General features: G+C 37.8%; 2 protein-coding genes across 2 annotated transcripts; one reads left to right on the forward strand and one right to left on the reverse strand.

The window, feature by feature from the left end:
• The first annotated feature begins 9738 nt into the window (after positions 1-9738).
• PDK4 (pyruvate dehydrogenase kinase 4) lies at positions 9739-24159 on the forward strand. Its single transcript, XM_081079235.1, has 12 exons — positions 9739-9887; positions 10520-11481; positions 12438-12579; positions 14657-14728; positions 14891-15075; positions 15241-15327; positions 15777-15854; positions 17724-17800; positions 19566-19664; positions 20139-20249; positions 20552-20665; positions 21845-24159. Exons 2-12 carry the CDS (start codon positions 11352-11354, stop codon positions 21986-21988), a joined length of 1239 nt encoding a protein of 412 aa, XP_080935361.1. The 5' UTR covers positions 9739-9887; positions 10520-11351; the 3' UTR covers positions 21989-24159.
• A 10684-nt stretch (positions 24160-34843) lies between these two features.
• On the reverse strand, positions 34844-118371 carry ASB4 (ankyrin repeat and SOCS box containing 4). Its single transcript, XM_081079234.1, has 7 exons — positions 118087-118371; positions 107420-107719; positions 69730-70220; positions 61290-61403; positions 59710-59823; positions 39417-39515; positions 34844-36764 (listed from the first exon to the last, which is right to left on the reverse strand). Exons 1-7 carry the CDS (start codon positions 118271-118273, stop codon positions 36750-36752), a joined length of 1320 nt encoding a protein of 439 aa, XP_080935360.1. The 5' UTR covers positions 118274-118371; the 3' UTR covers positions 34844-36749.
• Between the last annotated feature and the right edge of the window lie 25808 nt (positions 118372-144179).

Consider the following 144179-nt stretch of genomic DNA (forward strand, 5'->3'; position numbering starts at 1 on the left):
AATAGGCCAGTACACATGCATCATTGAATTCACCAGGAAGAAAGGAATGTTTGTATAACTGACTACATTTTTCCATTTTAACTGGATATTCAGTGGAATGCTGACACAGTTTTGAAGTGGGTTAAGCAAAGAAATCACAAAAGGAAGTGACCTCTAAAATTTGTCTTTCAGATGACCTGGTGCTGACTGCATTTGTTTTATTATCCTGAACACCAGAAAAGGTTGTCTAAGGCAGCCAGTCAGTGCTGCACAAACCCAGACTAGATTTTAGCAAAACTTGGAGTTTTCCAAGTAAGAGATTTCTATTTGGACTCTGTGCATGTGTGTGTGTGTGTGTGTGTGTGTGTGTGTGTCTGTTAGTGGTGGAGGGGGGGTGTCATGGGGAGAAGAAACGTCTTGTTTGGTGATAATCTCAGAAAAATTAGGCAATGACAGCAATGAAGAGAAAAGTTACAAGACACAGAACTGGAAGCAAAATTTCAGCTGATGATAGCTCAATGTCAGTCCACATAAGACAAAGGGCAGAAATGATAAGGGAGAGAAAGAGACAGTTGCAGGCTTCTTAGGTCTGGAGTCTCCAAACTTCTTGGTATGCCCAAGGGGGTTAGAAATAGAAGGCACGAGAGTACTGACCCAATTCCCTGTCCTGATTCTGGCATCCAATTCGGTCAAAAGCATATTTTGAACAAATTCTTCTGCGTGTTCTTTTGCTACATCTACCCTGTTTCCCTGAAAATAAGACCTAGCCAGACAATCAGCTCTCATGCATCTTTTGGAGCAAAAATTAATATAAGGCCCGGTATTATATTATATTATATTATATTATATTATATTATATTATATATATCGTATTATATCATATTATATCATATTATATCATATTGTATCATATTGTATCATATTATATTATATTATATTAAAGACCTGGTCTTATATTGTAGTAAAATAAGACCAGGTCTTATATTAATTTTTGCTCCAAAAGACGTATTAGAGCTGATTGTCCAGCTAGGTCTTATTTTCGGGGAAACATGGTATTTTCATTTTGACTCTTGAAATAAAGTTTATTTTCTTTATAATTAACTATAACACTTCATTGTTTAACATTTGGAAAAACACACACAACAAGCAAATATAAATATTGATCATTCTACCACCCAAAAATAACCACTATGGACATTTTGGGGTGTTTTCTTTATATACATATATGTTTATGCATTATGTTTGTACATATAATATTCAAAATAGTAACCATGCATGTTTTCTACTAACCTTCTTATAAAACCATGACGTCCTCACTCATGGGCAGCTGGATCGTGACTCACAGAAGCAGCCAAAAATACTTCACTAGTTTGGGAAATCTGCTTTACTGAGGAATTGAGATAAATGTTTTCTTTTCTTCTCAGATCCCTAAATCCTATGAATGGTTTCTACATTAACCCCTCTTAGGGTTCATTTGAGCTGTTGTCAAGCTTTCTTCAACTTTTATTCTCTTTTGCACCCTCAACCAAAGAATCGCTTCTAGCTTACGAGGTGATAGTACAAAGCTTGATGTGATTTACTGCATATTTTCCTTCAAGGCCTAGGCCTTTGAAACTCATTTTCTGCACCAAGACCCTAAGAACATCGCAAGAGTAGAAATGGCTGCATGGAGGATTCGGCAGACAGGCCAGAATCAGCTTTCTAGACTTCCGTGCAGCCCAATGTAGTACAGTCACAACAGAGGGGTACTGAAGAGGTTGGACATGAGACTGGTCCACTATGTTTTAGGAACAACAGAATGGAATGCTGCCCATGTACCTAAGAGGAGAAGGAGACCACAGAGAGAGAGAGAGAAAACTAGACCCAAGTAGTTCTTTTGGATGAAATAAGGGATGATAAAGCAGCAGTGTTAACCAACAAACTAGGACCAGATTTGATGAGAAACATCTCAATAGATGCTAGCATGACTAGATGACACCAAGCACTATATATCCACCTGCCCTGTAATTTTGGGCCTATATGAACTCCTGAGAACATGGATGCAGCCCTGGGGGAAAGGGTACAATCTCACATTAACCAAGAGGTCTTAGAATAGACACGAAACTAATTTGTATGAAAACAAAAGAAAACAAAATGTTTCAACACTTACACATTTGGCATTTATGGACTGAGATTTGTACCCACTCTATATATTTAGAATGGCTTAACTAGGGTTGGTTCACCCAGTGAGAGAGAGAGAGAGAAAGAGATTCCCAGGAGTATAATTATGGTGTTGACCATGGAGTCCACACTGGATAAGAGGAGAAGACATAAGAGGGATGAAAGAAGGCAAATGGAAGGCCCAGTAAGTATGAGATGCCGCACTTGAGATGATAGGTGAGTCAAATACTCCAGAAGCATGGGAAGTGGTACACAGGGAGTGGGGTGCTTGTATTTGATATTTTGGATGTGGTGGTATTATTTTTGAAGACAAGTTCTCTGCTATGATCATTTGGGGATGGGTAGCTGAGGTAGACTGTAATATACATTGGTAAGGTGAAGATCTTGATGAATTGAGGGGTGAAAGTGTAGGTGAACCATTCACAGTAGTGTTGAAATCAGTAAGAATGATGACAACAATCATGCTGGTAAGAAAATAGCACGGTACTTGATAGAAGGCAGCGATGAAAAGGTAGTTAGTGGTATTGTATAATGCCTTGTCTTCAAAGGTCCTGTGGTTTTTAAAGGAGAATGGAAGAGTAATGTTTTGAATGCAGAGAAGTCACACAAATAAGGTGTGAAAAGCAGAGAACACCCATCTCACCTTCAGGCCATGAAATACTTTCAGTTGAGAAGAAAAGCCATCTACACTTAAGAGGTTACATGATACATGGTGTCCTCAAGTTGTGACGAGAATATAAAGGGATATTCAGAGGAGAAATTAGGGTTTCAGGATGTTTGAAGACAAAAGATGAGTTCCAGGAAGCGAAATGGAAATGTTTGTAAGAGGGCAATGCAAGTGAGATACTAGGCCAGATTGGGGGAATTCACAAAACAATCTGAAAAAGAAACTAGTCAAAGATGGAAGAACTAGGGGAATAAATATCAGGTGGTCCCTGAGTTAAATCAGGACTTGAAGCACGATAGGACTGGTCCAGGCAGACTGTGAGATGTGACGGTACCATGGAAAGTCCAAAGAGTCATTTAGCTGAACCATGTAGAACCAAATGGCCACTGCTGACTCCTGCACCTAGATGTGTTATAACAGCCCAGGGGAGAGGGAGCCCACCAAGAACACAAAGCTCAGGGCAGGCCTGTGTGCTTATTATCTCCTGCGGTGCTATGATGTGGTAGATGGGGAAAAAACACAGGGAAAAGAAAGATGCTTGTTCATTTATTACCAAGACAGAAGAACAAGAAGTGGAAAAAGGTGAGAATGAAAGAAGTAATAAAGCAGGGGATCTAGGGTGGGTAGGGAAGACATGGAACACATAAAATGAATTATCAATAGCAAAAGGGATTTTCATGAATGTCACAACAGGATTATAGAGAATCAGGGAACGAGCTAAATGAAAAAAGAAGGGACAGTGTATTGGGATCAGGGAAAAGGGAATCACTGGCCTTCATGTTTTCATAGATTGAGGTGGTTCTGACTGATAATCAGGCATGTGGAGTGGCCATGGAAATGGGTACTAACAGAAATGCAGCAGTGTCAAGGTCACTGGAATTAAAGAACTCAAGGAACTGTGAGAATAGAACGTTAAATAATTCATCCACCTGACCTTTGAAGTTGCCTAGGGTTATACTGCTTTCCAGGATCCCCATTTTACTTTTCAATTTACTCATGGGCCAAGATACCCATGAGTAGACTATCATCACTCATTGCATGGCATTTATGTCTAGAAACACTCTCTCCACCTTACCCTTCCAATTCTTTGCACTTAGGTGAAAGAATCACACAGGACCACCAGAACTGGCAGTAACATAGTTAGCAAAAGCAGTGATCTAGTTCCTAGCTGCCTCGACCCACTGTTGCTTCATCTCATAATCCCATTGGAGAAGAAAAATGTAAGGGATAATAAGTGCTGGGGAACAACCTTTCCCAGAGCAGTGTATTTCATACACTTTCACTGTTCAAGAACTATTAATGGCTCTAATTTATAAAGCACTGAGACATGCCCCATGGAGAGCATAATATGGAGATACAAAGTAAGAAGTGAGACTTCTTTCTTCCATACACCTCCAATACCATGATTCAGAGTTTGGTGTGGTTCCTTTACAGTCTCTTTACATACATACATCAACCCATATTCACATATACAGTCTCTCTCTCTCTCTCTCTCTCTCTCTCTCTCTCTCTCTCTCTTTCTCTCTCTCTCTCTCCCTCTCTCCCTCTCTCCCGCTCTCCTTCTCTCCCTCTCTCTTTTCTTCTCCTCTCTTCTCCTCTCCTTTACCCCCTTTCTTCCTTTGGTTTCATAAAAATTTTATCATCCTATATACACGATGGTCTGTGACACATTTTTCACAATTAACAAAATGTAGAGGACAATTTTATAACATAGATGAAATCAGTCTAGATATTCTGGTAAGCAGATGCTGAGACTGGAGTGTAAGAGGGTTTAGGGTCTTTGTTTGGTAGAAATAAAAGCATACATTCACTTAGTCTGTGGCTGTATAACACATACCTGGGGCCATATTAATCTTCTCTAGCAAAAAATACCATGTCTTGCATAGCAGTTACCATCTCTTGAGATACTTATGAAGAAGGAACTAATCTCCATCATTCCTACCAAGATACTATATTGTTTTGTATTTGCTGTCTTAGTCGGGAGCAGTTTCAGAGGCTTATACTTGGCTTTGCCCACTGTGACAGCTAATATGGGATTACTTAAAATTCCAATCGTCAGGTATGTAAATCCCCATTATATATATGAGGTCTGACAATGAAGTTCGCAAACTTGTTGCAATGATGTTGCTAACTTTTTTTGATATCAGGTGGATTATTCATTATGAATTTGTACCAAGAGTTAACCAAGTTTACTATTTGGAAATGCTGAAAAGACTGCATGAAAAAGTTAGACGAAAATGACCTGAAGTTTTTGCCAACAATTCATGGCTCTTACATCACAACAGTGCACCAGCTCCCATGGCACGATGAGGGAGTTTTTAGCCAGTAAACAAATCACTGTATTGGAACCCCCTCCCTACTCACCTGATCTGGCCCCCAATGACTTCTTTCTTTACTCAAAGATAAAGGAAATATTGAAAGGAAGACATTTTGATGACATTCAGGACATCAAGGGTAATACGACAACAGTTCTGATGGCCATTCCAAAAAAAAGAGTTCCAAAATTGCTTTGAAGGGTGGACTAAGTGCTGGTATTAATGTATAGCTTCCCAAGGGGAGTACTTCAAAGGTGACTGTAGTGATATTCAGCAATGAGGTATGTAGCACTTTTTCTAGGATGAGTTCACAAAAATAATTGTCACACCTCAGTATATTCAAGGACCAGGGAAATATCTTTTATCTCTACCCAATGTAGGATTTCTCTAATGGGAAACATTTGCTCTGGAGCTCCCAGCTGGGTTGGTGGAGGAATGGCCTATGTAAGGCTAAGGGGGAGGAAGCAGCATTGGGTAGGGACAGTGGTACACATATGACCCTTTGAAAGGAAATAGGGGGTGGGAAGCAGAATTAAGCAGGGACAGACTCAGACCTGACAAATCTGCTCATACATCTGTCTGCAAATCTGGCAGAGCCTCGACCAACCAAGAGAGGTCCTCAGAGCAAAGAATTCCCATTAGTTGAGTCCCACGTTGAGGAGAAATGGCCAGCCCTAGGTGCTTATCTATCACTGCAGACTGCATAGGTAGAGTGTGACCTCGGTTCAACTACTGCCTGGATCTCAAAGGCTCTGCAGCTGGATGCTGTCCGCTGACTTCACTTCTTCCTTGCAATCCACAGCAAGTATTTTAGTGTATGGGTACATCATTTATTTATTCTTCCCCCAAGAGTAGACAAGTTGTTTGTTTTCAAATTTTTGTTCTTACAGGTAATATGGCAATGGACAGTCTTCCACATATCTTTATGATCTCTGTTGGTAAAACTGTAGGATAAGTTTCTGGAAGTGGAATACGCTGAAACATGAGGTACCTATCATTGAAATTTTTATAGACTGTACCAATTACCTTCAAAAAAATTTGCCAATTTTACACTCCCACAAATAGTGTAGGAGAATCTTCATTTCCCCAGGACTTGCCAACATGAGATGTGTTTAGCCTTTTTCATTATTTGCCAATCTGATGGCAGAACAATGATATCCCATTACCTTATTACTTTTTATTTTCCTACTCACTCTTTAGTATGAGCATGCTGCCTTTATTACATATTTGTTTTGCTTCTTCAGTTAATTGTTCATTTCCTTTGCTCATCTTCCCTTATTACTTGTACAAGCCAACATGAAACACAATTGGGAAGAGTGCTAAGTCTGTATTTGGAACTAAGACAAACATTTTTTCTTGTCTTTCCACAAAAAACTCAAGATGTATCAAGATGTAGCTTCAGGATTCACTAGCTTTTTTCCTGATGACATTGGAGCTACAGATGCAAAAAAGAATAAACTATTTTCTTTTGGTGTTGCTTTAGTGAGGGAAGGATTTGGCCTTGATAACCAAGAGCAAGGAGGCCAAGAATGAAACCAAGTGCTGCTCCAGAAGGAAGTATTATGCACAGAAAGAAAAAAAAAAGGTGAGATACAGGTTAATAGGAGCCTTGTGTAGAAAAACTGGGGAGAGGCTTTCAGCCATTTATCTTCATTTCTCAGAAACAGCTTAATAGCCTTTGAGTTCTCATCTTTCCTTAACCAATAATGACAGCCATGACTGTTTCCCCAGTGGTTTCTCATTAACTCAAAGTGTTGCTAAACAAACTCATCATTTGTGTTCCCCTGTCCTCAGTCAACCTATCCTTTGACTTCCCTGCTTCTATTAATGAAATCACTCCCTCCCAGTATTACAGGCTTAGAACACCAGAGAACTTTAAAAAAATTTTTCCTTCTCAGATTTGACAAAGGCTAGAGAGTCTACCAACAAAATGGCCCTTTTCATTCTCTCTCCCCATTGCCCCAACACCTTTCCTGTTTGTCTGCCTATGAACTTCTATTCAATCTTTGTAACTCAGGTGACATGTCACCTCCTCCAAAGAAGTCTTTCCTGACTGCTTATCCTCCCCCACCCCCCAAAGAGCATACCTCATATGCATCGCACTATTTTTTCTTTAGATTATTTACATATCTTTCTCCTATACTTGAAGACAAGGACTATGCTTTTTTCATTTTTATGTCCCCAGCACCTGTAATAATGCCTGATACATAATGTTGTTGAATGAAATCTAGTTGCACTGAATTTTTAACTGCTAACAAATTTGAGCAGGGAGCACATTGCTCTCTGCTTAACAAGATTCAACTGTTTCATGCGGCCTGCTCCTGGGATCTCAATGCCCTCAGACCAGATTTAAGACTTCCATGATATAACCCTAATCTCCCATTTCCCCCTACCTAAAGGTACTGTAGACAGCAGCCAGGCTAAACTAGCTATCCTTTCTCTACTATATCCCTAGCTGCTACATTTGTGCTTTTGCTTACGCTTAGACATCCTTTCTCATTGTCTACTAATAACTTGCCAAATCTTGCTCATCCTTCTAAGGTCATCCCAGTTCTCAGAGGAGGCATTCCCTTACCCCCAACAACGCTCACCCCTGAACTCCATTGGCATCACCACCATCCAGTTCCATTACTGTCACCACCAACATGACACGTTGATTGATCTCTTTTATGAACTGTTTTTTAATGCATTATTTGTGAGTTCTTTGCCCGGAGGATTCAATGAAAGTCTCATAAGTTGAAAAACAAAACAAAGTTGGCTATTGTTTTCCATCACCCACTATTAGTCTGAGACACTTGAGAGAAGATGTTTTTGCACCCATCAAGGCATCTAGTCCAACTCCTGGCACCTAACATCCTCTAAAACACCAATTATAAAAAACATCAAAAAGTGATTTAGGCCATGCTTCCCCCAATGTCTTCACTAATATGCTTTCACCGACATTCACTTATATTCCCCAATAGAAGAGTGCACCATCTCTTACAATCATCACTTTCTCAAAGAGACCCTCCTTGCCCACCAAATCTAAGGAAGATCCAGCCCACTATAATCTTCATACGCATTTTCTTCATAGCTCTTGTCCTAATTTAATGTACATGCTTATCATTCATTTGTTTTTGCAATGTCTATTTCCCCCACAAGTCTATACTCTCCCTGAGGAAACAGATCATGACTGTTCCTGGCTGAGATAGTCACTTCTTAAATAATCATTTGCCTGTTACATATTTTGTAAGTATTTTCTCTAAGTCTGTTGATCCTTTTTTAACTTTAAATATTCTATAGTCAAACCTGTTCATCTTTCCATCATGGCTTTTGAAGTTCCTGTTATGTATATTTTCAGTTGCTTCCTTGGAATATGATCCTAGCAGTGGAAATGTTGAATAGGCATCTCTTTAAGGGTCTTGATGCATTTTGTCAAGTTAGACATGCCCAGCCCTCTGGCAAAAGTGTGACTTGCATTCTTAAAGCTCTACCAGTAGCCTTTTGTTAACAGGTTTTGCCAGGTAAGTTGGATAGAATTCATTTATTCTAGGTAAGCATGCCCCTGAAAACTTCAGGAATTGAATACCTCAAGCAGAGATGCTATGTACTTTACTGTGACAAAGGGAAACTTTGTCACACTCCCCCCTGACCATTAGCACCAAATCATTTGATAGTCCTCTCATGATTAACCTTTCCTCAAATGAATGCTCAGATTTGTCCATACCCATTGCCCCCAAATAAGTCCCTTTATTTTATTTCTGTAGCAACTGGATCGCCTCCAAGATTTGTGGTCAGCCTGAAAATGAGTCACTCTCTAATCATGGTACAGGTTTCCCCCGCTCTCCAAAAGTAAAGTGTTCCTATGAAATCTTTCTTAAGCTAAAGTGGCATTAAGGGAAAAAACAATTACCATTAATTTATATGGAAAAAACTTTGAGCATTCCCAGACCCCAAAAATAAGCTACCAAATCTTCTTAATTATATCCAGTTTTATGCTAAGTGTAACATCCTCACAGGCTCTCTTAGACTTTTATGATACCTTAGCACACATCTTGCTAACAGAAGCACAAAATAAATTGAGATAAAGCACAGATGTTCACAGATACAGTTCAAAGCTAGGGTGGCTTGATGCTGAAATACTGAGTTTAGTGCCCAGGGAAGGAGCTTGTTGGTGCCACTCTCATTGCTGCAGATAAAGCTCCCTGTGAAACAAACACTGAATGTTATTTTCACTCCCCTCCCCATTTTTTTATAAAAGCAAAAATCCTCTTTGGATTTCTTTCGGTTGTTGAAAATAGGTATAGGTCTTTCGTAAAAGCAAAGTGATGTAACAAACTTTTGAAAAGCAGGGTATACCTGCAACACATAGTGTCTTAGCCAACTGGGTAAACAGCGTGACCTGGCCATTCCAGTCCAGCTACCATAAATGTTGCCAATTATAACAACAGTTCCCATAATAGAGAAATGACATTAAAGAATGTAATGCACTGTGACAGTAACCTGATAAATATTATTGGATGGGATGACATGGAGACAAAAGTTTGGTAACCCTGGTTCACATTTAGCCCTAAGGCACTCTGTGAACATCATAAGACTTCACCTGACTTTTAATCATCGCCCAACACATAGGTCAGTAGTACTGGGTAAGCCAGGCCAAGCACTCAATGGGGTTTTTCTAAATTAGAACTGCCTATAATGCATCATTTCCATTACCGTTCCTCTGCAGATTAAAGAGTATAAGTCTTTATATTACAGATTTTTGCTTATTCCAAATCCCACACACGGTAAGAAAAAGCAAATGCATGCTTTTCTATTTTGTTCTTAGGATGTAATCCAGGAAAAAGAAGGTATTTTTAGCTTAAATATACCTGCTTCATCAGAGAATTTGATTTAGTCTTTTGGCTTCTGGAACACATTTTCTGTTTTTGTTTTTGCCTTATCAAGCTAAGCAAATATGTAACAAAGGATTCAGAATATAAAAATATAACTCATAGTGGTACCAAGGCTCATTGGCAAGTGGAAATGCAATTTGTTTCCCCAACTGTTTAAGCTTGAGTAGCAATAAAGCAGGGTGGGTGGGAATCACAAAATGCATCAGACATGGTACCAACCCTGATCCTTTTCAGAGGAGGGGGTGCAGAGAGGAACAATATAAGAACACAAATAGCTACAATATAATGTCATAAGTGACAAAAGCCATATTTGGGAAAGGGAGTAAGGTGAAGCAATTAGGAGAGATCTCTTGTAGCACATAGTTTGTGCTGGACATTTAAGGATAGAAAAGAATGTCTTAGGCAAAGATATGGATTAAGAATATTTTATACAGTTGAACTGAGCGAGCAAATATTGTGATGGGAGAAAAAGGTGAGTCAGACTGACAAATTGATCCCTTTTTTATTTTGTTTTTAATTAACAGAGTTAAACCTAATGGAGAGAATGTGTTACGGCAGAGAAATAAATCAATGGCCTTTTATCTCCGCAAGAATAAGGTAATGTATTTGGGGCCGTCTCAGCAAAAACAACTTCCAGTTCCTGACGTGTGCTGTTCTCTCGCTGCAAGAACTCTTTAGGGTGCTTAGTCCCCTCGCTATCCAATGGCAGAGAAGTCCATACTTTTCAACGCAGCTGATTGGTTACTGTAAAAGCCCCGCTCTGAGCAAGGACCAATGAGCTGCTGGAGTCCAGATTCTTGGAAATAGTTTCTGGCCGGGAATGTGTGACATTGAGACAGTCTCGCACTTGTAAACAAGGACGAGTCTGGGTGGGCCCCCAGCCCACGCGATGTCGGGCCACGTCCCAAGTGGCTGACCTCCAGCTCACCTACCTCCCGATGTCCGCTTTGGCTTCCAATTACCTTCTTCACAACAGGGCAATCTGTCAGGCCAGCCGCCGGGAGGCGGGGCCCCAAGTTCTTCATCTGAGCCGATTGGCTCGGTCCCAGGTTCAGGATGTGTCTCCAAGTCCCAGTGACTCCTCCCCTTTTGGAGTTGGGGGTGGGGCGCGTGCCGGGAAACCAATAAAACTGCAGACGACGGCCGGTGGTGGCAAGTCGAGCACTTGAGTCTCAAGCCACTCGCGTCTCTGACTCGCGGCCCGACTCCTCTGCTCCGAAGCGCCCCTGAACCTCAGGCCAGATCGGTCCTTGTCTCCCGGACGCGTCCCGCCGCCTCCTCGGTGCCAGGCTCTGTCCCACTCAGCCTTCACCCTCAAGTTAACCCTAGTCCCTGCCAGGCCCCGTGGGCATCAAGATGAAGGCGGCCCGCTTCGTGATGCGCAGCGCCCGCTCGCTGAGCAGCGCCGGCCTGGTCCCCCGCGAGGTCGAGCATTTCTCGCGCTACAGCCCGTCCCCGCTGTCCATGAAGCAGCTGCTGGACTTTGGTGAGCGGAGGACGTAGGGCAACGGCGGGTGCGCTGGGACTTGGGGACCGCCTTAATTTTCAATCCCGGTGCAGGGTAGGCTGGGTTCAGCGCTAAATACCAGCTGGGGTCCCCTTTGCTGCTGAACCTGGAGCCTCGATGCCGTGCACTTTGCCTTTTCCTGGATCTGCTTTCTTTCCGACAGGTTGTGTCTGCAGGTCACTTGCAGCCCCGCTGACACTGGATGGTTTGAGCTCATCTTTCCTCTTCTTTCAGTTCAAAGCTTTCATCAACATACTTCTTGCTTTCAGTCAGCATTTAACAGTGAACGAGAAACCTCATTCCCTCACGGCTTTAGCCCTTCTTGGAGAAGATTCCTAATATGATAAAGTAGCCTCAAATTAATTGAGATTTTTATCCCTTAGCCACCCTCCACAGGGTACATCTCTGTGTTCCTAACAAATTTGTTTCTTTACCGGTATAGTTGTCCATATATTTGCATTACTGCTGAAAATATTTACAAACTTTCTGCAGTAACCTTAGGAGGCAAATTTCAAGGATTTAAATGTGTTATTATTTATCACTGGTCTGGAAACATCACGACTTCCACCTTACCCCCTTCTCTCCCACTCCAGTTTCATATCTACAACGCTGTGAACGATATCTCATTGTCATTGTGGTGTTGACCAAACCCTGCACTCTAATGAATACTAAGAGCTATTGGCTGTTCTGACTTCTTGGAAGTGAATCCTCTTCAAAAAGAAAAAAACAATAATTCTCATATTGGTCACTTAAAAAAAAAAAAAGAAAGACTATGAGGAAGATACTCCTAAATTGTCTATAAACAGTAACCCAACTGAGGGTGAAATATAATTTTATAATATATGTGTTCATTCAATATTGGATAGTTGATGCTATTCAAACATGTCACTTAGACATACTTGTTTCCAAAAATTAAATAAATGTTATTATTACAGGTTCAGAAAATGCATGTGAAAGAACTTCTTTTGCATTTCTGCGACAAGAATTGCCTGTGAGGCTCGCCAATATCCTGAAGGAAATTGATATCCTCCCTGATCGATTAGTGAATACCTCTTCAGTGCAGTTAGTTAAAAGCTGGTAAGTAGTGAACCATTCTGAAACAATCTTGAGTTTTAAGACAGTTATCTAAGTATGAATTAGTCTAAAATATTACCATCATAATTGGAAACCAGGTAATCTGAGTAGCAAATACTTTTGAAATATGTAAACATTTTGTTTCATTAATTGAGGTAAGTTATCTTAAGAGTAGTTTTAAGCTAGAAACAGACATTTTTAACTTGAAAAAGTAAATACTTTCACAATGTAATTTTTATTTCTAGAAATATAAAAAATAATTGAGTTACTATTTCAGTTTTATATTTTAAATAATAAAAGACAGAGTTTAATATTGCAAAAGGAATCTTATCCTACAAATAGATAGATATGAATGACCACTATAAGACCTGGTATATTATATTATATTATATTATATTATATTATATTATATTATATTATATTATATTATATTATATTTTACCTGGTCTTATAGTAAAATAAGACCGGGTCTTATATTAATTTTTGCTCCAAAAGACCCATTAGAGCTGATTGTCTGGCTAGATCTTATTTTTAGGGAAACATGGTATTTAGAAAGAGCCTAATCTTTGTTATTTACAAACCAATTAACAGAGCAGGCTCTGGGTTCAAATGGTGCTTTTGCCTCTTCCCAGTTGTAGAATCCTTGTCAAGTGTCTTAAATTCTCTATGCCTCAATTCTCCCTTCTGTTATTGAAGGGAGTAAAGTATATGCCTCAGTGGCATATCTGAGTATAATTGAACGAGATAATTCATTGAAAAGCACTTACAAAAGTATCTGGCACACAGCCAGCACTCAGAAAGTGTCAGTTATTATCATCTCATTTTATAAATAAGGATACTGAAGCTTAAAGAAGGTAGATAATCCAAAGGAGCAGATTTTCAGAAAACAGAGCCAGGATATGCACTGAGGCAGGTATGCACCAGAGCCACATTCTAATCCACTGACTGCACAACTTTTCGTTCTTTGATTCAAGAAACATAGGTATTACATACCCATTAAACAATTACAATCTGAAACATATGCAATCTGTAGTATTTACTGCTGCTTTCAAGACTTCTATTCACTTATGAATGGAGTAGGAAAAAATATGAAGACGTTTTTAAAAAGTTGTTTTTAAATGCTTTTCTATAAAAAGATAAAAACATTTGCCAAACAAAACAGAAAACAATTCTGATCTGGAATAAAGAAATGTAAATGTAAGTTAGAAAGTTAAAAGTTGAGTTGTAGCTTTCTTTTTAAAAGTCTTATTGTTTTCCAAATGTCTTGGAGTTGTAGTTTTTTTATTTTTTATTAAATTTATTGGGGTGACATTGGTTAGTAAAATTACATAGGTTTTAAGTGTACAGTTTTTTAATACATCATTATATGTTACATTGTGTTTTCACAATCCAGTGTCAGTTCTTCCATCCCCATATATTTGACCCTCTTTGCCTTCTTCTCCCCCGACCGTTGCCCCCTTTGGTAACCACTAAACTGTTGTCTGTGTCTGTGAGTTACTGTTTGTTTGTCTTATTAGTTTATTGCTTTCATTTGTATGTCCCACATATGAGTGAAGTCGGTTGTATGGTTCTCGACTTTTTCTGTCTGACTTATTTTGCTTAGCATGATAATCTCAAGATCCATCCATGTTGTCGCAAATGGCAGAATTTCATCTTTTCTTATGGCTGAGTAATATTCCCTTGTGTATATGTACTACATCTTCTTTATCCAATAATTTATCGAAGGACACTGTTGTTTCCATGTCTTGGGCACTGTAAATAATGCTGCAATAAACATCGGGGTACATATAATTTTATGGATACATGTTTTCAGATCTTTTGGGTATTCACTTAGGAGAGGGATTGCTGGGTGGTATGGTCATTCTAAATTATTTGAGGAACCTCCATACTGTTTTCCATAGTGGCTGAACCAATTTACATTCCCACCAGCAGTGTATGAGTGTTCCCTTTTTTGGAGGTTTAACTTTAAGCATAACACTTACTTTGTCTTTTCAATTCATTTGAAAAAGACACTCTGTTTTCAGCCACTCGTTTCTGACTATTCAATTTTAAAACTTAAAGCATACCTGTCACTTTCCAGGTATATCCAGAGCCTGATGGAGTTGGTGGAATTCCATGAGAGAAGCCCAGAAGATCAGAAAGTGTTATCAGAGTAAGTTTTACGCATTAGAATACGTGTCCAAAACTTTCACTATTTCCAGACATACACCTATAAAAAGGGATACACACACTTATAATACATTTATAATCTAAGGAATATAAGTGAATGAAACTTATTTGAACTTTCACTAACTGTTAATATGTTTTGGCTTAGTTTTGTAGATACTCTCATCACAGTGCGAAATAGACATCATAATGTTGTTCCTACAATGGCACAAGGAATCATAGAATATAAAGATGGCTGTACAGTTGATCCAGTCACCAATCAAAATCTTCAGTATTTCTTAGATCGATTTTATATGAACCGTATTTCTACCCGGATGCTAATGAACCAGCACAGTAAGTTAGTTCATCATGGTCATGATATATAGAGATGGGTGTCGAATATAAGCCATATTCTATCTAGATTTTTCAATATTTGGTGGGTCACATTTTTTGTCAGTGGTAATTCTAATCATTATCCTGATTTTTATAACAATAATTTTTGTGTTTATTTTCCAACAGTTCTTATATTTAGTGACTCACAGACAGGAAACCCAAGCCACATTGGAAGCATTGATCCCAACTGTAACGTAGCTGCAGTGGTCCAAGGTAATTTCTACATTTTTGCATTTCCCTTATTGAGAATGTACACTATATGATTGACACATAGTTGAGGTGACTCTGAATGAATTTATGTTTAGAGTGTTCCTTTAATATTTTTTATAAATACTGCCATAAAGGTCCTTTGCTTTTGAGCGCCAGGTGTTTAAGCATACATTTGTAATATAAAAAAAATCCAAACATCAGTGGCTAATTTGCCATATTTTTATATATTGTATTTGATCTCTGAAGTATGCATATTACTACTGCTATAGCTATAACTTAAGGACTGTCATGAGTTTTCTTCAATAAAATATTTAAAAGGTATTTTTATATACATAAACTTTTACTCTAATAAATATTTTACATTAAGGATGGCGTACACACTGAAGATTACTTGAAAATTTTACGTGGCACAAATTCATTTCATCATTATGAAAAAAACACTTCTATTCCAGATGCCTTTGAGTGTTCGAGAATGCTTTGTGATCAGTATTATTTAACATCTCCAGAATTAAAGCTCACACAAGTGAATGGTAAGCTATAAATAAAATATATTTTAATGTATGGAAAATTGAGTGTTCTCCCAGTATGATTACTTCTTGTACATACAAAGCAACTTTTGTGTTCTATTTTTTCCCTTCTAAACTTGCATAGAATTTGTATACATTTTTTTTTTGAAGTCAAGGCTCTCTTGATCTCAACTGGAAAGTTCCAATTGAGCATATTGCGTTGCTAATGACAATTCATAAAGAATGGTTTGCACAAATAACTTGGGATTTAGAGTAGCAGCTAAGTTCCAATACCTTAGATCAAAAAAAAAAAAAAGTTGCTTACTACAGAATACAGGGAATGGGGGGCCAGAAGCAAGAGGAACCACTTGGGTAGTTTAGGAGATATCCTCTTAAAGCAGTTACTCATAAGATCTGGAATCAAAAATACTTTAAATTGTGCCATAAGAAATAAGCCAGTCGCAGAAGGACAAATACTGCATGATCCCACTTATATGAGGTATTTAAAATAGTCAAACTCACAGAAGCAGACAGTAAAATGGTGGTTGCCAGAGGCTGCCTGGTGGGGTGGAATGGGGAGCCACTATTCAATGAGCATAAGATTTCAGTTATGCAAGATGAATAAGTTCTAGAGATCTGCTGTACAACATTGTGCCGATAGTTAACAATACGATATTGTGTATCTACACGTCAATATATAAGAAGGTAGATGTCATGTTCAATGTTCTTACCAAGAATATTTTTTAAAATTACACTGTAGGTACGTATATACCAGTTTTGGAAGCAGAGTTGAATAGAGTTGAATAGCTTCAACTCTAGGGTACCTGAAAAGATAAAGTCTTCCCATGTTGCCTGAAGTGATTACATGTTGAATGAAGGCACAATTTTTATCCTATCCCGTAGTTGTATCTTAAAGCACGAGAGTATATAGTATACTTAAATTGGAATAACATTCTGTTTTCAATTCAAAGTAAATATCTTTTCAAGTAATAGTTATACATGAACAATGTTTATGGGTGGTGAGAATTAAAATCAAGTTGCTCAAATTAAGAGTAGCCTAACTCATGAATTGGGAATATGCAAATATAACTGATTGCGAAACTAAAAATAAGCTTACAAGTACAGATTGAAAAATATCTCTAAATATTAACAGCATTGCTGCATAACACTTGTAAATAAATTGCTTGAACTGTTTGATAAAATAAAGAGGGAACTGAGCCAGACGTTATGTTTTCGGATTCAAACTTTGCCAAGGTCTGGGACACCAAAGAATAATACTTTTACTTTTCTTTTGAAACAGTGTTACGAGGTTTTTGTTTCTTGTTTTCTTTAGCCTCTTGGTGAAACTTAAGCATATTTAGCTTGTAAGATTTAATGTTTGGGTGATAAAAATCAAAAAGAATCAAATGTGTATTTTTCCCCCATGCATTATTTTGTAAATTTCCATGGGCTACATCAATTTCAAAACATGAAAATTACAGCGAGCATTAATTTTGACATTATACTATAGATGTATTCATTTTTTCTTCTTTCTTACTGTGCATATAATTTTAACTCTGAGATTGTCCAGTACAGAAGTTTTGAAAATAGAAACAAATAATCCACGTAATCTAATTCATAGCACCCTTGTTGCACACTTCATCTGACTTTATACATTTGCAGAGAAATGCAAAAATTAATCATAGAGCACTGGGTAGCAACTGTAGTAGCATTTTGAAAATAAACACGTTGTGTTTGCTGTTTAAGAGGGAAGGTTCTAGGGTAGGATTTTGCAGTGAGAAGGATGGGGAATATGCCAAACCTGTTTAAGTCTAAAATGTTAATCAAATAGATATGGAAGTTCATTTTAATGAAATATTTGTTTACCAATTCTAATGAGCTGAATTTTTCTAGGAAAATTTCCAGGGGAACCGATTCACATTGTGTACGTTCCTTCTCACCTTCACCATATGCTCTTTGAACTATTCAAGGTATGACACTGCACAATAATTGCAGTTTGGTTGTTTTTAATTCACTGTTCACATTTTTATTTCCTTTATCATTCTGAGTAAACAGAAGCCTCACTATCTTCTCTCAAGCATGCTTCTGTGCTCCTAACAGAAGGTGGCTACTGTTAATGTTTGAAAGGGTACATTGAGTTCCTTGTAGCTTCAACATGTATTTGAGAATGCACAATATGATTCATGGTGTGTCAGTGCTCCCTATTCCCATTATGTTTGCAGGTGCCCAACAACACACTATTCATTCGTGTATTTGTTAAGGAGGGTCAGGGGTAAATGCTGTAGGGATTGAGGCCTTGTTACTTCCACCCCCGCAGGCTGATCCAATTCCAAATCCAGAGGTTCAGGTCCAGAATTAACTGTAGGTGGCAGAGCCCCAACCTGAGTCTAGAATATACGCGGAAGACAGTCTATTCTTTCAATGATCTACTTTAATGTGCATATGACTCACCTGGGGGTTTTGTTAAAAGGCAAATTCTGATTCACTGGGTCTCGGGTGGGGCCTGAGATTCTAATAAGCTAATAGGTTATGCTGCTGGTCCACAGTCCACATTGCATGGTTAGACTGTAGGGCAGTGCTTTTCAAACTTCCATGTGCATTCGAACCACCTGGAGGGCTTGTGAAAACACAGATTTTTAGGCTCTGCCCCCACAGATTTTAATTCTCTAGGTCTGAGAATTTGCATTTCCAAGAAACTTTCAGAGGATGGGGATGTTACTGGCCTGGAGTAACCAGGTGCTAAAATCAAATCCTGTCCTGGGTTCTAAGACCAAACTACATTTCTGTACTTAACACCAAAAGATGGAAAAACATGTGAAGCTTTCTTTGTGATAATCCCAATAGTCCTTCTGGACTGGAGAGGGGAAGCCTAAAGAAAGTGAAATCTGCTTCTAATTCTTCTCAGAATTTACTGTTTCCTAACTTATTCTAATGTTAGTGCAATGAGGTATTGATTATACTACAAACATCTGATCTATGTTATTTCACTTCAGCTAATGATTAAAACTTAATATTAAATGGAAACCAGAAAGCAGATAACTTACCAGCAGAAGGTTAGAGAAGAAAGTGGGTGAAACAAACCAAAACTGTGTCTGTACGAGATTCATCCAAGTTGTGTGAAAACTTATTTGAGTTACTTTTTTGTGAAAAGACAAAAGATACTTTTTTGTTGATTTGATTCATTTTTAAATTGAATAGTCCAACTCAGTTATTTTGCCTTCACTGGTAAAAGTTATGATAATCACATGCAAATTGAAATTGAATTTAGAATTATTTAGTATCCTTTTAAACAGCAACAACTTTTTCCCAGCAAATTTTATAAAAGCCAATACATTGGTTCAATGATTCACTGTTCATTTGTTATGTAATAGTCTTTGGTGTTTGGGTGCAAAATGTAATGGACAGACAGAAAAGAGAGTATTACAAAATATACTATGAAAAACAATTTCTACCTTTAAATTAAGCTTACAAATAAGAACTTGACAACTAGCAGAACGTTAGACATTACTCCCAGGTGCTATATTACATGGTAAATGAGTATTTGTCATTATACATCTGCATGACACATTCATAAATGGCTATTCAAAGAGCTGTTGTAACTACTAAATTAAAAAAAATAGGAATTACCGTCTTTGAATTACTGTCTGTGCTGCTTTTATTTTTAAACATAAAAAAAAATATTTATTGTCCCTCATTCTTCTGCCATTGAATTCCTTATGGTGTTGCTTTCTTTAGAATGCAATGAGGGCAACAGTTGAACACCAGGAAAACCAGCCTTCCCTTACACCAGTTGAGGTGACTGTTGTCTTGGGAAAAGAAGATCTTACAATTAAGGTAACAATTCTCTATTTTTCTTTTGAGTCTCTCTTGAGAGAATTAATTATTTTGCTGAGACATTCAGATGTTTTCCTGTGGCTTGCACTATCTAATTGGTGCCACTTAGTATGTTTTGAATATTTTTTGCTAAAATTCAATATAATGGTAAATTTATTACCATATCACAAAATAAAAATAATTTATGTACACAGCAGCTCAAAACGTTATTAAATGCATAAAATAGTCAACATATCAACTTTTCATTTTGGTGGATTTTTGACACCTTTTGGAAAAAAAAAAACTTGAAATCAATGAAGGCAGTGAAAGAGTTAAAAAAGAGGCCATAATAATAAAGCTTTTTGCTTTGAGCGATAGATCAAAGTTGTCTATCAGGTGACTTTTAAATGAAGGAAAGACATTTTTATATAGACAAATGCACATTGTTTTTAATGTATAGCTCTGATGACTTGTTTGTTTGTTTGTTCGTTTAAGATTTCAGACAGAGGAGGTGGTGTTCCCCTGAGGATCACTGACCGGCTCTTTAGTTACACATATTCCACGGCACCAACACCCGTGATGGATAATTCCCGAAATGCTCCTTTGGTAAGACCAATTATATGGCTAAGTTCATCCCAGCCACCTAGTTCTAAAAGTAGAGGAAGGATTAGAAAGAAGTATTTAGGCAAGTTCATCAATTTAGTTAAATTGGGCATGGGGGCTCTATGAGAAAGAATGATAAAGCAAGCTATAAATGGTGAAACAATTTAAAGGGCCTCTGATTGGAAACAGAAGATATTTATCTAGGTTCTAAGACATCAGTAACAGGTAGGATAATAACTCCCTCCCACATGGTATTCTAACGATCACATCCGTGGCTCTTTACCAATAACATCTTTCCCCTCTAGGCTGGTTTTGGTTACGGTTTGCCGATTTCTCGTCTATATGCCAAGTACTTTCAGGGAGATCTGCATCTCTACTCTTTATCGGGATATGGGACAGATGCTATCATCTACTTAAAGGTATACTTTAAATTCAATAGAAAAAATCATGCTTCTGAGACAATTGCTTCTTTCCCAGCCGAGTCCACTGTGAATACCCCAAACTGAGTCAATGCTAATAATGACCACAAGTCATTCTGTTTTCTCTTGGTATGTGTATATATACTATTTAATATTTAATAGGGCAACTTAACAAAAAGGAAGTGGAACCAAGTCTACCTGCCTCCAGTGAAGCAAAATTGTTTCCCAAGAAGCACTTTAGTTTCAGAATGAGAACATGCTCATGTGATTTTTTTTTTTTAAGGCAACTCCTTTGGCTTCTGTGAGAATAATTGTACTTTTGTTTTGCTTAAACTTGTGGGAAATATATGCTAATAATGTTCCAGCCTCAAAAACAACAGATATCAAGATACTCATGACCTTAAGCTGACCTTATTAGAAATCCAGAAAGGAAAGTTGAGTGCTCACTAGTTGTCAGTGGGATGTTTGGCATTTCCTGTTGAAGCTTTAAAGCTGGGTGCATGTTTTATCTATTTCTGGTAAAGCCTCAATTTATTTGTTAAGGTCACTGTTCTGATTCCGTTTATCATTTGCCAACTATTTTGACTGAAAATATATTTACACATATTAGCACCTAAAACATTAAGGCTCCAGGCTCCCATTCTGTGCCAGGGAATTATTTGTCAAATGAATCTTTGACCATCTGAAATAATTAACATATTTATTTATTAAATGAGCTAATACTTCAAAGTATTGGGAAGAATTAATAGATTGTATATTTATAGTATCAGATTTTAATAGATTAATAGTATCAGATTAGGACTCTTTATCCCAGATATTACAGTTTTGCCTGGAAAGGATAGTTTTGCTATTCAATTCTTTCGTATCAGTAACATCCAAAAAAGGAACGTGTGTAAATATTGAACACAAATTCTGTTCCTTAATTTATAATTTTATATATACTATTTCATCCCCTATAGGGTAGTGATAATATTTGTTTTTCAGTTTTCTTTTATATAATGCCTAGTGTTCTGTGGGCCCTGGTGTACTCTTATTACTAAATCAATTAAAATAATGTATTTGAATGTTTGATATATTTTTTTTTACCTCTGAATTTATTTTGAATACTCTCTTGGAGTATAAATTATGCCATAAATAATTTCTTTGGTTTGATTTTTTTTTTCCACCCTCTCCTTTCAGGCTTTGTCTTCTGAGTCTGTAGAAAAACTGCCAGTCTTTAATAAATCAGCCTTCAAACATTATCAGATGAGCAGTGAGGCAGATGACTGGTGTATCCCAAGCAAGGAACCAAAGAACCTGGCAAAGGAAAAAGTGGCCGTGTGATGAGAAACGCTCAGGACACTTGAAGGGATCAAAGTGGGTCTACAGCAGTGCTGCTTCCTGAATGTTTGCATGTGAACTCTCAGTCCCTGAAAAACAAACAACCGCCACAAAAACTCATTGAGCAGAACACCAAAGGGAAGAGGAGCAAAACTCTTTTCTGTGACCCAGGAAAGCACAGCGCAGGACTACAGGAGTGAACACATGGCCGGCTCTTTATTCTTTTTACTTAGAATAATGCTTGGATTTATATCAAATCCTAAAGAACATGATAAGCCTCAATTTTTCATCTGTTTATCAACAAGAACGGGAAAGGGAGCGAAGTGAAGCTACAGGCTGGCAGTTTCAGTAGACTGATATTTTAGACCTCTGGTTGGCATCATAAGATATTAATGTTTATGAGATATCAAGTGTCAATTATACCAGCATTTTCCTGCCATTCAAAGCAGTAGGGTTAAGTGTACACTATATGATTAGAAATGTATATGAATGTACATTTTGTGTTCATTATGTATCTTTGTGCTCTAGAGAGGGAAAACTGGTAACTAAAATAACATTCACTTTGAATAAGGAATGAGTCAAACATGTTATTCAAAGTTACAGCCAAGGCATTGAGCCTATGTGAAAACTCAGAAGAAAGCCTTTTCTGATAAATACAGGATCTTTCTTATGATGCTTTCCCTGTTAACACTTCACATAATAAGTGAACACTTGTACCAGGTGCCTAGTCTTCAGTGAATTTTAAAATATACACTGAATTCAGGATGTTGGAGGTTGGTGAGAGAGAAAGAATTGCCAAAGTGATAGCAAAAATAACCCTCACCTTGCTTTGTTTATAAATGAAATAGTAGATTGGAAAAACTGATGTTAGGGAACGAAATCATGCATTCAGAACCTAACAAAGTAGGAATGGCTGTTCTCTACTCTGCAGTGGTGGTAATGCAAAGGCATCCATTTTCTAGGTTTTAAAAGATGTATTTTTGATATACTTAATTATATTCTCTACACCCCACCATTAACATGTCTTTAAAAAAATATTCCCAATTATCAAATGGCTCAAGAACATTAGAATTTAAATACTTCTTGGTGTATATTTAACAAGTAGCCTGGGAGTAAGAGGACTTCATGCTAGGATATTTTCATTTGTGAATCATTGAGATTAAGAGCTAATGAATGACAGCTGTAATGCATATGGAACTTTTGGGGAGTTCAGGTATGCAGGTTGACAGGGAAGAAATGAAAAAACAAAAAAAGAAAAGAAGGAAAGAAGGTGGGAAAGAAGAAAGGATGGAAGGGAGGGAGGGAGAGAGGAAAGGATTAAAGGAAAGGAAAGGAAGATGGAAGGAAGGGAAACAGAAGGCAAGCATCTTGCTGATTTCTGCACAAGTTATTTCAAGAAATTATCCATATTTTCATGGATAAATTATTGGTAGGAAGATGAATTGGTGCCTTTCAAAACAGTGTGACATATTTAAATGGCTCTCTCATTCTTGCAAGACATTAGACTTTAATGAGATAATAAACTCTTCTGTGTCAAATTGATATTCAAACTGGAATACAGGAAAACTAGACCTTGCATTGGAAAATAATCAGTAATCTCTATGTGTTGAACTTAACATTTGTGTTTAATTTTGTCATGGCCTGTTGTGGTGGTGCTTCTGGGAGTGGTCATAGAAGCCTTAAACTATTTGTTGTGCATTTCACATTTCATCATCAGAAGTTTAAGTGACTTTTCTTGATGATGGGATTCTGGCTTCTGATTACACAAAACTATTTGCCAGTTATTTTGACTTTGAGGTTAACTTAAAGGTTATTTGACTTTTCAGTTTTTACTGAAATTAAACATTTTTGCATGTAAATACTTGTATTTACCAAAGATTTAAAGCAGTTGATTAATTAATTAACCCAAACACTGTGAACTATCTTTAAAACACTAGAGAAAAAGAAATGTTGGGATCTCAATAACATCAACTGTGTAAATGCAATTCTATAAAATAGAAGTAGTCTACATTGGTATTTGTGAAATTATGGAAGAGCTTTAGGATTCTAATGAATGGATACCGCACATTAAGACCCACTTAAATTATTAATGTATAAATTGTGTTTTTGTCTCCAGGCTCTGTACAGAGAAATGTGATAATTTTTATAATAAACATTTTTATTATAATAGTAGACATAGTCTTTTAAATTTCTTTTCTCAAATTAATGGCAAAATACTAAGAAGAATTTGAGGTACACATTTTCCTCACTTTATATTGAAGTCCAATTTATCTACATATTGGGTATAGTCTTTTAAAAGTATTGAAAACAACTTAAAACCTTAATTTTTAAACAAAATATACGTACTTTATAGCAGTCCAGAAATTTCTAATCATCCTATGCTTTCTTATTTATGCTCCATAACACATAGTACAATTTGTATTTATTTACATGAATATATTCAACAATCATTTTTGCAACACATGTATTCTTTATAGTTTTGGGTACATTTACTTAAAGTTTTATTTAAGGACTGTATTCACATAACAAATACAATGGAGTACCAAAATAATTACCTAGATAATTTAGATTCCCCAATAATTTATGGATTAAATAATCTGAAAAATAAATAATAAAATAGAAATTCAATAGAAATTACTGAGTTAAGTCATGGCATGTTTTATCTTTGCTATCTCCACACCATCTTTCTTTACTAATTTAATCCCACTTTACCTTCAGACAACATCCTTTCTACCTACCTCCATAATGCCCTTATTGGTAAAATTTTGCACATTAATGAAAGGGAAGCACAAGGGAGGTTGGAAGGAAGGAAGGAAGGACGGAAGGAAGGAAGGAAGGAAGGAAGGAAGGAAGGAAGGAAAATTAGAATAAAATAAAATTAGTGGAATAAATTTGCCATGATTAAATTCTAAACTCTTGTCAGAATAATCATATTTGAATAAAAAATGCCATCAATCTAAGACATTAGACCTTAAAGAAACATATACTAAAGCCCTTCATCACTGTCCTATACTTGATGCCCCTCATTTCTTGTTTTGCGAAAGAAGTACTGCACTGTATGTCTAAAGAAAGCATGCACACATGCATATGCACATGTAAACATGTACACACATGGGATTTAGCTGTAAATTTCCTTGGAGTAAGCTGTTTGGGAGGTAGGGAGTTTGTGTATTCCACAGTCTCAGAACTTTCATCCACATTTCCATAAAAACTACAGGACTTCATTCAAATGCCACACTTTTCCATTTACATGCACATATATCTTTTTGACAAAATCAATATGTTTACCGCAAAAGATACTAATTTTCAAGGTCAACAAAGCAGGCTGAATATTCATCAGCACAATATACTGTTTTTACTAAATTTCAAATTTGGCTAAAAGTGGTAGGAGAATTTGATCTTAGCTACAATGACATGTGCAAAGAGAGATGGAAATCATTGTGAGCTAGTAGCTTGGGCATTGACTTTGATAATTTCTTTATATAATTTTCTACTATATTTTCAGGTACTGTACTTATGCTTAGATGTGTACCAATAGTGCAAGTGTATATGGAATCTCCAGGTCACTTTGGTCTGTCCTGGTGAAAGAATTGAGGGGCTTTCATAATTTCACAGGATATTATGTAAGAAGTCCCCCACTTGGCTTCTATCTTGATTAGCATTCTAGCCGTACCTGTCTTTTTTGGATTTTTCACTCTTTTCCTTACATCACAGTTACTTAGGCACTCAATAAACATTTCCTGGATAAATACATGAATAAATACATCAATAAACTTCTGCCTATAGAACAGCATTCTTGCATTTAAGGGAAGATCCGAACTCTGTATTAAATAAATGCACAGCAAATATAAGATTTTATGCTATAAATGGTTTACAAGGAGTTTTACAACATTGTAGAAACTCTGGAACACTTTTCTAAACCAGTTGAATTGCAACTGATCTTTTTTTAGTGTCATTCTCCACTGGTGTTCTTTGGCTAATGGAAATTATTACATATTTCAAAAGAAATTAAATGATGGGTAAAAGTTATTAGAAGTAAGAAAATTTCTTGAGTAAATGGGTCAGTGTTTCAGATTTTATGACTATTCTTCCTTCTTGTTCACCTTGGACTCAGATGGAAAAATTTTGCCATCCATATTTCATGTCCACTTAATGAAAATGAGCAACTGTTTTTTAATGAGATTTTTCAGTTCTTACCCAAGTGCAAATAAACATTAAATGCCTCTCAAAACCAACAGAAATGTCAGTAATCTTGAAAACATGTTGTCTAGTAAATGATGTGAAAATTATGTGAACTGTCTTAGTGATAAATCCAGCAACAAAATAATAAAGTTTGTCAACAAATTATGAGACGTCATTTTCATGTTTACTGCTACCATTTAATGTAATGAAAATAACACAGGACTGGTTGTCAAGTAATGCAATATAGCTAGATATTATTTATTACCATACTACTTTCCATAAATGTAAAAAAGGTGCTTTAATATCTAAGACAATAGCCTACTGAATGGCAAAGTCTTGAATTTTTAAATCAACTCTATTAAAAGTATGCACTTTAATGTGTTTCTAGCTCTGAAATACACTTTGATATCTGATAGAGTTGCTCTCAACTCAGTCTTTTCAATTCATTTTTAAGGATAACAAAATTTGTATGAAATTACAAATTTGTGATCTGAAAATGAAATAACAATTTGAAAACAAAAAGAAAAACCTTATACCATGTTCTTAGGCAATTCTCCTTACCTATTTGAGTTCCAGTTTTATCTTTATCTAAATGAGATCTAGTTGTTTAAGGAAGGCACTTCTAACTTTAAAGTTTTTTAATCTATATTTTCAGATGATTCTTTCCTGAACACCCATACTCCAATCTGTCTTCAGTCCAAACTAGGCTTCTTATAATATCACTTATCCAGCTCAACATCCTTTGCTGGCTTCCCAATGCCTAAGAATCTGATATTTATAGTTTTCTACATGACCAATCTTAGAACTTGTATCCTTCATTACTGAATGGTTCAATATATATTGTCTTCTAAATACGGGACAAACACATTTCTTTTCACTCATTATACATATGCCTACCTGAAATGCCCTTCCCCTCATCTGTGTTTTTGTTTGTTTGTTTGTTTGTTTTCCTAAACACTGCTTAACCTTTTAGATCCAACTCAAATTCCACTTCCATAGACTGGACCTCCCACTTCTCACAACTTCCTCCTCTAAACTCTCTCATTGGTCAGGGCCATTTTAGTATTTGACACGTAATTCCTAAGTTTGCTAGTTAAATGTTATGGAGAGATATGAAACCCAGAAACTCAACTAGATTGTGTGTTCCCTGCAATCCAAGACTATGGATTACACATACCTTTATAAAAACCATGATGTTAAACCTGTCTCATGTATAGTAGACATTAAATGATATTTCTGGATTAATATATTTTTGATGAGCTGGAAGACAGTGAATGGCAATAGAATAATTCCTAGGTGAGAAGATTATTCTATTGATCTAAAACCAAATCAACCCATCTTAATATTTCTTAATGGCCCTCATCATTTCTTCTCAATCTGGGAAAGATTCATGTTTATTTTCAGGTTAATCATGGCTGTAACATATTCACAAAAAAACTAAATTAAACATTTTATTTCATGCTTAAAAATCAATCTTTGCCTTCATGGGCCTTATCGTCCTATTGAAGCATGAAACGTGAAAAGTTGAATCATGACCAAAGATTTTAATAACAGTTCAAATTAACAATAGAAGACATGTCATAATTTCTAATATAAGTAGTCAGGCAAATGCACTATCATTAATTGGTATAGAAATTTAAAAAAGGAAAGGTGACTTCAGGCTCATGTAAATAGGTGGAAAGAGGACAGTTTATGTGGAGGAAATGGGAAGAAGACCATGATGAAAGTATTGAGAGAGGGTAGGAAGGGTAAGTTGGAGCTAAACTGAAGACAGTTTGAATGTCTGGATGTGGTACCCGGTGTATCAAGGAGCCTTTTACTGGGATAGTAAAAGGATCAAAACAGTTTTGTTTGCTAAAATACTGAGATCATGTGTTTCACTATCAGTTTGTTTACAAAATACAGTGCAGCAATCAGAACAATTTTCTGAAATGAGAAAATAATTTAATGTTCAAATAACTAACGAGAGCATCTGTGGTGTCTGTTGATGGATGAGTGAAAACAGTGGGTTTTTGCCTGAATATTGTAGTGGTCAGGCATGTACTCTGGAGCCAGACTACCTAGATGTCCTTCCCAGCTGTGCCACGTAATAGCCATGGCAAGTTACATAACTTTTCTCTGCCTTAGTTTCCTGATCTGTAAAGTGGGGATAATATTACAGCATTTTCCTTATAGGAATCCTGCAATAATTAAAATGAGTCAATATAGGTAAAGTATGTATAACAGTCTTTGGCACATAATAAAATTTACATAGAAAGTAGCTATTTTATCAATAAGGTTATTTAAGTATCAGATACTGGATCCTTGTATTAAGTTCCTATACAAATAAGTTGGTAGAAATAGAAATAAACTACTGTCCTTCAGATATGAGTTCATACAGTGTGAGCATGCAATATCAATGCTAATGACAAATTTGCTCCAATCTACCCTATTGCCCGATTATGAAACCTGGGTAAGATTTTTGGGGTCAAAGAATGGTCTGTGACCAGAAACCACTGAGCAAGGCTGAGTGAAGCTGTTCAGGCAGGGATCAAACCCAGACCTTGACCGCTTTGGTAATGCAGTCCAGTAAAAAGCTGGGTGGATGGTGGGGTCATGTGTTACCTAATTGGATTTATTAACTCTTTTGGGTCCCTCTGAGGGCACTGCACAAAACAGCACCTCCCTGAACACTGAGGAGGAACTGGCTCACTACATATTATAAATTAACACACAGACTGCTGAACCCAGCACCTTGCTCAAAGCATGCTCTCAATAATTGTATATTGAATGAATGAAAAGAGACTTAAGCCATTAAAGTAACAATTAGGCTTCAGTTGTTCTAGGCAGCCTCTTTGCTCTTCTAAATATCATATTTCATCTTGTGAAAGCAGACCTCCAAATGATAACAAAAACAAGCACAAAACATGAATTTTTAAAAGCCTTTGAAAACAGTTCCCTGGCTTGTTGGAAAGTAGAGAATGTTTTCTTACCTTTTTTTAAAGACTGTCTGACAATAGTTCTTTGTAACTAAAAATATATCCGTATCTGCAGTGTTAGAGAGTCAGATGAGATACTTATTTTTACATAATCCAGATAGTTCCAGGCAAAATTTCACTTACCATGCTTTAATTTGGGGGAAATTATTTTAGGGATAAAATTTGTCACTGAACTTGAAGAAATGATTTCTTAAACAAAGGTAATCTATAAGTTATAATGTTGACTTGATTTTTTAAAAAAAACTATAGTTTTTTTAAAACTACAGTTTTTAAATATTGGACAAAAATATTTATTTCATATATTAGAATATAGATTGGTTTCAGTAAATTTCTTCTCTCTCTGAACCCTTTTAAAATTGAATAATACCTAAGCAAAAAAAATTCTATAGAACTTATTATATGGCGAGTATTTTTCAAAGGATTTTACATTAATTAATTCATTTTTTCTTTTACAACATGTTATATTATTAACTCTTTTGCATAAATGTACTCCTTTTATCCTCATAACATCTGTGATATTGTTATTCTACCCATTTTACAGATGGGAAACTGAGCCAGAAAGAATCTAGTAAGTTGCCTCTATCAAGGGACACAGCTGGGATTTAATTCAAAGTATTATATACTCCAGAGTTTTGTTTTGAGGAAACCCCTTTGAGGAATGTACCCAAGACAGCAACAAATCAGAGTGATGTTTGAGGTCATGCAAATAAGTAGCTCATAACTAATCTACAGGGGAGAGAGTACCCTGCCACTGGCCTCATCAGCACTGAGTCTAACCAGAGAGCTGCAGGGCCCGGATTTCCTCAGATAGTATTACCAGAAGGCTCTATCAACTAGCAGAGCCACCTGAAGCTATGCATTACTAGGCCACTTAACTATTCTTCAGTCATGGAGACTGTGGATGAAAAAAAGGGGTTCTTTGGAAAGTAACCTCACAAGGTGATCTGATCATAAAATCCTAAGTGGGCAGGTCATGGTGGGCAGTTACGTCCCAGGCCTATAACTTTTAGTAAAAAGATTATTTTTGCCTTATGCAAGCCCTGTCCATTGTTTCTGTACATCTAGTTTAATGCCTCCTTGAAATGCCTTTTTTTAGATCCCTTCTTCTAAAGGGTGACCACCCTCAAGAAAACACATAATATCTCATTAAATATCCTGTAATTCAATCCCTGCCTTGCCTTTTCCCATCTTCCTGTTATCTACCTTATGTTCCCTATTTAATTTCAAATGCATAAAAGAAGCTGCAAAACTGTTACTTGTTGGAGCATTTGAGATATTGCTCCCCAGCATATGTCATCAGTTGGGCTCAAATAAACTCTTATAGAAATTCTCTGCAGGCTTAGATGTTTCTTACATTGATAAGGCAATTCACTTACTCAGCAAGCAACCACCAAAAGATTTCTTAAGTACCACAGTCTGCCAGTCACTAGAAATGCCATCATGAATTACAAAGATTCCTACCCTCAAGGACATAGCCTACTTGTGAACACAGAAATTAAATTTGTAAATATTGATATGTTTTAATATTCATATTTATTTATATTATCCTGAGAGTTAGATACAAGATTTCTGGGGCAGGGAGAAACTCTTTGTACTTCTAAAAACTGCATCAGTTCCCTTAGCCTCAACTTTTTTCCCCTTCTAGAGTCATGCAATGAGAGGCAGATGGCACCTTATACTTACTGTGGTCTGTACTATAGGTGAAGAACCCCATGAAATCTGACAACTAATATAGAAGAGGGACAGCTGTCTCCCTTTTCATCCTTTGTGAGACTCTGAGAGAAAACTTTGCTCCCTAATGGACACAAACTCTCTCTGGGGAGAAAATAGGGAGGATCGTGTGTTCTTACCCTTTGGCATGTAAGACAAGTTTCTCTGAGTTTACAGCTGTTTGGAATGTCTCCAGGCCTCAGGGTCTTATCATCCCTTGCAGCAAATACATACCTCCAGAGAGGCAAGTCTCTTACTATTTATTCAGTTAACTTTAAATTTCAAGATCTTCCTTTGACCCAGGTCCCAGCAAAATTTGCCCTGACAGCCCTAACTATGCAGACACATAAAAATATTTGCTACCTGACAATTATGAGGATAGTTACTGCTGCCGAAGATGGGTTCTTGGTGAACATTGCAGGAAATAATTCAGGGACACACCAAATAAGCCAAGCATGCAGCAGATTTATTAAAAGGATAATATACTCTCTAGAACTTGAGAGAGGGCAGGCCTGGAGAAGAGCAACTGCGCTGAAGAACAAAGAGGCTTAGGAATTTATTATTTCTAAAATGAGGATACGAAATAGTCAAGACTTAGGGGTGGTGTTCTAGGCGTTCCTAGGCGGGTCCTTGCTGACCACTCTTTCCCATCAGGAGGAGGGATTTTTGTCCTTATTTGTTCTTTGTCAGAACTGTCATGGTGGCACAGGGGATGGAGATTTTCCCTAAGATGCTAATAATATTCTAATCCATTATAATTCGCTAAAGTTCATTTTGGGTGGCAAGATAGCATCCTGGATGTGCTCTCGGCCACTGAAATCTCGCTCTGGATGGTCTAGTGACTGTGCTTTTTCTTAACCCCTTTCCTGGAATGGTTGGATAATAGACGAATGAACATATATGAAGTTTTTATACATAAAAATAATGTCATTTATATACAAAGCAGCTCAAAATGTTATTATTAAATACATAAAATAGTCAAAATATCAACTTTTTGTTTTTTGTAGATTTCTGACACATTTTGAAAAAAAACTTGAAATCAATTAATGCAGAGGAAAAGTTAAGGATGAACTCCACTTCATTGACTGTGTAGATGCATGACCAATGTGATGTACAATTGAAGCTGAAGTAGAATAATATTGCACCTGTAAGAATATATATGGGGAGGGAGAGAGAGAGAGAGAGAGAGAGAGAGAGACTAGAGGTGGAATATAGCATAAGGAAGATAGTCAATGCTATTGTAACAGCTATATACAATGTCAGAGGGGTACTACTAGCTTGGGGGAGGGGGATATTACTTTGTGAGGAGCATAAATGTCTAACTATTATGTTGCTTTGTACACCTGAAACTAATCAAAAAAAGAATCCAGGAAAAAAAATAAAGAGTTAAGGATGATCTCATTTCCTCCTAGCTCTGTTTTCCTGCACTTCCTCCTTCCCTTTCTCCCCTCCTCCCCTCAACCCTATTCTTTCTGTCTACAGTAACAGTCCCCCCTCAAGAAATCTGTGCCTTTGTAATCTTACAAGGAATCTGGGGAGGAAAGTTTGTCCTCTGAAACTGTTTCCTCATGAACAGGGTCGTCTTCTTTGCCTGTGGGCCCCAGAGTTCCTTGCTATTCTATTATAGTGGGGAGGGGGCTATGGAGGGCCTAGGGAGTGCTGGAAGGGGCAGTCGTGAGAGAGGGGCTGCTTGGTTGTGCAGCTGCTGGCATGGTTTGTCGTCCTCAGGAGGAACGGGTTGGAATCTTTGGCGGACCACCATCTGGAGATGAAACTGCTGTATCTTATCTGTCTTGGGAGACTGACTTGTTTGTCTGTTTGAAGACGAGCTTAAGGTCTTCAACCAGCTCACAGGAATAGGATGTTGTTTTGGGGCTCTCTCAGTGACCGTCTTCCTTTCTGGGGGAGTCCTGTGGAGACTTAAATGAAACAGGTTTGATTCAAGAGAGGTGGAGCCAGCTACTGACTCCTTGTAGCTTGACAGTGGTTGGCATGCTCAGGAGAACTGTATAAAATCCCTCCCGTTTAGGAGTTAACTGGTCTGCCGGGGACTTCTCATCTTAGAGGTTTAATAATATTTAGTCATCTGGTTCTATGGGTTGTAATGGGGTTGGCCTGGAGGAGTGCTGATCCCCATGTTCCCTGAGTGTCCATTGAATCTTTCCCAAGTTAATGATATAAGAAATGACAGAATTGAGATGAGAGTCTACAAGCAGATCAGACATAAAAGAGGCCTCCCATAGAGCATTTTGTAAGGGCTAAATTGTAAGGGCTCTTCTGGAGCAGTTTGACAGAGAAGTAAAGCAGTGGGCAATCATCGCAACTGGGGCTCGGAGGTCTCCTGACAAAGCCTGCCCAGAGGAGTTTTTCAAGTTTGGTTTGTTCATTCTATTTTTCCTGAGGATTGAGGTCTGTAGGAAGAATGGAGTTTATAAGTTATCCTTAGGGCAGACACCAGACTTTCGGTGACCTTACTGACAAAGGAAGGTTCGTTGTCACTCTGGAGTGAACTGGGAGCCCAACTCTTGGGATTATCTCCTTTAATAAGACCTTAGAAACCTCAATAGCCTTTTCCGTCCTAGTAGGAAATGCCTCTATCCACCCGGTGAAGGTCTCTATGAAAATAAGTAGGTTTTGATATCTCTGGCACTGAGCATCTGGATGAAATAAAGCTGCCAATTTTCCCCAGTGCAGGTCCCTCTATGCTGGACTGGTTTTAGTAGTGGAGGTGGCCTTAACTCTTCAGCTGAGTTATTTACAGTGCAGAAGGTACAAGCCACGGTCACCTTTTATAATGACTGTAAGCAACTTGGCCCCAATGAAGAGACGATGGGCCAGAGAGAGCATGGTATCCCTCCCTAGGTGACTAGAGTCAGGTAGGAATTTAAATATGGCCTATTGACTATGGGCAGGTAACAAAATCTTTTTATCAGAAGTTAACCACCATCCCTCTGCCATTTTTTTCTTCTGTTTTTACATTTGTGTGTGTTTAAGATTTTCATTTAAAATCTAGTTAGCATACACTATTATATTAATTTCAGGTACACACAACATTTAATTCAACATTTATATACCTAAAGAAGTGATCACCATGGTAAGTCCAGCAACCATCTGCCATCGTACCATGCTAATCATAATATGAGTACTATTGGCTATATTCCCTATGCTGTACATTACATCCCCACAATTTATTTGTTTTATACCTGGGAATTTAGACCACTTATTGCCCTTAACGTTTCCCCTCTCTTTTGAATTTTTCCATTACAGATGATAGTCAATATTATTTTATATTAATTTCAGGTTTACAGCATAGTTTTTAGACATTTACATAATTTAGGAAGTGATCCCCCTGCCTAGTACTCACCTAACACTATACATAGTTATTACCATATTATTGGCTATATTCCCTATGCTTTACTTTACATCCCCATGATTATTTTTTAACTACCAATTTGTACTTCTTAATCCCTTCTCCTTTTTACCCTGTCTCCCAATCCCCTCCCATCTATCATCCCTAAAAAATCTAGTACCCATCTGACACCATATGTAGTTATTACAATATTATTGACTATATTCCTTATGTTATAACCTACAACCCCATGCCTACTTTGTAACAACCAATTTGTACTTCTTAATCCTTTCCCCTTTGTCACTCACACCCCCAACCCCCCTCTAATCTGGAACCATCAAAATGTTCTCTGTATCTATGAGTCTGTTTCTGTTTTGTTTATTTTGTTCTTTAGATTCCTCACATAAGAGAAATCACATTGCATCTGCCTTTCACTGTGTGACATACTCCACTCAGCACAATACCCTCCAGGTCCACCCATGCCACTGTAGATGGTGACAATCCATTTCCTTCTATGGCCGAACCTTTTGCTATTCAGCAAAAGTCTCAGAGCATACTGAGGCCAGTCGCCACCCACCTGGGGCCCTTAGACTCTGATAGATTTTTTTTTTTTTTTTTTTTTTTTTTTTTTTTTTTTTTAGGACTAATTCGAGCAGGGCTGGCTGTTCACGGAGAAATTGCCTCAGGTGTTGGGAAAGACTTGGTTGGGGTTGGGTTCCAGTGAGTCAGCAGAGTGGATCGACTGGAGCTCACCAGGCCAATTAGATTCAGATTTGGCCTGTGAGGGTGGGGTCATCACAGGAAAGACAGTGTCCACCTGCTGGCTGCACAGGAGAAGGGCCCCATACAGGGAAAATGGGGACTGTCACTCCAGTCCTCACCTCGAAGTTAAATGACTCAGTCTCTTCCTGTATTTCTCTGACAACGCCAGAGTCACCATCCCTCTTCTGGAGCCCAAGGTGAGTGCCTGCATGGGCCCTTTAAGAAGGTGTCTGGTTTCCCGAAACCTTTTGTCCCTCCCAGGTGGTTGGAATCCCCAGTTTTTCACAGCCAAATGTTGTGAGGGCTCCTTTTTCCTGGCACCAGTACACCAGGCTGGGGGCCTTGGTGTGGGGTTGAGGTCCCTTTGGGTCTGGGGTCCCTTGCTCCTCTGTGGAGAACCTCTATGGCAGAGATATCCCTCCTAATTTTATCCACCACATGGAGGTATGGGGCTAGCCCCTTTCACATCTGTGCCCCTCCTACCAGTCTCAATCTGGCTTCTTCTTTATGTACTTAGTTATAAAATGTCTCTTCAACTGGACGTCAGGTGGTTCTCCAGGTTGACTGTTCTATAATTTAATTGTAATTTTGATGTGCTCATGGGATGAGGCAAGCACAGTGTTTATCTACTCTGCATTCTTGGATCCTCCCCCCTACTATCTGATTTCAAGACTCTAAAGCTATAGTAAACAAGACAGTGTGGTACTGGTGAAAAGAAAGCATAGACAGAAAGAATACAGAGCTCCCAAAATAGACCCAAACAAATATAGTTAACTGATTTTTGGCAAATGTGCAAAAGCAATTCCATGGAGAAAGTATTGTAGTTTCAACATTAATGCTAGAACAATTTGACATTCATATGCAAAAAAAATTGTAAGATAAAAATCTTACCCCTTACACAAAATTTAATTCAAAGTGGATTTTAGACATAAATGTAAAACACAAAACTGTAAAACTTCTAAAGGAAAACATAGAAGAAAACTAGGTGGCCTTGGTTTTGATGATGAGTTTTTAAAAATATAATATCAAAAGTCTGACCCATGAAGGAAAATTTTGATAGGTGGGATTTTATTAAAATTAAAACTCCTGCTCTGTGCAAGACACTGTTAAGAGGACTCCAATGAACATGTGCTAGTATGACAGCAGCAGAGAGGTATTTCCCAGCAATTGATGGAAAAAAGCAAAAAGAAAGGAGATTGCCATATGAGCTGCAAAGTTATATGGATTTTTCATGAAAAGGTGGAGGAGCTATGGCATGAGGAAATCAGAGAGATGTGGATATTGGACCCTCACATTGTAACCATGAGATATGTTATGAAACCTCTAGGAGAAGTGATTTGGAAGTAGCCAAGTTTATGTGAATGTAACGAAGTAAAGGAATGTTTATTTAGGTGGTGTGCTGGGCTGAGTTCCAGAAGACACGAGAGAGAGCTTGGAAAGGAAGGAAAACAAGTTTTATTATCAAAGGAGATGATTATTAGGAAGGTCAGAACACAGAAGGTGATAAATTGACGGTATTGCATCAAAGGATGGCCAAGGAAAATAGGGTGTATGAAGAATTGTTACCTGAGTCTTGATCATTGCCTGGAGAACAGGTCTCACAGAATTCAGAGAGGCAGAGTGGATGTGCTGGTGGGGAGGGCCGTTTCTTCCTTTCTTGGTCCATGGGGATGGTAATGATTATGGAGGCTTCCAGGGAGCCTGATCACCTTTGTCCACCCAGGAGAAAGGATTGGTGGGCAGTTCTGGCAGCTTCCTAACATAAGTGTGCTTTGCATTGAGTCTATGCTGCAGCTCCCTATGGAGAAGGGAAAAGGGAATTGTTGAAATTAAATGTTTATTTGTTATGCTTCATTATGTGCCCAGGACTACGATAAATGTAAAGGAAGCTTAAAAATTATAGCTATATGTTCACAGCCTATATGTTCATAAAAATTTAGAAAGCACAACAAAAGTGGTTTTGAACCAAGCACTGGATAGTGTCATGATAAATAAGTAGCAGGGATAAGAAAGTGATGAATAATGGAGATAAATGTCACCAGGGCAACTTCCAAAAGGGAAATGAAACTCCCTACAAGAAAACTGATAATAAGTTTAGAATCTGGCTAGGAGAAAAACATATAAGCAGACTGCAGAAAAGAGGAAAAATGTAAGTAATAGTCGCAGGACCAGAATATACACTATGGAATGTATGTGTGGGTGTGGGTGCGTGTGTGTGTTTGAGTATTTTGTGTGTAAACCCCTACGTGTTGGAGTAGACCAAGGGAAAGGCAACAAAATAAAGGTAATAAAGATTATGATGGAGAAAAGTTACATACAAATTGGCAATAGGATTGGTAGAGTTTATCAAGGATCTTGAAAAGTGTAGACATGGTCTCACCATAAGAAACCATAATCAATTTCGGCCAAGGAGCTGAATGATCAAAGCAGCATTTTATAAAAATTAGAAATGCATTTGTAATAAAAAGTAGAAATGCAGGATAGTCTGGAGCGGAGACGGCCACTTTTACAGCGCAGTAAAAATGTCTTTGCAAGTCAAAACATTTTTCAGTCTTTATAGAGCTACATTGAAATACTCCCAACAACATATCGTTTTCTTTCTTTCCTCTCAAAGGAATGGCAACTTGGTGAGCAAACAATTTCACCATGTCATTGTACCTTAAGGGAATATTAAAGAACAGCTTATGTTCTTTTTATCTGAGGAGTTCAGTGGGCAGGGACTTTAACTTCTATCTAGAAATTTTATTGTGGGAAAATTTCCTCTCTACATGCATACTAGTTATTTTTACTTGATACATTAAAAATTCATTACCAGTTTGTTGGCTTATATCTTAACTGGAGAGATTGATGAGGTATCCCTCCCTAAGAATTCAAATGACTAAACTTTTTCCCCAATGGACATACCATACCATAGATTTATCTTGTCGCATAATTTTTATCTCTACTAAAGTTAATGCAAGAACAAGCGCATTCATGTTGAACTATGGTTTCAAAGGGAACCCAAAACGAATTTTCTCACAGTAAGTGATTGACAAGGAGAAAATTCTGAAGCGTCCTAAATTAAATTACCGAAGGACAGAGGGTAGGAGGAAGAGACAAGAGAGGTTAGGTTACTAAGTTAACAATTGAAGGGAAAACCCAACAGAAGACTGGTTACATTCCTGAATGTATGTTGGGACTTTAAATTAACTTCCAAGTGGCTATTTTTACGATAATCCAAAGAGAATTGTCAGACAACACTGACCATCAGGTGCCGCTGCTTCTTGCTTATGGATGAACTTCCCAGTCTGTGGCTCACAATCAACCCCAAGGAGCAAACACTTCTCCCTTACAGGTTGTGCACCTATCCCAGAACTAGCCTTGCTTCACCTTCGCCCACCCCCTTCATCTATAGCCAATATAAATTCTTTCAAAACAACTTTTATCTTCCTTTACCCTACATGATGTGTAAAAAAGCCTGTGAACTCCAGAACATGTCAACTCTGAGCACTGCTGCTGGGGGTTTAGACTTCCTGCCCCAAAACCTGGTCCTTTTCTGGCTAGCATTTGGCTCAATAAACCCTTTCTTTTAGAAAAGCTTTGATGGTAAAAGTTTTTATTTCACGTGATACACTGAAGCAGATTAGTAAGAATGTTATAGATCTTTCCAGAAGAGTTTTACTAAGGTCGTTGTCGTGCGGGGTGTCTGGCGGGGCGGCCTGCAGGGTCTCAGCTCCTGCTCCCCACATAAGAACGCAGGACATGGTGAGGCCAAAAAGGAACACCCACGGAGCCATAGGTAGGGGAGTCATACCACTATGGTCTCACTGGAGGCTGGGTTTACACGACGTGCGACCTGCTGTCCGCTTTGCTGCCAACCGACCAACTCTCCTCGACTCTCCTTACTCTCCTTCAGTCTCCTCCTTCACTCTCCTTGGCTCCCTTCCGTAGCCGCGGCAGTTATATCAGTGACCAATGGCTTAATGGCTACAGCTGATGGCCAACCAGCCACAGCTGACGGCCATCCACTATCTGAGCCAGCACCTCTCCACATGAGGCCGAGAGCCTGGAAACCTCTCTCTGGGGCTCTGCCCCCACAGTCGTAAAAGTTTAGGTGAGACTCAAACATGTTATTTGTAGAGTGGCAGAGGTCCAGGGAAATTAGGGTTAAATTAGGGACCTCTTTTAATATTTAAAAGAAAATCCCTTTGACCTTTACATTTAAGAGAGACTTAAATTTACCAGAGCATGACTGACAGTCTGATAAGATGGACATCAGAAAGACACATGCTGTAGGATGAAGCCAGAGATAATGAAGTCGGTTTAGGAGAAAGGACCCCCAGGAAGGCTAAGATGAAATTTGAAATTTTGAGTATAGGATGTTTTCTGTCACTCTGGTTTGTTGTCTAGCTCCGTTCCCACTGAATGTTTTTTAAAGATGAATATTAAAAAATATTACAAGTGCTCTTACTTCCACTTTTAAGCATTGGGCTCCATGTGCACTGCTCTGGAACTCCTCTGTCAGAAGATAACTGTGAAGCTCCTCCCCCACTGTGTGAGTTTCCAGGATCTGCAATAAGAAAGTACCACAAACTAGGTGGCATAAGCAACAGAAATTGATTGTCTCACAGTTATGGAGGCTAGAAGTCTGAAATTAAGGTGTTGAAAAACTTGATTCTTTCTGAGGGATGTGAGGGAGAATCTATTCCATGTCTCTCTCCTAGCTTCTGGTAGCTGTGGGAGTTCCTTGGCTGGTCTACCATATTCTCCCTGTGTCTTCATGTTATCTCCCTTTCTCTGTGTGTCACAGTTCCCCTTTTTATATGGACACAGTCATATTGGATTAGGGCTCACCCTAATGACCTCATCTTAACTTGATCATCTGCAAAGACCATATTTCTAAGCGAGGTGACATTGACAGGTACTGGGGGTTAGAACTTCAACAGCTTCGGGGAGGACACATTTCAACCCGTAACACCCACCCTCGTTGACCTCAGCCTCACCATAATGCAACTTTGGCACCAAGAGAGTTTCAGTGCTTCTGAGGTGGAGCAAATCCAAGTGTGGGAAAGGGCAAGGTGAAACACGAAAAGAAAGTTGCTGGCAACAAATTCAATTTTCAAAAAAAACATTGGGTAGATTGAAACTGTTTGGCGGGTATCTATGGACTGTTGAAGCTTGCCAGTTTGAAAAGTCTGCACCAAGTTTACCTACTAAAGTCTATCAGACCTAAAATACTATGACTGCTAATTCAATACTTCACTTGTACTGTTCCTATTTTCTTCATCAGACCTAGATGTGACTTTTTTTATCCTTTATTTAAAATATGATATGAGGAAATTGGACTTAATTCCACATAAGATTTTGTCTACCTTGAAAAAGAAGATTATTGCTTTAAAAGAAAACCTTGTTAAAGCTATTGCTTTCTTTTTCATCCCCCAAAGAGAATCACTATATTTATCAAAACTATGCTTCTAGGAAGATACCGTAATTAAACTTAATTTATAGGAAACAACCAACAGCAAGGAAAATATTGGACTCTCTAGTAAGTTTTATGAAACCTCATATACTGACATAAAGAAAAATCTCCGGAACTTAGCCCATTTTCTTCTTTTTGGCAGTAAAGTAGGCATTGAGAGTTGACATTGACCTTGTAAAAAGAGGTGCCAAAGACATTTCCTTTTTACCAACCCATATCCAACTCCTCAAAATCTGGTTCAAAATACCTGCCTCCATAGAAACCCACACTTCACTAATCATTTCATTACTTCTTACCCAAATTCATTAACTTTTTATTTATTTATTTCTGAATGTTTTCTGTGACTATACTAATTTGTACTTTTTTTCACTTATTTTACACATACTATGCATGACTTTCCCCTTTCCTCATGCTGTCTCTTTTGTAAGATATCTTTTATCAGTTGTACATAATACAAGGGCTCTGCAATAAGAGTGTCCAATGTGGATGTGGTGGTGATGAGATGTCCATCCACCTTCTGGCCCTTTCCCGCATTACAGAGAAAACCACAGGCCCAAAATGGCATCACTCATACTAAAGCCCATGATACCAAACCTAGATTTAATATTTAATGCAATTGCAGTTTCAACTTCTCCCAGAAGTGTAATTTTAATCAAGCAGTATAGAATTTTCTGGTCAGCACCAATGAGGTAATATGTCCTGGGCCCTCTACATCCCCCAGAGGAAGAAGAGGCAAGCTGCATGATAAAGACTCCCATCATTCCCTTCTCCCAAAATAAGATGACCTGGACTAAAATAATCCTTTCTTTTCCTTTGTTAATAGCTCCACACTCTTCTTCCTATAAAAACCTTTCATTTTGTGCAACCCGTTGGAGTATCTCTCTACTTGCTACATGGGATCCTGCTCTATTCATGAATTACTTAATAAAGTCAATTAGATCTCTAAATTTACTTGGTTAAAGTTTTGTTTTGTTTTGTTTTGTTTTGTTTGTTTGTTTGTTTTAACAGTTGCCTCCATCAGCATTTCCTCCAAGCCCACTTTGACTTCATGAGACAGCCTCAGGCTTTCCAGGGCCAATCTGCTACACCTCCCTCCCTGGGTCTTACCCTATAATCATACTTCTCCTTGCATGTAATTCTCTTTGCACTGTTCAGCTTCACAAAATAAAGGGCTTGGTCTGGGTCCCATTCTTGACTACTTGGGTGATAAGCAGCTTATGCCAAGTCATTAACAACGCAAGAGAGAACATTGCGTATATTCATATATTTAAGGATATCCTATAAACAGTTGCCTTAAATCAATGTGGACTTACTCTAAAAATGGAATTTTAGACCCTGTAGTAGCTTAATGGAGGAAATCTCTCTGAGCGAGATGACTTTAATTAGTGACTCAGTGTCAATTTTCGACATTGAAGAACTCCAGTACAGCCTGCCATTGATTGTTAAGTGCCAAAGCAAAAATATTTTTGTTGGTGTTGAGGAATAGCAGTTTGCCACCCCAAAATATGCTTGTTTCTAATATCGATTATTTGAAGCTGGTAATTTTTTAAGAAAGAAAAGACTCGGAAGAACCTTTGACCCTCCGCCTAGCGGTCTAAAAGAATTTAGATAGAGAACCAGCTTCAGGAAGTGAGTTATTGCCATAATGTCGATGTAAGAAATGTCTAAACCTGTAGAGACTTTTCTATGAATTTATTTGAGCCAAACTGATAGCATATGCCAGGGAACAAGATCTCAAATGCTCCAGAGAATAATAGTTTTGCAGTTTCTTTTATGCATTTGAAATTAAGGAGGAAATGTAAGGAAGATTACAGGAAGGTGGGAGAAAACAAGGTGGGTGTTGGATTACAGGATAGTTAAGATTATGTGTTCTCATGCTTTATAAGGAGGAGTATGAAAGAAAGCATTTCGAAAGTGTGTTAATCTAGATGCATAGAAACAGTGAACAAGTCTTGCTTAAGGCAAAAATAAGCCTTTTACTAAAATAGTTATGTGACTAGGGACACCCTGTGAGGTTACCTTGCTTAGAACCCCTTTTTCGTCCACATAACTATAGTTAAATATGAAATAAGTGTGGCAGACAGGGAGGGACCTACCAACTCTGTTAGACTCCCCTCTATGTCCTGTTGTTTCTGGTTGGCATAGCAATAATTTGTTTACCAAGAAATTGTTCACCAAATGTTTACTCCTTCTCATCTACCTGTAAATTGTCTACTTTCCCTTTGAAGTCCAAGCCACTACCTCCTTTCTCCTTAGCTCTGTATGGCATATAAACTGCAACTGCCCAACTAGTCCTAAACCCCATATTCTCGTGAAACCCGCATATATGTAATAAATTTGGTTATTTTCTTCAGTTAACCTGTCTTATGTCAATTTGATGATTAGATCAGCCCAAAGAACTACACGGAAAAAGAGAATAATTTCCCCTCCCACACAGTGGGATACATTATTTCAGTATTTTAAAAATCCGAAATATTTATGCTTTAAGAAGTACCTAGAGAGTTAAACCCTGCATTAAAAGGGAGGTTTTATAATCTTTCAAGTTATCTGGGCTAGTAAGTAAGAAAGGCTGGAACACTAACCCAGATTTTCTCAAATCAGATTCACTCTAGTTCTACTTGTTAAAAGAAGTTTTTTTTTTTTTCTCCTTTTTCTTTTCAGCATTCCCTTAATATGTAAAGAAGAAAAGCATCCCTAAAAGAGAATTATAGAGAACAAAGACTCAGTCTTACCCTTCAGATATCTGCACTTCTGATGGGGTCAGGTTGATAGGGAAACAATCAGTGTCTAGTGGTGGAAACTTCTTATCTGTAGGATTGCTTTTTTTGTGTGTGTTTGAACAAAGGCTGTTTCATAGCAGAAGCTGAGAACCAGGCATCTTGCAAATTGACTGCTGGGCCTTAGTAACAAAAACTACAGCTCACTACCAATAAAAATATTGAAGTCTTTAATAAAAATGAAAACTTCTAAAAGATTTCCTTTATATTATGACTAAGACATGAGATTATTTGTAGATAAAATATTCAGAGAAAGATATTTGGGTTTAGTTTATATTTATTTCTTCACTATTTCTCCAATAGTATAAAATATGCAGAAACCTTTCTAGTGGCTGGAAAAATTTGCCCAAACACTAGGCTCATTATCAAAGGTAACACCATTGATACACATTCCTCTTAAGATCATACTTGCAAAAAAAATGAAATAATTTAATTCATTTTTAATTTTCAAGACTGATTTTCTTCATTTTATGTAATGTTTAGCTTATTGGGTATACTTATTTTTATTGCTTTTCTCCTGCTGTTAATTCAAATTAGTATGATAATATATGTTTAATATTTATGTTTTTGAAACAAGTTTCATTCAATGTTATGTAATATGTTTATGTCATGTAATACATTTTATATGCAAAACATACCAAATATTTAGTTTCAATAATTTTTTAATTTTTTCTGAATTCTGAACTGTCTTTAAATAAATTATGGCTTATTAATACCAGGATAGCAATACATTATGAAATAAATAGAAAAAAAACCAGTATGTCACTCTGCTCCAATAATGTTACGATTTTCTGGGGCTCTTCTTAGTAATGCTGCATAAATGACACCAGCTCTAGTTGGCTGAATGCACAAATAAATGTTCAGTGTATTTTTTCTGATACTCCCCTCTTCAATGCCTCTCTTCTTCTTGGGGCTGTCTTCTGACCCTGCATCCTTGGAAAGGGGAAAACAGCTATTTCTTGAGCATCAAGTGGGTGCCTAGTACTGTGCTATCTGCTTTACATAATCATCTCATTTATTCTTCACGATTATTCAATGTGGTCCTTAACAAAACCCCCATTTTATAGCTGAGGTAATGGACACTAAGCAGGTTGAATAATACACGAAACACAGCATTGCTGGGGTCACCTGACTCCTCTGAGTCAAGCCCAGTCTTCGCGACATTGGGACTCTTGGTCTCCTCTGAGTACTAAGCCTGCAGAAGTTGCTTTATTTACACACCTGCACAAGATTCTTTGTTCTTAAGAACTTAAAGTATTAAAGTATTCTTCCACTAATTAAATAGTATTTAATCTTCAACTAAATTGGAGGTGAGAATAGATGACCTTCACGATCTCCTCAGTCACTGGTGGTGGTGGTGGTGCAGTGTCTACAAAATGACAAAAAAGCCAAATGCTTAGAACAGCAAAAGGAATGTAGTGAAATGGCCCAGAAAAAATTCTGAGAAGGCTTTCATGAGGAAAACAGAAACTTGAAGACATAATGAACATATTATGCTTTCTCTTAAACCAAAAATACAAATTGAACATCTTATTTGTTCTTCAATATTGAAATATATGTAGATATTTTGTGACTATTTCCTTTAGGTGACTAGGAATAGTATCTTCCATTTGTGTTACACTTAGTGTTTGCTAAGCATTTTCCATATGTCAATATTTTATTGAACACTATGAACCTAGCATATTGGAAAAACAAACAAACAAAAAAACCTGTAGTTTTTTGTTTGTTTGTTTTTCCAGTCACTGCTTTAAAACATGGCCCATCAAATCTCTCCTTCCCAAGACTATGGCATCTCCAACAGATGCCAGTTTTCTGAACTTTTCAAGTTGTAAAAGATATACTCCAGCGCCTTTCACTTCTGTTGATCATCAATATTAAATGTCCCTCTACTCCTCTAGACCCAGAGACAGGTCTGAGGTATGGATGTGGGCAAAGAGATGGAGCTTCTATTGAGGCTTCTCCCTAGCCCCTGCATCCTCTGGGTCCCTTTCTATGTTGAGGACAGAGAGACAGAATTCACAGAAGAAGCAGAAAGGCTTTTACTTACCAGTTGCCGTTGTGATCTCTGACCTTCCCAATAACAGACACCCAAATACCTCCCCTCTTGGGACACACCTGATGATTCTCTGAAAGGTCCTTTTGGAGGCCTCTTTACTGCATGACCATCTCTCATAGGAAATTAGCCTCAGTGGACCTTTTCCAGTCTCCCTCAGCTCCCATCTGGATATAATCCACCCTACAGACTTGCTGCTGGGGTCTCTTCTCTTAGTGAGTCAGTTTAAGGTGGGGATTCTATTCCAATAATTCAAGCCTTCTGTGGTATCCACTTGACGTACAGAAGACTGGTATATATTTTTTCTACTAGATAATAGAGTATGCCTTATTCCCCTACTGCTTATTTTCTCTGCTTGTTTGTGCTGATTTAAGCTGATTTACTTAAATCAGCACAAAGGGCAGTTCAGCAAGTCCATTTCATAAGTAGGTAGCCAACTGAAAAGTGAAATTCCAGGCTCAACTTCTTGCTGGTACCCCCCAACCCCATCTCTACAAATTTTTTTGGGGGGGTGAGAACTTCCCACTGGCTTAATTTAGAAGGAACACCAACCAAGAGTAGAAGGAAAAGACACAAACTCTTTCTGAGGCTGAAGATTTACAATCCAATCATTCCCTCAAGGTTAAACTAGTGAATAGAGAGTAATAACTGGGGAAGTAGAATGAACTTGCCTGTTAATAAATCCCAACCATCTATTTATCCCCAACTTTAGGACCATGTTGCCAATTCTGAGATGATAAGAACTGACTCTGGGAGGTGAACACACAATGTGTTATATAGATGATATATTACAGAATTGTACACTTGAAACCTATGTAATTTTACTAACCACTGTCACCCCAATAAATTTAATTAAAATAATAGTCCCACTTAAAATCCTATCACACATACAGTATATATGAACTACACACCCTCTAGATGATAGGTATTGTTATACCTTAAGAAAGTGAAGCACAAAGAATAATTACTGTTATTCCATGAGGGCAGAGGAATTTCCATTACCTCATTTCATGTTCGGCCCGTAACAGGACTCAACAAATATTTACTGAATACATAATTAATATGAATGACTAGCCCAAGGTTATGCTTTGGTAATGTGAAATGGCATTCAAACTCAGTTCTTTTCAACCAACAATATCTCCTTAAATGAAGTGTCACCCTCACACTAACGCTGATGATAGCCACAGATCAGTGTCATAACAGCTCCTTCAGTCTGACTCAGACATATCTTTCAGTGAAATATCTCATTTCTCTTCCTATATTAGAATCCAGCCCCATGAGGGTTACAATCATATACGTGTGAAACCAATTAGCAGGTCCCAAGCCCAAAATGAGCTTATCCTGCCCGGGCTTGGCTTTCTATATTTTGCAATTGCATATGGTTAGTGAAATCTCTCCATGGCAGAATCCTTAACATTTACACAGATCATTTTCCCCTGAGCTTTTCTATTTTCAGTTGCTTAGTAAGCAAGAAGGATCTATGTGACATTTATCATCTCTTAATTACTGTAGGTTCTCAACTTCTGTCAGTGCTATAAAGGGTGATTAGTGACTTGTAGGGACTTTAAACTCAAAAAGTATTGGATGGATGGATGGATGGATGGATGGAGTGAACGGCTACATTTCAAGTAGTTGACACCATGTGAATCTTGGTTAATGTCAATTTCATAAACAATAAAGCAGTTGAATCTTAGAAACTAAAAGAACTATGCAAACAGTTTTCAAATAAGAAGCTATACTTTAGACAAATATAAGGAATATATGGAAAACTCACTTAAAATATTTATTTAAAAATTGACACTTGATTCTTACAGGTATTACTATAGAGGAAGAAACCGTTTAGATCTGGGTCAACATGGAAACACCGAGAATTTAGTGTCTAGAGAAGAGAGTGGACAGAAAACTAGTACCTCTGAGAGAAGATTCAGTTTTTCTCTCCGCTTTGCCTGCACTGGCTGAATGAATATCAATCAACCTTTCCATTCCTTGCTGACCAGTGCTGAGGGCTACTGGAAGAGTAGCAACTCAAGACTTTGCCTGTGCCTTTTTGAAATGGGAAAGATTGGTGGTTGTTTTCCTTTAGTGCTGCCTCCAAGGTCCATGGACTAAGGCTCTGAGATGCAAAACAAATAAACATAGAAGGAATGCTGTTGTGCGGAGACCCTGCTCACAGCACCATTTGTCGTGTGGGGCGGCCTGCGGGGTCTCTGCTCCTGCTCCCCACATAAGAACGCAGGACACGGTGAGGCCAAAAAGGAACACCCACTGAGCCATAGGTAGGGGAGTCACACCACTATGGTCTCACTGGAGGCTGGATCCACATGACCAGTAACCTGCCGTCCACTTCTCTGCCTGCCAACCAACCGACTCCCCAACCAGTGCAGCCCTGACAGTTATATCAGTGGCTAATTGGCTCACTGGTTACAGCTGATGGTCAATTAGCCACAGCTGACGGCCACCTACTACCCGAGTCAGCACCTTTTCCCGTGAGGCCGAGAACCTGGAAACTGCTCTCTGGGGCTCTGTCCTCACAAATGCATTTGCATTGGCCTTTATTTTTTTTAATTATTTTAATTTACTTTTTATTGACCTATATAAATACAGTGTGTGTATTTATATACATTTATATAAATAAAGTGCACTGATCTTAAGTGTACAGTTTCATGACATCTATCATCAATTAGGTTTGCTCATTTTTGAACTTCATTAAGTAGAAGGGTGTAGACTGTGTGATTACAGTTGTTCAAAAATGTACAGCGGTCTCTAGTAACCATTTAAAAACTAACCAAGGGGTTGAAAAGTTCAGGGAAACGGTCTGTAGGTTTGGTTTGGAAGGCTGGAGGAGAAAGGAGGGGCCGTGGTAACCTAGCACCACACAGTGTCCCCTTCTAAGGGGTGAGAGAGGTCTTGGTGTCTATTCTTGGCATTAATCTGACTCTCTCATAAGTTTCTGGCAACTTCCCAGAGAGAACAGCATGTTCCCTGCTGAGTTTATAAAGGGCTTCAAAAACATGTTTGTGTGTGCTGCCCAGTAGGCAGGGCCTGGCTGAGTCACTCCCTGTCACCTCCTGCCTCTCTGGAGTGTCAGGAGGAAGTCTTAGGCTCAGCCCTGTTGCGCAAGTCCTCATAAGCTAGGCTGGCCCCAGGGTCCAGGCTGGGCCATTGCTGGTGTTTCTGTGATGCCCCTATAATCAGTGCAGAAACCAATTTTTAGGGAACTTGAATGTTTCTGCGGACCGTAGTCCAAAAGAATATTCTGTTGCAAAGAGTCAATACAGATTGAGTTTCAGCCGACCTCTTGTTCTGGTCACAAAGGCCTCCTTTGGAAATTTGCACCTGTTTTCCAGGGTTAGCTCTTCTGGCTCGGTTTGATTACTCACCATGTGGGAGCTAAGATAACGCAGATTAACACCAGCTCTGGGTCCTGCCAACTTGAAGGGACTGACTCACTCCTTTCTCTTCACACTACCTTTTCAGGAGAGTGAAATCAGAGCAGAAGGAAGGACTAGTCAGCGTGGATTGAGGGGCCCTTGAAGGGGCTGCTGAGGTTTCCAGTAAACAGAAAAGGGGTTATCAGAACGACCATGAGTTCCTGGGCCCTGTGGGCAGGCAACATGGTCCACTTGTCTGGGACTCTAATAGCAGTCAACATATTGTGGAGTATCTTAGGAACAGACTTAGAGATTCTAGGATTTCATCATTACAGATCTATTCTTGTGGACAAGGTAGATTCATAAAAAAAAAAAAAAAGAAAAAAGAAAAAGTGGGGTCTACCATAGAACTTTCTGAAATCAAACTAGTCCAATTTCTCCATCTTCAAATATACCCAGGACTCTCTCTAACCACTCCTAACACACCTTTCTTAGTATGAACTTGCATTGTAGTTTATTGAAGACACACTCTTATACACTCCCCTAAACCCCAATAACTCTCTCCTAAGTGTTATAGCTTTCCTGGACTTCTCCATCCAGCTGGCCCATAAGCCCCTCAGATTCAACATGTCAATATTAACCTTGTCATAAAAGACAGTATGCTATAGTGGTTTCAAAACCTAACAAAATAAAACACATGGGCTTCGGTATAGGAGTGACTGAGCTTGAATTCTGTCTATACCTTTTAATTAACTGTGTGATCTTTGACAGTTGTATAACCCTCTGTATTGCAGTTTAATTATCAATAAAATAAAAATAACACTACATTCCTTATATGGTTGTAGTGAGAATTAAATGAGGTTAAACAAGTAACATAATTAACACCATTATAGTTGCCATATTACATTTGCCATAAATAATAATTTAAAGAATGAATGAAGTAACACATTTAATGGTGAGTCCCATATTTAATTGGTCAGCCTACTATTATTAAAGTCAAAACATGAAATACAGAATTTGAGAAGCCCTGAATTGAGTGGCAATTTTGACAGTAACTAGGTGACCTTGGAAAAGTCACATAACTTTTTTGATCCTCATTTCTTCACATATAGAATAAGGATGTTACTAGTAGCTACTAATCGTTGGCTGCTATGTGTCAGGCATTATGCTCAGTACTTTATAAGCATTATAAATAACTAGAAAAATATTTGCTAATCAGATTAATCACTAATGATAGATGATACAACATTTATCCATTCAGTGGTTATGTATTAAGTGCTAAATGCTACTAAATGCTAAGAGTGGAGATTTAAAATGGAACAAATTGTCAAATATTTGAACAGACATTCTACCAAAGAAGATACACAAATATTGAATACGCTATTTAACAGCCGAAAAGCTGTTTAACATCCTTAGTCCTCAGGGAAACGCAAATTAAAACTAAAAAGACCTATCACTACATACCAATCAAAACAGTTAAAATTAAAAAGACTGACATCACTAAATGTTGACAAGAATGTGCAGCAACTAGAATTCTCATATATTGCTGATGGAAGCAAAAAAATACTTTTTTTTCTTTGAAAAACTGTTTGGCACTTCCTTATAAAGTTAAATGTATGCCTACTGACCTCTAGATTCCGTTCCTAGATATTCATCCAAGTGAAATGGAAACATGTCCACAAGAAGACGTAAGCAAGAATGTTTATAGCAAGTTTGTCTATTGTATTAGTCAGGGTTCAGAGTTCTCCAAAGATACAGAATCAGTGGGCTGTGTGTGTGTGTGTGTGCAGGTGTGTGTGTGTGTGTTTGTGTGTGTGCGTATGTGTGTCTCTGTGTGTATACACTGTTATATATATGGAGAGAGACAGAGAGAGACAGAGACAGAGACAGAGAGAGAGACAGAGACAGAGACAGAGAGAGACAGACGAAGAGAGAGAGAGATTTATTTTCAGGAAATGGCTCATGAGATTGTAGGGGATAGCAATTCTGAAATCTTGCAGACAGACGTGCTGGAGACCCAGGGAAGAGTTTCAGTCATAAGTCTGAAGACAGTCTGGAGGCATGACTCCTTCTTCCTTTGGGAATCTGTTTTTTTCTCGTAAGGCCTTCAACTGACTGGATGAGGTCCACCCATATTATGGAGGGTAATCTGCCTCTATAATCTAGAATATAATGAGTTTGAGTCAACTCAAAATCTACTGATTTAAATGTTAATTGCTTCTAAAAAATACCTTCACAGTACCATCTATATTGGTATTTGACTAAACATCTGGGTACCAGAGTCTAGCCAAGTTGATACATAAAATTAACCATCACATTCATCATTACCCCAAATTAGAAATAGCACAAATGTCTATCAACAGGAGAATGAATAAACATATTGTGGTACATTCATACAATGGAACACTACTAAGCAATAAAGAGGTACAAACTACTGATACATGCAAAAGCATGGATGAATCTGCAAAATATTATGTTAAGGAAAGGAAGCCAGACACAAGGGTATAGACCGTATAATTTCATTTCTATGAAGTTCAAGACAAGTAAATCTAACCTCTGGTGATAGAAGTAATACAGTGTTGCATATGGGAGGATTTTCTGGAAAGCAGCAGAAAGAAACATTCTGGGGTAATAAATATGTTCTTTATCTTTATTAGAGTGTTGATTATGCAGGCATATACATTTGTAAAAAATTGTCCAATTATGTATGTAAAGGGTGTGTATTTTGCTGTATGTAAATTTTATCTTAATTTTAAAAAAAGCTGAAGAGATTACAGTTCCTTCCTTTAAGGAGGGTACAGGCCAGTTGGGGAGAGAGATAGGCAAAAAGACATTTACAACTTGATATGATCAGTGAGGCACTTAACCTAATTAGCTTACTAATACTTAGAAAAGCATTAAAAGGGGAGTGGGTACTAGTATTTCTTAAAGTACACCAGATGTCCTAATGTGTAGCCCAGAGTGAGAATCAGTGCCTTATCAGTACCCCATAAGGGCTGGGACTTTGTGTGCTACTATTCACCTTTGAAACCCTAGCTCCTGGTACATGGTCCAGTTCAACAAATATGTGTTTAATAAATTCTTTGCTTTCTCCCACCAAAAAAAAAAGGAAGAAAAGAAGGGAGGGAGGGAGAGAGGAAAGGAGGGAGGGAAGAAGAGAGAGAGGGAGAGGGAGAGGGAGAGGGAGAGGGAGAGGGAGAGGGAGAGGGAGAGGGAGAGGGAGAGGGAGAGGGAGAGGGAGAGGGAGAGGGAGAGGGAGAAAAGACAGGAAGAAAAGAAGGAAGAAAAGAAAGAAAGGAAAGAAGCCTGTGTCATCACCTGCCTTCTAATTGCTCCAGCTTTTTATTTACATCAGGCCTGACCATGAGTCTGCGAGAACCTTGGGAGTAGAACTCGATTGACAAGTGCATTTAATCTTGCCTATCAACTCCAAGCACTTGGCAGTGCCAATCTAAACACTGTGTTGAGGATTCTGAGGCTTAGTCTGGGTTTACCAGGAGACAACACCTTGATTGGTTAGTATTGCCTGCCATAGGTGTGAAAAATGAGATGCCGCTCTGGTCTCGCCAGTTGTTGGCAGGTCCCAGGAATACACCAACACGGCCTCTGCATTATTCACACTGAGGTCCTAGCCAAGCAAAGAGACAAAAAAGAAACACCCAAGATGAGGACAAGAGACAAGAAAGGAAGGGGGAAGAGGGGAAAGGAGCGGGGGAGAAAGGAAAGTAGGATGGAAAGAAGGGAAATGAAATAAAATTTCCAATGAAGTTGTTTATATCAAAATGCTACACAGAAAGAAACTAACTGCATATTTTTCTAACAGATTATGTAACCACGGGATAGAAACCTGTGGTTCTAAGATCTCTTCCTGATTCCCAGATCTCTTTCCAACGAAGGGCAGACCAGATTTGTTTGTAACTGAAACCAGGAGATTACTGAAAGTAGCCCACAGTTTACCTTTTTGCCTTCCTTGATCTTTCCGGTGTAATCTTCTTCAAGGCTGAGTTTTAGAATTGACAGCTGCCAGTGCCACAGCTCCAATTCAGGGCAGGCAGAAAGTTCTCCTACACTGCCTCCTGTAGGCCAAACTGCCAACAGCAGAGATCCATTAATGAAGTCAGCTTGGAACAGTTTGCCGCAAGAGAGTTTGGGCCACAGGAAAATCGTTGTAGTTAAAATGCAATAAAAAACAAGTCACTTCTCTGTCTCGTGCACATGAATGTCTTAGAAACTCTGTGTGTTTACAGAATCACCCCACGTAGCAGACACATGTACCTCGTGTGTATTGAGGTTCAACGACATACAAGACACTGCTTTAGATGCACTACATGTGTCATCCATTAGCGCTGCAAAGACCCTGTAAACCAGGTAGGGAATCACTACTATCCACATAAAGATATTGACACTTGCATTAAGAAACTGGCCCAAGTTCACATAGATGTTAAGTGGCACAGTCAGGATTAAAATTTGAACTATTGAATTACAAAATCTGTATTTTCCCGCCTGTGCCACATTCCATGGCTTTTCAGTTTCTTTGTACATATCTTTATTGGAAGACTAGCCAAAAGTTCCTTAGAAACAAGTTACTGCTGCCTGTGCTTTCCCTAATGGAACATCCCAAGAACAGGCCTGTCATTGTGCCTCTGACTTCCCCAGCATTGGGAGTCCCTGGGCCCCTGCAGGATGGCAATTATGTCAGTGCTTGTGCAAACAGTTTGTCAGTTAAACACTGTGCTGGCAAGACTTATAAGCAGTACTAGAACTCCAGATTTTGTCTTTGTTCTTTCATCCTCTAATACCTGGAGGAAAGACTTCTTTTTCTTTTGCCATTAGAAACATGCTTTAGTTTTTTTATATTAAAAAATGCAAGATTATAATTCTTCTTTTGCTTGAGTAAATCATTCCAGATGAGTGTTTTACATGAGAAGAAAAGGGTTCCTTAATGCCACGTTTAGTTATCTTTTTCATATCTAAATCTTCAGAATTGTATTTTTGGGGGCAAGGAAGAAGAATTGGGGAAAGTGATAAAGGCCTTTATCTGTATTAAGCATTATGAAGATGCTCTGAACATTATAAAATATCATATGAATGTTATGTAGTTGTATCATAATTATTATTACCATAAAAGTGATAAGGTTAGGAAAAGATAATAATAATAATAATAATAATAATAATAATAATACCTCATTGGTTCCCCATGGTGCTTCTCATTTCATAATTTGATCCCACGCAGCCCTGCCAACCTCATCTTCTACTCTGTACAACAAATATTCATCTTCTACTTCAATCAAGCCCTTCTAATTGGTGATGGTGAATACTTGCATATTCCAGGCATAACCCTTCACCAAGGCTCCACACTTACCTTCCACTGCCCTACTCTTACTCAAATTATTATGCAAGCCCTATGCTTCCTCAGGTCACAGCTCAATCCCACCTGCCCGATCACTAGTCCCCAGTGACTTCTATCTTCCCTCAACGCCAACAGCATTTACCATCACCCAGGCTCTCACTGACTTGTGTGTGTTCTATAGGTTAAAGAAAGAGTTCTACAGGTTAAAGAAAATACAGGAGAAGAAAAAAATTCTCAAGGAAAAATCTCTTCTGTGTGTTTGTGCATCTGTCAAGATCTCTAGAGAAAATGCATTGCACACTCAATAGTGGTGATTAAAGAGAAATTCATCAAGGTGTATTTACAGAAAGGTAGACAGCAAGGAATGGTGAAGCACCTGAGACAAAGGCAACAGGGGGAAACCTTGACTACCCCTAGGTCTGAAGGAAGAGGTGGAGGAAGCAGTTACTATAACCCAGGGAGAATACTAGCTTAGAAGAAGGGCTCCTAACAGGAGCTCTGGCTTTGGGAGAGGAATTCGGCCACTGTCAAGAGGTGGCCCAGCAGGGAAGTAGCCAGGAAGCGTTCCAGTCTCCATCTCCTCTTGTCTTTCAGTTCCAGCTGATATTCCCAAAGACTGAACGAGGAAGCCAGTGGGCAGGAGTTCAGTTGATGCAGCCTATGGAAGTCATATCGCCAGGACCCAAAGCTGGGGAGAGTTTATGTTTAGAAGGGCAGCTCAATGTGTATGGTTTGCTTCCCAAATCAAATTGATGGTAATCTCCATTGGTTCCCACCTCTTGTCAAGAGTAACGGATTTCCCTTGTGACTCTGGGCAGTGTTGAGGCTCCTGGACTTTGAAAAGTCTCCCTGTACTGATCTTCTACTTACTTCTAAAATTGCCTTGAAAGTCCAATGATGACAATTCTGTTTTGTCAATTCTTCTGTGCTTCATAAGCACTAAGAACTAGTCCACTGGTGTCTTTAATTTAGGAAGTACAAGGGTGGCATCATTATTTTATTTCCTTGGCTGGATTAGCATATATTTGCATAGTCGTTATCCATTATCACTGAGGCATACCTGTAGCTGAGAAAATCAATTACTAAAAAGAAATTTAAGCACACCTGATTCACTTAGTGTTGCTAAGAGAAAGAAGGAAGGAAGAAAGGAAGGAAGGAAGGAAGGAAGGAAGGAAGGAAGGAAGGAAGGAAGGAAGGAAGGAAGGGAGAGGAATTCAACTGCTTCTTAGAAGAAGTTTTTGCATATTTCATACATTGCTTCTCATTGGTGACGTGTGACCAAAAATATGAAAGGGAATTATCATTGAAACATAGGTTTTGAAATTCATTTCTAATCAAGCATTTATAACAGGCTGACAGAAAAATAGCTCGGTTAGATAGTATCTCATTTAAAAAACAAACACTGTACTTCTTACTTCTTAGTAAAACAAACACAACTTTTCATCTACTGAAAATGAATCTTGCAGTGACCTGATATCAACACTTCCCTCTTCCTTCCACACATGTATTAGTACTGAATAAATTGTTGAAAGTGAAAGAATAATTGAATGAAATGCACCAACCCTCCCTGTTCATTCATTCTAATGTGCAATAACCCTCACTACTAGGAATCTCATGCTAAATCTATACTCTCCCTGTTACAGAGTTAATCTTTTCCTACTGTTTCCCTCACTGAGGATGGAAACAGCTGATCAACCCTCTCTAAAACATGACAAATTTTCTAGTAATTCTCACAGCCTTGAAGAAATAGTAAAAAGAGTCATTATATCCTTGATAAACCCACTTACAAAAAGGCAAAGTTGCAAAAATTAATCAATTTGCCTGTTTGCCATTTCCTCAAGATCTGTGTTATTTCCAGCTGTATCTCCCAGTTCAAAAAGCCCAAGAAGATCAGGGACCTGGTTTGTCTTGTTCCCCTATTGATTTCCAGCTGCCAGCTGTATCTCCCAGTTCAAAAAGCCCAAGAAGATCAGGGACCTGGTTTGTCTTGTTCCCCTATTGATTTCCAGCTGCCAGTGAAGTGCCTGACACATGATAGGAATTCAACAAGTACTTCGCAAAGTGAACAGAAATTGACCATGTATTACCTTCAGCTACGGCTTCATGCTACAATATAACCCCACTGGTGGAAACCTCTCCCTAAATAATGATTATGACAATAACAAGGACAGTGTTACTGAATGCCATGTTCTGCTCTATGTGCTTTAACGATTAACAGTTTAACTCTCTGGTGGGGTTCAGGACACACTCTGCCATAATATGGCACCTTGACATACTATTTTAAGCTGAAGGAGTGTGAGAAAGCAGCAGAAGCAAGAAGGTCACTCTGACGCCACCTCCTCTGATACAAGCCATAAAGCCCTCCTGTGGGAGGTGCCCTCCCTATACCTGGAGAAAAGGAGTGTCTTTATCATCTAAGGCAAAGGGAAACCAAGAAGAATTCTAATAAACAGTCTCAGTTTCCCCCAGTTTACTATAATGGCCTTGTACTTATTAACCTATCATATTTCTACATGACTGCTCACTCATCATCAAACCTAGCATTAAAATATTCAAGTCTGTTTCTTTGGGGTCTTTGTTTCTTTATGAAGGTGCCCATGTCACATAAAATTTATATTAAATAAATTTCAAAGTTTTTTTCATGTTAATCTGTTTTTGTCAGTTTAATTTTCAGACCCAGTCAGCGACCCTAAGAGGGTCGAGGACAACTTTTTCGTTCACATACCTTAAAACAACCATATAAAAGTCCTGAGGTAGGTATCATTATTATCCCCATTTTACAAATAAAGAAACTAAGGCTTGGAGTAAAGGTGTCATTTTCCCTGGGTAATAGGTCAAATAAGGTTGGGAGTCAGGATATATGAATCCAGATAGATAGCACCAGAGCCGAAACTCTTTAACACCTAACTGTAAGGCATCTGTTTAGACTCCTAAAAAACATTGACAATGAATTTCTTACAGTTACTACAGTGTTTGTGTTTCAAAGAATAATTGGATTCTTTTTAAAAAAATTTTGAACATGTGCCAGTTTAAAACTTCATGAAGTCTCCTCAATCAGATGAGTAACAAAAATATAAGGCTCACCTGTTCTTTTTTCCACATTGATAGCCCACTGCAAATGGTTTGTTCCTTTTCTTATCCCTACGGTCAGCTTTTGACTGCTGTATTTTTAATTAGAAGCTACTGGGTTTAGGAAGGCAGGACAAAGTGGCAGTGTAACACTAGGTGATTAAAAAATGGGACACAAGTGTGTCTAGAACCTGAGAAGGGGAGAAAACCAGATAGGTAGTTTCATATCAAAGATACTTCCTCACATGTAACTTCCAGAAAAGAGATTTTTTTTTCCAGGCCTCTAAATGACTATGTACAAAAAGGAACAAAGGCATCGTGAGGATATCATTTCCTCTGTTGCTACTGCCCAGGATTGTGTGAATGGTGAGAATGATGGGAAATGAAAAACCCAGGAGGAATGAGATAGTGATAGGCAGAAGTGAATGACTCAGTACAATCTCTTTACTGTTATTAAAACACCTTTGTTCCTATCGCAGCGGCCTGCATTTTGTGTTGACCCTTTACTTTCTTTTGGAAATATTATTTATTTCCAGGCACATCTCCTCATTCTTTTTTTCTTTCTAAATATTGAAGAAAGCCATGACACATCCAGTGTTCTTAGATCTAACTGCTGAAAAGTCAGTTAAGAAAAAGTCTTCTCAATAAATAAACAACGCATGAAGGTGAAAGGAAACAGAAGAGCTTTATTTGAGTCCTCTAAATAAAGTTCAAAGATGAGGAAAAATAACTTTAAATCCATGAATAAACCATTCAAAACAAGTAGTCATGTATTATACCCTAGTTTAACACAAAATGGTAAAGCACAAGCAAGCAGACTGAGAAACAATACTTCCCTATGCAAGGAACATCTTCTCTCTTTGTTCTCAGCATCAATTTTACTGCCTAAATAAGTGCATCATAAAATTTTCTGCCAGAATATTCCCAAAGGTTGAGGGCAGTATGCACTTCCACTTAGCGTTCCACGACCTTCTAACAACTTGATGCAAGCAGACTATTTTTTGAAGGATTGTATTTTACATACACAGTTCGTACAAATTCAGCACTCTATTCTATAATGTAGATCTCATTTTAATACAAAATGTTTGAGTAAAATTGATCCTTTGGAAAGATTATTGTATCCACCTATGAGTTTTCCTACGTGGCACCAGGAAGATGAGAATCCCAGTGTAGAAACACATTCGAAGTGGAATATTTGACATCCTCTCTACTCAAAATTCAAGCATCTAAAGTCAAATAAGGTAAAGAACTACACGCATAAAAGAAACCTGCTTCCCACTGGCAAATAGATCTGTTTGTGCTTAATTACTTCTGCTCTGACATCTAAAAAGCAATACTATGTGATCTGCAAGAACAAAAAAGTGAAGCAAGTTGGCCTCATAAATCAGGAGGTCCAGAGGTTAATCATTCTATTCCTCTCTCTTCCTGCAAACCACTAACAAGCCTGACTAACAGATGTATTTCCAACTTTTCCAGACTTTTACCATTTTCAAAAAGGCCTTTTTCTCTGCTTCCTGGAGCCAGCTATTGCTAGCAACATGCTCCTTACTTTCTTGCTAAAATGTTCTGAAATGCAAGTCAGTCTGTTACATAAAAAGACCAATGGAATTAACTTACGTCTTTCCCCTCACACTAAACAGGAAATCATACTAAAAGAAAACAATACCTAGATACACAGAGAAACTTAAAGCTACTACATTTCCACCCACAGAAGCAGGAGACCCCTCTACTTCACACAATGCCTTCTCTCTTTCTCTTCACGCTTCAAGGAAAACCACACTTCCTGTCAGAAACCTGACTTTGAAAGGCAAGCACTAAGAATGAGTCTGCACCTGTACTCTTGCCCCTGACATTTGACAAGGCAGTTCCCTGCTTGTATGTCCAGATCCTCTGCTAACTGGTGAGACCCAGAAAGGCAGGAGTCCTTGCTTTGGACTTACTATTGCATCTCCAGTCTCTGGCTCAATGAGAGTGTGTTGAAATGTCCATTTTTGACTATTAAGTCGACAGGCCTTTGTTTTTCATTTCTAAACTGAATGAACGATCTCCTTGTTTTGACTATGCTCATGAGCTTTCTTCACTAAAAATAAGTCGAAGAGCTCAGTGTGGGAATAGGAGTTTGCAAAACTAGCAAAAGTAATTTTTACTAAGTGGGAATGGGGTGAAGACACCAGGATTAAGAGGCTGATCACAAAGCCTGCTATTTTGCCAACTGAAAGGTAATGTAAACTTATCACTGATAAGGGAGGTTGGTTGTAAAAAAAAAACTCTGGGTCCCATTTCAAATGAGATAATACATGAAAATTTTTACAAAAATATATCGGGCACCTAGGAAGAGCACTATACATATTTGTTATTATTGTTATATCAGTACCTTCTTGATACATTCTTGTCTTTAAGAATACCTTAACTTTACTTGTTTATTTCCCCTCACCACGAAACCCTAGGATTAATGGCACAGTGTTTGTAAAGTGTTTTGAAATCCCTGAAGTGTTATAATCAACCCAAGTACCATTTTATTTATGCCAACTGGGTCTACCAATGAGTCCACTGAAATGTCGGGGATTGGGAACTTCTGTTTTATAAGGGCTTAATAAATGATTCCCTCTGGCTCTAAAAGCAAGTACTTTTTCAATGACAATGGAAGGGAAAGCAAAGGAATTACTCTGTGACATCTGTTGTGTAACGTTCTTCGAATGGCGCATCTTGATAAATGCATGAGAGTCCTTGGAGAGTTACTGCATACAGTGAAGAGAGAGTGGTAAAAATCCCAGTATCTCTGCAAAGGAAGGGAAGACGGGTTAAATAAGGTCAGAACAGCCCCACAGTCTACATCCATAGAAATCAATCATGATGAATTTAGGCCTGACTTATACTTAATGATGGCTTTCTAGGATCTCTGATAGTAAGACGAAATTGAACTTGAAGTTGAAATGGGGAACTGAGGGGGTGGTGTGTCAGGAGAGAAGAGACAGGAAGGGATATAATACTTTATACTATAGTCAGAACCCAGGAAATGAGATGATACACTTATGTGAACTGCCTGGACCCATGTAAACCAAAACAGCAATTTTAAATTAATCTAAATATTATTTTAAGCCCTTTATGTGCCTGGTGTGACACACACAAGTACATTTAGATCCGTTAATTATCATTAACTGATAACGATAATTGCATTATCAGTTAATGAAACTAAGGCAGCTTAAGTAACCTTTAAAAGGTAAGGTAGCTAATAAGTAGCAGAATAAGATTGCATCTAAGACATTGGCCTCCAAACCCAATGAGCTTTGCACTCTGTACCTGACACCTCCCCACGTATTGGAGACGCCTGTGACTGCTAAAATCAAGAACAGGAGGCTTGGTGGAAGAACTGGTGTACAAAGGAAGCAAAGTCCATGTGTAGAGTGAGGACTCAGCTTTGCCAATAGCTTTCTGTCTGACCCATCACAGGGTTTTTAATGCCATTGACCCTTGAACAACATGGGGGTCAGAAGTGTTCACCTCCTGTGGAGTCAGAAATCCATGTATACCTTTTGACTCCCCCCAAACTTAACTATGAATACTTACAGGCTACTGTTGACCAGAAGCCTTACTGATAACATAAACAGCTGATTAACACATATTTTGTATGTCATATGTATTATATACTGTACTCTTAGAATAAACTAAGAATAGAGAAAAGAAAATGTTATTAAGAAAATCATAAGGAAGACAAAATGCATTTACAGTACGGTACTATGTTTATTGATCCAAAAGTTTATGTCATCTGTTTGCAAGATGAAAAATATTTGCGTATAAGTAGACCCATGCAGTTCAAACCTATGTTGTTCAAGGGTCAACTATACCCAGTTTCCTGCTTACTAACGGCTTCAAGATATTTTAAAGTGAATGAAATAATCTACACGAAACACTTTAATCTTCTGATAAAATTGCAATATGTGCTATCCCAAATATTACTGTTGCTTAATTCATCTAAGTTGATGGGAAGAAAACATAGCTGCCACCTTTATAAATTGTTCAACTTACCTTTAAATGGAGAAATCCCCTAAGACACACTCCCAAGTGCTATGTACTTGATGGGTCTATACACTCTCACACGTGCATTTTATAACTTTGTCTCATTGCATTTGAGGAGGTCTTAAAAGCATTCTCAAAATCACTTTGTTAAATTAGAATTTTCTGTACTTCCATTGCAGTCTGGAAATACGATCTAGTGAAAACCAGAGGAAGAGACCTGATTCTTACCTCTAAGTCATCATCTGGGATAGCCCTTTTCCACTTTACGTTCCACCTGATGTGTTCATAGGCATTAACTACAACTTCAATTGCTTTGGGACAAGAATGGCAAGCCTGTATTACCTGCAGAGGAAGCACAGGGTTTCATTTGTTCAATGCACATGTATTATTCATTCATTCCACTCACAGAGACATCAAGGATTTATGGACCTATTCTGCTCCTTGGAGCCCTGAAATGCTTTTGAGAAGTCTCACCTCTTTTGAGTATTCAAACACACTGCCAGCCCCCATGGGGAATGGGAGGATTAATAAAATCAGACTAATTTCCGTCACCATTCAGGAGCAGTGAAAAAGAGGTGCTAATGAAGAAGGTGGGAATCTGATGAAATGCATGTCCTGCCCTTACAGCCCTCACACCTCTCCAGTAGCTTCTGTGTCCACCAGGACACCTCCAGCTTCTTTCTGCCAATGTGGCCTTATCTCCAGAAGTCCTTTGGGTGTGGCCTGTTTTCATTTCAAAGAGACCTAAGTGGCTCTCCAATGTGATCCACAAATGGTCCACGGGGAACCTGCAGCTTTCATCTCTGTCCCATCATCAGCAAGAGCATTCTTGACTCCCAATTTAGTTACCTTTCTTTCCTTTGCCATCAGACAAGCAGCTCCAGCCATACACTTTCTTCTTTAAATTTTCTTGTCAGGAGTTACATATTGGTTCCATTTTCTCTTGAAACTTCCGAGAATATTTCAAGCTCTCTGCAGCGTTCTCTAAAACCCTCTCTCACTTGACGTGAGATGGAGAGAAAGCCCTTCTCTCCCACCCCCAACCCTACCATTAAAAGGAAGGCATGCCTCTGCATTTAACTTTCTCCAAGGAAATTTTCTTCCTAACTTCCAGCTCCTTCTCAACCTCAACCATTGTCATTGGGCAGAAGGTCACAAAATTATTTTTTCCCCCACCTCCTTTACCAATCCTTCCTAGGTGGTCTAGCATCGCATTTTTCAATGTCCTAATAAGTACCTAATGTCTCATGGCAAAACTGAGACCCACATTTTAGTGTGTGCTCACGTGGGCCCTGAAGTCACCTGTTTGGAGATCAACCTGAATAGAGGACCCATGTCAGGGAGATAAAGACAAGAGCCAGTAAGATGGAGCCAATTGACAGTACACCTGAAGTGCCAGTCGGAAGGGCTTGGGATTGACTTAACAGGCAATAGGAGGCTGTTACCTATTCTGAACAAAAAAGCATTATAATCAATCAATTAGTTCCATTTAGGATGCCTTTCTTGAGCACTGTGTATAGCTCTATGACAGTAATTCTGAAAAGCTTATGCCCTACTTTTTGTGTTTACAACCTAGGTAGTTGAAGAGAACAGATATAAATATTTCAGAGAGCAATGCAAGCCAGTAAAGAATCAGGGACTAATTTAAAGATCATCAGGTGTCCCTTGATCACCATGAGCAAAAGTACAAAGGAGAAAACGAGGATATCAGGGTAGAGAGCAGTGAGGAGGTTGAATGGGTGCAACCCAATGGCTTCTCAAGCCGGCTTCCCTGTTGGTCATGAGAATGAAGAGCAACTGAAGTTGCGAGAAAGAATAAGTGGGGCTTACTGACTAATCAGATATGAGGAGTAAAGAATGCAACTTTAAAGCCTGAGGTCAAGTACAAATAGGGGAGCCACTAATGTAAATGAGGAAATTGAAAGGGCATACTAATTTAGGGGTGGGCAGCTAGTGAACAGGAGGATATTTCACATGCAATGTCCCAATGTCAGCTAAAAATGTGCATGATATATGTTCCAACAGAAGGCCAAGATAGAGATAGAGATTTGTGCACTATCAAAGAATGTGCTGGCTAAAGCTATGAGGTTCAATGGTTCTCTAAGTGGGTATAAATAGAAAAGGTAGAGGATTACAGTCCAAGGAATTTGAAGCTACCAGTTTGTAGTCGCTGAATGCATGGTTGGGAAGAAATGGACAGTAACATCATCATCTAGTGTCTCCACCATACAGACGTAACAGATGCAAACAACATCACGAGCATAGACATGTCGAGTAAAATCATTAGGAGGCAATGTGTTTGGAATATTTATTGCCTTTGTTTTTAGTATACTTTATTGTACATTTATACGATTTAATATTTCATAATGGTTGTGTTTATTAGTAAGCTCAAAAAAGTTAACAATAGGCTCTTCTGAGCTATTGTGAGCCAATGCCAGCCTACAGCTACTTTCAGTTGTCCCCATATTTAAGAAGCACAGTCATAAGCCACTGCAGACTAAATGTATATATTGAAGTTGCAAATCAGTGAAGGCATCAGAATTATCCTGCCCAGTGACTGGGTCCAAATGAGCACAGCATAAATACTTGTTTAATGAGAGGATCCATTCACATACATATTCTGGGCACAGTGCACAAAATTGAACTGCTAACCATGGCTTTGTCAGTAGCTAAACAAACAAAGAGTAATCCTATATCATCAACCCATAAGTGGATAAGAAGGTGGGCTGGAGCCAGGGATCCATGACTATAGGACCTCTGAAGAGTCAGCATCTCTGAGCCTGAAGAAAGTGTAACTCAAACGATTTCTATCTGGGTACGTGGCTCTCAGGATGGGCAGATAATTTTCCAGAGCTTTGGTCTTGGAAAATTGAGGCAAATGGGGCTGTTCTTTTCTTTGTAGCTGGGATGAGGATAGCAGATGTATAGTTCTATGCAAAAGAGACAGACAAAACCTCAGGCTGACTAATTGCTTTGAATACTAGTTCTAAACTGCCATCATAGTATCTCAGTTGGAGATGAGGAAATTGAAACCCAGAGAGGCACACAGTAAGAGGAAGCATGATCTTGGGTTTTCTTCATCTGAACTTAGTGCTCTTTCAAATATATTCTCATGGTCTTCTTTTAAAGCTTAGATAATCACTGGTGAAATAAAAGGTTTAAGGACACAAATCCCATTGCACACGTATTTTAAAACAAACAACACTCTTAACCATAATTATTTTAGGTTGGGTCTTACTGAAAACTCGAAAGAACTCCCTTTAGAATGCAAAGATGTTGTTAATAATATGAAAATAGCTTCCATCCAGACCTCCACACACATCCTTCTCTAAAGACCTCCACATACATCCTTTCTTGATGGATGAGCCATGGTAAGAAGTATGTTGGTGCTTAATTGAACAGGCCAAAATAAAGATTTAAATTTAAGAGTTACCAGTGTGGAAATGTGGTTGAAATTAGTCCAAGGCCTGAATCAAGAATATGCTTATACTGGAATTATAAAAACAAAGCAGCATAAAGACGTCAGAAAGTTTGCAATGAGGTTCTGCACGTGGTTTAAGTGTCTACTAGGAAACTGACAACATAGGTCATTTGTCCGTAGGAATTCCTTACCTCCCCCTTCTTTCCAACACTGGAGATGCAGAAGAGATGTGGCTAAAAGTTACTCTCCTCTTACAACATATCACCTCCTTCCCAACTAGGATTTCCAGATTTAGCAAATAATAATGAAAGGGGTTGGCAAGTTAAATATGAATTTCAGATAGAGAACAAACAATTTTTAGTATAAGTATGTCGCTAATATTGTGTGGAACATACTTACACTAAAAATCACTTGTAATTTACTTGAAATTCAGGTGTAACAACGTCCTGTATTTTATCTGGCAGCCCTATCCCCAGTCCCTATTCAGAAACAGTTCAAAGTAAGTTATGGATACAGGAACATAATTCATTCCCAGTTTAGGAGCATAACTTCACACAGGTGCTTTGATTTGCACCTGGCAGATTTCCATATAGCACAGGAAGATAACTTCTTACCTTTCCTTAGGGTAAAAGCAAACAAACAAACAAAAATCAAGTAGTTCTTAACCGGCAGTCTTTAGTTGCACCAAGTCCAAAGCACCCACTGCTGTCATTAGGTTTTGCTGACACTGATCACTAAGTTTTCTGCTGACAGCAAACAGGTCTCACAGCATGAAAGGCTCCTTATCCTGACAACCACACAGCTATTTTCACTGGCATGTCAGGCTTCTTCTAGAACTAAGGCAGCTGGACACACCTCTTTAAGCCTTGGGAATTATTTCACAAGGCAGTAACAACAACAAAGACCCTTAAGAGATAGCGAACTCTAAATCATCACTACGTGCTGAGTACCAGGAACCTTGATCATCACGTGAGAAAGGATTGGTATGGACCCAGAAGACAGAGACTCCTCCTTTCTTTTTGCTGGCCTGAGAAAGAAAAGATGCCCAGTGAACTTCACTTTCTGTGTGTCTTTCGGGTGTCTATACTCCCTTCAAGGAAGAGAAATTGGACAAAAAAAGCTCTTTCTATAGGGGTGGCAACATGAGAGACCATTAGATACTTTCCCTCATCTTCTGACCCCTAAAAGCATAGATTAAAAAACAGATTCCAGATAAATCTCCTTGCCACCCTTCCGATACAAGTGGCACCTGTAAGCCACTTCAGCAGAGAAAGTCTAAAGCTACCTCTGCCTTTTTATATTGATATATATTTTGTGTGGAAAGGTACTTAATAATCAAAAAGACTTCTTGTACCCTGGGCTTCATTTGTTCAATGGCAAAAATCATCCTCACCTCCCCCAAACCCTCACATACCCTTCCCTCTCCTAGAAAAATGTCTCTCTTGCCCTACAAGAAAACCCAATCTTGGCTCCCTGGGGTGTCACTTCCTTCTGAATTATGCTGAGAGGAAAACAAAAATCAAATCTCCTTTTGTACCATGGAAAGCAACTGCAGACCCCATAATCCTTTTTTCCCCCCTTATGTAGTTTATACATTGGCCTTCAGTGAAATACACCCTCTACAAATATGCTTTGTATTTGGAAGACAACATCTTCAGCTCTGACCTTGTTTCTCATAAATAAGGAAACCAAATTCCCCATCCACAAAAGAACAAATCACTTTATCTTCTGGATAAATTAGTCAGTCGTAAAAATGACTTTCTCTTCGGAAAGCCGGGCTGTAGAGTAATTGTTCTAAATCACTGTGAAGCATCTGCATAGTAAATTGAATAGTTTTTCTTTCGTTTTCCTTTGGAAGAGAGCCAGTTCTCTTATGCTGTTTGTTGGGTAGGAACAAAATGTTTATAATACCAGCCATCCACCAGTGGTCAACTCTAGCCTAAATCTCTTTAGCATATGGCCAAATTAGGGGAACTCAGAAAGGCAAAACAGAACTGAACAAGGACATTCTCACAGTAGATAAAAGTGTTCCTTGGAACACATAATTGTAGGCCTATGTTACAGGCTAGGAGAGCCACCAAATAAAACTAGTAGGAAACACTCTTATAATGGACAAAGAGTACATTTGCATAGGAGGAAGAAAAGAACCACTTTTGTTGAGCAGCACAATTGGTCTCAGGGTTTGACGTGCTTTACTCACATACTCCTTAGACAATCCGGAAAAGCTGATATGTTTACCTTCATTTCTCAGTTGAGGAAATTGGGATCTGAGAGACTGAGGAACTTGTTCAAATATCAAACAGCAAGCCAATGGCTGAGCCTGAACTCACACCCCTTGTTACTAAGCCGCAGCTCCTAACCCTCCTCACTGTTACCTCTCAGACAACTGCTTTTGTGTGAAGGACCTGGGGACTTTCCTCTATTTGCAAGACTTCTTACTGGAGAACAGAAACTCTGTTTAAAGCCTCATTCTCTCTAATCTGGCTCTGAAAGGGGAACGAGGAGAGAGTCTTTTGGTTACTTTGTAGAGATCTGTTCCATCCACAGTCAACCAACAGTGAGTTTCAGAGTCAAACTCAACACTTAGTCTCTAGACAGTCTCACAAATTATCTCTCCTGGTCGGAAAGGTCCCTGTGGGTCAATCAAACCCAGGTGCACTGATTTAACAAATATGTAATAATAACAATAGTATAGTCATCATTTGTTTAATGCATCTGGCTTTATATACCACGACGAAGACTCCCAAATTTGTATCCCTAGACAGGACCTTTCCCTGAACACCAGATTCACATATCAAACTGCCTACTTGACATCTCCACCTGGATGACTAGCAGGCATCTTAAGCATGGCAAAATCCCTGATCTTCTCTTCAAAATCAGTTCCACCTGCCTTGTTTTTATCTCAAGAAACAGCCTCTTGATTCTTTCTATTTCTTGGGTAAAAATCCTTGAAGTTATCCTTGCCTCTTCTCTTCTTACAGCCCCACAATCAGTCAGCGAAACACATGGACTCCCTCTTAGGAACATGGCCCAGATCTGACCACTTCTTACCAACTCACAATTTCCACTGTGATTCTAAGCCACCCTCATTTCGTGTCTAGATTATTGCAATACCTTTGCCACCCCTAGCGTTATTCTCCAAAAGGCTGTCAAAAGGATCCCTTTAGAATATAACTCAGACTTATATTTCCAAACTCAAAATCCTTCAGTGATGTCTTTTCTCATTGAGAGTGAAAAAAAACCAAGGACATAACCGTGGCCTACAAGGTTAGATATGGTCCGCAAACCATCTTGATATACACCTCTCTGACTTCTCTTCCTCCTTCCTCCACTCCAGCTACTCTGGCTTCCTGCTGTTCTTCAAACATGCTTAGCTCCCTCCTAACTCAGGAGGGAGTTGCACTCGTTTTTTTCTTAAGACTAGAATACTCTCCCTCCCATTCAAGTATTCACATGACTTGTTCCTTAACATTCTTATTTTCTTTAATCAACCTTTGTAAAATAGTACACACACACACACACCTAGAACAGTGCCTGGCACATAGTAGGTGCTTAGTAAATCTTTGTTAAATAAACAAATGAATGAACTTGACCACTTACTCTGTGACTTTAGGAAAATATCTTAATGCTATTATCCTTTAAATGAAGATAATGTCAATGCCTATCTTTATATTTCATTATAAAAATAAAATGAAAGACTCTGCATAAAGCCTATTTAGAGCTCAACAAAGGACATTATTGTAACATTATAATTTATTATTCTAGTCCTCATCATAATCATGTAGGATTCTCTATTAAAATTTTATAAATTTCTAGGACATGATGACTACTACATATAATTCTAAAGGGGAAAATGACTTAATCTTCCATTAAAATACTGACAACCAAGAGAAGATCCCTTACTGGGTTCACAGGATTCACTGACCTCGTCATATCTCTATTTAAACGTTCTCTGGTTGTCCATCTGGAATTTGCCCTGATTGGGTTCACTCCCCTTAAATTCTTTAGTGGCACTTTTTTTCCAACTACACCTCACACTGCAGGACTTTAGACTAGTTCCTGATCTTTTACCAAAGTAGGAGGCAGAATTTAGCTGTAAATTTAGTGAAACTTCTGTCAATTTGCTTTCTGTGGCTCTATAATAGTTAGCTAGTTAATACCTGAAACTCCTCTGCTTCATATTAATTAATTCTTTTTGGAGTGAGTGGGACCCTAGGTGTGGTGTCATTTGATATATTTTAAGGTGAAATGCATTTTGATTTTCAAATTAATTACCATCATCAACCTAATGCAAAACTTTCTCTCTTCCATGTGCTTACAGCACCCTTTATCCTTCTATCAGTTATCACGGCATATTAAAATCATCCCTTTATGTGTTTATCTCTCTCACTAGATTCAAACATACTTGAGGGTAGGTACTGTGTCTTAGTCATATGAGTATTGTTAGCATGTGGTCTCTGCTAGCCCCTTAAAAATTATCAATAAATATTGTTAATAATAAAGGCTGTGCAATGTGATAGTATATGAATAGGAACTAGTACCAAATGATCTAAGGTTGAATACTGGCGCTGCCACTGTGTGAGATCAGGCAAGTTACTTAACTACTCTGCCTCAGTTTCCTCCTCTGTAAAATAGGTATAATAATATTTATCTCATGGGATTGTTACAATGATTAAGAGAATTAAATTGAGAAATGTAAAATGCTCATAACAGTGTGCTTAATTAGTAGAACCATTATATATAATAAATATAATTTTTAGTACTTAAAAAATGTGAACTGTCACTAAACTGGAAAATTGGGTGGCCCTTTCATGTCGTCTAATTCCAAAGCAAGCTCAGTCATCTTTATTATCAGACATTCTGCTCAACAGATGGCGAGTGTGTGCCTGCCTGACACCATTCACGTCTCCTGCAGACTAAAAGTGGCCTTCTGACCTTTCTGAGTCCCTCAGGAAGCCACTACCAGCTCATTGGTGTTCAAACAAGACATGGACAATTATCTGCCACTCTTGTTTTCATTCCCTCTCTCTGCCCCGGATTCCAAACAAACATGTACTAGAAGGAGATAGCAAGGGTTCTACGTGTAAATGGAAGGTCACGTAGACGATCAGAGGCTCTTAGCCCAAAGGTTCATGCCTCAAAGAAGCTTAAGTTACTTGGAGATTTCAGACCAAGCCACCCTTTACGTCCCCGTTACCCCTGCTGACTACCCAGTTCTCCACTTGGCACCCTGAGACACAGCCTCACCTTATGGAATTGTGGAGGGTATATTCGAGCAGCCCCATGGTTCAACAGTAGCTGGTAGCAGATCTCAGGCTGCGCCGCAGGTCGCACAGAAGTGACCTTCAGCACGTACTGGATGGCAGCACAGCCATTGATATCCATGAGATTGGCTTCCGCGCCAGCTTCCAGCATCATGTGCATGAGCACGTGGTCACAGTTCCAGGCTGCCTTGTGCAGCGGAGACTTAAAGTCGTCATCCCTGGCGTTGACCTCGGCGTGGTAGTCGAGCAGCATGCGGCAGATGAGGTGGTGCTCCCTGCTGTATTCTTGCTCTTTAAAGCGGAGGGCCCAGTAGGTTGCAATAGCCAGGGGGGTCTCCATATGGGCGTTCACGCTGTCCACGACGGCCCCGTGCTCCACGTAGAAGGCCACCAGCTCAGACAGGCCGAAGTGGGCAGCTGTGTGCAAGGGCGTCTCCTCATCCTGGTTGTTGGTCTTCATATTCACATTCGCCCCTAGAAAAGGAGATTGAGGAAGTTAATTATTTAAACTTATTTTGCCATTATACCCAAGTTTAATTAAACGGGACTTTTCTTGCTGCGTCTCTTTTAACCTCTGACTGCCATACATTACCCCTTTTTTCCAAGTTCCGTTTCTGGGCCTCACTAAAGCCAGTCCTTTGAAACAACAGTGCCATCTCCTGGACAATTAGGAAATGTACCCGGACAGGGGGTCGGGGCCTGGTGGGTACCGGAAGGCTGGAGAATTGTTTCTTGACTTTTAATTCTTACTCCCAAGTGAACTGGGAAATACAAAGTGGGTCCTATAACTAATAACTTTTATCAATAAAATAGTAAATATCATTGAAAAGAAAGATTATATCACAACCTTGGAAGCTCATATAAGTGACTTCAAAAATTATCAATTTCTTTGAATATTTCACAAAATCATGTTTTTCTTCTCTTTCAAAGCAGGAAAACCTGAAAGTTTGGTCCAAGCAAACTTTAGTGGTATGAAAGTTGCCCAGCCCTCTGACTGAAAACTGACAATATTAGAGCCACCCAAGTCTGTAAGGCAACCCTGGAACACAACTGGGGGAAAAACAAAAACCACGAACACTTTGACCGCAAAACTAGCCTAAAGGTCATATTTTTCATTGAAAGGGGTGGAAGTTAGTTTACTAGAAATACCCATTGAAAGACAATGATTTAGAGATTGTAACATACTTGATTTACAGTTGACAATGAGTATTAGAAATAGAAAATTTTATGTTGTAGCAAATGGCACTATTTCATCTTTTCTTATGGCAGAGTAGTACTCCACTGTGTATATATACCACATCTTCTTTATCCAATCATCTATCAAAGGACACTTTGGTTGTTTCCATGTCTTGAAATTATTATGCTAAGCGAAATAAATCAAACAGAAAGTCGAGAACCATATGACTTCACTGATATGTGGAATATAAAACTGAAAGAAACACAGTAAGAAGACAAACAAAGAAACAAAAATTCATAGACGCAGACAATAGTTTAGTGATTACCAGAGGGGTGGTAGGGGGAAAGGGGTGGTAGAAGAGGGTGAAAGGGATCAAATATATGGTGATAGAAGGAGAATTGACTCTGGGTGGTGAACACACAATGTAATATACAGATGATGTATTATAGAATTGTACACTTGAAACCTATGTAATTTTACTATGCATTGTCACCCCAATACATTTTAATAAAAAAAATTAAAAAAATATACAACACTTTCCCGAAATAATTTTCTGGCTGTGTGCTGATGCTTTCTGAAATTGTAGGAAATAAAATGGAACCAACTGAAAAAAAAAGAAAAGAAAAGAAATAGAAAATTTTAGTGCTTGGAAAGCTCCAATTTATCTAATGGACCAGGAAACTGAAGTGAATTTTATTTTTCTGATAGAGAATGTTAAGTACTAGAATGGTCAGCTAGAGAAGCTGAAATTTTCTTTCTCTGCATAATTTAACAGGGTGAACCAAATGACCCCTGGGGAATCTACTCTATTATTAATTCTACTAGAATTTTTTTCTTTTACCCTCATTTGCTACCCTCCTCCCCCCCTTACCCTTTCGTAATTCTCCTAGAAATGTATATAGCTACTTCAAGTATAAATCTGGAGAGTTTATTATTATTATTATGCCAGCAACAAATATTTATTAAGTACTTACCATGTGCAAAATTCTGAGCTAAATACTTTTTATATATTGCCTCATTGAATCTTGCCATCCTTTGCAGGAAGTACAATTTTTACCCTAATTTTACAGATGAAGAAATTTATACTTAGAGAGGTTAATAACTACACCAAGCTAAGAAACAATAGATTGAAGGTTGGAAAACAGTTTGCCTTCAAAATCTCTTACCACTACGTTATTCTACCTCATTAGTTTTCTAGAAGAAAACTTTTCTGTACTTTGCTTTCGTTTGGTATTTGAAAACTTGAAAGTAATTAACATAGAAATCATGCTGCATTTTGTTAATTTAAAAAATCGTTCACCATGTATTGCTCCTCTATGCCCCTTTTTTATGGCATCCTCTGGTCATATGGAACATATTTGAGAAAGGCAATACTGCCACAAACATGCTTAATATCCTGTACAAAATCATCCCGCAGTAAGGTTTTCAAGAGCATACTGCTCTGTAAACTGAAACTGTCAGTACCCTCCCTAACTTGCAGAAAGCAGAATTATAACCAAAGATCATCATTCACAGAGCCATCTGTGTTCATCAGTATTCTGCCCTGGAGAAGTTCTGGGTCAGGTCTCCTTTCAGGTCAGCCTTTCTTTTCTCTGGAGTGAAATGCAATGAATAAGAATGTCTTCCCAGAAGCCGTCTGCAGGGTCACTTCAAACACTGGAGAATTTCCAGTAAAGAGGGGAATCAAAGGGTCAGGATGAAAATTTTACAGGCCAACGTGGAACAAATCACATTCTTTATTTTTTAATGTACTTGGACATTGACAATTGACCCTTGACCTCTTGGTACAATAGATATGCTGCACAGTTTCCCTTTCTGAATAGGAGAGCCCTATTTTTATAGCACTTGAAATGTGTCTTTTGGTGCCTTTCTATTTCCAGGGAATATATAAAGTAGTACGATTTGACTACCTTTTATTTTAGATTTTGTGCTGTATTCAAGAAATTAAAGCCTATAACATAAATACTTGGCAAATTTAAAAAAAATATTTTTAATGCAGAAGTACAATGTATTAGTTTCCTAGAGCAGTTGTAACGAAATACCACAAACTGGGTGGCTTAAAACAACAAAAATTTAGTTGCAGTCTTGCAGACTGGAAGTGTCAGCTGGGTTGGCTCCTTCTGAGGACATTAAAGGAGACTCTGTCTCATGCCTCTCACTTATCTTATGATGATGGCAGGCAATCCTTGGTGTTCCTTAGCTTGTGGATGTGTCACTCCGAGATCTGCCTCCATCTTCACATGAAGTTTTTTCTCTCTGTGTCTCTATGTCTTCACATGGTTGTCTTAATTATTATATGTCTTTATATAAGACATGAGTCATATTGCAATAGGGGCCTGTCCTGTTCCCAGTAATCTTAACTAATTACATCTGCAACAACCCTGTTTCCAAACAAGGTCATATACTGAGGTATTGGGGATTAGAACTTCAACATATTTTCTTTTTCAGGGGAGGGGAGAGGATACAATTCAACCCTTAACATACAGCATGCATTACATGATATATAAAAATACATATGTGCAGTTTGAAAAATATCGCAAAGCCCTCACCCAAGTAATCATATTCTAAGTCAAGAAATCAAACACTCCCAGACCCAGAGAAGACATTCATTTTCCTGTGTATCCTTCTCCCTCCCACCTCCTCTGTTCTGCCTATTATCCTGATTATTATGATAATCATGTCCTTGCATTTCTTCACAGATTTACCACTTTTGTATATATCTTTAAACAAGATAGTTTAGTTTCATCTATTTTTGAACTTTATATAAATGGAATAATAAACACATTCTTTCATGACTTGCTTCTTTCACTTAACGTTATGTTTGTGAAAATAACTTATGTGGGACTATTTCGGTCTCGTTTGTTGATTTTGTTGTGTTATACCTCACCGCACAAGTGATCCACCATTCTCCATCCTACTGGTGATGGGCATTTCCGGGTTCCGACCATTCCATACACTGCTGCCATGAACATTCTTGTACATGCTTGTATGCTGGTGTTCATGTGAAGGAGTTTCTCTGGGTTTTATACCTACGGGTGGAATGACTAAGGAATTGGGTTTACATATCTTCAACTTCCTTAGATGGTATCAAACAAGTGTACCAGTTTCCCCTCCCATAAGCCATACGTGAGGGTTCATTCTCATCAAGATTTGGTATTTTCAGTCTATTTAAGTTTAACCAGCCTGCTGGGTGTGTAGTGACATCTCGTTATGTTTGAATGTTTGCTTTCCCAATTAACAATTGGGTGAGCCATATTTTAATATTTTTATTAACCAACATTTGCCTTTTGTTTACTATTATAGGCATTTCCATGTTGTTATAGAATCATTATTTTTTAAATTAAATTTACTGGGGGTGACAATGGTTAGTAGAATTATATAGGTTTCAAGTGTACGTTTCTATAATACCTCATCTATATGTCACATTGTGTGCTCACCACCCAGAGTCAGTTCTCCTTTCGTCGCCATATATTTGATCTCCTTTTCCCTCTTCTACCATCTCCTTCCCCCCTTACCCTCTGATAACCACTAAACTATTGTCTGTGTCTGTGTTTTTGTTTCTTTGTTCATCTTGTTCCTGTGTTGCTTCCAGTTTTATATCCCACATAGGAGTGAAGTCATATGGTTCTTGACTTTTTCTGTCTGACTTATTTTGTTTAGCATGGTAGTCTCAAGATCCATCCACGTTGTCGCAAATTATATAATCATTTTAAATATCATTTAAAAATAACTACTACATATTATTCCATAGAGTGAGTTTACCTTACTGTTGGTCGTGAAGATTTTGTTATAAAGTTTGATCTTATAACTAATGCTACAATTAGTAAATTTGTATGTAAATTTTAGGATTATTTCCTTGGCATAAATTCCCCCAAAATAGAGTAACTACACTGAAACATCTAAGCTATTATAAGGATCTTTATGAATAATTACCAAAAAGTATATTTACATATCTCTCATTAATATGGAAGACTGCTATTTCACTTACTAAATGTGTTGTTATACATTAAAAAAATTTTTCTTTGCTAGTTTGGAAGTAAAAACTGGTCTTTGAAAAAAAATATGAATTCATTTGATTATTAGAGTTTGAACACTTTCTCTGTAACTATTAACTAGTGGTATTTCTTCTTTGGTTAGTTGTCCAAATTTTTGTCCTTTTATACATTGAAGACTTTCTGCTTTGTTTACATTTATATGAGCCTTTCATTAAATTAAGATGTAAGCCTGTGCTATCATAATTGCTGTAATTTTTTAAACCAGTTTATTTTGACTTTTCTTAAATACAATGATATTAATTTTAGATAATCAAATTCAAAACGAATGAGTTTTTTAAAAATATTAGAATGGCCTACTCCTCTCAGAGGTTGCATAACTATCCAGATAAATTACAATTTAATTTTATTATAGATTTGAAAAATGTTTAACATTTGATTCATCTGAAACTTATCGTGGTGCAGACATCAATTTAGGAAGAATTGATGTTCTTACAGTATAGAGTCTTTCCAGGCAGAAACATGGTCTCTTTCTCTAAAAGGTTTTCTTCATATTCTATAAACTATACTTCCAAAAATATTGCAACAATTTTAATTCTACAGGAATAGGGTAAATTAATTCTGAGGTAAAGTACTTTTTAATGAGAGAAAGCCTTTTATGAACCTTTTAATTTATGCAAGATGGTCTCCAACAGTAGCCTGGAATGCTGGCAAATGAGACAGAAAAAAATTTTTAATTTGCACTGCTTGATAAAGATCAAGGACTTTTCCGATTTCATCTATGGGCAAAGGAGACAGAGATTTGCGTGCACTGAGAATGTGACAAAGATGAGAGAGAGGATACGATTTTGAACAGAAAAAACTGGGAGCTTGCCATAAGAAATGTTGCCTGGCCAGCCAGGCCTGGCCCAATGGCAAAGATAATCCTGAAGCCAGTATTACCGAGGGACACAATGCCAGTCAATATTAATTTTTTCTGTTCTCCCATACTGTGTGATAATATCCTTTCATTTTCCCCAAAACAGATTGAATCAATTTCATGACTCCTAATTATGAAACCTCACATTTCCTTATTTTTTTCCAAATAAAATGAAAGTGCCTCCAAATGCCCATTGTTAAGTTGGCTACTTGTGGGTACTCAGTCATCATTGTGGCTCCATCTCCTGAGCTTTTCTACTCCCTACAGGCTATGAGTTTTTCCTCAGAGGCATCCACATTTCCCTCAAGTTCTGTCACCTCAAAAGCTACATGACAGTGAGAGCAGGCAGAGGTCTCTGTCACTACAAAAACTGTCACCTTCCCATCTTCCAAGATTCATGGAGTCCACACTGCATATCCCTGAATCAGCCCCGGCCATCCTCCCTGTCCAAAAGCACTTGATTTCTTGAAGATCCTGAGTGTTAGCAGTGAGATCAGTGGGGAGATGGAGGATGAGGCCAGACCCTCGCTACTCAACACTTTCCGACATGCCTTTCCTATTCTGCAGTAAAATTCATAGATAATATCATCTACATTCACACATAATCTTTTAAAACTAAATATGATGCCTACCTAACATGTATAGGCAAAATGAAAGTAATTTCTAATAATTATCACTGCATAGTTATGATTGCTAATATAACATAAATAAATTACATCGAGGTACTGTAAAATTCAACATGTTAATGACTGTCCTAGATAACATAATGAAATCATGATTTGCTTTGTAGAATCCCGTATGTATTATAGAATCCTAACAGCTACATGTTTGAACTGACAGAGGTGTTTTGCATTATAAAGGTGTTTGTGGTATTTGAATACCACAAACATCATTGCCATAATGAATGTTACTCCGCATGAGAAAAAATCTTAGTAAAGTTCTGAGTAAATCCAAATCCAATCTTGCCTTGATTTATGTGGTAGTTGCATTCCTGGAAATGCCTATATTTATTTACAATTCAAAAGTATTTTGTGTTTATATGTAAAATGGAGATAGGTTAGAAATCTGTTGCTACTACCTCTAAATATCTATTATTACATTAGCACCAAATCTAAGATTTTTTGCAAATTATGAAATAATTTAAAAACACAGAAAACTCCAGGAAATATTGTAACAGACATGTATACACTCATATTTGACAGATGTTGGTTTTTGCAATATTTACTTTAGTTTTTTTCCAACATAAAATTTTACAGTAAAAGCCCAGCCCATTTTTCTTTTCTTCCCTCCATTTCTTTCTCCACAGAGATAATTACTGTTCTAAAGTTGATTTTTATCATTCCCTTGTAAAATTTTGTTCTTTCATTACTCATATGTTTATCCAAAAACAACATATATGTTATTATTTTGTGTTCTTAAAAACACGGGAAGTGGTATCTCACTTTTGCAACCTGTTCTGATCAGTGACCATTATGATATTGAATGGAGAGCTGATTTTCTTTTTCATTTTAACTGTTGAATAGAATTATATTGTGTAATTAAGCTACAGTTTAGACATTCCTCTACTATAGATAGTTAAGTTGTTTTAGCTTTTTTATAATAACAAATAGCTTTCAAATTGTGCAGGAGTTTCTTGCAAGAGAGATAGAATAGCATGAACATTTTCTTTTATCAAAAAATGAAGTAACTAGGTGATTTATTATATATTTATATCATGATTTTCTTCCTAAAAATTCAAAGCAGCTGAAATCAACTATAGGATATTACTATGGCTTGCTGAACCCAAAGCCACAGTAGAAATAAACTTACCCAGGCAATAAACAAGTAGAATTGAATAGAAGTAAAAAACGGTGTGAATTTTGTGGTGTCGGATAACTGGCTGAGCACAATGCTGTTCGCCATCTCCTGTCATGTGCTGCAATACACAAATGGCTTTCTTTCTTTTTTTAATTAAATTTTTTTGGGTGACAGTTTTCAATTATATAAATTATATTCATCAGTGGTCATATCAACTGATACAGAGGGTGCCAAAAAAATGTATACACATTTTAAGAAAGGAAAAAACCAATATAGTTTTTTAATACAAAATTGTATTAAAATGCAATTTTAATACAAAATTGTAATACTCACTATACACTGATAACAAAAGATGAATACAAGTCACGTTTGACTTCTGAGATTACAAGAATTGCTCAAAGTGGTTACTATCAACATAATTTTAATACAGTTTTTTTCCTTTCTTAAAATGTGTGTATATTTTTTTGGCACCCTCTGTATTTCCATCAGTACAGTTTGAAGATTCAACATCATTTCCAGTGTGTGATACTGTCAAACAGTTAATGTTCACCAATTAGATGGTATGAAAGAATATTTTGATTTAGTTTACATTCCCCTGGTTACCAGTAGAGTATCTTCTGTTTACAGGCAATAGGATTTCCACTTGTATGAATTGTCTATTCATAGCCTCTGCCCATGTTTCATTGGGCTGTTTGCGTTTTTCTTATTTATTTTTCAGGATATAAATAAGATCATTGTGGAAAAAATGATTTAAAAAAACCTTACTGAAGGCAAAGAACTTAAATTTAAATAAATGACAAGTTCTATGAAAGGAGAAAGATCAGATGTGTAGGTACATTTCAAACTTCACCTGCTGCCTAAAGAGTTCTACCTCAGGTAGAGCAAACTGGATCCTGCAGTGTGAGCTGACCCACACACTCAAGGCAGGCAGCATGGCAGAAAAGGTGGGCAGTGTGTATCCCTGTAGGACAGCTCTTAACAGAAAATCGGAAACTCATCCCACTGTTTCTCTTACTTACCATTTGCCCCCCACTTCCCTAAATTTGGTAAGTTAATCTAGGGTTGTTAATTTTGTTGTGTTTAGTTCCAAATATAACAAAAGGGATCCTTCTAAAACAATGTTGTCTACTGCATTTGATTTTGTATTCAGTAAACTACAGTTTTTTCCTTTGTTTCTATGTGCTGATGGGGTTTCAATGCTTTAAACCTCTGCCAACTCCAGAAGGTGGCTAAGCTAGATCCCAGAAAAAGGAACTTTCCTGCTCTTCTTGTCTCTCCTCTCTTTTCCATGCACCAGCTCTACAGGATTGGACACCATCATTAATCTGGTAGGCAAGAAAGAGCAGGAGTGCTGAGTGCAGGAAGAAATTATGCACCATTCCACAGCTGTACACTTCCGGTCTGCAGTGGACTTGAGCCAGGAGAGAAGACAGGGTCCTCAATTTTAAATCAAGCTTGAATTGTTCACCCTGGATATCCACCTTTTGGATTGAGACTGATTTGTGAGACTCGAAGTGACTATATATCTTTTCTTACCTAAGAGTTACCAGAGAAAACATGGACCCACCTGAGTTTTCCTCCAACAGTAGGGGAGAAACTAGATCCTCTGAATAATTTAAAGAGACACTGGACAACAAGAATAAAATTGTTTTGTATATTTTGCATTGTCTAGTTAATAGTCACATGTCCAATAAATTTTTTCAGTCAGGGCAACTTTTGGAAAATTTTCTAAGACCACAAATACTTGAGACTATTTTTCTATTGCCATCCTGCATTAAAAATAATATTTAAAAAGTGTAGAATTCTTGGATAATTTTCTCCACAATATTTCATAAGTTTGTTCTACTCTTTTCTAATACTAAACGTTATGAAGAAAAGAAACCTACCACGTTTTTTGTTCCATTACATGTAATCTACTTTTTATTTATTCACTTGTTTGTATACTTTTACTATTTTTATTGTTGAAATTTGATATTTTATTAAAGCTATATCTAGGCTTATATATTTTTTCATTTATTTTGCCAGAAGCCAAACCGACCCATTTCATATCCACATGAATGTGTTTTTTAGACAAAAATTTGTTTTTCTTTTACTCTGTTTTAAAATATTGGTCATATTCAAAAAGGAAACATTTCTTTGTGTATTGAAAACTATAAAAGCTCTTTTTGCTTAAAATGTGCATCGTCCATAAATTGTCCAGTTATGGTCATTGATAAGAAATCTCTCACAGTTGTTAAACCTCATTTCTCAAATGCATGTGTGAAAATACGGTCAATTATTCATGGTTTTCTTACACTACCTTTAAAAATTCCACTTTTCTTAGAAAAAGCACTAAGACAGGGTAAAGAGTATTTACTCCTTGGTTATAGTGGCCCCTAGTATGTGTGAGGAAGAAAACATGGCTTATTATCCTAGGTTATAATAGTAGAATTTGAGAAAGAAATTGGTTCAATTTATTAACTTCAGGTAGAAATTTAGAGTCCTCATTAGCTACTTGTTTTGTCAGAAATGTCTTCATCCTCATCAGCTTGAACTTCACCTGCCTTAGTTCAAAACCATGCTTCTATAGCCTTTTGTGCAGGTAAAAGACAGCACATTTGTTCAGTGTTCTTTGTGAAAATACTAATAATGTCTGCTATTTTTGAAGCACTCACTAGGAGTTTTACATATATTGTCTCGGTTGTTATTAACAGTACGCATTCTTCAGAAACATCTATTATTCAAAGATTAAATTTTCTTTCGTATTCAGAGCTTTTCATTTTCTGCATGTTCTGGGATTGTTTCTCAAGTCTGCTTCTTTGTCAAGGATGCAATTTTGTGCAGTGTCAAGTTTGTTATTAACTGTCACCAAGGCATATTTTCAGTTGGCTGCTTTGTTCTAGTTTCAATTTTACCCTTTCAATCTACAATCTATGGCAAATATATTTCCTTGTATCTTTCGTAGCCTTGTCTTAAATGAAATCTTAAACAAAATACCATTTTCTCTAAGGCCCCATGTCTCTAAGTCTCACATTCTCCTGGGTCTGGAGTTTACAACTACTTTCATCTAGATCAGCAATGGTGTTTCTGAGCCATTACTTTTTCACCCTTGTGTACAACCCCTCATCCACATCCAGTTTGTGTCGCCCATTGAGGTTATTCTGTACCCTTTCTTATTTACTATCTCACCAACTCCCACTCACTCTCCCATTTTCACTGAAGACATACGAAGTATCAGTCTTTCTTTTACCTCCGTCCCGATGTCTTCAATACCTCTGCAGATGACCCACCCAACACATTCACACTCACAATGCCAAATCTTCTGGGGCAGATTGTATTACCACTACCACATATCTTGCTCCTTCTTACAGTGGCTTTCCTGTTGCAGGTTGACACATCTCCACCCTGTTGAATTCAGTTTGAATTACGGGTTCTAGTTGCCCAGTTGCACCTCTATCCTTCCCTAGCTAGGTTACTCAACTCTTCCTTGATTGCAAATATATTCGAAATTTTCCTTAGGTTAGGATCTAATCAGTAGAGACTAAATCATGTTGTTGTCACAACACTCAAATCCCAGCTGAATGGAATAAAAGTTTATTTTTCACCCTCACACCATCCACTATAGTTTCAGAACCAATGTTCTCTATTTGATCGCTCAGAAATCCAAGCTACCTCCATCTTGTGGCATCACCATCGCTACGAGAGGTTTCCTCCACTATCACAACACCATAGGAAAAAACTAGACAGTAAAAGTCCTACGTGGACTTTTCACTGCTTAAGCTTCAAAGTGACTCCTCTTTCTTTCGTTCCAATGTCGTCAGGTGGAAGAATCATATGATTCTGCTAAAATTCAAGGGTTAGATTAGAAAGTGTCGTCAATCTTTCATGAGACTGGAGAGCAAAACTACTAGATATTGATGAGCACTAGTTATTTCTACCACAGCGGAATTGAGCTTCTGTGGGTTGCAGTAAAACAAACAGAAATGTTGACTAATTCAATACCTACTTTACCTTCTCCCTTCATTTTAGAGAAGAGGGGTCTCTCCCTCAATTCAAGACCAATACCTCCATCTTTACAATTGATCGTGTGCCCAGCAGTCGAATGTTGCTCAACATATATCTCTTGCCTATAATCCAACATCTCTCTTTCCATCAACTTTTGCCCTCATTTTATGAGCATATTTAGGTTTCTCCCAACCATTTTCTCCTTTTTATCTACTCTCCAATTTCTTTTGATCCCCTTTTAGCCAAACTTCTTAAAAGTGTGGTCTCTGATTTCTGCACCCACCTCCTTACCACTCACAATCACCTCAGTCCATCACAACCTGCCTTCTGTCCCCACTATTTCACTGAAACTGCTCTGACAAGGGTCACCAGTGGCCTCCGATTGATCATTCTTATTTACAGTTTTCAAATAAGGGACTTGTATCTAAAATATATAACTGTTACAACTCAATAATTAAAAACAAATAACTCAATTTTTAAATGAGCAAAGTATATTATAGACATCTCTACAAAAACAGATATATAAATGGTCACATGCAAAGATGCTCAGTGTCATTAGCCATCAGGGAAATGCAAATCAAAACCACAGTTTGATATCACCTTTTAGCCACCAGGACGGCTATGATAAAAAGACAGATAGTAACAATTGTTAGTGAAGACGTGGAGAAATAAGAATGCTCATACACTGATGGTGGGAATATAAAATGGTGCAGCCTCTTTGGAAAATAGTATGGCAGTTCCTTAACAAGTTAAACACAGAGTTACCATGTAACCCAGGAATTACACTCAACAGAAATGAAAACATGTCCACACAAATATTTGTACATGAGTGTTCGCAGCAGCATTATTCGTAATAGCTCAAACATAGAAACAATCCAAACGTACATCAACTGATAAATGGGTGAACAATGTGGTACATCAATACAACAGAATATTATTCAACAATGAAAATGAACAAAGTACTAATATATTGTTTCATTTTATCATTTCAAAAAACATTGAAAACATTATGGGAAGTGAAAGAAGTCAGATACAGAAGACTGCATATTATATAAATTCTATTTATGGAAAAGTCCAGAATAGGCAAGTATATAAAGACAGAAGGTAGATTAGTGGCCTAGGGCAAAGAGGATGGGGAGCAGCGGTTGAAGGAAAATGGAGGGTGATTGCTAAAGTATACAAATTTCTTGTTGGGTGATCATATGTTTTAAAATCGTTTGTAGTGGTGATTGTATAACTCTGTGAAAATACTAAAAGCCATTGAATTACACATTTAAATTAGTGAATTGTATGTAAGTGAATTATATTACACTATAGCAGATACATATGACCAGTCTTGAGCTGATCCCTGAGCTTCAGACCTACCTGTACAACTACCATTCTGAACAAATCCATCTGGAGGCCCACTGGGAGCTAAAACATAACATGTCCCAAACTAAACTCCTTTCCTTCTTAATCTTCTCACTCAAATAAGCTGTATTTCAATAAATAGTACCACTGTGGCCTCAAGCAAATCAAACTGAAAGTCAAAAATTCAGCTGCCATTCCCTCTTCTTTCTCATTTTCTGGCACCTTCCCATCAATCACCAAGTCTTGACACCATCACTTCCTATCCTATGACCACTACCTAGTTTGTACATTTACATTTCCCCCATAGGCACTTATATTCTCAAATTCATCCTACATATTTCGAGGAGTAATATATTTAAAATGCATATCTGACCATATTGCTATCTCTCTTAAAATCCTGTAGAATCCTTCCATTTTCTATATGCTACAGTCTAAGCTTTTTATCATAAGAAACAAAGACACTCACAATCCAGCTCCTACTTCTCCAGACTTCTATCCTGTCGTTCTTTGTCTCACACTTTGCTTTAATTACTGAGCAGCCTGTCATTCTGTGCAAACACCTACATGCCTTTGCTTATGTTGTTTCTTTGACCTGCAATGACCTTAATTTATTATTTCTGATTAACATGACTCATCCTTCAAGGCCCGGTGCCAGATCTTCCAGAAAACCTTCCTTTACTCCTAGGCTCTGCTACTTGTCTCTCCACTATAAAAGTTTTATTATCTCACTCTAATGAGTAACATGTTTGGGTGTCTACTTTCTCATTTTAAGATTTTTGAGAACAGATGCTATTTCTAGTGCTTGGTACATTTGTGTCCCTAATACTTGGCATGTTTATTCATTCAACAAATATTTGTTGAGACTCTACTATTTACCGCTACTGTTCTAGGCTCTGGGAATACCAGAGTACTCCCAGACCATGTCCCTAACTTCATGGAATTTATATGCTAAGGAAGAAAATTGACAAAAGGTTAATATATACGTGTATATACACACACATACACATATATGAAAGTTACGGGTTGTGATGTGTGATGAAGAAAAACAAAGCTGGGTACAGGGATGGAGAATAATGAGGGAAGATGACACTTTGCAAAGGTTTTCTGAGGATGTGACATTTGTGCAGCAAGGAAGTAAACCATCTGAAGAGGATGGGGAAAGTCTTTCTTGGCAAAGGAAACAGCAAGGGAAGAGACTCTGAGGCAGGTAGGAACAAGCTGGCTGTGTTCCGAAAACACAAAGAAGGCAAGCCCAGAAGAGGTGAGGAACATAGGGAACAGTAGGAAACAGCACTGGTGAAGCAAGCAGGGGTCAGATAATGTCAAGCTCAGAAGGTCATGGGAAAAACTTTAGACCGTATTCTAAATGTGAGGGGAAGCATAGGGGTGGGGAGGATGATCTGGTTTACCTTTTGCAAAGATCACTCGGGCTGGCTGTAGGAAGGGTAGACTGTAAAAAAAAAAAAAAAAAAAATGGCAAGCGTGAAAGCAGAAAAGTTATTGGAAGTTTACTATTATAGTCCAGGAAGAAATAACGTGGCTTGGGTTTGGTGGTCTCAGTGTAGGTGGATTGAAGTGGTCTGACTGGAGATATAGTTTGATGGCGCCAACAGGGCTTGTGGGGTGTCAGGTGTGAGGGAAAGTGAGGAAACACAGATGTCTTCTAGGCTTTTGGCTTGAACAACTGGAAAAACAAAATTGTCATTTATTAAGATGGAGAACACAGAGGCAGGTACAGGAAACACAGTTTCAGTCTGAATATAGTAAGTTTGAGTGGAGATGGGTTATATGTAGTTGGATAGATGAGCCAGAATTCAGAGGAGAGGGTCAGGCTGGGAGGTACAAATCTAGGAGTGAGTACCATTTGGTAATATTTGGGATCAGATAAAATCACGAAGGTGAGTTTAGATGGGAAAAATTGTGTCTTCAACTGAGCCCTGGGGCCCACCAATGTTTAAACATGGGAAAGAAAAACAATCCAGGAAATAATACTGAAGGCCAATAAAGGAATAGAAAAACAGCTTGGTTCTATAAATGCTTATTAAACCAAGCCCTTTTTCACAGTCTGTTCTCATAAAAAGTTTCTTCTTTAACAGCTACCTGTATTTTTTAAAACATATTGAAAACATGAAGCAAATATCACAAACTATTTCCTTCTGTCTCCTGAAGCAAATCTTTTTCATATCAAAGCTTATCTGTCAACTTCACAGAATATTGCTTTTCATCCCTTGGGATACAGCCTTTTTCTCATAGAGCCCATGTTTATTTATTCTTATGTTTATTTTTAATTTACTCAATCTTAAGGAAAAGCTATCTTTCTAGACGTGAACAATCCAGATGAAAGCACTGAGCTCAGTCACCTTTTACTTACTTTAATTTTTATCTTTTTAATTAAAAAAAAAAACCTAAAAACATTGATTAAAATTTAGTAAAGTCACCATAGATAAGACTGAATAACTCAGACTTTGGTAAATGTACTATTATTCTACTTTGTGCGAATCTTGTTGGGCTCATCAAGTCAAACCATATCTTATGATTGGGAAGGTGTTTGCACTGAAGGAAATGAAAGCTGCTATTGTCATTCAACTGAAAAAAAAGTTTAATCCTGGGAAGTTTCTTTATTTTGTTTTTGTTTTTAAGACCACAAATATGGAGAAAACGAATGATTTCTTCTACCTCTGGGGCAAAATTCTACCTGTTCTGGACTCAGAACAAGGGTTGACCTAGATGGCCTAGAGGTGGAAGTGAATGGCCCTGGACGCATGGAGACAGGACTGGAATAAAACGGAGATGATGAGGTATGATGAGAGTGATACCCCCATTCCCGAGGCAAAATGAGAGGGGGGGGCGGGAGGAGTGCAGCAAGCTGGGGACACTAGGTTAGCAGAAACCAATTACATGAGAAGGAATTAGTCAAGCAAGAGTAGTCCTGCCCTTTTCAGGGGCAGCAGCATAGCAAAGCGATGGTAATGAAGCCCATCTCTGGAGCAGTTAGAGTTCTGGGACATGAGGGAGGACGCCTTTAGTTCAGAGGGAACACCTGGGTTCTTTCTATACCCAGTAGCTTACAGAAAGAACTATTGCCTGAACTGAAGTAAGTCCCTTCTGGGGATTCATATCATGAAAGGAGATTTGCGGGAAAGACTTCCCGCTAATAAAGTCTGGAGAAGATTTGCTTTGTTTAACTCAAGGCTACACGTGTGATATTGCCTATGTCCAAACTGGTGAAACTAGAAGTATGACTACATAAAGGTTGAGGACAGCTCCTGAGGTGGATGGAGGAAGGAAATTCTTTCTCCCTTTGCATTTCTGCCTTTATTTCAGCCCATGATCTGCTTAGGATGGAATTAAGCATGAGGCTTCAAAATTTGCATCTGCTTCTCGCAGAAAGGCAGTTTCAGACTTATCCTCTCCTGAGCTGTCAGGGTAGCATTCCTTCCCTGTGGGCCAGTGCAGTTTTCATCTATTCCCAGTTGGATTTCCTTTTGTCATCTTCATACTTGAGAGCTCTGTAAAACAGGTAATGACTAATCATCTGAGAATACAGAATCTTCTCTACTTCTTGACATGTTGCATGCTGGGAGTTGTACTTTCAGTGGACATAGATAAAGAAGTTAAGAGGAGGAAGAATTTGTGTACCTCGAAGCCAGACATTGAACGTTGGAGTCAACCTCCTGGACTAACTCTTGGGGGGCCATGTGTCCTGTTTTGCTTAAGAGGATATAGCATGTGGCATCTCATCAAAAACATACATCTCAATTCTCTCCTTTTGATGATATCATAAGTAGAAATTTCACTCATTTTTTGGTGTATAGTTTGTTCATATGTTTAGTTTACATAGCTGTTGCAAAAGGGCTTTTTTTGTGGGGGTCAATTTTGTTTTGGTTTTGTTTCTTTTTAAACATATTCTTGTTTCTCTTTTTTTCTTTCTTTTATTTGTTTTGTTTTGTTTTCTTTTCTTTTTTGTGGTTTTAATGTGTTTTTATAGATATTGTACAGTAAGTAGGAGATGTGTATTAGCCCAGGTCTGTGTTAGTCCAGAAGAACCTTGTTGTGGCAAAGAAGTGATAATGTTGGGGAGACAGAAGTTTGAGTCATCAGCCAGGAAGCCCAGAGAGAGGAGGGAAAGAAATAAAACTAGGAGGGGCTGGGAGACCTGGATAAAAGGAGGTACCAGGAATTGGAGTCACTATGACATTGAAGAACTGGTAAGGTATAACTGATGGAATGATGGTCGAAAAGATAGGAAGTGAAAATACTGGAGCAATATAAAGGGCCGAGACATGATCACGTGAGTGGATGGCTGACCTGGATGAGTGAGATGAAGGTTGTTAGAGTTAAGGTCCAGGAGCTGTGAAGGAGAGTTTGGATTACTAATCTATGTCAACACTGAACTCCATCTTGGATGATGGAATCAAGGCAATAGACCAAAACTGAGAGACAGATGGCCAAGTCTTCAGTAGGAAATGACTAGCATTACAGTAGACGGCGGTGCTTATGATGGGAAGAAGTGAGTACATTAGTTTGTTATTGCTGCTGTAACAAATTACCACAAATTTATTATGTTACAGTTCTGTAGGTGACAAGTCTAACACAGATCTCAGTGGGTATCATGGTTAATTTTATGCAACAACTTGATTGGGCCACGGTGCTCAAATATTTGGTCAAACATTATTCTGGATGTTTCTTTGAAGGTGTTTTTTTAGGTGAGATTTACATTTAAATCAGTGGACTTGAGGAAAGCAAGTTACTTTCCATAACGTGTGTGGGTCTCATTCAATCAGTTGAAGGCCTCAATGAAACTAATACTGACCTCTGAGCAGGAAAGAATTCTGCCAACACACTGCTTTTGACTTGAACTGCAGCTCTTCCCTGGGTAGACTGCAGGCCTACCTTGCAGATTTTGGGCTTGTACCTTCACAATTTCCTGAGTTAATTCCTTAAAACAGTGCTCTCTCTCCATGTTGGTTCAGTGATTTTGGAAAACACTGACTAATACAGTGGGCTAAGATCAAGAGTCAGGAAGACTGTGTGTTTCTTCTGAGTCTCTTTAGAAATCTGTTTCTTTTCATTTTCCAGCCTCCCGAGGCCACCCACATTCCTTGGTTAAAGGCTTCCGTCCTCCATCTTCAAGGTCAAAAATTTTTTGACCTTCTTTCCGTAGACTTGTTTCCTCTGACCACAGCCAAAAAGATCCACCAATTGTAAGGAGATGGGCTGACTCACATAATCCAAGATCATTGCCCCATCTCAAGGTCCTTGATTTAATTACATCTGCAAAATTCCTTTTGCCATATAAGGTAACAAAGTCACAGATTTCAATTAGGATATGGACATCTTCAGAGGGTCATCATCATGCCTACTACAGTGAGATAGAATTTGCCCTCAGATATGGAGCAGGAGGAATGATTGATGTACACAGAGCTGAATGCCGTTCTTCATGTGTTTATTTTCCTTGTTTAAAGATTTTTATTTAAAGTATAGCTAACAAACAATATTATATTAGTTTCAAGTGTACCCCATAGGTGTTGAACATTTAAATACCTAAAGAAGTGATTACCATGGTAAGTCCAGCAACCATCTGACACTGTCCCACGCTATCACAATATTATTGATTATATTTCCTATGCTGTACATTACATCCCCATGACTTATTTATTTTGTACATGGAAATTTGAATCTCATATTCCCCTTCCCTTTTCCCCCACTTTTTAAATTTATCAATTACAGTTGACGTTCAATATTATTATATATTAATTTCAGGTGTACAGAGTAATGGTTAGACATTTATATAATTTAAGAAGTTATCTACCTGACTAGTCTAGTACCCACCTGGCACTATACATAGTTATTACCATATTATTGACTATATTCCTTATGCTTTACTTTACATCCCCATGACTATTTTGTAACTACCAGTTTGTGCTTCTTAATGCCTTCATCTTTTCACCCTGTCTCCAACACCCTCCCATCTGTCACCCCAACAAATCTAGCACCCATCTGACCCATACATAGTGATTACAACATTATTGACTATATTCTTTATGCTATAACATACATCCCCATAACTACTTTGTAACAACCAATTTGTACTTCTTAAGCCCTTCCGCTTCTTTCACGCACACCCCCAACCCCTCCCATCTGGCAACCATCAAAATGTTTTCTGGATCTGTAAGTTTGTTTCCATCGGTTTGTTAATCTTGTTCTCAGGTTCTACATATAAGCAAAATCACATTGCCTCTGTCTTTCTCTTTCTGATACACTCCACTCAGCACAATGCCCTACAGGTCCATCCAAGGCACCGCAGATGGTGAGAACCCATTCCTTCCATGGCCAAATAGTATTCCATTCCATTTATATATATATGATATATATATGATATTATATATGATATATAATATATACTCATATATATATATAGAGAGAGAGCCAAAAATGTATACATATTTTTAAAAAGGAAAAAAATTGTACTAAAATTGTAATGCAATGAGTGAAGCTAGCATTCATTTGATTAACGCCATATTTTGAGCAAATGTCATACTATGCATTGCTATCATAATTCAATTCAACTTTGAAAAGTAATGCATAGATAGCATCTCTTAAAATATGTACATTTTTGGCACCCCTGGCATCTATCTATCTATCTATCTATCTATCTATCTATCTATCTATCTATCTACATATACCATATATATAAATATCTATAATATATATATATATATATACATATATACATATATATATATATGTATATATGTATGTATATATATCTCACCTCCTCTTTATCCATTGTTCCAGATACCAGACTGCCTCCGCATCTTGGCTATTGTAAACAAAGCTGCAATGAACATATGAATACACATGATGTCCCCTCCAAGTAGCGTTTTGGGTTTTTTGACATAAATACTCTGAAGTGAGATTATTGGGTCCTCCATTGTCTCTTGTTATAACCTTTGTTTTACAGTCTATTTTGTCTGATATAAGTATTGCTACCCCAACTTTATTAAGTTTTTCATCTCCTTTTTTATAAAATATCTTTTTCCATCCCTTTACTTTCTGTCTGTGTGTGTCTTTCAATCTACAGTGAGTCTCTGATAGGCAGCATGTGTAAGGGTTTTGTTTTCTTATCCATTCAGCCCACCTATGTCTTTTGAGTGGGGCATTTAATCCATTTACATCAAAAGTAATTGTTAATAGATATGTAGCTATTGCCTCTTTATTATTCATAATTTTGATTTTTTTTCTGTCTTAAAGAAGTCTTTGTAACATTTCTCATAATACTGGTTTAGTGGTGATGAACTCCTTTAGTTTTTTCTTTTCTGGGAAGCTCTGTATAAGTCCTTCAATTTTAAATGATAGCCTTGCTGGGTAGAATAAGTAATCTTGGTTGTAGGTCCTTGCTTTTCATCACTTTGAATATTTGGTGCCAATCTCTCTGGCCTGCAAAATTTCTGTTGAGAAATCAGTTGACAGTCTTATCAGAACTTCCTTAAAAGTTACTAGTTGCCTTTCTCTTGGTGCTCTTAGGATTCTTTCTTTGTCTTCAATCTTTGCCATTTTAATTACAATGTGTCGAGGTATGGGCCTGTTTGGGTTCCTCCTGTCTGGGACTCTCTGCACTTCCTGGACCTGTATTTCTATTTCCTTTGCCAGGTTAGGAAAGTTTTAGTCATTATTTCTTCAAATAGGTTCTCGATCTTTTGCTTTCTCTCTTCTCCTTCTGGTATCCCTATGATGTGAATGTTGTTACGCTTGATGTCCCAGAGGTCTCTTAAACTATCCTCATTTTTTGTGGGGGAGGATTCTTTATACCTTTCTGCTGTTCCATTGGGTGATTTCTGCTACTTTGTCTTCCAAATCGCTGATTCAACCCTCTGCTTCATGTAGTTTGCTAGTGATTCCTCCTAGTGCATTCTTCATTTCGGTTATTGTATTCTTCACCTCTGACTTCACTTCTGACTCGTTCTTTTTTATGGTTTCTATGTCCTTTTTAATGCTTGCTGTCTCATTGTTGAAGTTCTCACTAAGTTCCTTGAATATCCTTATAACCACTGTTTTGAACTCTGTCTCTAGTAGATTGCTTGCCTCCTTTTCATTTAGTTTTTTCTGGTGCTTTCTCCTGTTCTTTCATTTGGGATGCATTTCTTTGTTTCATTTTGACTGCCTCTCTATGTTTGCTTCTATGTATTCAGTATTCAGTATGTCTCCCAGTCTTGGCCAGGTGGCTTTATGCAGTAGGTGTACTGTGGGGCCCAGTGGCATAAGCTCCCTGGTCACCTGAACTGGGTGCTCCAGGAGTGTCCCTTGCATGGGTTTTGTGTGCTCTCCTTTTACAGTTGAGCCTTGATTGCTATTGGCACATCTGTGGGTGAGACTGGCCCTAGGCTAACAGACTGTGGGGTTTGGATACATCTATAGCTGATGGGCTGCAGTGAGGGGGCTTATCCCACTGAAGGGGGTTTGCTCCAATGGGCTCTGGTGCCTCTTGAGACCACCCTTTGTGTGTGCCACTTGTGAGGCGAATTGTGTGGTGCTCTGCTATGGTCTGAAGCCAACCTCCAAGTATGTTGGCTATGGGGCCACTGGGGAGGGTCTCTGGTGCAGGCTCAAGTCAACCACTGCCTATGACTTGCCAGAGACTACCTAATAGGAGCTACAAAGCGATCCATAGTTGTTTGCTGCCTGTGCTAAACCTGGAGGCACGTGGGAGAGGCCACGCTGCTAACAATGATGGCTGCAAACAGTCCCAGGCCTGTCCTAACTCTGCAAAAAGCCAGGACACTCAGAAGCCTGCTTCCACCTGCCAGATCCCTTAAGGCTCAGCCACTGATAAAGCCTCATGTGGCACATGAATTGGGTGAGGCAGGGTCTCAGTGAGTCACTGGAGTGGAAAGAGTTGTGGTCGCCAGGTTAATGTTTGGTTTGGTGCCAGTGCTGAGCCTGGAGCGACTCAGGAAAAGCCTCAGAGCACACTGAGGCCAGTCACTGCCCACTTGGGACCCTTGGACTCTGATAGTTTTTCAATGTGGGAGGGCCTGGCTGCTCTAGGAGAAAGTGCCTCCAGCATTGAGTGGGGTGGGGTGGGGTCCCATCTGAGTCAGCAGGGTGGAACAGCAGAGCTCACCAGGCCATTTAGATTCAGATTTGGCCTGTGGAGGCTGGCTCAATAAAGGGCGGGCTGCACAGAAAGAGACTCCTTGCTGGGAAAATGCTGACTGTCCACCAGTCCTCTCCCTGCAGCCACACACCTCACTCTGCCTCCCGTATGTCTTCAAGGCCCGCCCCCCCCAAGTCACCCTCCCTCCACTGGAGCCCACGGTGAGGGCCTGCGAATGAATGAGCCTGTGTGCACAGGCCATTTAAGAGGATGTCTGTGTTTCCCACAGACTTCTGTCCCACCCCAATGGTCAGAATCCCCACTGTTTTTCACAGCTAGATATTGTGAAGGCTCCTCTTTCTGACACCAGAGGAGTCTGATGGTGGGAGGGAGCTGGGGGAAACCGCGCTCATCAGGGGGCACCTCCACAGCCGAGATATGCCTCCTGATTCTCAACCGCCACAGTGAGTTTCAGGGCCCATTCCACATCTCTGCCCCTCCTACCAGTTTCGACGTGGCTTCTTTGAATTTTGTTATGACTTCTGTTCAGCTAGACTTCAGATGGTACTCCAAGTTGATTGTTATATAGTTTAGTTTTAATTTTAATGTGTTAATGGAAGGATGCAGGCACAGTGTTTATCGACTCTGCCATCTTGGATCTGTCCTAAATGCAATTCTTGCTGCAACAAATGTGAATGTTATTTCTAGCTATAAGCCCCAATTTCATTCTTTTATACCAATATTTCCCAAAGTCTGTTCTGTGGCATATTAGTACTGTAAGATGTATCAAAACTAAAGGCTCGTGGTTAAATAAATTTGTGGATTCTGTATATCTTTATATATTTACAATTCACATTAACATATGAAAAATTTGGATAAATCCTATGGTGAGGAAATGTCTAATTTAACATAGATTTCCCCAAACTTATTGACCATTAACACCTGTTACAGGACCAGAATCAGTGTTTAATATAATGGACTTTGGGAAATGCATACAATTGGGGACATAGTCCCAGAGAGCAGTTTCCAGGCTCTCAACCTCATGTGAAAACGTGCTGGCTCGGTTATTAGATGGCCATCAGCTATAATCAGATGGCCATCCACTGTGGCTGGGTGGCCATCAGCTGTTACCAGTTAGCCATTAGCCACTAATATAACTGCTGTGGCTACGCTAGGGGGTTGGTTGGTTGGTTGGTTGGTGGGCAGGCAGAAAAGCGGATGGCGGATTGCAGCTAGCAAGTGGGGTTAGCAAACATGGATGGCAGATTGCGGATCATGTGGATCCTACTTACTGTGTCTTGCCCGGCCGCCAGTGAGACTGGGGTGCAGGAAGACCCCCTGTTGGAGTACTGGTGGATGTTTACTTTTGTGTCTGAACCAGCCCCCATCGAGAATATAGTAGTATGACTCCCCTATTTCTGGCTCGTTGGTGTTCCTTTTTGGTCTCACCATATCCTGTGTTGTTGTGCAGGGAGTGGGAGCAGAGTCCCCGCATGACAACAATACAAAGGTAAGGGATGGGGAAAGAGCCACACATGAATATCCATGAACTCTTGTTTGAGTTCCCCCCAAATTGGCTTAGATTATTATCAATATCCCCATTTAGTAAATGAGGGCTGAGATTCAAAGAGGTTAAATCTTGCCCTCACGCAAGTAGGGAGTGAATGAGGAGGAGACGGTCAGGATTTGAACCCAGGTAGTCTTACTCCAGCACCTATGCTCTTAAGCACTATACTTGAATTTATCTTTCATATCAAGCCATATTTGAGCCCCTTGGGTCGCATACCACCCCTGACCTAATCAGCTGTTGGAGGGAAGGATCCAGTGTTACAGAACATAACAACCTAAGCTTTCCCTTCATCAACTTGTGAACAAGGCAGTTGTAGAAGGAACTGAGCAAGTGGCAGGTTGATTGACTGATACATCCAGGCTACAATGGAGATGAGACTCGCAGAACAAGGCCAACAGGGCTGTCCCAAGACCAAGTTACATTTACTGTCAGAATTCTAAGTAGCAAAGGAGAGACAGCACACCACCTAGTGGGAAAAGCCGGGCTCTGCATGGACTTCAATCTGCATTCAAAACTCGGTTTTACCATTAAGCAATTTGTCTACACTCAGGGTTTTAATCTGCAAATGGGGGTATTAGTAGTAACCTCATAAGATAGTTGAAAGGATTAAAAGAGAATATGGATAAAGTGTCAGGCATGCAATAGAAATGCCATATCCGGTTGTTCCTATTGTTAATTATTAAGTCCAAGCCGACCTTTCAGGGGCTCTTATTCAATTTTTGCTTCTGCCCCTACCAAGGTTAATTCAATTTTTCTTTAAGAAGTGAATTTCCTTCCTGCCTTTACCACTCCGTTCTTTGGTTGGCGCTGCCTTCTTAATTAGAGAGTGTTTGAGGGATGCAGAGACTTCTAAGACTGCTGGAAACAAAAGCAAAGGATGCTCTGAGCCCTGCCCAGAAGTACGTAGCCCTCTGTGGCTCACAGTGGGGTGGGCTAATACCTCTTCTGACTGCTTGGGAGATGTTTTATCTCAGAAAAGACACGGGGACAGTCTGCTTCTGTTCCCATTAGTTTTCTAATTAGTAGAAACTTCAGGAAGCTGGGTTGTGCTTGATTCTTAGCCTCCAGTTCTGGTGCTTTTAGCATTTCACAGATTTGTGTGCTTTCTTGGTTAGCTTAATGGAAAAATGAGATGGAGACCTCAGGCTCTTGTTTGATTTACCCATTTTACCTCCAAATCTGGGCCCTAAAATTGTTTAGATTATTGTCCATAGTTATGACTTATGGAGATTACAAAGAAAACACTTGCGTTTCTGTTTATAAATCTGATACCTTTTGCTAAATGGTGCTTAAAATGTTCAGAGGATAATAAGACCCAGGCTCCTCTAAGTAAGAAACAAATTAAAGAGGTGCTGATAGAAATTAAAAATGAAGTAGTGCAGGCCCAAGGAAATTTCATTCTTCAGTTTCTAGTTTCAGAGGCTTCTAGTTATAAAACAAAGATAACACACCCAGACTGAAGACTCGCAGTGCCAGTCACATGTGGCCTTTGATCAGAGAATTTAAAGTAGAGGGAGCAAGTTGAACAAGGAATACTAACAGAGGGAGAGGAGGTTGTAATTAACACTTTCCCTCTGAAAGAGCACTTGGGAATCGCCTGGCCAGCATTAAGCAACACAAATTAAAGAAAATAGACCTGGGATATTCATATAGGTAATACCAAAAGAACTAGTATTTGGATTTAAAAAAACAACAAAAACTGCTAACAGCTAAGTTTAGTGACAAGGATATTTAACTTGCACCTAGTGGATTCTATTTATTTTAAACCTTGCTGTATCACATTGTTAGCGGTAGAAATTAGAAATTGATCAAAGTGTTGCTTTAAATTAAAGAATTTAATTTTAAGGAAAACGAATGAGTGGATTTTTAATATGTTTTTATTAATTACTTAGCTACGCCTTTTTTTTTTTTTTTTTTTTTTTTGCTTTGTTGGAGCAAATCCAGAAAATCCAAATAAAATCGATATACTAAGAAGGAAAAAATCAGCTTCTATGTTGAGGGTCTGCTTATGCAACTCCAAACCTTGTATATACTAGGAAATGGCAAAGAAGGGATAAATGATTGCTGGGGGGAGACCTATTTTGGGAGAAGCATTGACAGTTCTTCACATCTTTTAATTAAACACACTTCTAATATACCCAGAAGTCTTCTCATAATTTTTTTCAAGAAAAACCTTTAAAAACATCTTATGATAGTGATTTTTTTAAACTAATGGAATTCTAATACAACATTTAAACTGCTCTTTTCTATAGCCACTGTCACCTTAGCACAAATTTTTCTCCTAAATTTTTAATTAGCCAAAGTCCCAGAAGAATAAGCAGTACCCTGTTTCCCCGAAAATAAGATCTAGTCAGACAATCAGCTCTAATGCGTCTTTTGGAGCAAAAATTGATATAAGACTCGGTCTTACTTTACTATAAGACCGGGTATAATATAATATAATATAATATAATATAATATAATATAATATAATAATGTAATATAATAATATAATATAATAATATAATATAATATAATAATATAATATAATATAATATAATATAATATAATATAATACTGGGTCTTATATTTAATTTTTGCTCCAAAAGACACATTAGAGCTGATTGTCCAGCTAGGTCTCATTTTTGGGGAAACACAGTATATAGTATTCAGCAAAGCACTGTAGGACCATTATAAACCAAACCAGACAGAATTGGGTCTGTTTGAATCCCACCAATCATGTGAACTAGGGCCTTATTTAACTTCTCTGAGCTTCTGATTCCTCATCTACAAAATGAAGAGAATAATATGCACGTCACATGATTGTTGCAAGGATTAAATGAGACATTTTATTTTAAAGTACCTGACATGTCACATCATAGATGCTCAATATACATTATTTTCCTTTCCATTTTCCCCTTCATATGCATATATTCCAGCAACATCGATTTCCTTTATATGGAAAGCCAATGCTGTTAACTTTATTAGGCTAGATTTTCCATTAAGCATTTATCCTTATTCATTAGATAGGAGGATTGACGCACAAAGATATTAAATTATTTACTCAAGTTTAATGAATGAAATTGAAAACCTTTTTTCCCTGCTTAACATGAATGTGCCCTTTTCAGTATGCAGAGCTTTGTTGCATTTATTCAGAAGCTATCTCTAAGTGCTTAGTTTGGAACACAGGATTAATGAGCCCGGAGACAGGGTGTTCATCACCATGGCAACCAAACTAGCTTTGCCCTGTTCCAAGCTCAAAAAACGGATGCGGGATGCTTAACTCTGGCCTGCAGTATATAGCTGGGTGTTTTTTTTCATACATCTGACTCCCCCTTGCTGTTTCCAATTACTCCCTAATTCTCTTGAAAAAAATAAAAATTAAAAGAACATCCTTGCTTCTTTGGGGCTCTCCTTCTTCATCTGTACCACTTACCCTCCTTCCTGAATCCATTTATTTCCCCCATCAGTTTCTAAAGATTTTGGCACCTGACTCACATTATCCCTCTCTGCACAAATTCTGGGTGACTTTAACAAACACACACACCCAATGCCCTGGTCTCTCAATGTCCGGATCTCATTTTCTCCAGTGACTTTCTCCTCCTCTCTGACCTGGTGACTCCCACCCACAGTCATATCTGGACTGAGTCATTGCCATTAATTGATCTGTCTCCAGAAATTATGAATTCCCACATTCAATCCTCTGACTCTACAGCCCATCTTTGCATCTTGGTTTCATTAGAACCCCATCCTGTGTTCTCTTTGTCCGTTAGATGTGCTTTCCTTTCCTTCCCTTCCTGTCCAGCTCAGTTCCATATTCCATCACTTCAATAACTCTTTTGCCAAAACCTTAAATTACCTCCAACTTTTCATAGCACTTACCTGGTGCTATAAATGAACCCAATTATCCTACTGTCTCAGTGCCTGCATCCAAGCAGCTGAGAGCTGTATTGCAACAATCACACTACAGGTGAGGTGCCATCTGTACAAGCCAACAAACACAACAACTCAACCGGTCCTTAACACTACTCAGTGATCCACTGCCTCTCTGCTTAATTTATTCCCCCGCGCTCCAAAACAATTACCTCAGACCTGTTTCATTCCTCAGTCCTTTAACCCCTTTCCCTCTCTCTTCAAGTTCAGATCGCCTCAACTCTTATTTTACATAGTTGATATCTTTCAGATGGAAAATTCCTTAAAGCATTAGTGCTGCACGTGTCAACTCCGATCTGCTCCTTTTCTGCCTTCAGTTCCATTAGAACAGGTATTCTCTCTAGAGTCAATCCTTCTACCTGGTTCTAGATCTCATTTCCCAAACTTCTCACAATCCTTACACCGTAAGTTTCCTTCCTCTCTCTTCTGTCATCAGTGTCTGCTCCACTAGTAGATTTTGCCACCAGTTTTTTAAATGCTCAGGTTTTTGTCATCTATAACAAAAAAATTTTTCATTCCTTCCTCATCAATCCTCTTTCCTCCTCTTCACAAATACTCTTTAAAAGGCTTGTTCATGGGGCAGTCAGATGGCTCAGTTGGTTAGAGCACAAGCTCTGAACAACAGAGGTGCCTGTTCGATTCCCACGTGGGCCAGTGAGTTGAGCCCTCCACAACTAGATTGAAGGACAACAACTTGGAGCTGATGGGCCCTGGAGAAGCACATTGTTCCCCAACATTCCCCAATTAAAAAACACACCCATACGAATGAAGAAAAGGATTGTTCATATTCATAAACAAACTTCTTTTTAGTTATTCATCCCATCCACTCTGATTTCTGTATCCATCACTCAACTGATTGCTACAATCTCCAAGTTCTTCCATGTCACTAAATCCAATAGCAACTTATTGGATTTCTCAGTAGTATTTGACATTTCTGACATCTCCCTCCTTTTTGACATAATCTCTCTTTATATGAGAAAAGAAGCAATGAGTGCAATAGACCATAAACTGAAAGTGATTTTGCCAGTAATGGTGATGGAATTGCTCTGATTCAATCACATCTCCTCCCTAGCTCTAGCACTTGTTCTTAATTAAACATTCAACAAATATTCAACAATAGTGACAAACGCTGGTGGGGGAAGGGCCATGTTAATTTCTTACAGAATCTGTTCAATGATTAATGTTACTTTCTTTAAAAAACACATTCAACATAAATAAATAAATATTCAACAATCAACAACCAGTATGTGCTATGTAGTGGGTTATGCTTAGCAAACTCTGCTCTCATGATATTTATAGTTTAATGAAAGAGGCCACAGTAATCAAAAATTAAATAAAATATTAAGTGCCACAAAGAAAAAGTACAACTTGCTATGAGAATACGGACTCAGGGACTTATCTCAGATTAAGGGAATTCAGGAAGAATGATCTTTGGAATTGATGTCTGAACTAAGGCTTTAAGGAGGAGTAGAAGTTAGCTCAGCCGAGAGGAGAGGGCACAGCATTCTAGAGAGCACTTACACTACCTTTGTGTTCCCAGCCCTTTCCCCCAACTCAACACCTGGAATACTGGTAATCATGCCTTAACTCTCCAGGAAAAAGCCCAGTAGAGTTTTCTTTGGAGAATCTCACCAATGTAAGAAAAAAGATCTAAAGCTACTATGTCAGGGATACCTCAAATAAAAGGTCCACTAGATCCCCCACAGTGAAGCTAATAGTCAGGTAACCCCACCTGCCCATCTAGCTTCCAAATTAGCTTTTAGTCGCTCAATCTTAAATATCAGCAAACATCCAAGGATGACTGGCTGGAGCAAGTCTGGAGGCTCCTGAAGGATTTTTGCAAGAAAAAAAACCCTGATGAAATACACATTGAATTGAAATATTTTCAGAAAAGATGAAAACTATTGGCAAAAAGTTGGGAGTTAATGGTGATGATACATAGAAAACTAAAGCTAAAAAATAAGACAATTAACTCTAGAGAAAACAAAATGTGTACAAAAAAGGAAAAGTTCTCCTACTTTCTTACAAGCCACATGGTTATAATGTAACCACATTGTGAGAATGGAGGACAGGAAAGGTACCTGTACGAGGGTGGGGAAGGAAGGGAGATGAGCCAGATCCTTACCTTCCATTATGATGAATCAATAGATGATCAGAAAATTGCTTATGTTGCTACTTATTCTTTTCAATTTTATGCATAAAGAAATGGTATTTATTTAGCAATATGGAGATAAATATCAATAGATGATCAGAAAATTGCTTATGTTGCTACTTATTCTTTTCAATTTTATGCATAAAGAAATGGTATTTATTTAGCAATATGGAGATAAATATCAAACTCATCAACTAAAATAAATGAAAGTGATTACCGCCGAGGAGGGAGTAATCAAGAACTGCATTTTTCATAATAAACCTTGAATAAGGTATCTTTTTAATGTCTTTTAATCAATTTTTATATTTCTTCCACCCTTTTGTTGAATATGTTTTCTAGACCCCTTAAATTTCTTAAGATATTATAAATCTATCTTTTCTCACATTATAATTTCTCTGCTTGTTTCTGGTATGTAGAAATGCAATTGATTTTTGTATATTGATCTCAAATGCAGTACTTCTGCTGAACTCAATTACAAATTCTAACCATATGACCTTAGATTTTCAGTTGTTTTTTTTTTTATGTAGATAAACATATTATAAGGGGGAAAAATGTCAGTGTTACTTCCTGCTTTCCAATCTTCACACTTCTTTTTTTTTTCTCTCTCTCTCTCTTTGTGCTGGCTAGTACCTTCAGGACAGAGCTGAAAAGATGTGGTGAGGACTGCAAACTTGTTTCACTTCTGATTCTAAAGGGGTTGTTTCTAAAATTTCAGCACTACGGAGAGCATTGTCTTTACAAAGCACTGCTTAGGGGAGTGCCTCCCAACGTGTGCTATGATTTTGTGTGGGACATTTTTTTACCATCCTGGAGTACCTGGTGCCTGATTGGGTGTAAGAGATGGCCTGTAAACAAACTTTAAGTTCACTCATTCACAGTAGAATGATTGGAGGCAACACTTCTACTAGAAGAAGCAGAAACCAGAAGACAAGGCTTTTTAGAGTCATTTTTGCCTTCTCAGAGAAGCGGGTCTCTAGGAAGATGGAAGTCAAGAATTTGCCCATTACTGGGGTGGCCGGATGGCTCAGTTGGTTAGAGCGCGAGCTCTCAACAAGGTTGCCGGTTCAATCCCCGCATGGGATGGTGGGCTGTGCCCCCTGCAACTAAAGGTTGAAAATGGCAACTGGACTTGGAGCTGAGCTGCGCCCTCCACAACTAGATTGAAAGACAACTACTTGGAGCTGATGGGTCTTGGAGAAACACACTGTTCCCCAATATTCCCCAATAAATTTTTTTTAAAATTTGCCTATTAGTATTTACCGTTACTATTACCTTCTGTGTATGGCAAGGGATTTTGCCATATCGTCTACAGTGATGAATCAATTTTTATAGTGATATAAAGTTTCCTTTAGAATTAAATTTAGTAAGTAATATCAATTGGAAGAAAACATTAAATTCATATTGTACAGGTGATCCTAACAGTACATTAGATGGGGCAAATATCCCCAAGTAGTTTGCAAATGACTAGGATAGTCAGATTTGTTCTATTAAAATGTATAAAGTAAGAGCTAGAAGATGGAAGGTGATGGCTGGTGAAACAAGAATCTGTGAAGCAAACATATCTTTTTCTTGACTAACACGAAGTCCAGTGATGTCTTGCCTTACCACGTCTGTATCTTTGAATAGAGACTTTCCTAACATGTGGGTCACTTGTGTTACTGTCACACCAAGAACCAGAGGGCCGTTTGTTAAAAGGGATGGTCTCCTTTACATTACCTCATGCTACATTCGCTAGGAAATATTTGAATTTTTATGGTTTTCCTGCAGTAACAGATTTTCCTCCAACTGTCAGGATTTGCTTCATGCAGAGTAAAGCAGGCAGCTTTTCTTTTCCTCTGTTCAGAGGAAATAGGTAGAAATAATATGCTGCTTTTCAGCCAGCTAAACCTGACCTGACTCTTTTTATTCGTAGGGAAATGCAGGATTCACAGAGAGGACATTTTCATTGAGGTAAATAAGCCTTCTCAACTGATGAACACTATTATACTAATACCAAAGGAAACAAAGGCCAGAAGATGGGGGGCATTAAGTAGAAAGGCCAACAGAAAATTAGCAGACAAAATCCAGCATGAGGACAAAGCAGGCTCTGCAACATTGAAAAAAAAAAATAGAGGAAAATCCTTTAAGAGAAAATTGCATGCAATTTTTTGGCCTCAATTAGCCTTTTCCACAAAGAGCACTTTTCCACAAAGAGCCCATTAAATAGCAAATGAAATTACATTGGTTTTCAGTTGCCATGGCATTGGTTTTTCTGCTAATGGACTTCTCTGGTCCTGAGTTTAATGTTAGCCTGACTTATTTTCCTTGTCTGTAGGCTGTCTCAGTTCCCTCTGTCCGGCCACAAAGTTGATGTATGTGACTTCGCCTCAAAGTGCCAAATACATAATCCAAGAGAGAGAAATGTCATCCTTGAGCTATCTCCCCAGAGACTGAGAGGGTAAAACTGACCAACAGCAGCATTTCATTAACCATGAACAAGGCAGTTTCCATTTGTTAGATGGCATTAGTTCCCATCCATGTACTCAGGGCTCCTGGAGCCATTCCCAGATCAGTCAGAGACCATTTATTGAGTACCTCCAACGTGCCAAGCACTGTCCAAGAAGCTGAAGACATAAAAATGCAAAAGAAAGGACCCAAGATGCTCACAGTCTTCTAGAGTTTCCAGATTAGGCGACACACCTCCAAAAGCTTACCTTCTCCTTTTCTCTATTTATCTATCCATAAAGTGAGTAAAATTTATCCCCAATTATCTAATTCACAATTTTGTTTTGTTTTGAAATATTTTCCAGGTGCCACCTTAAGAAAAACTATTATCTTTGGAGTAAGGATCTAAAATGACACATTTCCTTTTTCAAGTTGCTTTGCTCTAGCGAAATATTAGCTATGATACCAAGTTTGACTCTGATAATTTGGGTATTCTTTTCTAATATAATTATTTTCCAATCACATATAATTTTTAGAAAAATAAACTTTTGCCGTTCATACTCTCTTATAAGCTTCTTTTTAAAAATCTTTGCATGTCAGTGAACGTTCTTGCACAACATCATTTTTAATGTCTGTATAGTATTGAGGTAATACAGGTTAAAATTTTTCTATTAGATGTGCAAATATTTTCCAGTTTTCCAGTAATGTGAATGACTCTCTGAGGGCAAAAAGAAATTAGGCAATCTTTTTGAGACTCTAAATATATTACAAAATAATAAAATAATAAATGCCATTTAAAATTGTGGTATATTTTAAATGTATATTTTAAATGTATAACCAATCCTTCTAGTGCAAAACATATAAAATAAAACACACTATAATTAGCCTATTTAGAAGACTTACAGAATTAGGAAAAAGTTTCTTAATTTCTAGTGTAGTATAAATCACGTGACCAAGTACAATTCTGTTACATGATAATGTCTTTTTTCTTTCTCATCAGTTACCTCTTTGACTCATGTATAACCTTATTTGGAGGTAACATCCAAAGTCTGCATTTGAGGCCCTATATACATGAGACCCCTGAGCCAAAAGGTCCAGGATTAGTCTCTAATCCTAGAGATGGACTTTGTGAGTTAAAGGTTTTAAGCTTTTGATATTGCCCTCCCAGTTGTACCATTTACATTGCATTAAGAGTGTGTAAAATCATTTCCCTTTGTGTTTGTGAACATATGTGTTATCATCTTTTGTATCTTTGTTAATGTAATAATTAACAACAAAATCATCTAATTGTTATTTTAATTGATGTTTTGCTGATTACCAATGCAGGTGATCATTGTTATCTTTATTTGCCATTTATATGCTTCTTTTCTTTCTGAAATGCCTGTTCCTGCTCTTGGTCCTTCCATTCTTTTATTTATTTCTCTTACTTGTTCACTTCCTTACTTAAGTTTTAAGATTTTTTTATATATTAGGGATGTGAGCCCTTTGTCATAAAGTCTGAACTATTTTTTCCCATTTTATGATGGCCTTTTAATTGTATAATCTGTTTGCCACACAGACATTGAATAGTTTTGCTTAATCTAATTTATCTTTCTTTTCTTTACAGCTTTGACCTTTGATGCTATGACTCTAAAGAATAAGTGTATCGTTAATGGACTTCCACTCTTTCTCCTTGACTGTAATTAGCCTAATTCTTTGTTGTCAGCCCACAAGGAACGTTGCTCAGTGTTCCCCTACCTCTTCCTTCCTTCCAATCTCTAGGTAGTCTCGCTCTCTGTGGACAGGGATAGAGGAGATGGGAAATAACTGTCCTCTGGGAAAGATTACACCTCTGAGGAGTGAAAGGGTTGGCAGCTCTCAATCTGCGGTTGACAGAGTCACATAGGAAGGCATCAATATAGAAAGTCAATAATGAAACAAAGCTATAATTTCTTCACTATCAAAAAATAAAAATCTTGAAGTTTAAATTCGTTACTTAAAATGTAAATAAATATAAAAACTAAGTCTAAAAGTAAATATATAAGGAAATGTGAAAGATGGTGATGGCCACATGTATAAGCTCCAGCTGATAATGCCACCACTCTACAGATGTCCCTGTACCCGGCTCTTCCTCCCACAGTGGACAAGAAGGAGAATAAGGTGGGCTGATTTTTTATTTTCCTCTTAATTCTCATAGGTTGAGAAGACCACAGCACCTGTAAGCTTGTTCTCTCATTCTTTCCCCATGATCTTTCCATACTTTCCTCTCTCTTATCAAAATTTCCACCATTTCTGCTCACATTTTTGGCTGATGACTTTCTTCATACATCATTGAGGGGCAAAGCCATTGGATATAAACTCCCTCATTTTATCACAACCAAATCTATAAATGTGCTAACATTTAAAGCCATCTTTTACTTTGGCTCATCTGTTAAAAATGACATGTGTCACATGGTCTCTGAAGTTTATTCTGTCTCAACTTCTCTAAGATTTGGACCTTTCAGTTATGTTGTTTCATGCATCTTCAACTGTTTTCTTTCTACAAATCATTTCCTTCAGCATACAAACATTTCCTTCTATCTCCAATTGTAGATAATAGTCTCCTGTGACCCACCACCCCTTCAGCTATCATGCTATTCTTATACTCACTTTTGAAGCCAAGCTTCTTTTAACAATTATCAGCACATGCCATCTCTAGTTTCTAACCTCCCATTTACACCTTATACCATTCTAATCTGGCTTCAACACCCACCATTTCACCAAAGCTGTTTTTGTCAGTGATAATTCTGTCACTTAATCTAAAGGACATTTTTTTAAACCTCTCAGTAGCAATCAATACAGCTGACCATTCTCTCCTTTAACCACTTTTCTTAGTCTTTGTGATGAAAAAAAAAGAAGAAAAAAAAAGAAAAAAATGCTCTTGAGTTTTCTCTAACTTCACTTATCAATCCATTGTACTCTCATTTCTTGGCTCCTCTCCATTTTGTTAACATTTAAATGTAAGGATTTATCAGAGCTTGGTCCTAGGTTATCTTTTCTCTCTCTACACTGTTTATCCAAGTGATTTCATTGATTTCCTTGGCTTCAAATACAATCTATAGCCCAACAATTCCTAAACTTATAGCTTTAGTCCAGAGCTCTTTTCTGAAATCCATATTTTTTATGTCAAGTGCATCCTGGACTTACTTTGGTATCTCAGAGAGATCTAAAACTTCTCACGTTTGAAACTAATCTAGGAGTATTCACTGCTCGATTAGAAGTGATTTGGAGGCTAATATAAAGCTACAGCAACCAAGTCAGTGGAGCATTAGCAGATAGATAGGTAGGTAGATAGATAGATAGATAGATAGATAGATAGATAGATAGATAGATAGATAGATAGATATAAATGGACCCATACATATTTGGCCAATTGATTTTTGACCAAGATAAAAGATAATTCAATAGTGAAAGAATAATCTTTTCAACAAAATGATGTCAAAACAGTTGGACGTCTATATGCAAAAAAAGATGAACCTCAACCCATGTCTGACATCATATGAAAAACATAACTCAAAATAAATGACTCAAAGACCTAAGGGTAAAACCGTTTACTCCTTGAAGTAAAAACTTAAGAAGGAAACAGGAGAAAATCTTTTTTACCTGGATTAGTCAAAGATTTCTTAGCTAGAACACAAAAAGCACATCCCACTCTAGGTATTTACCCAAGAGAAATGAAAACATGTCCACACAAGAAACTGTATGCACATGTTTATATAAGCTTTTTTCAAAATTGCCAAAAACTAGGGAGTGGATAAACTGTCTTACATCTATATAAGGAATTCTACTCAGCAAAACAAAGTCTAATTTACTGGTCAGTGCAACCACATGAATGAATCTCAAATGCTTTATACTAAGTGGGAGAAACAAGACTCAAAAGGCTATTATATGATTTAATTTATATGACGTTCTGAAAAAGGCAAAACTATAGGGAGTGAAGAAAAATAAGTGGTTGCCAGGGGTGAGGATAAAAGTGAGGGCATTAACTAGGAAGGACATCAGGAAATTTTTTGAAATGCTTGTGTTGATGGTCTCATGACTATATGTTTCTCAAAAATAGTGAATTTTACTGTGTGTAAATTATACCTCTGTAAACTTGACTTAAAAAAAGACTGATATAAGGATCTCCCATAAAGCTTGTTCCTCAAGTTTCCCCATCTTTAAAAACTGGCATCACTCTCCACCCATTTTCTAAAGCTAGAAACCTATTATTATTCTTGAAACTTCCTTTTCCTTTACCCCACCCCAATCTATATCTAATCCATCTCCAAATCATATACATTCTGCTTCTAAAACATATTGCAAACCCATCTTCTAATCTTCCTATCCAAATATGTCCCTTAGTGCTAATCACCATCCCTTGTCAACTACACCATTGCAATCACTTCCCTGATGGTCTGCCAGCTTCCATTCTTGGCCTCCTCCAACCCAATTTTGACATAACTCCAGAATGATGATTTTAAGTGAAAATTAAAGCATGTCATTTTCTTGTTTAAAGGTTTTCAGTGACTCCATTTCTAAATCCCATCCCTTGGCCTCCAACACACCATTTGTGGTCTAACACAACCTGTGTCATTTGGTGACACCCTCCTCTACCTTCTGGTTTCTCCCACCGAACCCCATAACCATGATACTGTGGCCTCACTAGCCTTCTTCCATTTGTTGAATATTCCAAGTTTTTTTGTTCTCCTAGGAATTTTGCAAATGCTATTCTCTAGACCTAGACTCCTCTTCTTTTTTTAATGGCTAGCTACTTCTCATAAAGATTCAGCTTACATATCGTATCGTTAGTGAAGCCTTGTGCATTTTATAATAGTTCACTCATGACATTCTCTTTCATTACATCTTGTTTTACTCCTTTCCCAATTTATGATTTCATATTTATGAATTTATTTTATTAATATTTATCTCACCTAGGAGAATACTCGAATATGCTCTTTGAATGCAGAAACTCTTTTTCGCACTTATTTAGCACATTAGCTGACACATTATAGGAGCTAAATAAATATTTGTCAAATGTGTAAATTAACAAGCCTCCTACAATTAAAGAAATAATAATATGATTCCAGTGAGATAATCATTGAATGACCTGGGCCAACATAACATATCTATCTACCTATTTACCAATCTATCTATTGGCATATGTATATTTAGGGTCTCCTGAAATAGGCTTAATGCATGGGAATATCTACAACACTGTTTGAGACAAGTAAGAATCACCAAGTTTCAAAACCATGAGTGTGCGAGTGTATGACAATGTCAGCCACCCAGAAAGGCTTACCTCTCCAAACCAATTGCTTGGCACAGAGAATGGAGCTTGGAGTTGTACAAAAATGTAAAGCTGTATGTCCACTTAAGGAGTAACTATTGAGCTTTGCTCCATGGTCACAAAGGATCTTCACACAATCCAAGTTGGCCATTTCACAAGCCACATGAAGAGGGGTTTTCCCATTGGGTCTACAGTTGATTGTAGCATTGTGGTCTAGTAGCACCAGAAGACATTCCACATGACCAAACAAGACAGAGAGATGCAGGCCTGTTGCCCAAGAAGACTTTAATTTATAACTAGGCAACCAATAACCTGAAAAAGAAAAACGAAGAAAGTTTAACTACTTGGCCTAGGATTTCTCCATGATTTGTGAGGATTTTACAAAGTATTTTACTTTGATCACATTTATAAAATTGGGAGGGGGGGTAGTGATGATTCAGTAGTTGTAAACTAGTAGCTGATGGGTCTACAAATTTATAGTTAAGTATCACATTTGGATGTACGTACATAAATGAGACAGGTGCTCTCAAGTTCTCACTGTCTCTGCTAGTCTCTGTGATCTTGTGCCTTTACTTACATTACCTTTTTGGCTTTCCCAGGCATATGAGTTTGAGACCTTCATTTATGTGGCTGCATTTTATTTCATGCAGTGAGCTACATGAATCTTACATTAAAGAATTTTTTTAACTCCCTGTCATTGTCTTCAATGATGCCAAAGCTGTTAATTACAAGCTTATAACTTTTATTCCATCACAGTTATTTTTCCCTATATTTGTTGCTATTGTTGTCAGTCTAGGTGTGAATGTATTTGATGTCTTTAAAAAAAATTGTCACGCCAAGATTTTATTTGCCTGTCAGTTTATACAATACATTTTTTCAAAGAAGAATTTAAAGCAACTCATAAATTTTACACTAGACTTTTTAATATTCCAGAAAAAAAGAACAAGTTAAAACTAAGATAGGAAAATAAAAAGAGGACAAGGGTAAGATAGGTACCCAAAATACGAAGGTCTGACAATTAAGTTTACGAACTTGCCACCATGCACTTACATTGGCAGCACTGTACAAACAGCTCGGTAAGGTTTCATAACCTTGGTATATCAGTGTCTCACAGCTGTGTTTGTGTCAATGTGCGGCGGTGTCTTGCTGAATGGTGTTCATTATTGTTGCGTGTTTTTGTGTACCCTCATGAGGATGTCTGAGCTTGAATAAGAGCAACAAACAAACATTAAATTTCTTGTTAAACTTGGCAAGAGTGGAAGTGAAATCAGGAACATCTTAGTCCAAGTTTATGGGAATAATGCCATGAAGAAAATGGCAGTGTACAAATGGATTAAACGTTTTTCTGAGGGCGGAGAATGCATCACTGATGAAGAAAGGTCAGGGCGGCCAGTAATGAGCAGAACTGATGAAAGCATTCATCAAATTCATCAAACACATTCATAGCATTGAGCATCAAAATCGTCAGCTGACTGTGAGAAGCATAGCAGGCCAAGTAAATATCAATAGAGAAACAGTTGGGAAAATCTTAACTGATAATCTTGGCATGAGAAAGGTGTGTGCAAAAATGGTCCCAAAGAAGCTCTTGCAACATGATAAGGTACCAGCTCACACGGCACTGTCTGTGAGGGAGTTTTTAGACAGTAAACAAATAAGTGTATTGGAACACCCTCCCTACTCACCTGATCTGGCCCCCAATGACTTCTTTCTGTACTCAAAGGAATACTGAAAGGAAGACATTTTGATGACATTCAGGACATCTAGTATAATAGATCGACAGCTCTGATGGCCATTCCAGAAAAAGAGTTCCAAAATTGCTTTGAAGGGTGGCTTAGGCACTGGCGTCAGTGCATAGCTTCCTAAGGGGAGTACTTCGAAGGTGACAGAAGTGATATTCAGCAATGAGGTATGTAGCACTTTTTCTAGGATGAAAACTCAATTGTCAGACCTTGGACACACCATGTCTAGTACACTAGAACTTCATTGCAAATTTGCCTTTGAATTTTATAGCAGGAAATAAACAAGAAAATGTGATATATTACACAATTAACTATGCCTACCCCCTATCAGCTATACACAAATTAATTGGTCAGAAGCATAGTTGTTCCTAGAACTCAGATCTTAGATAAAAATTTCCCATTCGTTGTTGGAAATCTCTCTCTCTCTCTCTCTTTCTCTTTTGCATTTCCTTTTTCCCTCTGACCTATGACTTCTAAACACTGAGCTAATTCTTTTCATCCAAGTCTCCAACAATTGCTATATTTGACAAGTTATAGCAAAAATAACTTTATAAACCTTCTTTCAATGTCAATACCTAGAGCCATAGCATTAAGCTAACTATGAGTGGGTAATGGAAAATAGATACAGAAAGAAGAAATATTGATGAAAGATGAAGGTGCAGAGATAGCTCAACAGCTTAGAAAAGACTCTAGGGCTGAAACAACAAAATAAATTTTAACATGGATAAATCAGAGGTTTGCTTTGAGGTTATAAAAATTCCACTATACAAGTACAAGGTAAGCAGGGTATGGTTTAATGGCAATTTGTTTGAGAAAAGACCTGGGGATTTGAGTTGGCAGTAATCTCAAAATGAGCTAACAGTGGGATGGAACTGCCAAAAAGTTAATACAATCTTAAGCTACATTTATAAAAGTGCACTGCCCAGAGCAAGAGAAGTAAAAGTTGTATTCTTCACTGATTAGATGAGGTCAGAATAAAGCTAGAATATTGTGAATACTTCTGGGTACCAATGATCATCAGGAGGGCACTCGGGGTGATGACAACATTAAAAGTGGGCCTAGTGATCAGGTAATATCTGATCATTATATAAATTATTTCATTTAAGTGACAAACACTACATATGTGCCACCTGGGTATTTATCCTACAACTGTAATCACTCATGTGTGCAATGCCCTATAAGGGCCACTGTATTGCATGATTCCCAGGAACACCACTTGTACTGAACTATTTGGGAAGAGTATGAAGTTCCCAGGAGTTACGAATCCTGGCAACCTGACCTATGGACAAGAACATGCACTACACAAGACCGAACGTTATTCTTAATGGCTAACCATTAGAAACAACCTCAATCTTTATCACCAGGAGACTATATAAATACATTATGGTACATCCATACAATCGAATACTATAAGCCCTTATAAAGAAGGGGGCAGTTCTAGGTATACTGATACGGAAAAAAATCTCAATGTATATTATTGAAGAAAAGAAGCAGGGAGCTGAACAGTGTGCATAATATGCAATCATATGCAAATACCGGGGGTGCCCCAAAATGCATACGTGTGGAAACTTTGGTCAACGTTGCTCAAGCAGTAGTTCACTGTAATCAGAAGTGTCTGGATGCTGATGGTAACCACTTTTAGCACCTCTTGTAATTGCAGAAGTCAAACATGACTTGCATTCATCTTTTGTTATTGGTATATATTGAGAATTACAATTTTGATAGTTTTTTCCTTTCTTAAAATGTGCATACACTTTTTTTGGCACCCTCTGTATACTTATAAACACCTAAAACAGAAACTGGTTAAAGTGATCTCCTCCAAGAACTGGAGGACAAGGACAAGGACATAGATTTATTTGTCCTTGAATGCCCTTTTGAGCTTTGAAATTTAGTACCTTGTGCATGTCTTATTATTTAAAAAAATAAGTAAAATTAAAATAAACTATTGTCCCCCTGTCCAGAGAGGGAAAAATGGTTTAATTTAAAGAGGCTATTTATAGGGTCATGCACTATGTTTGTTAATCACTAGGAAATTAATGAAACCAACCGAAGTTTATTTTTCTGTAGCCCACCCTCTAACCTACACACAGACACACAGACACACAGACACACACACACACACACACACACACACACACACACACACTTTAATCCCTTTTTCATCCCATCAGAATTCTAGAGCCATTTTGCTTTCTTTTCCTCCCAACTTTCCCATTATCCAAATCTGTTCTTTAAAAAGAAATCCAAAGTTAATCCACACTAAGGTCTAACAGACAGCAGAGGGTTTAAAGTGTCACTCTTTTAGGATCATCTGAATTTATGTAGACATCTGTATTCAATGAAAAGAATTAAATTCTAAGGTACTAATTTAAGATTCTAGACACTGAGAATGGAAGGTATTTGGCAATATAGACTTTTCCTGGCTGAGACAAATAGTATCATAGACAACCTGGGCTAAAGGGTATCAACCCTGTGTGTGTGTGTGTGTGTGTGTGTGTGTGTGTGTGTGTGTAAATAGATATGCACATACAATATATGTATATATATACATTTATATCTCTCTATTTATCTATATACATTGAATCTGTGTTCTAAGCAGAGTTGTTAAGCTCTATGATATGCAACCTACTTTTGATAATGAGTGAATCACATTTAACATTAACAGTTAATCACTCATTTTAATACTCAGACTTCCTCAACAAACAATTTGCAAAGACAGGCTCTTCTGTCTCGGAAAGAAGCAGGTTCCAGATCTGAAAACCAAAGTGTGTTTTGCCTGCCGATTTAGCAGCAAAGATTAGGCATCTCTATGCAGCCACTGATTGGAAACTCATGCCTGCTTCTGCAACGGGAAGAAAAATGATTTCAGAAAGGAAGCAGCAGAGAGCTGATTAAAAGAACACCATTTTGATGTAAAATCAAAGGCATACAGAGTGTTAGCGCTAGAGGGAAGATTATCCAGTCCAAGTCTTTCATTTTCCAGATGAGAAAACTGCCACTTTTTCAGCCTGCTAGAGCCATAAGTTAATGGATATCTGCAATGCAGTGTTCCCGTCTGTCTTTGTCTTTGTGAAAACAGAATAGGTTTAGCGCCAAGCCTGCTTCACAAATCAGGAGGACGGAAAGAAGATCCCACATCTCCGATATGCAAATGCATTTGCTTGTTGATTTTTTAAATTCCTCCTAAATTCCAAATAGCACCTAGAGAATTTATCCTGCCTGTTTATTACATGAATCAGCCATCCTTGGCATCTCAGTCAATTTCATCTGTGTCTCCTATAATCATAATAATTAACTGGTAGATTGGGCTGGGAGAGCATGAGGTCCTGGAATTCAGCCAATCCCTGAATGGAATTGTGCCTCCATGTCACCTCACCTAGACGGGAATGTGTGGAGGTGGGTGGCAGCAAGACACGTTAGCTGGTGCCCCTGGGGATCAGAATGGAAAACTAGGAAGAGGGCAGATTGACAGATACAGATAGGGTCTGCTGAAATGTATCTTGAAGCTGGGTTGCAGAACTTGGATGGTGGTATGGGGGGAGGGACACAGCCCCCTGCAGACAGGAGCAGCTCATAGCCAGGAGGCCACCCACATACAACAAACACCTTAAAATGAGGCTACAGCCACAGGTCGCTGTGTACCAAGTTTGAAAATGAACAAGAATGTCCTTTTCACCATACCTGCCCTCACTGAGGACCAAACCTGAGGCAAAGCCATCTTCAAAAACCACAGTTATGCAGCTCCTGTTAACAAACTTGTATCCAGGCTGTTATGTCAAGAGATCTAAATCTGTTCTCCAAAATGCATCCACCAATGGTCACAGCATGACAGAAATGTAATGAACTAATCAGGAAGATTCATTTTTCACACTCTCCATTCTTTCCACAGCAGAATTGTCCCAGAGCTTCAGAATCTAGAATGTGATTTATTTTTAGCATTTGTCTTTCAAAGGAACCCCCTCTGCTCACTTCTGCAGAGGGCAGGCTGCTCTCTGACTATGTGCTCAGACTGCACAAAAGACTCCTGTCTTGTGTGGAGTGGAAGCTGGGCACGAAGGCTGTGAGGGGGGAGTGAAGAAGCCACTGCCTCCCCCTAATGCAAACCACTCACGCTCTCCTCCAGGTTTGCTTTTTGTGTGCAGTGATGGCTTCTTGCAGAAGATCTCTGCTTGAGCAAGGAGGTTAACTGAGGAGAGGAGAAGAAAACACAGATTCTTTCTTCTATGCAGAAATCCCACAGAGAACTCTCAAACCCAGGCCATGCCCATGTGGATTTATCATATCTACAGTTACTTTTTACCTTCTCCAGATCATAACACATAATCTGTGTATAATCACCTCTTCATAACACCAGAGATTGTCAGCATGCACAGGATTTAGAGAGGATGTTGACAAAGCCTTCACTTTACAAATGAGGATAAATATCTTGCAGGGATTAAGAAGCATAAAAGCATAAAGTGCCCATGTTTCTGTAACTAGTACACAGAGGTCAACTCAAACTCTGGTCTCCCCAAAATCTTTAAGTAGCCGTTGATGATCTGAAGGGTACATGCAGTTCACTTACAAACCAATATCACTTGTAGGCAAAAGTTCTAAAGGGATTTTAGGAGTTTTACCCCAATGAAAATACGCAGATGAATGCTGTATGTGTGTTTAATTTAAACTGAAAATCAAAGAGATGTGATGCCTGAGTAGCTGAGTGGAAAGCACCCTGGCTCATGAATCTGGTAATGAGCGAAGTGTTTGGGCCATCTTTTGGATTGATCCTGCTCCAGTGTTTGGGGGATGTACACGTCTCTGGTAAACCCCCAGCTAAGCCTGGGCTCTACAACAGTTATCAGCTGTAACGTTATCTGAGTCCAAAGAACCCATACCCGAGAAGCCTCTGTTATTACAGCCAAAGGTTACACACGTTGCTCATGCCTGGATTAGCAGACATTTGCTCTGCCTGTGTCCATGTATTTACACAGTCCTGAAGGATTATAGACTGCAGCACAATTTTTGGCTATTTATTAATAACTAATATTTTCAGGATAAATCTCAGAGTTTTCCCAGGAGAGGAAAAACAAGTAAGCCTGCCATGTAAAATACAAAAGAAAAAAATTGAACATCAAGGAAGGGAAGCGAACCCTAGGATGGTAATAGGAAAGCAGGAGAGCGAATTTCTGGCAAAGAGGAAAATTAGGTGAAAAAGAGATTATGTGTTAAGAGGGTAGAAATAAGAGCTTTCAAACTATTTGGATGGCAGTTGCTACTTAGTAAAGTAGATAGAGTACCTGCCAGAAAGTTTTCCAGTGAAATCATTCACTGGTTATTTTAATTAAAAATATGACTACCAACCAAAGAAGCTGTGGCTCTGAGCCATAAATGAAGTACTTAAAGTACATTACACTGATTAATAAAAGGACTCTGACTAACCTGGCTGACTAGGGAATTTCATCCCAAAAGGTAAATATGATATCCTGCCTTTATCACTAATAAGCCAGGACTCATACATCTGAAGGAGAATCGAGATGTGTTGTTGGAAAAACCTTTGGAAACAGTTATTATGGATGGATGTTCAATTTCCAGTATTCTGAGAACCAATCGGAATAGCTTTGAGTTTTCTTAGAGACCCTACTTTCATGTAGAGACCTACTTTCATTCTTAGAGACCCTACTACTGCATTTTTGGCTCCTAGTAAACATAATTAACTATTTATTGTGTCCAGCAGTTAAAAAGTTGTTAATGTATTTAACTTTTCTTCACATCATTCCCATTTTAAAGTGATCATCTCGCAGAAGCAATTTTGCTTACTTATTTTTGCTTTTAAGACCCATCTCTCTGCCATTCTCTAGGAAATATCTCAAAAGCCAACTGGAACGTTTTCAATGTTTGCATTACAAAGTGTGAGGGTTTTTTAAAGTAAAAAAATATAATTTTATCTGCAGGTTCGATTATGAAGTTTAAAATAACTTGAAAAAATAAAGTGGGATCTCTTGAACTATAAGAATCATTATTAGGTGCTGGGACTAGGCAGGACCAACAGTTTGAACTTGAGCTCTGGAAGCTGGCTTCTAAATCTGTTCTTGATCACATGGGTGAGAGAAGCTGCTCAATGAGATGGGAAAGCAGGAGTGAATTTCCAGACGCTTTGTTCTAACTTCCTCACAAAAATCCACATTTTATGTTTGCTTAGGAAGTCAACTTTTGATTATTGGGGTACCAGCTGGATTGTGGATTTCAGAGAGGAATGTTGATTTCTTCATCAATAGAGTCTCCAAAAATTATAAACTTTCATTCTGGTTTAGGCATACTATCCTTAGGGGGAAAAATGTGGTCACTCTTAAAAATCCTGTGAAACGTGCTATGGTATGTCCTAAAAGAAATAAAAATGGTTTGGAATTAATTGTACCACTGTTGATTTTCCACCTTTATCCAAATGTTGAATATAGCAAATTTAAAGGTAGGATGGCATCTGTTATATTGTTATATTAATAACACATTGCTCTGCTTATTAAGTCAAAAATAACTGAAACCTGAGGATTCCCCACCTTAAAAGTAAATAGATAATGTTCTGTTTCCTCATCGGGATGATGGTTACAGAGGTTTGTTTATTTTGTGAAAATTAATCAAGCTGTACACTTAAATGATTTGTATACTTTTTGTATACTGTATAGAGAGCTGTTCAAAAGTGCTTGAAAAAATAAAAAAACTAGTGTGTAAGAATTCAAAGTCCAGCAGTCTCCTGTGATTTAATAAAGTCCCACAAAGTTTAATCCAGCTACATACCCTTCAAGGCTACACAAGAAGGGTCTCATTTCTTAGAATTATTCAGAAAGGAACTAACTCACTCACTCACTCACTCACTCTTTGGAGCCTGCTCAGCTCTTCCCTGGGGATTCCTTTGTGACTTAAGACATTGATACAACCACTTAGATCTATTTTGCTTGGCCAACAATTAAGATTCTATTTATCACTTCCATTTCTGACTGAAATATGCAAGGAGTTGATGATTAGGCCGGATGACATGAAAAAGTTTGAGGAAACTTTGAAGAAAGATGAGGATTTAATCCAGGTTTAAGATTAAAGAGACAGGTTCTTGTAGCCATATTCACATTAAACAGAGAGTAAGTGTATTATTCTCTATACACACATCTGTGCTCGTGCACTTACACACAGACACATACTATTTTCTACATAAAACCTGAAGATATGACCACAAGTCCTATTATTTCTGTGCATACATCCACCTACATGCATAAGAATGGAACTGTTCCTTTCCTTTCCCAGGGGGTGTAATTTGCTCTCTCTTTAATTGGAAGCCACGTCCCACAGTCCTAACACTATGAAAACAGCCATTAGCATGAATGAAAATTTAGCTCTAGAAGGACCAGAGGAGTCAGCTCATACTGACAGAAAGAATTTAACATGCATTTTCTTTCCATTCAGAAGTGATGACACCATTGGAAGCAAGAGAAACAACACCCTTCTTCCCTGGAGCCTGCCCCTAAAACTTTCTCAGAACCTTCACATGCTCAGGAGATGAGAAAAGGCAGTCTTCACAACTCAGGGTCAAATAAATTACCCACTGACTTGGACTTAAGTTATTTTACATTTAGCACAAATAGAAATTTAAAAACCAAAAACCTTGAAAGTACATTTAGCATTCAGAGTCTTTCACTGAACAAATTCATACAATGAAAGTAACCTAATTGTATGGTATATACACTCTTTCTAACAGTCTCCCATCAACTACTTTTTAAAAAACAGACTTCTTTATTTTCTAGTCAAAATAACAATGTTAATTTATTGTAAAGCCCTCAAGTAAAAATTATAAATACAGTAACTGGTCTCAACTAGTCTATCTAGCCTTCCTTCAGAACTCAAAATCAGAGTATAGTAAATTAATGTGGAAACATATACCCTTAACGTTAGTTTCTGAAAATTGATGTTACCGATGATTTACATATGAATGGAAAGTATTTTAAACATGAAAGAAAAATAGCTATTTCTCTCTAACTGCTATACACAAGACCTTATCATCTATTTTGTTTAAACAGAAGTGATGTTGAACATGGTGTTTGTTTGCAGTCTGCTCACCAGATGGCCTCGCTACTCAAGTTCCCCCGTTAACTAGCTGATTTGGGAAATCAGAATCTGCACTCTTCTAATGTATTTCTGATTTATTAAGCATGTGTTCCAGAAAATCCCTTGATTAAAAAAAAAAAAAGTTCGGTTCTCATTTTTGTTATCCTTAGTATTTTTTAATAAGGCAGATAATGTGTGTTATGTATATTTATTACTTTGATCTATTATTGAAGGGGAAAAAGTTAACTTTTTGGTTTTTCTAGTTTCAGCTTTTCTGCCTTAACTGGAAACTCATTAAAATGACGAGGACCATCAAGGTGCATCAAGACACAGCCTTACCCATTCATTAACCCTCCAAATGGGGGCAAAACTTCTCTTGTTCATACAGATGGACATCAAGATGATATATCTTTAAGTTGCTGTGCTAACAGTTAGCAGGCTGTCCCCAAACCAGTCACACCATCTGGATTAGATCTGAGCCGTCTGATTAGCCAAAATCTAGAGATGTTTTCTCTATTCTATGTCATTATAGACAGAAGAAAAGTTAGAAATAGAAGGAAAGTACATTGCTAAATACATTGCCAGGATTTCAAATTCCAGGCACAAGGATAGAAAAAGGAAAAAAGACAGAGAGAGAGAGAGAGAAGAAAAGAAAAGAAAAAATATATATACACACATATATATATATATATATCAACCCATGATGTGGTCTAGTTTAAAAAGAAAGAAAAGATGAACTTATAAATATTTTTAAAATACATACTTAAGAAAGCAATAAGCGTTACTGGTTTCAAGTGGGTGACTGATGCTGTGCATTAAAAAAAAATCCATTTTCCATCGATTTTTACCAGTTATACCTATAATTTTTACCTTGTTTATAAGACGCCAAAACCATATTCTCATCTTCAACTTCAAAAACTGTGTCCACATCTATTTGCCTTTGGATTAAAATGGCCTTCAATTTTCCGAAGTCATTTGATTTTAGAGCCTCAAGGAAATTTCTCTTAACTAACTTGGCAGCTGCAGATTTAGTGATAGGGGTGGCGGTGCCGTCCATCCTTCCTCTTCTTCTGGAGGCTTTGTTGTGATTTATCAGGAGAGCGGCACCAAGCAAACAGGCACATACTGGAGAGCCCACAAACTGTCGGCTAATTTTATCCCAAAGTTATGCTGATCCGTTCTATTTATATAAGGATCATTTCAAACTTCAAAATATCCTTCTTGGCTGTCACTGCATTTTCAAGTCTTTTAAACTGGTTCTATACTAACTGATTCATTGAATAATATACCATGCCAATATGAAGGAAAACCCTCACAACACATACATTTCAGACTGAACTATCACTATTATTTTTCATATGATCAAAGTAATAATGTAAAATTTAAAAGCTCTTAATGCATTTTTTCCCCCTTAGTAAAAACATCTGGTGCCCAACTGGAGCTCCAGTGTCTTGCTCTTATTAACCAATAGCCAAAAATAAAAATTTGTTACAGTTGCTGATACACGTGCTTCTGAAAATCCATAGTAATTTTGCAATATTAGCCTGCAAAATCAAGCATGGTCACACACAATTTGAAAACAAACAGAAGGTTTACAACTGACCTAGACTTGAAAAATGTCCATATTGTGAAAGAAAGCTGGGTGAGATGATGGTGGCAGGGGACTAGTTTAGGTAAAAAGAGACTAAAAAAACAGAACAGCTAAATTCAATGAGTGAATGAATTTTATTTAATCATGAAGTTTTTTAATCAGTTAGAAAAGTCTATATTGGGACAATTGTGAAAATATGAATATGGACTAGATATTAATTAATACTATGGAATTATTGTTAATTTGTAAAAGTATGGTAAATCTGTAATGGTTATATAGAAGAATATTCTTGTTCGTAAGTGACGCATTAAGGGTAAATTTTCAAGATGTCTAAAACTTCTTTTCAAGTAATTCATAAATATAAAAATAAATATGTATATATGTACACATTTATAAGTGTATGTGCATGTGCTAAAAATTGACAAAGTTAATGAAAGATCTATGGGTGTCCATTATATTGTTCTTTCAGCTTTTCTATAAGTTTGAAAATTTTCCAAATAAAAAGTTAGAGAGAAAAATACTCAATTTTTGAAATTTATAAATCACTAAAAATTAGAAAAATGATGACAGTTAGTATTAGTTTGAATGTAAAAACATCACCTTTTTGTATGGTTGGTGGGAGTCAAAACTGGTACAAACTTTCTGTTGAATAATTAGCAATATGAATTTTAAAAAACTTAAAACGAAAATAGTTGTGATTCCTAGAATTTACCTAAGGATCTAAAGATGGGTGCAGATTATAACATAATTTTTAAACTGACTTCACTGAGGTGTAACATAAACACAAGAAAGTAGAAAGTGAGAAGTCATAAGTACACAGCTTGTCAAAATTTGTTTCAAAGAGCACACCTGTATAACCAACCCCCAGGTCAAACATAAAATACAGTATTCCTCCTATATCTGTGGGTGATACATCCCAAGACCCTCAGTGCTTGTGTGAAACTGTGGATAGGGTGAACCCTATACAAACTATATTGTTTCCTATACGTGCATACCCATGATAAACTTTAATTTATAAAGTAGGTGTAGTAAGAGGTTAATAGCTAATACTAAAATAGAAAAATTATAACAATGTACTGTAATGAAAGTTATGTGAATGTGGTCTCTCTCTCAAAATATCTGATAACTGAGAGGGCTACTAAGTGATTAATGGGCAGGGATCATATACAGTGCACATACTCAGGAGAAAGGGATGAGTCTTGTACTGAGCAGGATGGAGTGGGACGGCAGGAGATTTCATCACGCTACTTAGAATGGCATGCAATTTAACACTTATGTATTGTTTATTTCTGGAATTTTCCATTTAATATTTTTAGACTGCAGTTGACCATGGGTAACTGAAACCCCAAAAAGAGAAACTGTGAATAAGTGGGTCTATTGTAGTTCAAATATACTTGAAACCCCCTTTGTGTCCCCTTCCAATAAAAATACACACCTGACCCCCTCAATGACAACCATTATCTTGACTTCTAACATGTAGATTAGGTTTACTTGTTTTTTTCAATGTTTAACATAGTTGTTAATATGCTTCATTTTTAAATCTTTGAGAAGATAAAATTTCAACCTTAGCATAGCATAAAAAATTTGTCCTGAAAAAAAAAAGAATGGATAAATGAATGACAGTGTGTGGATGATTACATTATCAATAATAATAAAAAAAATTAGGAGCAATCTAAATGATCAACAGTAGTAAATTTGATAAATAAATTATGACATATGCACATAATGGAACACCCTTCAGTCATTAAAACTAGGTAGATCTATATTTACTTGAAAACATCTGTGAGACAAGCAATTTCTAAAAGAGTATGTATAGTATAAATATCTTTTTTACATGTCTATGCTTATATAATGTACAAGTATATGTTTGCATATACTTATATAATTTGTAGAATTGTATATGCTTGTATCATTTGTATATATTTATATAATGTACAAATGTATGAATCTATGTATTATACATACACATAGGAAGAAAAGCCTATAAGCATCTATTCCCAAATATCAGCTTTTATCTCCTAGTGGTAAGATTAAATCTGATTTCTTTAACACTTTCTTATTTTCTGAATTCATCTACAATGAGCAAATATTACATGTGAGCAAATATTATGGAGAACATTCTTTCATTACATATTTAACAACATTTAGGTTGGTAGCACTGTATAATTCAGAGAACCACAAAATAAAATGTTTACTATTTTCTGAGGAAGATAATTTTTCTGATCCAATTTCATAATATCATAAAGCAAGAGCCTTCCCTTTTGAATGACTTATGTCAAACTAATATAAAAAGGATCATATTTATAAAAGTATTCAAGAGCTTCATCAGTTTTACCAAGGGCCTCTCTTCATCCTTTGATATTCAATGATATTCAAACTCAGTGGCTGGAGTTTCTACTGAAGCACTTATGAAATTCTCATGTTTTCAAACTTCCCTTATTCAATTATTAACAGAAATAACCCTGCCAAATCCTCACTGGTAAATGGTTTTGTTTGTGACTTGGGCAGTTCTCCAACATTTTATCAACTTCATAACATCGTACCTCATTTGCAAGTTTTGCAATTTCACTTTGTGATAGACATCAGATAATTAGAGTGAGATATGGACTCAACATTCAAAGATATGTTCTCATATTTGAGTTTGCCATCTTGGGACCTCACGGACTGAGATCACAGATAATCAGTTAACAGGCCCCATCATTTTCCACAGCAATAAAGCTTTAAATCTAACCTTACCCTTCCAAATTAAACATTGTCTGCTTTCAAGAATGTACAAATGAATCAAGGGGAAGGAAAGCAAATACTGATGAATATAGAAAAGAAAATACAAGACAATATATAATTAAATCTCACATGATGGTTCACAAAGGAATCCATTTCATTATTGAAAAATTAGATTCAGGAGTTTCTTTGTTACATTAAGCTAAAATTTGCCTATCCGTAACTTTTTTCTGTTGGGTCTAATTATGAACATGCAATCATACATTTATTTCAGATCCATCCTTGATGAAGGTCTTTCTAACATGTGAAAATAGTGTCATATCTCTCAATTATTTTTTTTTCTCAAGTAGTGTCAACTATTCACTATTTGGGGGTAGTTTTCAGAATTCTTTTGTTCTGCCTGCTCCCTTCTGGATCCTCTCTAGTTTATTGATGAATTCCCCTTTTAAATTTTGGTGCCTAAAATGGAATATAATATTTCTAGAATGAGCTGACAGCTATAGATTGGATGACACCAGGGACACTCTGTTGTTGTTGAAGTTGTATTTGGATTCTTAGGGGGCACTCTGCAAGTCTGCTTCATGTTATAGTTGTAATTCCTTCAATAAATACCTATCAAGCACTTACCACGTGCCAGACACTTATTCTGAGCACTGGAGATACAGCAGCAAACCAAACAGAAAAAAAACCCTTGTCCATTAGCATGCTGATGGATTTAAGTGGTAATGAAAGTCCCCAGATCCTTCCAGTCTCCTGTACACTAGAATTTGTCACAAAGTTGCAATTCACTGAATTTCATACAGAAGTAATAGTTTGTTTATATCCAATTAATTGGTCTGGCCCTCCCCCCCACACCCTTATGAGTTCTCCACCTTACTTAGTGGCAAAGGAAAGGACAAATTAATTTTAGTCCATCCTAATATGTTTAGTCTGATTCAAATATTTAGCAGTCTCTTTGGATAAAATTCTCTGTCTTTGAGACTTCTGACTTTTCTTCGAAGACGGTCTCTGGAAATATGGGACATGTATAGAAGCAATATCCAAAATACTAATATTTGACAACCAGTATCAATTAGGAGAGACTTTGGCCATAGATAACCAGTATGGTCAGACTAGTGTATACTAGGTAAATATCAGTCAATGGTAGGAATGCAGCTTAAATGACCTCATGAGGGGAGCAGGGGTCCTCAGATGGACCCCTTGTCCTCTGGGCCCTCCCTGATTTCCATGGTAGAGTAGCTTCTCTAAATTGGTCCTATGTGGCTGCATTGAGATTTCTGGCTCCTACCAGTGGAGCACTTGATCCTGGTCATTTGCCTCCAATTTTGATATTGCTCTTGGCTATGTTATTCCAACCTATACTCAGAAACTCTGTGTCCTCCCTCCCTCATACTTCACACAAAGGCCGTGAAGAACAAGCAGCTTGCTATACCTGCCTTCTTGAAATCCTTTTAAGGCTAGAATGGACATGGACCTAAGCTGAGGGCTGGAGTTCTCTAGCGGGTCCACATTTTACCTGATGCTGGACCACTCATCTCAGGGGCCTCAGACCTTCTCAGGCATATTTGATTGTTTCTAAGTCCTCTCTCCCCTTCACTGCCACCGAAGTTCAACCCTGGAAGAAGTGTGTGAACAAGGATGAGAACATGGAATATAACGCCTCAATCAACCGATATCTCCTCTCAGAATCCCTCAAGACTTCCTGGCTAGAAGGGTCCAGTTTGGGGCTTTTTACTTCCTCTTTAACTTTTCCTTTTCCTCCCTAGGTCAGCAAGCTCATTGACCTCCCTCCATAGGTGGAAGAGTTGCCATCTTTTCATTGTGGAATAAACTCCGTGATCTGAATCTTTCAGGCATGGTTCCTGATATAAAGGAGATAAAGTGATTTAGAAAAATCCTCATTTTCTTAATGCCTGTTTTTCACGACTATATTCTTTCTAACACTCAGCATTGACAGTTAAACCTGATTAATGGCCAACTTGTCCTCGGGTGCTACCATACTTTCTTTCCTTGGGTTGATAAACCTCAAGACTTGGCCCTGAAGGCTGAAGGCTACAAGGAACATGATTTAAGAATGAAATAAAAAAACACTGCTTTTACATTTGGAAACATATTTATAATTTTCACCTAAACAGAGGACTTTAATTTTTCTTACAGAAGCTATTTCAGTCCCATCTCAGAGATGTTAAAATAAATAAATCTAAACTTTGTGGAATAATTTGAGAAAACAAAGCAAATTTCCATAAGGAAGTGTATAAAATTGAGAAAGTCGTCTGTATTACTGTGCTAAAACAATCAATTATTGGCCAGTTTATCTGAACAGCAGAAGATAAAACTAAGAGATTATTATTTGTATTTATAAAACAAATAGCAGTTTAATTAAATTGCCCATCAAAGTTATTCTAACATACAAGAAGTAATGTGACTAATGTTCATAAAACAGATTTGAGACCTGCGTACATTATCCAGGCCACTGTTTCAAATCTCCCTGGGCCTCTGAAGGCCAAATTACATGGTGGCCATATTTCACACTGTCTATTCAGGCCTGTCAGAAATTCCTGTATCCTCAGTTCTTAAAAATGAAAACGCTCCATCCTGAAAGATGAGCTGTTTATTAGTGTTTCACAACATGCCCGAGACAGTGTCCTCTTCTCTTGGAACAAAATGAAGAGCTTTCTGACAAGGCTGTGACATTGTGGCAAGTGTCCCCTAAGATCCCTGCGTACTTTCTGGTGACCTGTGGAGGAGGCAGCTAGCACAGAAGCCCGGCTGCTTGTTTTCGTGACATCTGTGTAGAACACAGTCTAGCCACTTGGAGTATATTCTCTGGAACACAAATAGTTCCTTGGTCCCTTGTGGCATTTAAACATGAATTTGATGCTAGTAAGCCAACCATTCCTTATCAAATGCAACCATAGAGACAAAATCAGAAGCCAAAGTTGCTAAAATATACCTAAAGAAAACAACTTTTGTGAAAAGAGAATCCCTTGGGCCTCCCTGACTTCCCCAGGCAGATGAATTAGGATGTTCTTGATATCAGCAGATAAAGTTGTCTGACGTCTCTTTCTTCTTAGCTGTTATACTTAAGTATGCCAAGGAGCATCCTACTCATTATATGTTATTTTGCTGTTGTTTCATATGTGAGTGTGAATGCTTTGTATAAAGATGCTTGTGGTTGTAGGTAACACCAACAACTGGAACTGACTTGAATGGGAAAGAAGATTTATTGGTTCACAGAATGGATCATTCCCGTTGTAGCATGGATTTCAAGACAGCTCTGATCCAGGGGTAGCCGGTGTCAATAGGGCTCTTCCAGGTTGGTGGTACTGTTAGCAATATAATTATAATTGTTATTATTTCTGATTTACAGATTAGAAAAGCTAAGAACCAAGGAGTACAAGTGAATTATACAAGGTCAAATAGCAAATAAGTAACAGATCCAAGATTCAAGCCTACATCTTGAGACTCCAAATCAATGCTTCTGTGGAGAAAAGGCTTTTTATTCAGTTTTGTTTAGGTTAATAACAGAATTATATTGTGATCACTGAGTAATCTAGGAAAATAAATCTGCTTCCATTTATCCCTTCACTCAATAAATATTTACTGGGAACTTACTACAGACCAGGCATTCTATTTGTTGTCTCTTGCTACAAAATAACCTCCAAATGTATTGTCTTAAAGCAATAATGAGATAATGCTTTATTATCTCTCGTGGTTTCTGTGGGCCCAGAATTCAGACAGGACACTGTGGTAAAGGCTTGTCTACATGACATGATATTTGAAGTCTCAGCTGAAAGATTTAAAGGCTAGTAGTTAGAAGATACCTTTTCAAAATGGTTTGGTCATTTGGCTAACAATTTGCTGCTAGCAATTGGTTCCTGTCCGTGTACTCCACAGAGCTGCTTGAATGTCCTCATGACATGGCAGCTGGCTTCCCCCAGAATGAAAAATCCAAAAGAGTAAGTTGGAAGATGCAATGTCTTTTATTACCTAACCTGAAAGGTCATACACCACCACTTCCACCATATTCTGTTGGTCACACTGAGCACAGCCCTGATTCAGTGTGAGAAGGGGATAAAAGAAAGGCATGAATACCAAGAAGTGAGAATCATTGGGATCCATCTTAGCTACTGCAGGTGCTTTTCCTGCAGGGTAGGAAAATCCCTACCTTTATAGAGCCTGTATACTAGTGGAGAGGCTGTGGGGGATCAGATAATTAAAGAAAAAAAAAAGACTGTAAAACATATAGTTCATCAGGTGGTAATATGTGCCACAGAGAAAAATAAACTTGGGAAAGTCTAGGGTCGCAGCCAGCCCATAAGTCACCCTTGTACAGAGCAGGAAACGTGTGCTCCTCTGATCCAATAAATAAGAAAAAGCTTCCTCCATTTCCAGGCTGGTCCTGGGAAGATGTTATAGCCCCGGAAAGCCTTGCAATTTCAAATATATGGTCAGAGAGAAGTCCTTACTTTCCCTGAGCAAAAACTTGAAGGAAGTATGAGAGCGAGTCACACTGACATCCAGGGAAAAGAACTTTTTACGCCCCTGGAGCAGAAGAAGCTAAGGCCCTGAGATAAAGGAAAGGTGATCCTAAGGGGCTATCCTCATTCAGATACCTCCGCCTCTTTTCAGATATTTATAAATTTCAATGACTCTCAGGAGTGGAATTGATCGATATCCATTTATTTCATTTCTTCTACTTTTTGAACCTAAGTCCAATTCGCTCGAAGTTAAGCCTGGAACAACATCTTTAAACTCTCTGTGTGTCTGGCCTGATACCTAGTAGTTTCTCAGAAATAATTCTTATTGATGATAGTTTTATATTTTCCATAGATAAGCAGTAAAGTGCACATTTTATTTCATTTGTGGATATTCAGTATTGAAGTGGAGCAAACAAGAAATTTCCAAACCATACTAAAGTTTCAATTCTCTATTCTCCGAGTCCACTATATCACCCTTGGTGTTGGGGCACAGCCATAGGGTTATAATAGAGACCTAGCGAACTAGTACTATTAGAACTATACTTCCATAACAATGCAGATCAATTCTGTTTGCTAAGTATACTATTTGGTGAGAATTATTCCCTCATTTGTAAGAATCAAATGAAACAATGTGTATAAACATGCTTTGCACGTTATGAAACATTCCAGAAGCATTTCAGGATTACTACTGCTGCCGTTCATAACAGGGGTAACAGAACATCACAAGTCTCCTGAGAAAGACTAGATGGTGTTACTGTAAAAGAGCATTGGACTGGGAACCTTGGCTGGTGTTCCTGCTCTGGTGATAATTAGCTGTGTTTCAAATAATTCAAAATACCTCTCGGTGACTCAGTTTCTTTTAAGTAAAATGAGACCTCCTGTATCCACTTCTCAGCCTTTAGGTTTTGTTTTGTTTCTCTCATTGAATATAGTATCTCCTCGATATTGGCAAAGCTTAACAGTGTTTACAATGGCAGTAGTCGTTGCCATGATTTTCCGAACGGGCTGCCCATCGCCCCCGCCCACAGACAGGCTCAGATTCCGTCTTCTACCAGTTGGGGGCGCTGGAAGAACTCTCAAAACCCTTCTAGTTCTACAGTTATTCAAATTTATATTCTTGGTGGTGATTACAAAACGGAAGTGTGTGTTTAGCATAAAAGCTGTTCTTTAAAGATCCCACAAATGGCTGAAATGTTTGCTTTGTGAAGAGCAGGGTCCAAAGTTCTGTTCAAGCACATCTTCCCTGAGAATTCTCCTTGGGGCCTGGCATCCCTCTCTTCCGCATGCTGAAGCGATTTGTTAGCCACACCCTTCTTGGAACTAAAATCAGTAAACAAACCAGCTGTCTTTCAAGTAAGAGTATTTAAACTGGATTTTTGGTGAACCATTCTGAGCTTTCCTGGAGCATCTTGGTCACTGGCACCATTGTTCTTTTTCGATTGCTCCCTGTGTAGGTGGTGATGACAGAATGGCTGGATTGATCCAAGCAATAACCAAGCACTGGTGCACCTGAATTGTGACAGACTATACATTTAATGTCATCGTTGACTGAAAGACACGGTTTCTTGAGATGAAACATCACTGCGCACACAGCGGAAGGAGGTGCAGGGGGAAGAGGGCATTAGCTCTGAGCTCTAGGTCTCCTAGCAACTGACCTGCATTTACATGTCCTTCCAGCGCAGTTTAAACATCAATACCAGCTTGTATTTCCATCCCTCACCCTTCACAAAATCAACTCGAGGGAATAATTTACCATAATTTTGTCTCAGCAGAGCATTAACCTCATGACTGTACTCCAAGCAGCATTTGCACCTTCTTTTCACTTCCGACAAATTTATAAAGCAGAAGGTGTAGTTAGGGAAGAAAATTGCCCATCCCTTTCAGGTGTTAAAGACATCAGACTGTTCAGAATTATCTTTTTGTAATATTCTGGAACGTTCTTTAAGACCAACAGCTCTCAGAGCCAGTAGGCTGTTTACCAATTGCAAAGATTCGTTAACTTTATATTTGTGGAAATATCTGAGCTGTGAATGCCCACAAAATGTTTGAAAACCCTTTATACTGGAGTGCTGCTGAGCACCACACATAATCTCTGGGTTCTTGCAGAGAAAATTTTGCATGATGAGTCATGCAAACAAAGCTTCACTTAGGGCTGGAGGAGGGTGTGGAGAGGAAGGACAAGCATATTTACAGGACAACCACAGGAAAATAATCTACATAAAGAAAAACAGCATTTTTGCTTTTTCAAGAACTTGTTCACTTGTCAAGTAGAATCCCAGAATTATCAACTGGAAAACAGTTTTAATTTAAGTGTATCAAACCTACTTGTTCAAGAAAGAAAGTGCTGAGCCCAGATAGTTTATGTGACTTAGTCAAGATGACACAGTGGCAAAGTAGAGACACCAGCCTGGTGTCAAGCTTCACACTTTAGTTTTTTAACTACATTATTCTGCCTCCTGCCAGTTCTTGTTCTCCTCTCCGTAAATTGACTTATCAGTGTGAAGAAAATATAAGCAGTCACATTGGTGTCCATGAGAAAGGTATCTTAATCTCTTTAAAGTGGATCAATTTATGAAAACTTTACAAATTTATAATATAAGCAGTGATCAGTTATTTGATATATGTGATGTTTTTGATGTGACCACTATATACGTAGGGGATTCAAAAGCTGACACCGAATTCATCTTTAGGCAAATATTTTAAGGGTGCTGTTTTAGAAAGGAATCAACACACACACCTTCAAACAACAAAGCATATTTTAAAGCCAGAAACATTTTTCTGGAGAGAGAATCAACGTTAAAACCATGCTGCTAATCCTCTTTGATGAGCTGTCATTAACACATCAGACCACTAGATGGCAGTGTTCCTCGGTAAATGAACCTGTAAAACAGCGGCAGTATCCCAGGGAAAAAACAATCTGAGCCAATGCAGATGAAACGTGATCCAGATGCAATCACAAATATGGATGAAAAATTGGGGGGTTTTATCCACATAAACCATCTTTTTAAAATTGTATTTCCCTACAATGAATTTATCTGTTCAGAATTTGCCATGGGTTTATGTTATAGAATTTCAAGACATGAGTGGCTAACAAATACATAAATATAAACATTGTTTGGAGGGGGAGGTGTTATCCGTTTATTGCTTGTTTTCACGCAATGGTATTAAGAGCACCTAAAATAATAAACTAACTATGTTTTGTACCGCATATCTTCAGGTCCTTTCCAGAATGTTATTGTCTTCTGAGTCTCTGTCTTTGGGTGTGGGAAAGTAAGATGAACTTGCTTCTCATGCTTACAATTTTCCTCTTAGGCTGAAAATATTCTTTATAAGACCAGAGTGAGATTTCCTGAGTCTACTCTAAAAAGGCGTGAAGCCACAGATGGAGGTTAAAGCAGCAGCTACTGTCAGTCAAGGCCCCAGGCAAGGCTGTGAAATCAAAGATTTGTTCCCAGTTCCCAGCTCTGTTCCTTTCTAGTGTCTATATGCTATTCCTTGATAGCTCCAGGGGGTAAAAGAGCTAAGCTTATCCTCTGGATCTTTCTTCTATTTCTTGATCCTTCCTAGGTGGATTTTGTATTTTAAACACAAGTTATTTGCTTTTAATAAACCTTAAAAGAATGAATGTCAGTCACCTGCAAGAGAATATTTTGGGACAGGTATGGAATGCACACCTAACTCATACAGCTAATAACTTTGGCCAAAAGCTATCTGATGATTCTGAGCTTGGCTGGCAGGCCTGCCACAATTCAACAACTACTGACAGAGTTATTATTATGTGTCTGACACTGTGACACACGTGGCAGAAAGATAAGTAGGATGCAGCCCCTTTCTCGGGAACTTAGAGTCTAATCAAAGAAATTGGACAATACTGACGACATAACAAAGCAGAATAGAATATACTGTGAGAGAAAATCGAAGCACAGGAGGTGAGGAGCTGGGGCATTGTAGAAGGGAGAGCTCACACCTTCTGGTGTAAGGAAAGATAATCATTAAATACAATTCTTCATCTATTGTATTCCATTGGCAGCCTGTATTATGACAGTGGTTCTCAAACTTTAAGGTACTTCAGAATTATCTGGACGGCTGTTATATCACAAACTGCTGGGCCCCATCTCTTGAAGTTCCGATTAAATTTGGGTGAGACCTTAGAATTTGTTCAATGCCACTGCTGCTGGTCTGGGGACCACACTTAAAAAAAATTGGTTTATGGGCTCACCAGAATATTTGTCAGGTTAGAGAAAGTCATCTCATCCTAAGGATCATACTGCAAAAATACCTCCTAAGTTCCTCTTCTTTAATTATTGTTTCTAAATTTCAATGACCAAGAACATCAAATCATTTATCTTAACCACATGCCTGTTAGGGATAAAAAAAAAACAAAAACTATTTTCCTGCTGAAAACATGACATGCATAATGATATGAAAATGAAATTTAAAATTTGTTTAATCTTCATCACAGAAACCATTGATTTAAAACTATGTTAAACAATCACAATCAGTTATTGGGAGCTAGAATAACTTTGACTCTTGAAAGAAATATATGAAAACAATAAAGACACAGGAAAAAAATTAAATGATAATAAAATGACTGATTATCCCTATTGGTAAATTTCATTTCTTTAAAAAAATCGAAACACACAAGTTATTATTAAGTGCTACAGTCTATGTATATCTATTTTTATATTTTGGCAAAGAAAGAAAAAAAATTACTAAGATAGATAGATAGATAGATAGATAGATAGATAGATAGATAGATAGATAGATCTGGGTTAATAATTAAATTGAATAAACAAGAAAAGCTAAAGGGCTGAAGTTCAGGACATAAATACTTTTTGGAGCTAATGTGAGATCAGGAAACTGTATCAATCTGACCATGTGATCTTCAGTCTGGGCCATTATCAGTTACGGTGTGTCTCAACTTTTAACAGATACCACACATAAAATTTTTTACAAAATGTCAGGATTCACTATATGTTAAAGCTGGAAGGAGTCTTTGAGATCATTTATGGCTTTCTTTTACAGTTGAGGAAGGTGATGTTGAAAGGTTTAAAAAAATGCCCAAAGCCACCCAGTTTCTTCATTCCATCCCCCCCTTCCCAACTAACTCCATAGTCAGTGAGTAAACACCCTTGCCTTCTCTCATTTCCCACACCATTCATGGGCAGAGACCACACTGCAGCATTTGCTTACACCAGCTCTTGAGTCCTTCCCTATTGTTCCCCATCTGTTGGCTCTGTCTCTCCAACAATGATTGCAAATGCCTCAAAAACGGGCGCCGCTTCTTCATCCCTCTCCTGAATTCCCCTCGGATACATTAAGGGGCTGATTATTCCATTTATTAAAAAAAAAAAAAAGGAATCTCCGAATTACAAAAGCGCTCACAATAGGATCTGTATTCTATAGGCTCTTTCAGGTTGCAAGAGCAAGGGCGACCAATCGTGCTTTCCTCGTTAATGGGGGTTTATTGTGAAGACAAACAGGACGCAGCCTCAGCACACTCAGCAGCTGCACACACCGCCAGGCCCCACCGGGAACTCCTCACCGCCTGCTATTGTATTGGATGAACCTGTAGCTCCTGCAGCTGCTCCCCTGACTTAACGGTTTACCCTTTCTTTGCCTCAGGTCCTTCACCTTCAAAGTGGAGATAATAATAATACCTACCTCATTGGTTTGTTGTGAGGATTAACTAGGTTGACATGTGTATAGCCCTTACAAGGGTATCTGGGGCATTGTAAATGCTAGAAGATGTTAGCGGTCATTATTAATTCAGCATAGCCCCACAGATCTCCTTGAAGATGAGGGTTCAGGGTCCTCTGAATGATAAATGCGCAAAATTCCCTTTTTGTCTTCTTTGAGAAGTTGCTTCTCCTCCTTCCCCTCCCCCGTCATAGTTTCTGCCCACTGGTATCATTACTAACCTGGTGGAGAAAATCAGCTCACTACCCTTCACATCAAAAAGGCCTCGAGAGCAACTGATTCCATGGAAACTCGCCACTGGTGAGCAGTTGTTTATTCTGGTGCCAAACAGCTGGAGCATTGAGAGAGGAAATAGAGGACTTATCAGATTGGCTTCCTTGTACTGAGGCAGTTTGATTTTCTCTACAAGTTTTGGCAAATCTGGACTTCAGTATAGCATGCTTAAATTATACAAACACTGTGGAATGGGAAATACAAATTTCCAGGAGGACCGGAGCTGGCATTTTATGCGTAGACTTGTGTTACCCTGCAGGAGTGCTCCTTGGGGCCAGCTCCAAATCTTGCTGAGGTTAACAGTGTTTTATCTTTCTGCAAAGAGGGTCCCTTGTAGTTAACCCCACTGTTGTATTTGGAGCCTGTCCTGAGCTTTTTTGTTCCAGGCGATGCACGTGGACCTTGGCAGAACATCATTAAAGCCCCTATTAGTAAGAGCTGACTGCTTTCCCCTGTGAGGAAAAGTATTACATTGCAGTAAAATGCAAATCCACTAACAGGCAACTGCAGATTTATAGCACTGCAATTCCAGAGGAATTACAGGGAAATAGAATCTTGTCTCCCCTGGAGCTACAAACGTCTCCAGATTGCTCAAGATTCCACACAGGACTGGCTACGTAATTTGTGGGGCCCAGTGCAAAACAAAACTGTGGGACCTTTTGTTCAAAAATTATTACGACTTTTGAGATGGTGACAGTAGAATATTAATCCAAGTGCTGGGTCATTCGGAGCACTGGGCCTTGGATAACTGCCCAAGGCACATGCCCATGAAGCTGGATCAGATTCCAAGTGTCACTGAAAAACGGGGCTTTCCATTGTGACTTGAATCCATCATATGGTCACTGGGTACAGAATATGAGTGCACATGTCAACCTTGTTTGCCCAGTGTCTTCAGCCCTGGGGACAACCACAGGATTGGGCGGGAGGGAGGAGGATCAAAATGGCATGTGTTGCTAGGCCCCGTGCCTAGTTTTGTTACTGATATATTATAAGTCACCACCACCACCACCACCACCATCATCACCGCCACTGCACATCTACGTACTTCCCTGTACTGTGAGTCTGAGGACACTCACACTCCCGCTCTGGTCCCTGTGGTTTCTGCTTTGTACCCAGTGGCACCGTGCTTAAGAGCACAGGCTCAACCCCACTGCTGGTTGTGCAAACATGGGCAAGTTCTTTTATCTTTCTGTGCCTCAGTTTCTTCATGTATAAAAAGGTGGATGACAGCAGTACCTGTGTTAGCAGACATAAAATACTTAGAATTGTCCCTGGTACACAGTAAATGCTCAGAGGTACTAGCTGTTGTTAACTTGCTACTTTTGCCCTTATTGCATCAACTACCGTGTTGCTACAACCTCTGTCCTCTGGACTCCTAAAGTTCATGGTGGGCCATTCCTCTATTGACACAAGAGGGCACTGGGCCAGGACTTCGAATTCATTAAGGGCAGGAAATGTAGACATTTATTTTTATGTCCAAATGAGGTTAGATACATACAGTCACAGAGAGACTCTGAGAGCAATGGAAGGTCCTTTGTTCCTCTTGGAAATGTAACCACTAAGTGTAAATATTTTAACTACAGTACAACCCTACTTTGGCATTTCTTCATTTGCAAATATACTGACGCCTGAAAGAAAATGGAGCAGCCCACTCCCCACCCATCAGTGTCAAAGGTCCTTGACACAGCCATGCCTGACCTTCAGCTTCTTTCCATTAGTTAGAAAGGCAAGAACTGGAATTTACATTGTTTTGCAAATGCGGGAGCCCACAGGAAAGAGGTGGGCAAATCACATGGGCCCCAGAGGGGAGTTCTGGGGATCCAACATGACTCAAACACCTACCCTGTTTTCCAGGGGGCAAGCCATGTCTGCCAAAGGGACCGCACATCTGTTTTTCTGTTGGATGGGGTTAAGAATGTACATTCTAGCTAAGTTACAGGGCTGCTGAGGGTTAGAAAACAGGGAGAAGGGAGCCAAGGGGGAAAAGAAAAAGGGAGACATTTCAAAGAGTTCATCAAGAACTAAATCAGTCTGCAGCTGGAAATGGAGATATGGCATAAAATAGGGATTGAATTTAAGGCTCTGGAAGAAAACAAAAAGTTGAACTTACTTTGTAAACAGGGTACTACACTATGAGATATTGTGTGAATTTCTTTCTCTTGTTTGGTGAAAGATTAGAAAGGAATTTTAGGCAACACATGTAAATATCTATCGTAAAGAGGGGGGGGGAACCCTACCTTTAGTTTCAAATGAGTTAAAGGATAGGGCAGTGTGTTGAGAAGCCTATTATGTAACTGCGAGCATTTTCAGCCTTCCTGCTTATATTCAGTAACCACAGCTGCAAAGCCTGTCCAAACAGCAAACAGGAAATAAGAAAGTAGCTTCCACTGCAGCCTTGGCAAGGTTTTATCGGCCTCTTGGAGATGCAGGGGTAGACAGGGAATCTTTAACAAATCTGTGTACTCTGCTTTATAGATAAAAAGAATTTTATTGTGTAAGGTTTATAAACATGGCCCTTTGAAGCACGTTTGTTCATTTAAAAAAAATTAATGGAAAAATATTATTTGCTTAGATCTATGCATTTTAACAGTCTTAAAAAATAAGTATAGAAGAGGTCTTGTTACAGCATAAAGATGAAATAGAGTTGATTTCCTCCTGTAGCTGTTTGTTCAGGCATTTTTTTATTCTGACATGTTATTTTGGTTTTTTTCTTTACAAAATGGTGCCCAGAATAAAAACATAATCTGTATTTAAATGTTTACATCATAGTTCCTTTGTTAGTCAAGAAATTGTGTGTGCCCAGACATTTAGTGGTCAGATTACACTTATCAGAAACTAGAACAAATACTCGGAAATTGTGTACCTGTAATTTGGGGAAATATATTTAAAAATAAAAAAAGAAAAAAAAGAAAACTTTTTCCAAGAAGCGGCTCTAGGATGGGGCTACTTTGATTCAGAAGCGGTTACCATGGAGACCGACCTGGGTGCCTAGTAGGCTCGGTAAGGTAGGCTACTGTGCTAATTATATAAGCTGAAATGCTGTTGAATAACCCCAGGAAGGCAGGACTGCCACAGTGCAATTTCTAAGAAACCACTATTTTAAAATTCATATATCATAATACCTTCTTTTATATGAAAATTTGCCATTTTAGTATTTTTTTGTATATAAATCTGATAAGACTGATATAGTGGAAAATAAAATTTACTAAATTCTGAACATCGGAAATATGGCAAATGAACTGTATTGTATACTAATGAATTTATTTCCAACAATTCTTTTTTTTGTAATGAATGGACAATCAGCCACCAATTAGATGGCTGTTTCTCATCATAGGCTGCATGTGACTTAGTCCTTTCCTTTAATTTGTAATATAAAATTGTTATAAAAACGAGTTGATTAGAACAAAAAATCAATGCCATTTTTAACTATACAAACATTTAAATGGGTTCATTGTGAAGTGCAATTAATACATATTTTTCAATGAAAAATATATTTAAAAAGAGGAATTCATACAAATTTTCTCATTCTTTTTCACCTTTTACATTTAACATTGTCACAAATGGTGACAGGCCATGCTTCTAGGAGAAAGATACATAGGAAATTAGTTTCTGGGAATGATGTAATGTTATCATTCCTTCATTCAACAAATAGTTACTTAATGAGAAACCTAGATATTTCATCTTAAACAAGTCTTTTCACCTCCTCAGGTCTTCAGTTTCCTCATCTGCATAGTAAAGTTTGTACTGAGGGCCTTTCCAGCTCGAAAATTCCGTCATTCCACGACTCACAAGATAAAATAGCCTGTATGTCGGTTGTTCAGTACTTTTACTCTGAAGTAAGAAAAACTGCTATTTATTCAGTACCAATCATATCCTGACACTGTGCTTTTTTAATATTTTATTTGTATTACCTGTGGCACTGTCAGGTAGGTACTGTATTACCATTTAACGAAGGAAGAAACAGGTTATATAATTGGAATCTGTCCAACTCAAATTTCAGGCACGTTGTATTACACCACACTGCCCACATACTGGTGGAGAATCTTCAGGTATCTGTATGGATGGACGATTTTTTGTGATGATGAAGAAATGGTAAGTACGATTGTAAGACATGTCAAAAACTCTGAGAGCATTGATTTTTTAAATTATTAATGAACTCTGGAATCAAAGTGACAAAAGACTAAATTGAACTGTCATGAGGTAGGAAGCTCCAGATTCATCCAAAGGCAGTGGGATATAGACAGTGGACACCACTTAGTGTAAGAACAATGCTAAAAATGGGACTTGGACATTCGCTTACTGCTCATTAGTACCCACTTATGTCTAGTCATCCTCAAGTGATGAATCATGGATTTAGGTCTGATCAATTGAATTTTATAAAAATTAAATGCCGGTAAAAAAAGTCATTATAATGAGCACTTAAGATGACAGACGTGACTTAGTGCAGGCTTCGTTCATTAACCTGAGTGTTTTTCTTACTACTCCTCTGAAAGCACTTTCTCTCTCCCTGTATTTGAAGATGAGGCTGATAATGATGCTACCATTCAGGTGTCCACATTTATTTGCAAAACCATTGTGTATGCCACAGGCTCCTTCCATTACATACGTAGGCTTGTGTTCAATAGCTTTACATACTTTTTACTGAGTCAATACTGGCCCTTTCCTGTCTGTCCATAGAAGAGGCCCCATGCTTTATAAGTCAGTGAATGCAATTCGGCCTCTTTATCTTGGAGACTTCTTTGCCTCAAGTCCCAATGTTACACCCCATCTCGTTTTTTTTGTTGTTGTTGTTGTGTGAAAGAGTGGTCTGATGACAGATTTCATTTCCCAGAATTTATTACCTATTGTGTATATTGCGGTTCAGTCACAATGACCCCATCTGCATTTAGGTTGAATGGGGGGCCCCACCCTGACCCAATTTAATAATAAAAAAAATAATGAGGCCACTCAAAGCTCATAGATGTGTCAGCACTATGAAAAGGGTCTATAATCAATGCAAATGTGAGGTTTTCCTGCTTTGTGGAGCACTGAGGTTTGACACCCATCTCTTTTGCTGGATCAAATCAGCCTCTCTCTTTGCTTTGAGAATCTAATGAAAGGTATGGACTCTCTTCTCCCTCATAAAAAAAAAAAAAAAAATGCATGTGGCTGGATAATTTATTGAAATGTTAATTGGTGAGTTGTTTCATGCTCTATTTTTCCCTCCCCCCTCCCCTTCCAAGAATGTGGTCAAGCCTCTTGAGATGTGAATGGTGCCCCTGAGGTCATGCAGAGCATAACCTGTCAATCCATTCATTGGAGGCCTCCCAGAAAATTCTGGAATCTTTGTACTGCCCAAAGATGGGGCTGGGAGAGTAGCAATAATGAGCTTGGATTTCCTGCTGTCCAAGGCAGAATGGGAGCTTGAGGTCTGGTTTAATTTGATTTGAAGTTTATTAAATAATGTGATGTTTTTGCACACTCATGTGTAGATATTAAGTCCCTTCCTCTCTATAGTTCTATGTGCCCACACACAGAGTTTTACACAGTATTTCTGAGGATCTGTGATCCCATCTCCAGTCCATCCTACTTCACTCCTTGAGGTCAATAATAAGAACTATAATACTTATTAAGGACTTACTATTGAGTTTTGACAAAAAATAATACATGTGCTTTTTTCATGAAGAGGAGTAAGTGTTGAGAGGTTAAATAACTTTCTCAAGGTCACATACGTTGTGTTGATAGAGGCAGAATTTGAATCCAGACATGCTTAGGGTAGCAGTAAGCTATACTGTTATCACAAAAGCCACTGTTCTAGGATACTATCCTCAGGACTGGATTTTATTTCTTTTCTCTTCCTTAGTTTCTTAGAAACACCCTTTAGAAATACACAACCTTGAATCTGATCATAATGTACCTTATTGCCTTACAGAGGTCAGTCACTATTCACACTCTTGGCATGTAAAAAGAGGTCACTGCTGCACATCATTACCTGTTAAACCCAGCTTCGCATCAGACCATCCCCACCTCTTAGAAGAACTGACTGCCTATTTCCCCTCTTCAGACTTTAAGATTCCTTATCTGTAAAATGGGGATGATAAAAATGCCAAAGACGTGAGATTGCTGTGTGAATTATATAAAAAGCAGGGCACCTTAATTACTTGGCATAAGGCTTAGTACGCAATAAGAGTTCAATAAACGGCAGCTCATTGTAATAATTAAACCACATTATTCTAATTTTGAATACTTGACCTCAGTTGATACTTCTTTAAAAGCAGATAAGGCCGTGGATCTGGGAGGCCTTCCATGACTACTTCAGGCCCAGAAATTCTTCCTTTGCATTCTCATAGTATTTTGAACACGTTTCATTGTTGCTTTTTTGGATTCTGTAAAACCTGTTTTCATGGATCTGTTTTTTCCTAACTAAACTAATAGCATCATATTGATCTTTGACATCTCAACATCTTGCACAGGTACAAGCACTTAGGCCAGAGACTCCAGAGGGCACTATTCATATTGGTTTAATTGTAAATGGTACCCCCGCCCCCCCAGTTGTGCCTTGCTGTGTCCTGGATATGCCCAGAATAAAAGATCACTATAATAATAATGACTGTGTATGGAATGTACGGAATAGGAGGTGTGAAATCATATTCAAAATGGAATAGAAAATAATAAAGTACTACATTTTCAAATATTATCCCACCTAGTATTAATCTTCCCCCCACCCTTTATTGAGAGATAATTGACATAAAAATATTAATCTTTTTTCTGATTCCTCTAAGGTGTCATTTAATTTTCTACTATAATAAAAGTCATGCAATATAGTAGTTATTCCTAAAGGTAACACACATCTAGCCATCAAGTGTAGCAAAGATTTTGTTAGGTGGTTCTTTATAGGATTTATTTTAGAATTTAATATGGAGAAAAATAACATCATTGACAATACACACAAAATTTCTCACCTTCTCCTACTTTGTATAAATCGAGATCATTATATGTCAAGATTGGTAACATAAAGTGTGTTCAAAGCTGGTGCACAGAACTCTCAAAGAGTTGAAAAGAATCCTGATTTCATCAATTTACTATTGATGTGACTCATGGAGAGAAGGGTTGACTATTAACAAAATTGTCAGTCTTGAGGAAAGGTTTCAGAGAAAGAAAATGAAAAGCATTTAAATTTTAAAATGTAAATCAAGCTTTTAGCTTAAGAACAGAATATAATTCAGGCCAGGCTAATTTCAAATTTATGATAATTTCATTAGCTGCATTGAACCTTTCCTTGATCAAATCTATGAAAGAGTAGTTTCCTAATTAATAATTACAAAATATGGCAGATACTTAAGGCATTGTTTTCAAGCCCTATTTGCATTTGTTGTTTTTAAGCACCATTTGCTCACAAGCCGCTAATTACAATTTTAATTCATTTATTAATCTAGGTCTAACAAAATCTCTAGAAATGTTTTACTATTCATTACTAATGTTTTTGTAATTACTTTAAAATTAAATAAATGCATTTATGTTCAAATAATGTAACTCAGAATTTTTAAGGTAATTAAACTTCATTTTTCTGGTATAGGATATGAGTTAGCTTTTAATTTACTCAAAAAGATTAAACAACCTCTAAATTCTACTCTCAATTGTATAGTGAAGGATTGGAATGCTATGAAGAAGTAAATAAATAAAACATTCTTGTAAATATTGAAAACCTGTCAATTATTTTTTTATTAAGCTACAAAATTTTTATCCATCTGTCTTAAACTCACACTCATCAGATAAAATAATTTGTTTAAGCTATCTAATGTAATAGGGCATCTTTCCGCTTTAATTAAAATCCTTACATGCCCACAACTGTCATAATTTACTTTTGTAAATTATGTTAATTTCAGTGGTAACATGGTAAGTAAGAGTAATTATTTTAATGAATGATTAAGTTAGAGACAATTTGTATCAACCCATGGTCGCTTTTCAAAATGGTACTGTTTTTTTTCTACCTTGGGAGTTATATAGAACTCACTGATCCTCCAGTCTTCCCCTTAAACCTCTGATAAACCTTTTTAGAAGCCCCCCTGAGAAACTCCTTCTTTCTCTTTTTTCTGGGTTTCCCTTGGGCTTCTCACCTGAATTCTTTCTATTTCCTCTTCTGATTCACCTTTCATCTCAATTGTTGCCATGGAGTCAACCATAGCAACGATTTCCAAATCAATAGCTGTCTGATTTTTCACAAGCAGCTCAATCCAATAGCTCAGTTTTTCTCTGTGGTATTTCTTTATATATGTAAAATCAGAAAAATCCCAGTTTTAAATATTCAAGAGTTTTATTAATTGATGCATGTATTTTTTGCTGAAATTAGTATTGCTTTGAATAATATGATTTTGTTATTCTCAATGAGCATGATTTGTTAAATGGGTTTTAAATGATTTAGTTTTTATATTTTGTAAGTCTTTTGCATAAAATAAATTTACAGAAATAAATGTTTTTATACTCTGGTTCTAGATGACAAACTGATCCCATGTGGAAGCCTCTCCCGTCCACAGTCAATAACTAAAAATAACAAAGAAGATATGTGATTTAAAAACCTATTACCACAGAAGAAAACATGAATAGGTGACTTGGAGGAACCTTAGGAATATTAAAAATATATATAGAATTAAATATGAGGGGAAAAAAACTGCTAAAACATAAGTAGGAACAAACTAAGATGTAAATCAGCTCTGGAGACTGCTGGTTGCAGACAAAATGGAACCATTAATTCTCAGACTAATCATAACAAAATATCTTGGGCACAAAATGTAAGACACAAGACTCTGAAGGGAGGAGAAAATAAGGCCGAATCTCTAGGGACCTCAGGACTTGAGGAACAACCTAGCAGTGAGTTCCCTGAGTTTTTTCTTGCCTCATAAATACCTCAGCTTGGATTCTAAGGAATCTCACCACCTAGAAACACCAACCGTCACAGACAGAAAATAGTTACAAGAAAAGTCTGCTTTGTTTAGCTAGAGGATCAGGAAAAGTTTGGTCCAACAGGACAGAAACTTTAGTCATACCTGCCTGTTCTTGGGGTGAACACCAGGAAAAACCCCAAGCCCCTTCCCCACCAAATTGGCCCTGCAGTGGCAAAGCCAGGGGGCAGAGCTCTGCTTTCTACCCTTCCCTCTATAATAACAAGGAGGGTGCCCCTGTGGGCAGAACTCTGACTTCCATGTGCCACCTCATAGCAATAGGCAGTGCTCCTCCCTTCAGAGTCTTTGGACAACACTCTGACTTTGATTCTCTTGCTGTAATGACAGGGCGGTGCCCCTTGTCTACAGAGCCTGTGTATATTTCTCTGACTTATAACCTACCACTTCAATTACTGAGATTTGACCCTCCCTACATGAGCCAGAGGGTGAAACCTTGCCGTCCAAACTCTGCCATGCAACAAAGAGGTTGTACCCCTCCATCTACCAAATTCTGAGAGATTGTGGGATACAGTAATGTCATCTGAGTAACATACAAACAGAGCAGATTAGAATAACATGGCAGACTTGATAAACTAAACTGACAGTTGAACTACAGCACACAAAAAGTGTATCAGGATATGCATTCTGAACCTAAATAGATTGATAAAGAAGAAGATTTAACAGGAACCAGGGTCTTATGACACAATACTCAAAATGTCCAGAATATAGTAAAAAATTATTTATCATACAAAGAATCAAGAAAATCTCAATTCAAAGGAGAAAAGATAATCAAAAGATGATAACACCTAGATGACACAGATGTTGGAATTGTCTGAACAGGATTTTCAAGAAGCTGTCAAAAATGCTTTAACAAGCAACTATGAACACTTTCAAACAAATTTTTAAAAATAGAAAATATCAGCAAGAAAATAGAAGATGCAAAGAAATACAAGGGTCAATTCACCAAGAAAACATAAAAATCTTAAATGTTGTGCACCAAACATGAGAGCCAAAAAGTACATGAAGCAAAAACTCACAAAGATGAAAAAAGAAATAGAGAAATCCACAATTATAGTTGGGGACCTCAACACTCCTTTGTTAGAAATTGATAGAAACAGTGGGAAAAAAAATGTCAACAAGTATTTAAAAGAATCAAACAATATCATCAACTGATGAAATCTAATTGATATTAATAAGAACACTACACCCAACAATAGCAGAATACACATTCTTCGTAAGTGTGCATAAGACATTCACAAGAGAGTATATCTTACATTGTAAAATAAACCTTTTAACAACCTTTTAACAACTTTTAAAAAATTGGGATCATATAAAATGTATTCTCTGATCATAATGGAATCAAAGTAAAATTCAACAACAGAAAGGTAACACAAAAGTCACAAAAACTTAGAAATCAAACAACCTACTTCTAAAGAATCTATTTGTCAAATTAGTCTTAAGGGGAATTTTTAAAAAATCAACTGAATTAAAATGAAAATACAACCTATCAAAACTGTGGAAAACCACAATGAGCTTAGAAATGAATACAGAACAACTTAATGAGTAAATATATGGGTAAGTCTTAATAGATTATTAGACTTGCATACTTATGCTACATACCTATCAGAATGGCTAAAATAAAAATAATAATAGTGACAACACCAAATTCTGCTGAGGATCTGGAGAAACTGGATCTTTCAGAAATTTCTGGTGGATATATAAAGTGGTACAGGTACTCTGTGAAACAATATGGCAGTTTCTTAAAAAACTGAACATGCAATTACCACATGACCCAGCAATTGCCCTCCTGGGAATTTATCTTAGAGAAATGAAAGCTTATGTTCACACAAAAAACCTATACATGAATGTTCATAGAAGCTTTAGTTGTTACAACCCCAAACTGAAATCAGTCCAGATGTCCTTCCAAAGGTGAATGGTTTAACAAACTGTGGTGCATTCGTTGACCGTGGAAAACTACTCAGCAATTATTTAAAACTAAACTATTGATATGTATAACAACTTGGATGGAATTCCAGGGAATTGTGTTGAACGAAAAATGTCAATCCCCCAAAATTACAAACCTCACTTATACTATATAAGCATGCCTCATTTTATTGTGCTTTGCCTTATTGCTCTTCACAGATACTTCATTTTTCACAAATTGAAGGTTTGTGGCAACCCTTCGTTGAGCAAGTCTATGAGTGCCATTTTTCCAACAGGTTTAGATGATGGTTAACATTTTTTAGCAATAAAGTATTGTTTATTTATTTATTTAAAAAATCTTTTTCTAGGTTATTATCTTTGACTTACAGTTGACATTCAACATTATTTTGTATTAGTTTAGGTGTACAGCATAGTGGTTAGACATTTATATAATTTATGCAGTGATCCCCCCGATTAGTCTAGTATCCAGCTGGCACTATACATAGTTGTTGCAACATTATTGACTATATTCTTTATGCTCTACTTTACATCCCAGTAACTATTTTAGAAATAAAATATTTTTTTTAATTGGGGTGTGTGCGTTGTTTTTTAAGACTTAATGCTACCACACACTTACCAGACTACAGTATAGTGTAAATATAACTTTTACATGCACTGCAAAACCAAAAAAACTCACTTTATTGTGCTGCTCTGGAACCAAACATCTCCAAGGTATGCCTGTAACAATTTTGAGATGACAATTTTAGAAAAAGACGACAGACTTGTGGTTGCCAGAGGTTAGGTAAAGGAAGGATGAGAGGGAAGGATATTAAAGGGCAACATGAGGGACCCTCATACTGGTGGTGTTGGAACTGTTCAGTACTTTGACTGTGGTAGTTGATACATGAACGCACAAAAGTGATAAAATTGTGTAGTACTTAATACACACACACACAAGTACAAGTAAAACTGGGGAAATCTGAATAAAATCAATGGATCTTTTCAATGTTGTGTGATACTGTACTATAATTTTTCAAAATATTATCACTGAGGGAAACTGGGCAAAGTGACAAGGGATCCCTCCATATTATTTCTTACCACTGTATGTGAATCTACAATTATCTCAATAGAAATTTTAACTAAAAATATCTGTGTTATGTAGCTAAGCAGTATATAGAGGAAAATTTATAGTAATAAAATGCTTTACCTTTGACCCAAGTTGCCGGTAATTTTTGCTCACAAAGCCCTGACTGTGCAGAGACATGTAAATATTAGTTGCTTCTGGACAAATACTCATATATCATAGATTTAACTGTAAAATGTTATAAAACTTTTAGAAGAGAACATGAAGAAATT

Source organism: Rhinolophus hipposideros, assembly GCF_964194185.1.
Source record: "Rhinolophus hipposideros genome assembly, chromosome: 18".
NCBI lineage: Eukaryota > Metazoa > Chordata > Mammalia > Chiroptera > Rhinolophidae > Rhinolophus > Rhinolophus hipposideros.

Coding starts and splice junctions, on each gene's coding strand:
- ASB4 (XM_081079234.1), bottom strand. CDS start 118,273: ATGGACGGCACCGCCACCCCTATCACTAAATCTGCAGCTGCCAAGTTA. Junction 107,720..118,086: donor TTTGGCGTCTTATAAACAAG/GTAAAAATTATA, acceptor TTTCTTTTTCAG/GTTATTGGTTGCCTAGTTAT. Junction 39,516..59,709: donor TACACAACAGATGTCACAGA/GTAATTCCTTTG, acceptor TTCTTATTGCAG/ATCCTGGAAACTCACACAGT.
- PDK4 (XM_081079235.1), top strand. CDS start 11,352: ATGAAGGCGGCCCGCTTCGTGATGCGCAGCGCCCGCTCGCTGAGCAGC. Junction 11,482..12,437: donor GAAGCAGCTGCTGGACTTTG/GTGAGCGGAGGA, acceptor TTATTATTACAG/GTTCAGAAAATGCATGTGAA. Junction 15,328..15,776: donor CGTAGCTGCAGTGGTCCAAG/GTAATTTCTACA, acceptor CTTCTATTCCAG/ATGCCTTTGAGTGTTCGAGA.